Source organism: Lepidochelys olivacea, assembly GCF_965140295.1.
Source record: "Lepidochelys olivacea isolate rLepOli2 genome assembly, chromosome: 4".
NCBI lineage: Eukaryota > Metazoa > Chordata > Testudines > Cheloniidae > Lepidochelys > Lepidochelys olivacea.
The window spans coordinates 27,185,836-27,330,014 of record NC_140414.1 but is presented as its reverse complement, the minus strand read 5'-3'; the positions used below and the strand labels follow the sequence as shown (position 1 = coordinate 27,330,014).

Genomic DNA, 144,179 nt, shown 5'->3' with positions numbered 1-144,179 from the left:
TGTAAAAGCATAGTTCATAATACACTGTAGTCTCTCTATTGTAGTGAGCTGGTAGTTCATGGGTCCTGATTCAGCTAAACACTTTAGCAGGTAAAAATTTAAATTTAAGCACATGCTGAAATCCTACTAACCTAATCAAAGCTAAATGTGATAAAGTGCTTTCCTGGAGCCTTCGGGTCAGAGTTGGTAGGGAAGGGGTTATTGACCATGTACTTCTGTGGAGAGAAGCTGTAGGGCTCTTAATCTGGTACTCTTAATAAGAACTATATTAACATAAAACCCACCATAGTTTGTGCCCCAGATGTGATCTTCTCATGTCACCACTGTTTTTTTCTTCGATATTATAAAAAAAAATCCTTTTCTGACAAACAAATAACCCATAAATAAATACTTTAAACAAAATGATTACAGCTTTCTGTGAAGGCCCCAATTCAACAATTAATCCTGCAGTGAGGCAAATCTTTAAATTATGCTTCAAGTACTCCATCAGATTATAGAATGATGGGTGTATAATATATTCTAAATCTCTCATCAAGGATTAGATAGAAAGAGAAATACTCTGTTCCATTGCTTCAAAAAGAGATAATTCTTTTTTGTTTTTGGAAATGTGCAAACTCAATTTTATTTGGCAGACGCTTAAATGTTATGGTGTCGTAGGAAATCCTCACCTAAAGTTATAACAGACATCACATACTGTGAGTATGCTAGATAAAAACTGATTGTACCGTCAGCTCTAGGCAGCTTATAATGATTAAGTGACCTTAACACAGTTGTACCTGTATATCCTGCTCCAGTACAATATCACACCATGCTTGCACCAATTCCCACCCCTGAGTGCTTTCAATTGTAGAAGACAAGCAACACACAAAGGGTGGGATGTAGGAGATCTAGTAAACATATGCAATGCTAGGTGTTTATTTTATACACACTTGATATATACATTCTTGTAATAAATGTTATGAATTTTAAAGGAAGTTCAGAAACTTCTCCCCCAGGTAAGTAAATGTCAGTTACGTGGACAAGCAATTTCCTGCACACAGATACACAAGAAGAACTGAGGGTTATGCTAACTAATACCCAGCATCCCTCCTGGAGTACTAGAGGAGTATGTGCTACAGCAGTTATTCCATCACCCTTGAAAAGGTGCAACATATGTTTCCCCTGTGTACTGCCTGTTTCTCGAGCTGTGGTTCCTCATACCCCTATGGGAGGCGAGCACAGCTGGCAGGACTGGCCAGGAGTAGGGCCTTTGTTGCCAGCAAGGAATGGCCCCAGCACCTGCACAGGGGCACATGAGGCAGAGGAGGAAGGCTCTTTGCAATTCTCTACACATCTGCAAAGAACCAGCCATTTTTGCCCTACACTGGCAGAGGGATTGTGTCTTTACTTGTTTTACCAGCACACTTAATGAATGAGCTCAAAACAAGAAATGATCAGAATGTTAAGCCACCATTCATTGCTTTTACAAGAGGAAGGTAGATTGACTCCGAGCAAAGGAGTTATTACTCTTTTAAAAGACAATTATTTTATGTGAGAAACAACAAAAATTACATCACTTATTCAAAATACTGCTCCTACTTCCTTCGCAAACTAATGAGACTTCCATGCATTGTTGTTCAGTATCATTCATACATAAAAGCCTAAATTGCCAAAGTAATATCAGACATGGAAACTTAAAAAAAAACAACCCCACAATTAAAATGGTCCACTTAAATTGAGAAATGACTTTTAGTTTTATTTGTAATTTAATATTAAATGTGCTAATTCAGATCTGCCTTTGAACAGGAAAGCAGAACCAATCACAAACTCCTTGCTCAAATACAGATTTGCTCTTGATTTGAATGAACTCCAGCTTGTGGTTAAAATTTTTACTTGTATTGATTCTAGCCATTTCAAAGAGTATATAGGAATTACATTAAAAACTACACTAAAAACATAAAGATTGTGAAGTCAAGCACTCAGAAATTAGGAAATGCCAGATTTAAGGTTGCTTGTGTAACCTTAATTCAACATTCTTGTGTATTATGGTACAGTCTTTAATTACTGTACTTTAATTAAGTACTATTTTTCACACAGGAGCCTTACCTCAGTGAATGGTGATTTAACATTTATCTTCATTTATTTAATGCACACCATTTAAACCCTTTAGTGAATATGAAATTACATATTTTCTCATGGGTGTTTATTGTGCTCAGCCCACTGTATCTATGCATCACAAAAATGAACTTCGCAAAAAGAAAAGGAGTACTTGTGGCACCTTAGAGACTAACCAATTTATTTGAGCATGAGCTTTCGTGAGCTACAGCTCACTTCATCGGATGCATACCGTGGAAACTGCAGAAGACATTATATACACACAGAGACCATGAAACAGTACCTCCTCTCACCCCACTGCCTGCTGGTAATAGCTTATCTAAAGTGATCATCAAGTTGGGCCATTTCCAGCACAAATCCAGGTTTTCTCACCCTCCCTCCCCCCCCCCCCCACACACACAAACTCACTCTCCTGCTGGTAATAGCCCATCCAAAGTGACCACTCTCTTCACAATGTGTATGATAATCAAGGTGGGCCATTTCCTGCACAAATCCAGAGAGGATTTGTGCAGGAAATGGCCCACCTTGATTATCATACACATTGTGAAGAGAGTGGTCACTTTGGATGGGCTATTACCAGCAGGAGAGTGAGTTTGTGTGTGGGGGGGCAGAGGGTGAGAACCTGGATTTGTGCTGGAAATGGCCCAACTTGATGATCACTTTAGATAAGCTATTACCAGCAGGACAGTGGGGTGGGAGGAGGTACTGTTTCATGGTCTCTGTGTGTATATAATGTCTTCTGCAGTTTCCACGGTATGCATCCGATGAAGTGAGCTGTAGCTCACGAAAGCTCATGCTCAAATAAATTGGTTAGTCTCTAAGGTGCCACAAGTACTCCTTTTCTTTTTGCGAAGACAGACTAACACGGCTGTTACTCTGAAAAATGAACTTAACTACACAACATCCCTGTGAGATTAGGTGGTATTATCTACATTTTACAGGTGAGGAAACTGAGGCAAGGAAAGAGTAGGCCACAATTGTCAGAAGGGTCCACTAACTTTGGGTGCCGAAAGTGAAATACTTAGGGCTTGACTTTTTTTTTCCAGACCACTTAGCACTTTGTACATTCAAAGTAATGCTCCAGTTGATTTCAGTAGCAAATGAGAGAGTTCAGCACTTCTACAAATGTTGGCCTTCAGGTATCTCAGGTTGGACACCCAGGAAATAAGGAAGGCACAATTAGCGGCTGCTTGTGAAAAGGCTGGTTTAAGTGAGTTGCTCGGCATCACAAAAACTCATGGCAGAGGCAGGAATAGAATCCAATTCTCCACAGTGGCATTAAACCACCCTCTCTTCTCTTCCTGCAGTGCCCTACCCCATTCACTACACACCTTTCAACCAGTGCAACAAATCAGGCAGGGACAACAGTCTCTTTCATTAACAAATCTTGATTCCATCCTGAAGGATGGTCCTTCCTGTGCATTGAATAACAGAGGGGTCCAAGGAGAAAAGTAGTATGTGATCATGTCATAAGACTGCATTGTAATATATACACATAAGGGGGATGAGATATGGTTGTACAGGCAACCTTAATGGTGGCATTTCCTAATTTTTGAGTGCCTGATTTAGCAACCTTGTGTTCTTTTAGTTCTGCATATTGTTTTAGACCTTAACCATATAGAAACAGCTTTTAGTTTACCATTATATTCACATTGAGTGGATGGTTTCTCCAGTCCAGCATGGACTTTTGAAAGCAAAAGAGACACCATGTTGATCTGAAAGTGGCTATTTCAGCACAGTTCCTACTTGTGAAAACCCTCAGAACGTTTTCCTTTTTGTTTCAATGCAGAACAAAGACAAATTTTGGAACCTTGAAAACTGCCATGAACTATCAATTTCCAGTGACTTGTAACATACTTCCCTTTTTCTACTGAGTTTTTAAATGAACAACATACATTGTAGAAAAGTCAGAGCTGCCTTCTTAGTGGCTGATATCTGGGCTCAAGTCTTTGTGAAAGACACAGGGTAGCCTCCTAAACAGCCCTTCAGTGCTGAGGGTAAACCTCTAAACCATCCTGCAGTTCAGCATTCCAGTCTCAGGCCCTGAATTTCAGGTTGTAGTGAGAGTTTGGCTCCCAAACTCTCCTGTCTTTTTCAGATTATCTCCATTCCTTTAGTAAACAAAAGATTTAATAAATGATTACTAGATGTTATAAGCACGTTATGATCACCTCAATGGGAAGTGTTATGCGTGGTTGTAAGCAACCTGTTGACCTGTTGCACACTAACAATTTATTAAAACGTCTGTTAATAATTTATTAACCCTTTATGAACTCCTTGTAAATGAAACCTTTTAACATACTTCAGTCACTCTTTATTATCAACGTTTCACATATGATGACTGAGACCAAGGGTGCATGGAAAGTCTACTGCTCTTAATGAGAGCAGCACTGTGCCCGACTCGAGAGAGATGAAGATATTTGGTTGATGTATGCTGGATAAAGGAAGGATAAAGTTCAGTACATTATGACATAGGCATTTTTTTTTTGCAATGGCGTAACCAGGAACCATTTAATTATCTGCCAAAATGCTATCAATCTCTTTAAGACAGGTTTCAGAGTAGCAGCCGTGTTAGTCTGTATTCGCAAAAAGAAAAGGAGTACTTGTGGCACCTCAGCGACTAACCAATTTATTTGAGCATAAGCTTTCGTGAGCTACAGCTCACTGCATCTATACCAGTGTAAGTAATACAGGAGCTGCCTACAATGGTGCACCCAGGGTGGAGGTAAGAAATCTGAATCCCATCTGCTCCAGTGCTTACACAGTTGCTCTCCAGGAGTGCGCTTGCATGTTTATGTGGCGTTCCTCTCATGCCTGGAGAGGAGCAGTATGGGAGCAGCACTGCATTGTCCTCCTTCAGATCATGCTTCAAAACATTTGTTTGTGATGTCCACAAAAATTTGACTGTGGTCAGGCAGCTGCAGTTCTGAGGCCACTGTCTCTCATGCTGATCAGTACTGTTGTATTGTTTCCTTATGCTTTCCCACCTGGTGTCTCTTGTCTTGTCGTTTTTGATTGTAAGCTCTCTGGGGCAGGGTGTGACTTCTGTGTTCTACAGATGAAGCATAATGGGATCCTAGCCCATGAGTGGGGGGATGCTACACGCTAGCTCACCAATAACGTTTCTGTCAAACTTAAATTAGTCAGACAAGCTGTTATAAATTAAGACCTATTTGGTGGTCATCACAATAATAAATTCTTCTTACACTTTATTTTATGCCATACCCAAGCTTGAGAATGGACAATGGGATGTAATTCAATTCAAGTTTAATGGATCCATTTATTTTGTTTAGGAAGGTGAAGTAAAATTCATCCCTCTTCTGTTGCCCCTCTCAAATGCCTTTGTGAATATAGGTTTGTCCTTCTGAAGTGCTCACTGTGGCCACAATTGAGCAATCTGTCCCTCTCCTGCAAAGCATTTAAGCACATTCTTAATTTTTGTGCCTTTAAGTCCTTAAAGTTACACATGTGCTTAAGAGATTCCCTGGATAGGGACAGCCTTAAGCTTACACTTAAATGCTTTGCTGACCTGGAGCCCTAAGTAGGAGGTGCTGAATGGTGAGCTGTGTAGAGCGCAAAGATTGGAGGACAGAAGTCTGCCTTTGGGATCAGTGGGTAGTGAAAAAGGGAACGGAGGACATCAAGGCAGCTACTAAAATGTCCTTATAGAGATTTTTACTCTAATTTGCTGTTACGTTACTTTCAACCCTACCAAAGTTTTTTGGTCTCAGAACGAAGTGATGTAGATCCTCCTCTCAGCAATGCCAGTGTAAACAGTCTTCAGAAGAAAACTCTCTGGATTGACACCAGAGTGACTCTGAGAAGAACATTAGGGGGGTGGATTCCTGACATAAGAGATCTGCAATGCTGATTTTGTGGCCATTTGTGTTCTCTTTCCCCTCACCAAATAGGGGTAGTGAAACATAAGGTTTGGATTGTCTCTGTAAATGAGATGATCGATGCCCAGAAAGGTTACGCTGCACAGATCAGGCAGGTGGAATAAAACGAGGCATCCCTTCTGCCCCATTAGGGTTACATGTAATTTTCTCTCTTGTGTTAAGATCTGGAGGACTAGCCTCCCTTTACTACACACTCAGGCAGTTCCGATTACTATCAAAATGGGAATTACATAACCATTGAATCTGAATCTGTTATTCTGTTCCTCTATTTGGAACAGGAATAGGTGCGTGTGGGCAAAAGTGGTTAAAAGCCATCTTAGCTCTTCCCATAATCTGGGTCTGCTTGGCCCTTGGTATAAACTAGAGGCTAAGACCAATTTAAAAGCGGAGGTTATCCATGAAGTTCCGATTCAAAGTGCCCATTGTTAGTGTGTATTCAGATCCAGGCCCATCTCTATACACATGAGTAATAAATGCCTCACTTTAGATTTCCTGTATCTTTCATTGTGGAATTTTATATTTACATGTCACAGTGAAAAACCTGAGTAATTTCTCTTTACATCCTTGTTGATAACTAACTCTCCTTGCAAGGGTGCAGTAAAATGCTTCCTTGAGTCCTAAGTTGTTAATGCCTGCAATTCTCAGGAGCAAAAAAAGGCAACTAGTGTTTGTAAACCTGACCCATTCTGTGGAGGAGTTGGTGTGGGAAGTGCAGGCAGGGAAAGAGGAGTAGTTAGATAAAAGTAAGTGTAGTCATCCTCTCTGGCAGTTACGATAATGCAGTGGGTGTAATCGTGACTAACCTAATTAAGTAGGAAGGCAGCTGTTTTAAAGTAGACAATCTCTGGTGGAGTGCCGACATCCAGGTAATGTACACTATCTGCACTGGCTCAGAAAACCCAGATTTGCAGCAGGCAACCCAGATCTCTTAACACCTTTCTCTGAAGCATCTGCCACTGACCTCGGAGACAGGATGCTGGACCAGATGGCCCGTGGGTCTGATCCAGAATGGCAGTTCCTGTGTTCCAAGTATTTAACTAACTGCTGCCCGTTAACACAAGCATGCAGGTGTGGTATGACCTAAAGGAAGCTCTTGCTCTGTGTGTCTCTCCTCCCTTTTTGTTTCCTTCTATGATATTTATGGGCTATATAGTTGAAGAGGTGATCAAAGGAAATACGGCCTTGGCACTCGGCTTGCTAGAGGTGCTTAGGTTCGTCTAGCCTGAAACAGGAGGTGCCAGCACAGCAGTGAGTGGAACACCCTGTCACACCATCTCACAGGGAGAGGAACATATCTCTGCTTGTGATCCACAAATGAGAACCTTCTGCCTGGAGTCAGGTGGCTTACGCACAAAAGGCACTTCTTGCAGGACTGAGTGAAGGGCATGCCTCATGCTGCACAAAATGGATGCTGTTGGAGAGGGAGGCAGTGCCCCCACCAGTGCCTACCCTATAACTGTTGGTCCAGTGGACGGACACTTGCCTGGGATGTGGGTAATGCGCCTCTGTGAGAGGCGGTAGCTATCTTGATGGTAGAAGCTCTCCTGTCAACATAGCACTGTCTATACTGGGGGTTAGGTCAGTATAACTGCGGATTTTTCTCACCTTTGTGTGATGTATCTTTCAAAAGTCCTGGAAGATGGGAGAGATTCAGGATGACTGGAAAGGGGCAAATACAGTATCCATCTATAAAAAGGGAAATAAGGACAACCTGGGGAATTACAGACCAGTCAACTTAACTTCTGTACGTGGAAAGATAATGGAGCAAATAATTAAAGCAATCGATTTGCAAACATCGAGAAGATAAGGTGACAAGTAATAGTCAGCATGGATTTGTCAAGAACAAATCATGTCAAACCAACCTGATAGCTTTTTTTGACAGGGTAACCAGTCTTGTGGATGGGGGGGAAGTAGTCAACGTGGTGTAGCTTGACTTCAGTAAAGCTTTTGATACTGTCTCTCATGACCTTCTCATAAACAAACTAAGGAAGTCCAACCTAGATGGAGCTACTATAAGGTGGGTGCAAAACTGGTAGGAAAACTGTTCCCAGAGAGTAGTTATCAGTGGTTCACAGCCAGGCTGGAAGGGCATACCAAGTGGGGTCCTGCAGGGATCAGTTCTAGATCTGGTTCTGTTCAGTATCTTCATCAATGATTTAGATAATGGTATAGAGAGTACACTTGTAAAGGCTGCGGACAATACCAAGCTGGGAAGGGTTGCAAGTGCTTTGGAGGATAGGATTAAAATTCAAAATGATCTGCAGAAATGGTCTGAAGTAAATAGGATGAAATTCAATGAGGACAAATGCAAAGTACTCCACTTAGGAAGGAACGATCAGTTGCACACATACAAAATAGGAAATGACTGCCTAGGAAGGAGTACTGTAACACTATTGAAGAAAAAGTTCTGGGATGTATTAGCAGGAGTGTTGTAAGCAAGACACAAGAAGGATTCTTCTGCTCTATTCCATGCCGATTTGGCCTCAGCTGGAGTAATGTGTCCAGTTCTGGGCGTCACATTTCAGGAAAGATGCGGACAAATTGGAGAAAGTCCAGAGAAGAGCAACAAAAATGATTAAAGGTCTAGAAAACATGACATATGAGGGAAGTTTGGGAAAAAATGGGTTTGTTTAGTCTGGAAAAGAGAAGATTGAGAGGGGAACTAACTGTTTTCAAGTACATAAAAGGTTGTTACAAGGAGGAGGGAGAAAAATTGTTGTTCTTAACCTCTGAGGATAGGACAAGAAGCAATCAACTTAAACTGCAGCAAGGGAGGTTTAGGCTAGACATTAGGAAAAACTTCCTTACTGTCAGGGTAGTTAAGCACTGGAATAAATTGCCTAGGGAGGTTGTGGAATCTCAATTATTGGAGATTATTAAGAGCAGGTTAGACAAACACCTGTCAGGAATGGTCTAGATAATACTTAGTCCTGTCATGAATGCAGGAAACTGTACTAAATGACCTCTCGGGGTCCCTTCCAGTCCTATGAGTCTGTGTAGTTATACTGATGTAAGTTGATGGTGTAGACTTGGCCTAAGGCTTTGATACTGCCAAGGCAGCTTTTGGCGACAAAACCGCATGAGCGTGCACATGGCAAAGCCACTCTTTTGCGCCAAAACTTCTCAGTTGCAGTGCTGTAATAAAACCACCCCAATGTGAGTCTTAAGGTTTTTTGCGCCAAGGTTTTAGAGCCGTAGTGCCAGTGTAGACACCGTGCTTGATTTTTAGCACTCTTGTTGGCCTCCGGACGCTGCCCCACAATGCCCATCCTGACCACTCTGGTCAGCAGTTTCAAATCCGATGCCAGGTAAACAACTTTCTGCCCTCCCCCTTTTAAAGCCCTTGGAATTTTGAAATTCCCCTTCCTGTTTGCTCAGTGTGCAGAGCTCACATAGCATCTTCCCGGCTGAACATGGCGGCTCCACACAGCAATCTTCTGCTTGGACCACGGCAGAGCTACTGGATCTGATAAGTGTTTGGGGAGAGGAGGCCATCCAGTCCCAGCTGTGCTCCAGCTATAGGAATTTCAATACCTATGGCAAGATTGACGCAGCTTGCATGAAAAGGGATTTGACTGGGATATGCTGCAGTGCAGAGCATAGGAGAAGGAGCTGAAGCACACATACCACGTGGCAATGGAGGCAAATTATCACTCCGGTTCTGCGTCCAAGACCTGCTGTTTTTATCAAGTGTTGGACACTAGCCTAGGTGGCAGCCCCACCTCCACCACAAAGAGCACCGTAGATACTTTGGTGGGTCTGGAGCCCGTGGAAAGTGGACCTCACCCAGAAGAGAAAGTCATTGTTGAAGAGGTGGAGGCTGAAGAAGATGTGGAGCACACGGCAGAGTTGCCTGGTGGTGCGTCCAGTCAGGAGCTGCTCTCCACTCCAGAGGTGTCTCGCCAGTGTCTGCAGTTGCTCTCTGGCAAGCCAGAAGCAGGAGAGGAGACCCCTGGTAAGTGATTTTTGCTTTGTGAAGTTCTGAAGCAGGTTGAGGAAGGGAAATGTAGAAGGCTGGCTCTGTTTCTGTGTGCTGGGCATTTCCCCACACAGCTAGATGGAACAGGGAGTTGATGCGCTTGGAGATTTCATGGGAATCCTCCAGAGAGATTGCTAGCAAACTTTCCTGGAGATACTCCGTAATCCTCTGCCAGAGGTTCCTTAGCAGAGCTGCTTTGTTCCTTCCCCCACTGAAAGACTCTTTCCCATGCCATTCTGCAATTACTTGGGCAGGGACCAAAGCCACACATAGGCGAGCAATGTAGGGACCGGGGCAGAAGCAGCAAGTGTGTAGCAGATGTACCCTTACTTCCCTGCTTACCTTCAGGAGTGAGATCTCCCATAGTGACCACTGCCTGTTAAAAACAGTGGGAAAGTTTAGAGTGTTGCCCCCTGCATAAGTGCCCTGTGACCTTTCCAGATCGCTTTTCTGCAATACACAAGGCCCCTACCCTGGAGTTCACTCACCATTCTTGGTCTTCTGCCTCATGTGTGCTTGCCTAGGGTCACCGAGACAGTGATAGCTTTGTTACCAGCAGTGTATTAATCTTACTGTTTCAATGCTGTGTGGGTAGCTGACAATAGCGCTTCTGTTTGTTGTGAAGTATGCCGCTCCACACTTCACTTTGAGAACCAACCCTCCAACCGCAGCTGAGCATCTGTGCAAGATAAGAAAATGGCTGAGATGGACCAGGGTGGTGTATGTTCAGGATGGTAGTGCAGCAGTCAAAGGAAGAAAACACTGAACGCAAGAAGTGGAGGGAAAGTGACAAGCAGGAAAGACAAGAGAAGGATTCTTACAACAGGGATGCCACAGAGAGGTGGATTAAAGTTCTGGAGCATCAAACCAACATGCTCCAGACTCTCGTAACACTGCAGACTGAGTAGATGCGTGCCCGCCCTCCCCTTCACAACACTGTGAACTCTTTCCCATGCACTCCCCAAACTCCCCCTGTGCATTCCTTTCTACCCTCAGGCATTTTGCACTTTCCTCTACACTCCACCCTCACAGACAGCTTTTCAAATGAAAGCTGAACCTATACTCAGCAACAAAAATCAGCCTGCCCCCTGCCCTCTGTACCTTCTCCCCCCACCAACACTGTATGTGTCCATGTGGTGGAGTGGTTTATTTGGCAGTGAAAGCAAAGCTGTTTTAAAACTATAAGCACCCTTTGTTTCCAGACAAGGTATGATAGATACCTCATGGCACTTGAAAATCAACAGGCACTTTCATTAGTTCCTTACATTATTAAGGCTTAGGATTCAATCACAACTACTTCCTAGCCTACCAAATGTAATTAACCTTTGCAGTCCCAATCACAGCAACAAACATTACTGGTTTTCAGCTTGAAAGCATTGCCTCAAGGCATTCCTAATTCTTATTGCCCCACACTGCTCATAGCCCGGGTATCTGGCTCCTTAAAATCAGCAACCAGACATTGTGCCTCAGCAGTCCACTCCTGAGTAAACCATTCGCCCTTCCCTTCACTAATAGTATGCAACGTAGAACACACAGGTATAACCATGGGTATATTTTCCTCATTCATGTGTAACCTGCAATCGCCAGCATACCTTTAATCACCCAAACACACATTCAGTGGTCATTCTGCTTGGTCACAAGGTGGTCCAGTGCCAGAATTGGAATATGCATGCCATCTATCACCCCTCCGCAATTAGGGAAACCTGTGTCTGCAAAGCCATCCACAATTTCGTGCACCTTGCCAAGAGTCTGTCTTTCACAGCAGAATGCAACTAATGGTCGTGCACTCTTGCATTAATGCAGCCCCAGCGGTCGACTTCCCCACTCCAAACTGGTTCGTGACCAACCAGTAGCAGTCAGAAGTCACCAGCTTCCACACTGCAATCACCACACACTTTTCCACCAAGAGGGTAGATCTCATGCGGGTATCCCTACGTTGCAGGGCTGGGGTGAGCTCAACACACGTTATAGGAAAGTGGTTTCCCACATCTGAAAGTTCTGCAGCCACTACTTGTCATTCCAGACTTGTATAACGATGCAATCCTACCACTCTGGGCTGGTTTCCCAAGCCCAAAAGTGATGATCCACTCTGCTCTGCTCAGCTCCTCCATGAATGCCGAAAGCAATCTAATGTTACTGCTTTCCACGTCAGATCACGTCAGGCAACTGTGACTGCCATTATCTTTGTAACTTCAAAAATAACTCCACTGCCACTCGTGACGTGCTACTGAGAGCTTGGAGATTACTGTGGGATCCATTCCTGCCAATAGATGTAGTGAGGAAAGCAGAAAACAAGGGACGTTGAAAAATGCCGCAAACTGAAAACGGAAGCACATGGAATGCTGGGACGGAAAGCCATGCATCACAGGCCATTGAGCTGGGACCCGTTATGCACCGCAATCCCTCCGCCTTTCCACAAGACCTAATTGCAGAAGGGGGAGAGCTGCATTGTGGGATAGCTACCCAAACTGCACTGCTCTTATTGGCGATGCAAGTGTGAACATGGTATGCCACCAGCTGAAGACAATGTGGACACACAACAGCCATTTTCTTCAAGCACTTTTTTATCAGTAACGAAGCTCTTGGAGAAACTCTGCCAGTGTAGACATACCCTTACAGAGTATAAAGTTACAAATGTGCACACATCATTAGGGTTGGCACATTAGTCCCCAATCAAGCAAGCCATTTGTGAACTGCTTAACTGTAAGCACATGAATAGTTTCATTAACTTCACCAGACCCTGCTTAAAGTTAAGCATCTGTCTGAGTCCCTGATCCCTCTAATTGTCTGCCTGAACAGACACTTAATTCTGCATGGAGTCCCAGTGAAGACAGAGCTCCACATGCATGCAAGGGTGAGAATGGAATAGAAGCATATCTTGTCCAACTAAAACTATGCAAACTTTGAATTGTGAACACGAGTGTTTAAAACAATCATCACAGTGACTGTCGGGTGGGTCATAAGGAATCCAAAGGCTGAATTATGTTGCATAAAACCCTTGCCAAATTTCACACAATTAACAAGGTCATGAAAATCATGATCTGATTGTAGATAATTTGTAAATAGTGAAAGCCTCCCGTAGATTACTAATTGGTAATAGCTAGCTTGCCCATTTCTAGTCATTTTTTTTTTTCATCATCACTGCAGCCTAAGATGGCTTCCTTTCATGAAGCAGCTTTTCAGGTTTGCGAAGGTACTGTATCTCTGTAATGCATCACAGCAGCCGTAGGATAAAATTGAAAGCTTAAGGCACTCCTTGAATCTACAGTGGAAAGCTTTTAACTTTAGAAATGGTGTCAAAGTAAATGTGTTTTCAGTGTCTCTGTATGTACCGGAGACGTTTTTTTTAAAAAAAACTTCAGGAAACACAATTAATTCAATTCACTGTTTTATCTTGCAACATTTTTCCCTGGTAATTGTTCTTTTCCAGAGTGATTAAGGCAGATTTAGTTGATCACTAGCAACTCAACCCATAAATTATCCTACAGCACAAGACTGATTGAGGAGTTTTCATTATGGTTTAACTGATTGATTCTTACAATAGATGCTCATGCAAAGTAAACAGCACCATTAAATAAAGATTTGTTTAAAATGTGAGCAGAGGGCAATCTGTTTACTGTTATTCTTTCTCCAGTCAAGAGAAGCTGCAGGCGAGAACCTATTTATTGTTACATTAATAGTACTATGGGGACAACCTAAAACCAGCTGTTGTAGAAAATGTTGCTTAACATGACTAATCATTAGAGATGTGGGGCCAATTCCAGCACTAGTGTAATTCCATACATTTCATTGAAGCTCCATCCACTTACATGTCTGAATTTGGGTTGCTATATGTAATAGCTTTTTCCTACTACATCTATTTTCCTCTGTTCGGCCATTGTTTAAAAATGGCCTTTTTCTATTGATCCTGGACTTTTTAATTTTTATTTTCACTGTGTTAGTTGCTCTCTCTCATCCCTGCCCTTCTAACGCTAGATGCCTGCTTTTATTATCTTACTATATTGTACTGTTTAATGTCAGGATACCATGCAGTCTCTTGGTAAACACAGGAAGGAAAAGAGACCCAACTATTCTGAGTTGTAGCTGTAAACCTCTGCCCCTTCCTAACAGAATTTAAGGAACAAGTACATCTGAATACATGACAGCAAGGGTGGGATCCATGAAAGGGTTTAGGCATTGCAGCACTGAGTGTCACAGCACCTAGAAAATCCAGGAATATCACTGGTCCATGAAGTGGTTAGGCTCCCTGTTGTTTGACTAGGGAGAGATTAGCACCTACAAAAGCTAGCATGCTAGGTGCAGCGCTCCCTATGCCCACTACTGGGAGATGCAAACCGGCGAGTGGGAGTGCTGAGCCCTGCCCCCACGAATTTTAACCTTAAAAAGTAGACTCTGAGTAAGTTTAGGCACCTCAGCGTTCAGATGGAGTTTTGTGGATTGCAGTGGAGTTAAAACTGGGATTTTAGCACCTAAGTACTTTTGTGGATCCCACCCCATGTCCTTACTTACTGCCAAATTCTGCTCGCAAGCACACCACTGTAAGTCTGTAATAAATCCATTCACTTGCATGGAATTAATCCACGTTTACTCCAATATAATCAAGAGCAAAATTTGGCTCTAAATCAGTCTTTAGTCAAATGACCCCCTGAAGCCAATACAAATTATGCCTGAATGGGGAATTCAGTAACTGCTCAGTATGAATAAACTATACCTTCAGGGCTACATTTGCTGGGCCTGACTTCACATAAAACTGGAGGAGGGTAAAATGGGGTTAAACGAGTTTTGTTCTTTACAAATCCTTGGGCCAGCTGGGGACCAGGCTGGTTTCGAGTATAAATCAGAATACCCTCAGGACTGTTTGAACTTATGCCAGCTGCCCACAGATCCAAGAGCCTGTTGTGGCAGCAAGGGATCAGTTGAATGCAGCAGAATCATAGCTAGGGTTTTTTTGCAGATAGTAACTTAGAAATTAGTTGATAGGGCACTGTATCTAATTCCTATGTAAAAAAAGAGGATTTAATAAATATTAGACCCACTCAGCTCTATACTGATATGTTCTCACATCTTGTGTCAAGTCACTTAAGGGACACTGGTCAGGTTTAAAATTTTAATGTATATTCTTTGTTACTAATTCTTGATTACAACAATTGAAACAATTGTAGAAAAATCTAGATTACTTTCTATCACTTTTTTGCAGTTCATCGAGCTTGGAATAGATCATTTAACTTTGGAAACATCCTACTAGGGCAAGGCCCCGTGAGTTTATACTGCACCTGCCTGGGGCTCTAGGGGTGTTACCTCACTACAAATAATAGACTAGAAACTAACCTTAAACAAGTTTCAGAGTACCAGCCATGTTAGTCTGTATTTGCAAAAAGAAAAGGAGTACTAAGAGAGACTAAGGTGCCACAAGTACTCCTTTTCTTTTAACCTTAAACAGGAGTGAAACTGACACTTTCAAGTTTCAGAGTAACAGCCGTGTTAGTCTGTATTCGCAAAAAGAAAAGGAGTACTTGTGGCACCTTAGAGACTAACCAATTTATTTGAGCATTTGCTTTCGTGAGCTACAGCTCACTTCATCGGATGCATACTCTGAAGTGATCTGTAGCTCACGAAAGCTTATGCTCAAATAAATTGGTTAGTCTCTAACGTGACACTTTCAAGTCACTTTCACAGTATTGCCAATCCCAAATGCTCAAAAATCATGAATCAGGCTCACCAAAAATCAGGAGATTGGCTTTAAAATAATGAGATTATGTAAAAATAACAGATTTGGGGTTCTTTTTATTTGCTGTCTGCTTTTTGAGCCTTTCGGGTGGACTGGGGTCACATTTTGAAGCTTTCTCTACAGCCATGAGGACTAGAAACTTCATTTTTCTTTAAGAATGAAGGCTGAAATGGTCACATATCCACCTGACTCCAGGAGCTGGGGCTTTAAGGAAAACAATTATCATGAGACTCATGACAAAATCATGAGAGTTGGCAATACTGCTTTTACTTCTGTTTAAAGGCTAGTTACTTTCCAGAAGGCTCTTAAACATAACACTACAGTGATTGAGTTGCAGTTCTCACAGGAGAATATTTAAAACGAAACACCAAGAAAATTCTATATTTTAAAGCTGAGAAAAAATGTAGACTTCTGAGGTATATCAGGGCCACTGCAGGCAGGAAAGGGAAAAAAAACAAGCACAGGAGCTCTCGGCAGCTCTTCCTCTAGAAAGTAAGTTGGAGGGTCAAATCTTGTAGTTCTTAATCAAGTAAAACTTCTATTGCTATCAGTGCTTCCACTCATAGATTAAACATCACAGTGAACATGTGATAACGTGTGGTCAATAACTATACACTTCATACTTACATATCTGAGCCATCTTGTCCAGAGTTACATGTCTTATATGCATTGGCTCAGGGCCTGGATTTTCTGGCATATTCTGAACAGTGCTGAGCACACAGATGGTGCCCAGTGAATAATGCAAATCGTGACAATAATCGTTGACTTTGTATGGACTCTGTGGATGCAGTTTCTGTTCTTTGTTCTGGAATTGGCCTGGATACAGCTGAGACCCTAAGAATCTGAGGCATAAACACATCTGATACTCATACAACACTTTCTCATTCCTTCCTTTTCTCAAACTCAGAACAAAAAATGACTGAACAAAATGCTTTTCACTTCAAATGTAAAATTGCACAGCAGGTTTTCAGTTAAAATGTAAAATTGCACAGCAGGCATTGCTGTACAACCAAGCATGGGGCAGAACCTGCCACCTCTTGGGAGTTAAGTGATCGCCTCTCCTCTGACTCTCATTTTCTAGCCTTCCTAACCTCTGTGCTGCTTTTCATGCTGTCAGCCATGACATCCATCCTGGGACCATTTGCTGGAGTCTCAGAGATCTGGCCGCCTTGGTTTTGCTCCCATCTATCAGAGTCCTCTTTTTTTGCAGCTTTCAGAGTAACAGCCGTGTTAGTCTGTATTCGCAAAAAGAAAAGGAGTACTTGTGGCACCTTAGAGACTTACCAATTTATTTGAGCATAAGCTTTCGTGAGCTTACAGTATGCATCTGAAGAAGTGAGCTAAATAAATAAATAAATAAGTGAAGCGAGTGAAATAAATTGGTTAGTCTCTAAGGTGCCACAAGTACTCCTTTTCTTTTTTTGCAGCGTGCAGGCTGGTCTGCTGGATAAGGCGCTAGCCCAGAAAGACCTGGGTTCTACTCCCCCGCACCCCAATGGCCTTCCTGTCTGACCCCAGGCCAGTGCTTTAAGGCCAGAATTTCAAAGGTTTTAGGCATCCAAAGATGCAGCTAGATATCTAGTGGGGTTTACAGAGCACCAAACCTTCTAAGTGCATTTGAAAATCTCACTAGGTGCCTAAATACCTTTGAAAATCTGGCCTTTAGTCTGTGTGTGCCTCAGTGCCCCACCTGTACAATGGGGATAACAGCACGGCTCTACCTCACTGAGGGACTAGGAGGAGAAATAGGTTAGACATTGCAAGGTGCAGCCTCAGATACCATGGTGATGGGGCCACATAAGTACCACAGGTAGAGTGGGACCTTCTCTGTACACTGCTAGCCCTTCCCTGGGTTTGACCCCTTCTTTTCACCTATGCCCCCAATCTCCCCCTTTCCTGAATGTAACCTTGGCTCAGTGCTTTGCTGTGTTTTTTCTGAGTTCCCTGTGTTCTCTCTAAAACAACCCCTCCTCTCTCTCCCACCTCCACAGAGGGAGTCCTCTTTTACAGGCTAAGCTTCCATAGCCTTAATTTAATCACCAGACCTTTCTTATCTTAATCACCCTGCCTCTGTTTGTAAACAAAATACTGATTTCCTCTGCAGAGCTCACATTTCACACTGATGCTGGAGACAGGAAGCAGGGGGGGTTGGATAGGGGGTGGGGTTCCGGGGGGGGGCAGTTACAGACGGGGGTCCCGGGAGGGGGCTGTCAGGGGACAAGGAGTGAGGCGGGGGGCTCGATGGGTTGGGGGGCTTGTCAGGGGGCGGGGGTGTGGATAGGGTCTGGGCAGTCAGGGGACAGGGAGCGGGGGGGTGGGGGGTGGATAGGGAATGAGGTCCCGGGGGGGCGCTTAGGAGCAGAGGGTCATGGGAGGGGGCAGTCAGGGGACAAGAAGCGGGGGAGTGGGGGTTGGATGGGTCGGGGGTTCTGAGGGGAGCAGTCAGGGGGCAGGAAGTAGGAGGGGGTAGATAGGGGGTGGGGGCCAGGCTGTTTGCAGAGGCACAGCCTTCCGTACCAAGCCCTCCATACCATTTTGCAATCCCGATGTGGCCCTCGGGCCAAAAAGTTTGCCCACCCCTGATTTAACCAATTCTAGCTCTCATCTATATCACCAGTGGTGATTCTGGGAAACTGGAGTGTCTAAGGGAATTGCTTGTGTGACTTGTGATTAGCCAGTGGGGTAAAACCAAAGTCCTCTCTGTCTGGCTGGTTTGGTTTGCCTTAGAGGTGGAAAAACCCCAGCCTTGGGCTGTAACTGCCCTGCTTTAAGCAATGTGTCCTAAATTGGCACTCTCAGTTGGGTCCCACCAGAACCAGCATCGTTACAGCTGTGCTGTAGTTAAGAGCTCCACCTAGGAGCTTGCACACCTCCTGTATGAAACTTGGGGGAGAGGGGCTCCTGCCCCTCCCTGCCCCCCCAATAGCCCCCCCCCCCCGCAAAAAAGGCATTTCTTTGGTGTTCCTTCTGACAGTTACTACGACAGCTCTATAGCATATAGGCACCCCCGTTCTTTCCAGCTGTTTCATGTCATCAGAGTCACAAAGCATCTGGTGCAGCATATGAGGAACTAGCCGTTGATCCTAACCAAATACCTCACAAGGTCTTCCTCCCTGATATGCTTAGACTCTAATACAATTCCGGAGTCTTCAGACAACCAAAGGCTCAGTGCTAAAGTGTTTGAGAATGATTAACCCTAATGACTATGGCCCAAATTCTCTGCTGGAGTAGATTAGGGTAGCTTTACTCACTACAATAATTTGGCCTTATATGTACAGTTTTGGAAGAAGGTGGTTACACAGAAGACCGCCCAGGGTTTATACACATTATGATAAAATGAGGCAGATTGAGCTGCTTTGGGGAAGGTGATAATGGATGGCCTATTGTCTTGGTTATTAAGGGACGGGAGTTCAGAAAAGACAATGAAAATGCTTTAAAGTACTGACCAACAGTGGGAAAGGGGTAGACTTGCTTATTTGGATACAGACTGATTTGGCAGCAAGAGACATCTTTTTAGGCTTAGCCATGTGTCACGTTCTGGGGTACAATCCAGACCAACGACGAGTTGTCACTACCTGCCCTGTAACCGTGGGGCCTTAAATGCTCTGCTATTGTGGCTTACAGCCTGGACACCAACAGCCAGCAGAAACAGACACACTGAATCCCTGTATGTTAAGCAGCTCTAATGCAGCAAATTTGATTCCAGCCGTCTGCTTGTTACACCCCAGACACACTCTGGTATCCAGCAGCTTGGGTACATGTAGAAAGATGATACAAACAAACTGCCTTCCTGAATTTTCCTAAAACTGTGTGTTTTGCAATATCCAGCCCTTAACACTGGATTAGTCAGAGAAATAATACAGTTCCTTTGTTCCTCTGAAGAGACAGAATGTATAGCTTATCACTTTAACTGCAGTTAACCACTTCAATTCAAACACAGCAGAGGGCTGGTTTAGATTAAAAGTAAAACAAGTTTGTTAACAAAAGGATTTGCTATGAAGTAGAAGAAATAAAGTTAGAAAGGATTACAAACAAGCAGAAGTTAAAATATGCTTTCTAATGCTAAAACTTTAACAAGCTGTTATCTCTGTATCAGATAAGATTCTTGCTACACTTTCTTCTAGCACTATGGCTGACTGCCTCTCTGGTCAGGAGCTCTATCTACCCAAAGACAAAATGCTCAGTTTCTGTGTCTTCTTGGGCGAAAGATAACTCAGATTCTTTTCTCCTCTCTTTCATAGCCCAGTGAACCTTTGAAATAGATTCTTCTGCAGGCTACTGTCCAAAATGAAGTTCATTAAGCTGTGAGGAAAAAAGACATGAAGTCTGGTAGGGAAGGAAGTTCTATGGCAGTTTCTTCCACCACTGCTATTTGCTAAAATGCAAATTGATGGCCACTTGACATGTTATTGTTAATCAGCTCTGATGATACCTGGAGGCATTGACTAGTCCTTTGTGTTGGAGAAACCTGTCTACCCACTCTCCAGACTTGTCTGGTAAATACATTTTAATTCCATGTTTCCGTCATAGCCGCATGGTCCCTTGAGCATTTACCATACATACACCATGGAAGAATATGAATGATGAGTATGTTATTAGTTTTCCAGTGATACTTTACATGACACTTATCAGATACAGTTTATGACATTAATGAATTGGAATACAATGAACTGGTCAAGCCAGCTGAAACTGGCTACCAGATACCAGCAAGCCTCTTGCATTGCTGTGCTGTTTGGGTCACAGCTTGCTGTAGGTAATATTTCCATACTCCATAAAGCAAGTCTTGTGCATCCTATTAGTCTTATTGGAAATCTTGGGAGGTGAGCGGGCACAAGCCCACCCACATCTAAAGGCCCCTCCCCCAGCCTTGCGGGAGGGACCACTGGACCCAGGAACCAACTGAATTCGGGGGACAACTAATGAGTAACAGGGTCAAGAGTGAAGGTATGCATCCTATTGGTGCTTGTAGTGTCCTGCTGGATGCGATTATATCCCATTATGTCTTATTTTGTCTGTTTTTCAAAAGTTTATCAATAAAACTTGCTTGTATTTAGGATCTCCTGCACTGAGAAAGGGAGATTGCAGGGGTGAAGAATTGCTGTTAAGGTCATCTTTTGAGGGTCAAAAACTGAAGAGTGGTGTCTGGGGAGTGGGGACCCCTTGCAGAGGCAGTAACAGCATCTAGTCAGGGGCACCAGACGTTCCAACCTGTTCATCAGCTGTTCTTTCTCAGAAAATATAGGCAAGTGTCTGTTAGCTACTGTTCAGTGTCTGTTTGATTATTATACTGAAAGATATGGTCCCTGAAGAAAAAACATACCTTAAGTTACATGATTAGAATTGTTCTTGAAAATTAATACACTTGTCAGAGTGGCTGACTTAAGGGAAGTTGGAGCCAGTCTACCTGTGACAGGGTTTGTTAAGGAGGACAAGCCCACCTGTAAGTAACTAACTGCCCAGGTGGCTGGTAGGCAGCTAATGATTAACAAGCACCTGAACCTGATAAAGGCTACCAGAACTCAGCTGAAAAACAGTGCTTCCAGGGAAAGGAATTGGGTGGGATCTTTCAGGTACTTGTAAGGGTCTGAGGAGTTGTGTGGAGAAGAGCTGAAGTTGGCAGAAATCCTCTGGCTCTGTTGAAGGAAATTAAGATCAAGAATACCTTCTAGGTAAAGGGTCTGGATATGGGATTGATAGACTTAAATGGAGTCTGCTTCCCTACTGAGAAGCCTAGGTGAAAGCCTTTCTTGGGTTTCTTTTGAACTTTCTGTTAATAAATCAGCCCCTGGGAAGGGAGATACCGTTTGGTGAATTTACTGGTGAGCCAACTGAGAAAATTGTCATGATGCACCTACTGTGCCATACCTCTCCACAAGAGAGCACATGGGATGGCAAATACTTTTTACAACAAACGTGCATCTCTTTTTAGAATGTTAGAAATAATTCATTTGGTCAGATCCTCCATTGAGGCCTGTCCCAATAATGTGCTGTGTATGGACAGGCCCCTCTGTGAGCCTAAAGTCTCTGGGTTTCGGCATGGGAACAAGTCTAGGCTTACATAGAGTTAATTGTGTGATGCTGGTAAAAAAGAATTTCTATGGAACAAGTACAAAAAACAGCTTTTAAATCTCTGGTGTCTGAATACTTGAAATTCAAGCGAGAGTTAAAACAGGCATCAAAATCAGCTGCTAATCCCACCATATCTTGTTTAATAGGAATAACACAAGCAGACTCTTATTTGTCTTTCAATTCTCTATAATTGTCTGTCTGTTTCCCAGGACAGTTAACCTGGCTTTCTGTGCAGTTTCTGTAACCTGTCCATTCTCCATTGATCTGGAACCTAACAGGTTCTCGCTAGATTTTGATTAATTCTCTTTCACAGTAAGAGAAGCTGCTCTCACAGCTACAGAGGTGAAGGCGTAATCTAAAATATAACAAAACCCTTCATAGTCCTCATTTCTTCTATGTAAAAAGTAACCTTTTGTGTGGTTTATATGTATAAAAGTACCTTGGTGTAGTGTGTGTGTGTGTGTGTGGACATAAAGGTTTATATAATGCTGACAGCAGCCTGTCATTGCTGTAGTACAACAGAGTCATGTGACACAATTGAATAACATGTTAATATTTCTTGAAACCACTTTAAGGATTTCACTGGGCAAATAAATCCTGCGTGCTGGGACATTCATCTATTACAATGCTTATGCCCATTGGTGGAATCTTTTCAAAAGGGATTTAGGAACCTAAATACCATTCACTTTCATTTAGGCATATAAATATGCCAATAGGTGTCTAAATCCTATTGATCTCAAAGGTTTATTGAGAGTGGGCTTTTTTTTTTTTAAATTCAGTGTGTCACTGGTGACACTCTTCAAATTGTCCAGAAAGAACTGGGACATATAAGCAACACAACCCTATAAGATTATCTTTTCATTCCACTGGATATACTTTCTCTTGTATTCAGCAATGAAAAGGAAATAAAACTGCTTCTCTTAATTCTTTAGGCTTTTCTCTAGGCTTAAATTACATAAAAGAAGCTAGAATCTGATCACCCGGCATCCTGCTATCCCACTCTTGCAATAAAACAACACAAATCATTACGTGTTGACACATCCCCTCCAACATGTGACAAATAAATTACAGCTATGATCCTCTCTCCCCAGCAGCAGGAGGGAAGGCCTACTATCCCCCACAAGACACGCTCCCTTTCGAGTATAATTGTACAGCACTGGCAAGTGAGACGAAACACCTTTATGTAATGCAATTATTGTTAGGAGGAAGAAGGGAGGAAAAACCTTGTCTTGAGGACAAGGTTACCTAAGGGAAGAGATTTGTATTCTCAATCAGCCCCCTCTTAGAGGGAGCAATAAACCAGGTTTCTGAACAACTGGCACATTTGAAGTCAGTAGGAGGATGAACCAAATGAAAGTTTATCAGACTGTAGAGAGGCATTAGAAGTTCACTCATGATCTAGGAAGTGCCAGCCTTCTGCTAGCATAATTGTGTGGGGAAGAAACCCTGTTGTTGTTTCAGGGATGGAAGACATCTCTGTGCTGAGCATTTGGATCCTGTGCTGGACGGAAGGGGAAGTGTGACACTCCCTGAAGTCTAGCTCTCTGCCTCTTCTCCTCCTTCACCCAATTGTCTCCCTCCCCCTTGCTCCAGGCTAGGTGATGCAATAAAAATAAGAGAAAAGCTGGTGCTTGGGGGATCCTGCTGACTTTTGGCCTCCTGTGAGATCAAATTGCATTTTCAAATTAGAGAACAAGTCTGATTATTCCAACTTCACTGCAAAAATGTCTAGTGCATCAGGCCCTGGATTATTTTAGTGAGGAAGGAGAGTTGTCTTATTTTCTATTCATGCTGTATAATTAGGGGGGATGGCGGGGATACCATGATGGCCAAAAATTGAAAGACTCTGGTGGGACCAAGGTTCTAGATATAGGTTTTTGCAACATTCATGTTTTGTGGTGTAGATTTTTTTGCAGGGGGGTGGGGGAGAGTGAGTTCAGTAAGAACAAGTTTCAGAGTAACAGCCGTGTTAGTCTGTATTCGCAAAAAGAAAAGGAGTACTTGTGGCACCTTAGAGACTAACCAATTTATTTGAGCATGAGCTTTCGTGAGCAACAGCTCACTTCATCAGTGATGTGACAAATAAATTACAAATAAATTACTGATGAAGTGAGCTGTTGCTCACGAAAGCTCATGCTCAAATAAATTGGTTAGTCTCTAAGGTGCCACAAGTACTCCTTTTCTTTTTTCAGTAAGAACAAGTAAACTTCAACTTAAAAAAAGTTTACATGAGAACAGCCATACTGGGTCAGACCAAAGGTCATCTAATCCAGTACCCTATCCTCCATGAATTTATATAGTTTGTTTTTTGAACCCTGTTACAGTCTTGGCCTTCACAACATCCTCTGGCAAAGAGTTCCACAGGTTGACTGTGCATTGTGTGAAGAAATACTTCCTTTTGTTTTAAACCTGCCTATTTTCAAAAGTGAATTAGGCACTTGGAAGTTTAACTCCTGTAGAAAGTCAATGGGACTTAGGCTCCAAAGTGACTTAGGGACCATTTTCCAAAGGCATTTAAGTGCTTAAAAATACAGATAGGTGACTAGGGAGATTTTGAAAACTGCCTAACTCCCAACTCTAGGAACCTTTGTAAACCCTGTCAGTGGCCTAGCTGCAACTGTAGATGATAAAATGCCTTTGAAAGTTTGGTCCTTGGGCACTTTGGAAAATTTTACTGCTATTCTCTTTTCATAGTCAATTTGGGGGCTTAAAGATGAAGATCAGTAGGATCCACCTTTCCTTTTTATCCCTTGGGTATCTTGCAGGGTCTTAATGTGTGTGAATTTAAATAAACATGCGTCTCCCACCATGGATTTGTTATGTACCCAGCTTTAATGTTGTTAATGAATCAAAGGGGGCTGGAGAAGCTAATGATTGCCTGCACCATGCTAGGCCCCTGCCCTCCGCAGCAGTGAGGGCACGATGAAATATTATTCCCCCCACCCACCCTCAGTCTCTGGGGGTATGTCTACATGGCAGCAAGGAGCCTGCAGCTCCCGGGAGTAGGCAAACTGGGGCTAAAAATAGCTGTGTGGAGGAAACTCTCCACCGCCAATCCCATTAGCAGTCACAAGGCGTGCGGGTGCTGAAGCCAAAGCGCTGTCCCTCTCTTCTCGCCCCACTTCAGGCTAAGGAGGGGTTGGTGGGCGGGAGTGGATCTGGAGAAGATTTCCTGCCCCCAAGGATGGGAGGGTGGGGCCGGCTCTCTCCTCCCTCTGGCAAATCAGCCCGAGAGGGTGGGGAAGGAGGGAGAGGGGCTTGCTTTGCACGCTGAAAGTGGATGAACATCCCTCCCCCGCTCTCCTCCTCCCCTTCTCTTCCTCGCTCTCCGCCTGTGGAGCTGGGACCTGGGTGCGTTAGATGCCGGACTCCCTCTCCGCCTCTCCTCCGCCTGCTTTGTCGGGGATGTACTGAACAGGGGGGCCGCTGCCCCGGGGACTCTCCGCTGTGCACCCCTCGCCTCCCCTTGGTGCCGGTTTTAACGCATTTGCAGATTGAGGAGCCCGGCCGGCGGTGAGTGACCTGGCCCTGGCTGCGCTGCTTCCCCACCCGGGGATGGAGCGCGCGGGGCGGGAGCGCTCGGGTGCTCCGGGGTTTGTCTCCCGGGGTGAACGGGGCTGGGGGAGCCTTCCCGACGCGGGTTTTTTTTTTTTTGGGGGGGGGGGGAATGTAGTTTGGGCGAAGTGGAAAAAGCTTCTCATTGAAGCCTGGATGCGGGGCTGCTTGTGTTTTGGGTGGATCTGTACGTGCTTATCCCTGCAGAGTGTGATTTTCTCGGGTGGGGGGGGACCCATAGAGACCCAGTCTGCCAGAGAGACAGGATGGTGGGGCTGCATGTGCCGGTGTGATCCTGGCCCCCTGCCCTGTCTCTGTGTGACCCGGGCCGCATGTGCCGGTGTGATCCTGGCCCCCTGCCCTGTCTCTGTGTGACCCGGGCTGCATGTGCCGGTGTGATCCTGGCCCCCTGCCCTGTCTCTGTGTGACCCGGGCCGCATGTGCCGGTGTGATCCTGGCCCCCTGCCCTGTCTCTGTGTGACCCGGGCTGCATGTGCCGGTGTGATCCTGGCCCCCAGCCCTGTCTCTGTGTGACCCGGACTCTATGTGCCGGTGTGATCCTGCCCCCTGCCCTGTCTCTGTGTGACCCGGGCTGCATGTGCCGGTGTGATCCTGCCCCCCAGCCCGGTCTCTGTGTGACCCGGGCCGCATGTGCCGGTGTGATCCTGCCCCCCAGCCCGGTCTCTGTGTGACCCGGGCTGCATGTGCCGGTGTGATCCTGCCCCCAGCCCGGTCTCTGTGTGACCCGGGCTGCATGTGCCGGTGTGATCCTGGTCCCCAGCCCTGTCTCTGTGGGACCCGGGCTGCATGTGCCGGTGTGATCCTGCCCCCCAGCTCTGTCTCTGTGGGACCCGGGCTGCATGTGCCGGTGTGATCCTGCCCCCCTGCCCTGTCTCTGTGTGACCCGGGCTGCATGTGCCGGTGTGATCCTGCCCCCCAGCCCGGTCTCTGTGGGACCCGGGCTGCATGTGCCGGTGTGATCCTGCCCCCCAGCCCTGTCTCTGTGTGACCCGGGCCGCATGTGCCGGTGTGATCCTGGCCCCCTGCCCTGTCTCTGTGTGACCCGGGCCGCATGTGCCGGTGTGATCCTGCCCCCAGCCCTGTCTCTGTGTGACCCGGGCCGCATGTGCCGGTGTGATCCTGCCCCCCAGCCCTGTCTCTGTGTGACCCGGGCTGCATGTGCCGGTGTGATCCTGGCCCCCAGCCCTGTCTCTGTGTGACCCGGGCCGCATGTGCCGGTGTGATCCTGGCCCCCAGCCCTGTCTCTGTGTGACCCGGGCCGCATGTGCCGGTGTGATCCTGTCCCCCAGCCCTGTCTCTGTGTGACCCGGGCCGCATGTGCCGGTGTGATCCTGCCCCCCAGCCCGGTCTCTGTGTGACCCGGGCCGCATGTGCCGGTGTGATCCTGCCCCCTGCCCGGTCTCTGTGTGACCCGGGCTGCATGTGCCGGTGTGATCCTGCCCCCCAGCCCGGTCTCTGTGGGACCCGGGCAGCATGTGCCGGTGTGATCCTGGCCCCCTGCCCTGTCTCTGTGTGACCCGGGCTGCATGTGCCGGTGTGATCCTGCCCCCCAGCCCGGTCTCTGTGTGACCCGGGCTCTATGTGCCGGTGTGATCCTGCCCCCCAGCCCTGTCTCTGTGTGACCCGGGCCGCATGTGCCGGTGTGATCCTGGCCCCCAGCCCTGTCTCTGTGTGACCCGGGCTCTATGTGCCGGTGTGATCCTGCCCCCAGCCCTGTCTCTGTGTGACCCGGGCTGCATGTGCCGGTGTGATCCTGCCCCCTGCCCTGTCTCTGTGTGACCCGGGCTGCATGTGCCGGTGTGATCCTGGCCCCCAGCCCTGTCTCTGTGTGACCCGGGCTGCATGTGCCGGTGTGATCCTGCCCCCCAGCCCTGTCTCTGTGTGACCCGGGCCGCATGTGCCGGTGTGATCCTGTCCCCTGCCCTGTCTCTGTGTGACCCGGGCTGCATGTGCCGGTGTGATCCTGGCCCCCAGCCCTGTCTCTGTGTGACCCGGTCTGCATGTGCCGGTGTGATCCTGCCCCCCAGCCCTGTCTCTGTGTGACCCGGGCTCTATGTGCCGGTGTGATCCTGCCCCCAGCCCTGTCTCTGTGTGACCCGGGCCGCATGTGCCGGTGTGATCCTGGCCCCCTGCCCTGTCTCTGTGTGACCCGGGCTCTATGTGCCGGTGTGATCCTGGCCCCCAGCCCGGTCTCTGTGTGACCCGGGCTGCATGTGCCGGTGTGATCCTGCCCCCCAGCCCTGTCTCTGTGGGACCCGGGCTGCATGTGCCGGTGTGATCCTGCCCCCCAGCCCTGTCTCTGTGGGACCCGGGCTGCATGTGCCGGTGTGATCCTGCCCCCCAGCCCTGTCTCTGTGTGACCCGGGCTGCATGTGCCGGTGTGATCCTGCCCCCCTGCCCTGTCTCTGTGTGACCCGGGCCGCATGTGCCGGTGTGATCCTGGCCCCCTGCCCTGTCTCTGTGTGACCCGGGCTGCATGTGCCGGTGTGATCCTGCCCCCCAGCCCTGTCTCTGTGTGACCCGGGCCGCATGTGCCGGTGTGATCCTGGCCCCCTGCCCTGTCTCTGTGTGACCCGGGCTGCATGTGCCGGTGTGATCCTGCCCCCCAGCCCGGTCTCTGTGTGACCCGGGCTCTATGTGCCGGTGTGATCCTGCCCCCCAGCCCTGTCTCTGTGTGACCCGGGCCGCATGTGCCGGTGTGATCCTGGCCCCCAGCCCTGTCTCTGTGTGACCCGGGCTCTATGTGCCGGTGTGATCCTGGCCCCCAGCCCTGTCTCTGTGTGACCCGGGCTGCATGTGCCGGTGTGATCCTGCCCCCTGCCCTGTCTCTGTGTGACCCGGGCTGCATGTGCCGGTGTGATCCTGGCCCCCAGCCCTGTCTCTGTGTGACCCGGGCTGCATGTGCCGGTGTGATCCTGCCCCCCAGCCCTGTCTCTGTGTGACCCGGGCCGCATGTGCCGGTGTGATCCTGCCCCCAGCCCTGTCTCTGTGTGACCCGGGCCGCATGTGCCGGTGTGATCCTGCCCCCAGCCCTGTCTCTGTGTGACCCGGGCTGCATGTGCCGGTGTGATCCTGTCCCCTGCCCTGTCTCTGTGTGACCCGGGCTGCATGTGCCGGTGTGATCCTGGCCCCCAGCCCTGTCTCTGTGTGACCCGGGCTGCATGTGCCGGTGTGATCCTGCCCCCCAGCCCTGTCTCTGTGTGACCCGGGCTCTATGTGCCGGTGTGATCCTGCCCCCAGCCCTGTCTCTGTGTGACCCGGGCCGCATGTGCCGGTGTGATCCTGGCCCCCTGCCCTGTCTCCGTGTGACCCGGGCTCTATGTGCCGGTGTGATCCTGGCCCCCAGCCCGGTCTCTGTGTGACCCGGGCTGCATGTGCCGGTGTGATCCTGCCCCCCAGCCCTGTCTCTGTGGGACCCGGGCTGCATGTGCCGGTGTGATCCTGCCCCCCAGCCCTGTCTCTGTGGGACCCGGGCTGCATGTGCCGGTGTGATCCTGCCCCCCAGCCCTGTCTCTGTGTGACCCGGGCCGCATGTGCCGGTGTGATCCTGCCCCCCTGCCCTGTCTCTGTGTGACCCGGGCCGCATGTGCCGGTGTGATCCTGGCCCCCTGCCCTGTCTCTGTGTGACCCGGGCCGCATGTGCCGGTGTGATCCTGCCCCCAGCCCTGTCTCTGTGTGACCCGGGCCGCATGTGCCGGTGTGATCCTGCCCCCAGCCCTGTCTCTGTGTGACCCGGGCTGCATGTGCCGGTGTGATCCTGCCCCCAGCCCTGTCTCTGTGTGACCCGGGCTGCATGTGCCGGTGTGATCCTGTCCCCTGCCCTGTCTCTGTGTGACCCGGGCTGCATGTGCCGGTGTGATCCTGGCCCCCAGCCCTGTCTCTGTGTGACCCGGGCTGCATGTGCCGGTGTGATCCTGCCCCCCAGCCCTGTCTCTGTGTGACCCGGGCTCTATGTGCCGGTGTGATCCTGCCCCCAGCCCTGTCTCTGTGTGACCCGGGCCGCATGTGCCGGTGTGATCCTGGCCCCCTGCCCTGTCTCTGTGTGACCCGGGCTCTATGTGCCGGTGTGATCCTGGCCCCCAGCCCGGTCTCTGTGTGACCCGGGCTGCATGTGCCGGTGTGATCCTGCCCCCCAGCCCTGTCTCTGTGGGACCCGGGCTGCATGTGCCGGTGTGATCCTGCCCCCCAGCCCTGTCTCTGTGGGACCCGGGCTGCATGTGCCGGTGTGATCCTGCCCCCCTGCCCTGTCTCTGTGTGACCCGGGCCGCATGTGCCGGTGTGATCCTGGCCCCCTGCCCTGTCTCTGTGTGACCCGGGCTGCATGTGCCGGTGTGATCCTGCCCCCCTGCCCTGTCTCTGTGTGACCCGGGCCGCATGTGCCGGTGTGATCCTGCCCCCTGCCCTGTCTCTGTGTGACCCGGGCCGTATGTGCCGGTGTGATCCTGCCCCCAGCCCTGTCTCTGTGTGACCCGGGCTGCATGTGCCGGTGTGATCCTGCCCCCAGCCCTGTCTCTGTGTGACCCGGGCCGCATGTGCCGGTGTGATCCTGGCCCCCAGCCCTGTCTCTGTGGGACCCGGGCTGCATGTGCCGGTGTGATCCTGCCCCCTGCCCTGTCTCTCTGGGCGGCTGGGTCCGTATGTGCCTGTCCCCAGGAAGGGTACGTGTGTTGCAGGGTGGAGAGGCCGCTCCCTCGGCCTGGGGGGTAGTGCTGGGCGGGAGTCAGGTGCCCTCCTCCCCATTTGCTTGTGGGTTCGCTCGGGGGTGGCGCTGCCCCAAGGCGGGGCTTTGCAGTGGATTCCAGCAGGAGCCTCCCTCCTTTCCCACACCCAGCATGTGCTGCACAAACTTAGTTTTATCCTTCCGCTTAGTCCCTCCTCCGCCTCAGGAATCTTCACCAAGGAGGCAATTATGGTCCAATAGTGCAACTCTCGGGGGACGGGGGGGATAAGGGACTGAAGACATTGTCGTCTGAACTGTCATTGCACATGTGCACAGAGATGCCTCATCCCTCCTCTCTCTGCTCGGGGTAATTTCCGTTAGGACAGTGTCCAGGGAGCTGCATCCTTCTGGGGGAGGGCGGGTTTTGTAAAAGGGAATTGGAGATTTCCCCTGCGGATGAGGGTAGGTGTCAAGTCTGGTTAGATCTTGCCTCACCCTAGTAGCTCCCAGAGAGATTGTCTGACAGGCAGAGAGAGAGAGAGAGGTCTCATGCATTTAAACTGACATTCCTATTTTCAGCAATGTGAAAGCTGTTCTCTTTCTGTGGGAAGGATTTTGCAGTGTGTGTTAATGAGCCACAAACCTCGCTCGTATTTTTTATTTTCGCATTTAAATGATCACAAGTTGGTAGTGGTGGCTACAGATGTTTCTTTAGACACCCCGTCCTCCTACTCAGCAACGCAAGAAAAAGGGAGGTACAGGCATCAATAGACTCTTATTCTGTGTGTGGGTGGAGAAATAAAGGATCCAGAGTTAATTTGTTAAAGGGACATTGCTAGGGTTTTTGTTTGTTTGTTTGTTTTTGAGGACTTAAATGAAGGTCCTGGTCCCACACCTGGCGCTGAAACCACCTGCCAATGTTTGTGGCTTTACAATCACATTTTCCTTTAACAGATTATTATAAATGGCTTTTTCACCCCCTCTGCCACCCAAAAGACCCACACAAATAACAGGGGGAACGGACTATGGCAGGGGGGAAAGAGAAACTGACTATGGCTAAATGCTATCAGACGCACTAAGCAAGCACACAGGGAAAATAGATTTTTTTTCCTAACCTCTTTCAGTTCATAGATTCTAAGGCTAGAAGGGACCACTGTGAATATAGGGATATAATATAATTATAATAGGGGTTACTTGTACTAATAGTAGGTAAACGATTTTCAGAGAGAGGTGTGATTTTTGTTTTGTTTTGTTTGTTTAGTTTTTAAGTTGATGGTGTGTTTTTAACCACACTGGTGGCTCTGAGTGAGGAGATGTGGAGGAATATCATCTAACCAAAGAGCTAAATCCTGCAGTCCTTCGAACAAAACTCCCATTCACTTCAGTGGGAATTGTGTCTCAGTCAAGAATCAAGGGATCTAGAAAAAACCGGTCAAGTCAACCAGTGCACCTCCCTGTCAGAAATGGATTATTTTCTACAGTGAATTGAAACCTCTTCATTTATATGGCTTTTTTTTAAAAAGGCTACGCTTGTCCTACTTGGTTTGTGAGAGTACTGCATAAACCTGATCTGTGTCTGTAACACTGTTAAACTTGTTTGTGTCGTAGAAAGTGAGAAGCCATGAAGGCTGTTTGTAGAATTGCGCTTATTGTTGTATGCACTTGTTGAACCACTTTTATTCTGCATGAAATATTGAATGCTACTATGGCCAGATACAGATATATATGTCTGAAGATATATAATATGTGGATATAGATGATTGACAGACAGAATCTTTTTATAAATAACGTTCCAGTCAGAGTTTGATCAGTCTTCCTGTCTGAAAAATATTTTCTTATTCAAAATGTTTCTGATTTTTTCCCCTAGAGCTGTGTAAAGAAAATCTTTAGCCATGGATGTATTCATGAAAGGGCTTTCCAAGGCTAAAGAGGGAGTTGTGGCAGCAGCAGAAAAAACCAAACAGGGTGTGGCAGAAGCAGCAGGAAAGACGAAAGAGGGCGTTCTCTATGTAGGTAGGTGGGCAATAGAAAACCAATTGCTATTAACCTGTTTGCTTCTGTTTGCTGAACTGAATGATCAGTGAAAAGATGAGGATCCAGAGTTACCTTGCTATAAGTATAGAGTAACTCAATAATAAAGCTACAGCTATGGAAATGTGATCAGAGTTGAGTCCTAAGTCGGAAGTAAAACCTTTATAAAGATGGACAATGACCTAAAGTCCATTGGGGTGTCATTGCATTGTTGATAGCCACCCGTTATTTTAGCATGGTGCTAAAACCATAGATACCATACCGTAGGAGATCTGTGCCTTACATTACACTGTACTGTAGGAGACATGTGCCAAAAATAACTGTCCAAGAGCCCTAAAAGTTTAAGGGCACACAGGCTGGTACAGTAATTAACAATATACAAAGACAGAATGACAGGTGGCTTTATAACCAGAATGTTACCAAATATATGGATTTTAAGGACTTTTATTTTAAAGAAAAAGTCAGTTAATTTGGCAATTTATCCAACCCTATCCTTCCTCACTGTATAAAGCAAAGATGATTCAGTAGTTGGAAGGGAATATAATCAGTTGTTTTTCAAGATTTTAAATAAAGATTCCTGATATTCAGTATTCTGTGTACAAGCATCTCATTTCCTTACCTCCCTTGACTGAGTTTTCTCTAATGGTTACTTGTTACATTATAGGCCCATAGCACCTTCCTTCCATGGGTCATGAAAGAATGAGCACTGAAACCCTTTGACATAGAGGAATTATTATACCCATCTTATAAATGGAAAAACTGAGACAAGGAGAGGTTAAGTGACTTGCCCATGTCACACAGGGAGCCTGTGCAGAGCTAGGAATATAATTCACATTTCAAATTCCTGTCCAATGCTTTAACCACAGGATCATCTTCGTTGCTTAGCAGGTTCCAAGCTCTGGAGAACTGTGTCTTCCAAAGGCTGTGATGAAAAATTCATAGGAAAGAACCTGTAAAACACATGATGATTAAATGGTTGGTTAGTTAAAAGAAACAAAGGAAAAAATGGAGGCATAAGTTAAATTAGGTCATGGAAAAATGTGAATGAAATAATATATTCCTTTCAGTATATCCTTTCTGTTTTTTCAAGGTTTTATAGGTAAATACTGGTATGCTATGTGTACTTAGGGAGATGTGCACAGATTTCAGAGGATGGTTGAAAACTGGAATAATTTCCTTGCTATGAAGTATTGGGTTTGCCACACACTCCTATTTTTGTTTTCCTGAATCCCAATACCCTTCCAGGTTAGCATTAGTTTTTAACAAATTATATCTGCTCCAGATACATTAGACTACACATTTTAGCCCATCTTGAACATTCTTTTCCAGTTAAGCCATAGCAAATTCCATTTAACACAGAAAGCAGTGATTTTGCAAACTAAATTTGAAATGAATATATCTTTCAATGTATGTAGGCATTTTTGCACAATTATCAGAATATCTTTCAGTATTTCATTGTCTATTATTAGTTTTCAGTGGTGTATGTTTTATTTCCTTGTAGATCAGGATAGCTCTTCTGTGATTTCTTTTTATTAGGTATGCTCACAAAGTGTATGCTGAGTTAATCTCCATGCCTTTTCCATTTGCTGTGATACTATGAATGCTAAAACCCAGTCCTGCTTCCAGTGAAATCAATGGCAAAATTCCCATGGTCTTCAATATGCTTAGATTGTGAATTGTTTAGGGGTAGGGTCTGTATACTAATAATTAATAATAGTGCAGGAGTGATCCCACACTGAACTGATTTCTTTCATAAAGGAAACATAAACATATATGTAGTTTCACGATAACAGGAAAGGAGCTACTGGCAAAAGATCCACTCTCCTTCATCCCAGGATTGATGACAGCTAGTGTGTCTTGCCTCTGGAAGTTCTTCTTCCCCAGCTGGAATTGTAGTTAAAAATGTCAACTGATCTAGGTTGGCCTGATTCTCCTTCATGCCCTGATGTAAAAAAGGAAGCCAGCTACTCCTCTTTTTACCTCCCCAGCACAGGGCAGTGGTAACTTCTCTTTTCTCCTGCTCAGACAGATCAGAGGAGGAGGAGGAGAATGGCTAAATTCCTAAAGTACAGTGGAACTCATTTATAATGTAGTGAAATGCATGGAAGCAGTTGAGGATTTTTACTCCACATGGCTGTATGTAGAGTTGCAGCTATAACTGGGTGCATTACAAGTGGGTTCTGTCATGCTACGGGTTGACACCTTCCCAAAAAGAGCCTATTGAGACCAGAATTGAGAGCGTCTTGATAGTAATTTTTAAATTTCAGTTGTCAACTAGTCAATGACTCTTTGTCATAAGTTCTTGGGGACAGATTAATGAGAAGCTGAATTCTTCCTGTCCAAATTACTGCTACCTATTATTCAGAGCATAGTAAAAAAGATATCTAGTGCAAAAAAAGGTGGTAAGAGAATCCCATGGAAAAATATCCACTGTCTAGGAAGCAATGGAATCATTGTAATGGTTTAATCTTCTAGGGCACAAAGGAACATTTCTATCTGTGGGTAAGGGGGTTGTGGAAGACTTGAGAAAGTTTGGATTTTATTCTACTTATCTTCATCCTGAATGCTGTTCTCCTCTCCCATTGTTTCTTTCCTCCTTTCTTAACACCTGATCCAATGTCCGTTGCAGTCACTGGAAAGCCCCTCCTGGATGGATTTTGGATTAGGCCCTGAGTTAGCTTCTTTCTTACACTCTGTGTTCAGAGTCTTAGCTTGTGTGTGCCAGCATAGGTCCAGTGAAATCAATGGAGCTACATTGATTCACATCCGCTGAGCATCAGATCCTTCATAGTGAAGGTATAACTTACAAAGGAACCATGCTGATTAGTTGTTACTAAGAGAAGGGGACTGGGCATTCAGCAACTAAGCCTGGGTTCTGGTTTCTGTTCTGCCACTGACTTGCTGGGTGGCCTGTGCAAGTCACTCAGGCCAGATTGTTTAAACTTGAGTCCCACTGTCTTCATTAGAAATTATGGGTGCTTTGCACGTATGAGTTTATGAAGCTAAATAGGGATTACTTAACCATGTTTATCTTTATGCTAATTTCATTTAAGTGAGTAAGGACTAGATTCTGATTTCAGTGAGACTGTGTGAGGAGTGTGGTACTACTCAATGCAAGAAAGAGTATTTTAATCTGACTCCGAGTATAGCTTTGATGCTCTGAATCAGGGACTGCAGTCTTCTAATCTTGGCCTCAAACTCTCACTATCTCAGGGAAAAGGGATGAGGCTTGTCAGGAGATGGCATGTGGCAGAGTGAAGCTTTGTTACTCCAGTTTCTCTGCTGCTGTGTGATCTTGGTGTAGGACAAAGTGCCCCCCTCTGCAGCTTTAACTTACACTGGATAGCTCAGTATCAGGTAGCTGGGATACTCTCCCAGTCAGCTCCCCCTCTCCACTGCACTCAAGCTCTGGTGTTCATATTTGTGTAGATTTGATCTGACCCACAGCAGGTGCACGGCTACAAAACTGTACCTTCCCCATATTGTTTAGATCATAGAAATGCCTCTGCTGCAGCCTTCTCTCAAGGCATATGTTGTTTTTCTTTGGCAGCAGAAAGGCTAGTGAGATAGCAAAGATATTCCAATTCTGTCTGCTGGAAGAATGAGCAGCCTAATCCCTGCTAAAGTCCTTGTGGAAACAGTTCCCTATAGGAACACTGAGAAGCAGAGGCAATAATCTCTCCTCCTCCCAAGTGGGGTCATGCTTCCCTGTCCCCAACCAGCTGTTGCTTAAAGTGGTGCCTACACCACTGCAGAAAGGGCCTTAACCAGCCCTATGTCGCAATTCAGTGAAGTGCTGAAAATACTCGGCACCTCTAAAGAAGTGCTCAGAAATGAGCCCCTTGTAGGATTGGGTCTCGTTGCCAACACACAAAATAGCTACTTAAGTTTAATAGTGCTGACAAGTACTGTTGAAATGGGAAGGAAGAGTGGTATCTATTATTTCTTGACTTTTCACCCAATGGTCCAAATTCTGCCTGAAAACAGGAGTAATGTCCACCCCCCTCCTCCTGTGCAATCACATGAACCATGTATACATGAAAAGTAGTGTGCACATGTGCCACTATTCTGCCTGAATTGTGCAATCTGTGCAGAGAGGCCATTGCTGAATCAGAGTGTACGTGCAGCCCATGTTTCTTGCCTGCGAGTTCATGCTCTTTCCCCTTCCACAGCCCCTGTCATGCAGGGCACCTTTCTATGATGTTTTGGAGTGGCCAGAATAAAGACAGCCACTTCCCATCATATGCTCCCACTGCTGGCTGCAACTTTACTTCAGTGAGCCCCTGGGCCTCTCCAGCCAGAATTAGTCCCACAGAATTCAGCCACTGTCCTTACAGGACTGTATTCTGATGCTGAGCAAAGCCTAAGTAAAAGGGAAGCTGTGCTACAACACAGCACAAGTAAGGTATCACCATGAAGTGTGAAGCCAGGAAAACTGCATAGCTAGCTGGCTACTACCTTCTGCCAAGTATGAATTTGCTTATGCAAATCTGTGCTTTGGATGGATCCACTGGCCAAACTCTCATGTGGGCAACAGGCCCACTCTCCACAGACCTGATTCTTTATCTCAGTTATAGTAATGTAAATCGGGACTAACTACACTGAATTCAGTGGAATTATACCTGTGTAACGCTAGTGTAAGTGAGGTAAGAATCAAGATATATATTCCTTTCTGGAGATATCTGCTGTGGAGAATTCCTCTGTGAGGATTTTTTGCTGCTTTACCCCATTTCTCCCTACCCCAGCTGTACAGTTAAACATCATAACCATGCTCTTATGTCACTTGAAGGATTTAGCCCATAATAGCAAGGGAGTCAATCCAGCAAGGGGCTGAGTGCTCTGGCTCCAATCCAGCAAAGCACTTAAGCACGTGCTCAATTGTAAGCACATGAATTGTCCTACTGAAGCCAATGAAGTGCTTTGTAGGCCGTTTCTACAAGTCAATGGAATTGCTCGTGTGTTTAAAGTGAAACATGCTTTGCTGGATTGAGGCCAGAGCACATATGACGTGGGATTGAGCCCTGGTGATTTAAGAGGAATCCTTACACATTGAAAGGACTTCTTCTGCTTTGTTTTTAATCAGATAGCTCAGAAACCTTGCAATGATACCATTTGGAATGGAGAAGAACATCTTGTGTTTTTCCTTGCACAAATTGAACAATGAATATAAAGAGGAAAGGACACCATTTCTTTACCCTTTGTTCTGATCATTGGCTATTTACCTAATTTTCAGACAGAGACAATCTTCTCCAAAGTACCCAGGGCAAGTCTGGCATCTTCATTTTCCAGGCTAGAGCATGAAGTCATTTCACATGACACAAAGAAATCATTCATTCTCTCTCTCTCCTTATTCTTATTCTGCTCTTACTCTTTAGTAACAAGACATTTTCAATTATGTAAAAGTTCATAAATCTGATAGTACAGATAATAAACCCCAGGGTTTTAGTTTAACAAACTGGCACCAGTAAAGTACGAAACATAATGCTGATGGAGAGTATGTGCTGTTCTACAATATTTACATTTATATTAGTGTGGTACCCTAATGTGACAACTCTAAAGAATCACTGACTGTCTCTTTCTTCTAACGCTAAACAAAAAACTTTATTAGAATAAGGAAAACAATGTTAAACCTCATGCTACTTTCTCCCTGCTTCACCGTAGAGCTTCTGCCTAGAATTTTCCCTAGAGCCTCTTGTTTGGCTTCCTACTACAGATTTAAAGAAACAGTGCACATGCACACTGTTGAAAAGCCCTGTATGCAAAACAATGTGTGTATACTGAATATGATACATAAAAATTATCCAAATTAAAAAAATAATATAGCTAGAAGTCTCTAAATACTAACTCCTTGGAAAAATGTTTTCTAATATAATAATGTGCATAATAAAGAAACGAAATGCTTTTTAAAATTTAGATCTCAATACTGTCCCTTGAAGACCTAGCCCAATGGTATTATAAAGCTATTACTTTGCCTTCCATGGTATGTATCACATACCCATTCTCTGCACTGTAAATTGCTAAGCATGGTAGGCCAGAGATGAGCTCATCCCCTTCACATGTAGCTAAGTTATAGAATCAGAGAACTAGAAGTCCAGGATGGAAAAAGACATTAAGGGTGGGATTTTCAAAAGCACTCCCTGTAGGTTTATTTCTGCTCCCACTGATGTGAATGGGAGTTTTACCACTGACTCCAGTGGAAAGAGCCCATTTCCTTTCCAATGCAGGATTTTTCCCTAAAGAGCCAGGATGCATTTGCATATGCATCCCAAAATTTGTTTGGTATCTGTGGCTGCCACATCACACTGTACACTCATGTCCAGTATTATATCTGTTACCTCTAGGCATCTCTCAGCATAGCTGCTTTCCAGATTCCACTCTCATTAAACCATTTGTTTTAGATTACTTCCCACAGAAATATTAGCTTGCACTTTTCCAAAATGAATTTCATGACCATGTTTCTATTATCGCTGTGCCCTTTTATATCATTTTCCTGCCCTAACTTTTTGCAGTTCCCCCCAGATTACGACCAGAGTAAAGACTGCAGGATTGAGTTGTAAATCACATATGCTAACCTGGGTCCTGAAGCTACACAGCCTTACACACATGAGTAATTTTATGCATATGCGACATTAGTTGAACTGCTCACATGAGTGAGGTTATTCATGTTCAAAAGTTTTTGCAGGATTGGGTGCTTACTTCACAAGCTGTTTACTAGAACACCTAACATGGATGCTTCCCCCACTCCACAACTCAAAACGTGGCCACTTATCTTCACCCTTTATTGGTGGTTCTCCAGGTGATCTTCAGTCCTTAAGCCATTACTTATATCAAGCCCAATTTGAATTAATTTTAAACATCTTATGAGACACTATCACGATTTATTAAAATCAGCTGTGCTATATTTACTGCTTTCCCATCACCCACTCACTTGTACCAGTATTTGCTAACTGGTATTTCGAATGCTCATAACTTCATTGTAAAATGATTTTTGCTTTGTTTAGGTTCCAGGACCAGGGATGGAGTTGTTCATGGTGTCACAACAGGTAAGCACACAAGTACATTATTTTAACTGTCTTTTTATCTAAATCTATGACAAATCAGCCATCTAGCTGTTAAATGGGTTCTTCGTCTTTGCACAGCCTCCACCATAGAGATTGACAGCCCTGTTTGGGCAAGTCTCTTTCTCCTTGCGTGGGCAAGAAGGGCACCAGGTGTTGAATGTGGGAGAGGGTGAAAGGGAATGTATTTGGGGGATATGAGGTAGAGTAGGATGCTTGTGTATCTGTCAGGAGGACTGAGACCCATGCTGCCAGATGATTTGGGGGATGAGGGTGTTGTAAAGTGGGTGACAGTTGGCCTGGAGGTGGAGAGTGCTGATGCTACTTGGGGATTAGGAACTGGGACCAACACAACCAGTGACAGGGAGCAGAGTATGCAGAAGCTAGTGGTCAGGAGGTCACTCATACCAGGGATTGTGCAAAGCACATGGGAAGGAAAGGCTGTAGGAAAGTAGGGAGCATTTGAAGCACACAGTAGAGACCAGTGTCAGTAGTCAATAAGTGGTGGAGCGTTTTAGGCAATGCTGGAGCTGCTGTGATGTAAGCTTTCACCTTGTGCAGATATTCCAAGGCCCCCCCGAGGAGAATACATCTGGGGTCTGTATCACAGGTGGCACCTCTGCTTTTTTATCTGAGCCATGCCCTCTTTTTCTTGAACTGTTCTCAAACCTGAATGAGTCACAGGGTTTGAAACTCTTCCATGGCACTAGAGAGTATGGAACTGGCGGATGGTTCTCTTTGCACCATTTCAATATATGAAGGGACACAGTAGAATTGAACTCATAGGGCCTGATCCAAAGCCTATGAAAATCAATGGAAAGAGTCCCACAGACTTCATGGAGCTTTGGATTGGGTCCATAATGAAGAGTGGAAGTGATATTTTCCCAATTTTCTTCATCTATCTGTAGAGCTATACCTGTCTGAATTTGTACACAGCAGGTGATCTTGTGTTTGTCTAATCCATTTAATCTATCTGAAACCGGAGCTCTAGCAAGCAGTGTCTAAGCATTTACATTCTATTGCTCTGTTTTCAACTGCTCAGAACTTTCCAAAACTGTCACTTTTTGGCCTGAAATTTACCAAAATTGGCCTCTTCCTGAGGACGATTTTTTCCCCCTAGAAAGTTTGAGCAAAAACAATTCAGCCATTTTTGAGAATAAGGAGAGGGCAAAATAACATTTCTCCCATTGTTAAAATTATTGTGATTTTTTAAGTAGGCAGGAATAGGAGGCTAAAAGCTGGCAGGGAAATTGCCCTTTTGGGAGAAGTGCCTTTCAGAATTGTCAAGAAATTTGGTTTGAATTTGTCACAGTTATGAAGATTTTAAAATTGTCCTTGCAAAGTACAGTCTATTTCAACAACATTAGCACTTTACAATTTGAAAAATAGGCTTCATGGGGCATGCACATGACCTTATTAGCTGTACAGTTTAAAAGTCAGTGAATCTGTGCATTGAATTGATTTGGACAATAACAGGTGTGGTCAGGCAAAAATCAGTAAGCAATATGGTGCAATAATCAGTAAGATGCAAAGTCAGTGAAACTCTTTGATATCCACACAGAGCAGTTAGGACTTAAGCTTTTAAGCTGTTTGAAAAATCTGCATAGTACACTGAATTCCACGCAATTTATCTTCTTTGGAATGATCAACGCAGGGCATATTTACACTTCATCTGGGTACTGCCTCCCAACCCTTGCAGATAGACACACACTAGCTCTAAAAATAGCAGTGAGGATGATGTGGCATGGATGGTGTCATGAGCTATCCACCTGACAATGGACCAAGGGGAACAGAGGGCTAGCCTGTGCCACAAAATCAACTCTACTCTTCTTAGCATGCTATCTCGAGCAGATCTAGCGCATGTCTGTCTAAGCATGCTCGTAGGCACACTTCCGGCTGCAGCATAAACATTTACTTAAAGGCTTGCGAAAATACCTGAGCAAGAAGTTCAGCGATTCTGAAGACCACTATGAAAGTTAATAGCTCAGATAAGGAATTAGAAAAGAAAGCAGTCTGGGGTAAGACAAAGACTTTTTCTATTGTCTACTGCCCCACCGAGAAGCCCAGAGGAGATAAATAGCAGTTGATTGATTGCTCAGCTGTACAAACCCTACATTTTTTGAAGAAAAACTTCTTGGGAGGCTTATTTAGCCCTGTCTCACATCATATGCCAAATGAATGGTTGAGGAATAAGGAGGATGTTTTAGCAGCTAAGCAACTAGCTGTGACAGTGCTGCAAAATTTAGCCTTAGGACATACACTGAGGCATTCTAAGTTGTTACAAATCCCGGCTATAAGGTTTTCAGCCTGACATCAATCTAAGCTGGCCAGAGCTCAGTTAAGGGGTAGAAGGAGGAAGAAAAGGAGACTCCACTTGAACTAGCAGAGGATCTGTGGTGATTGGTGTGTCCGATGTGTGGTGTATCTAGACAACCAGCATGGACATCCAGATAATTAAGTGGTGGTGATAATGACCAACTGGACTTGAACTTGAAAAGTCCAAGGACACTTTGTGAACCTGTTGAATTTGCAGAAATATTCGAATATTTTTGTGCAGCAGCCTAGCAGGGATGAAAGCTGCCTATCATGAAGAAAGTAGAAATGATTTATTGTGAATCCTGTGAATACCAGTCTATGTCTGATATTCATGAGAAGGGGGATTCCAGCTGGATGCATTACGCGTATGAGAGGGTTGGGAGGGGGAGGGAAGACGTAAAATTTTGTTTGTAAGACAAAGAACATAAGGGCATCAGTTCCGCTAAATGCTGCTTCAGTGAAAAAAATTGACCACAAAAGGATCATTATGAATTTTAGGCAAACCAGAATAGAATAACATAACTGACTGATGATAGGTCTCATCCAGCTCAGGAAAAGGCTGACACCAAGCTGAATAGACAAGGCTTAGGTTTACTGATAGTAATTCCATAATATTTTTATTTAATTCTGTGCAGTTGAGCTCCAGTAATGGACTTGGATTGTTGAATGTAAATTAAAAATATGAAATGGGTCATACCTTTGTACAATTACAGTGAATAGAGCAAACTTGCTTCAAAAGCTGGAGAACGCAGGTTCTAAAGTGAAGCAGTATGGTTTCATATGGAGTAAGTGACTAGAGAACTTGCTCCCTCCAGTACAAACCGGGGAAACTGGGTTTAAGAAATGAATCTTTGGATCTGAACAATTGGTCTGGAAAGGAAAGATAGTGGGTGGATCCAGATTTGTATTTCATTATAGCTAATGATTGTGTCATATATGCTAATAAAGTGTCCTGTAGACCAGTCCATGGAAATTAATCCTGATAAATCATGCTATTTTCGTCTAAATGTGTGATTGAAATATGAAATGTAATGAGTTGTGTCATCTTGAATGGGATTGGAATGTTTCATATAACCTTGTGTTGGAACCAGAGGGGAAGAGATTGACGATTATTTAGCCAGTAATTCAGGCAGGCTGCCTTAAGTGGCTTCAGAGCTGTACTCTCAACATTAGCTTCACCATGGAGTAATTCTGACTTTCCGGTTCCAGCCAAATAACTGATACAGCGAATATCTTGATTAGCAACAGAAGGCTTGAGGCATTTCATATACATTGTCAGCAGCAACTAGTGGGCATAATCAAGTATCAGAGGGGTAGCCGTGTTAGTCTGGATCTGTAAAAGCGGCAAAGAGTCCTGTGGCACCTTATAGACTAACAGACATATTGGAGCAGAAGCTTTCGTGTATCCGACGAAAAGCTTCTGCTCCAATATGTCTGTTAGTCTATAAGGTGCCACAGGACCCTTTGCCGCTTTTACTGGGCATAAGATGGTTTAATTTTTATCAGGAATAGGGATGTATTATTGAGAAATGGCCTGGAGAGGACTGACGTTATAATCAGTCACTGCTGGTTGGCACTTGTTAGTCAGATTGCCTGCCTTGGAGATAGTCCCCCCACTCTTCGAGCCCTGAAGATCACCTTGAGGGGACTTTTCTCAGCCATGGACTGGCAGCAGCCATGTGATTGTCCATGGTTAATCTGGCTGCACCCAGATCTGCAATAACCCCGTGGGGCTTTTAGACACATAGAATAAAGCTATACAAAGTGGCCATGGATATTTGGCACTATGGACCCTTGCTGCCTCAGCATGCTGTTGCTGTATTACTGTGGGGGCTGATAAACTGCTGCATTCCCAAATTACTACATAGAGTTTTGTATGGGATATGGTTTGATCAACCTGATTAGATTAATTTGATGATTTGATATTAATCCACTTCATTCTAATTTGATTATGTTTATAAACAAATCAAATAAATGTGTGCTTTTGTTTTGTTATTTAGTATAGACAGTAAAATTATATCAAATGGAAGCTTGTGTGGTTTGGATGGCTCTTCCTTAGAGTTAGGGTTCCCGAGGAGTTCCAGAGTAAATAAGAGACAACTCTTTGATGCACCTAGTGGTGGTACATAGAACTGCCTTGTAATCCTCTTATAACTGGTACCTGAGCAGGTATCTTGGTTTCTGAGGGAAAATTGACTTCTCTATTGCCCATTTCTTTCAATAAGCAACATGGGCTCCAGAAACCGTGAGGGCTTGAGATAGACAATATGAGCCGATCAGCTTACAGGCTGACCAGTTCCCTGTAATCGTATCAATACTCCTCACAAGCAGGTAAGAGGAAACGCTCTCCCAGTCTCTCTCTGCTTTTAGCAGAGGAGGGGGCATGCACTTTGACATCTTCTCCACAACTGCAGTTTGTTGCACTTACATGAAGGGATCTGAGAGATCATTGCCTCAGCACCTCTAGCCCCAATCTTACGCCAAAGTATGGGCCTCTGTGACTCCGTGGGAGACACCTAACCTGCTTAGGTGCTTTTGAAAATCCCCCTTGGTACCTAGCAGCATCTTCAGGCACATTTGTAAATCCACACTAAGTGACTTTTAAAAATTGACCTTAAAGCTCACGGTCGTGCTTTTGAAATTTTTATACAAGAATATTAGCTAAAATCTATTCTTGGCAAACCCAGTATAATACTAACCTTGTATTTCTGGGCGAGAACACGCTTTGGGTGGCATGCTTTACTCACGTTCTGCAGAAATCATCTCTGCTTATTGGTTCGAGATGGAAGCACTTCAAATGAATATTTTGTCTCTGGAGAAAGCAGCTTTTCCCAGGAAAGCTATTCAGCAGCCTCTCATGATTGTTGAGATCTGTATCCCAGCCCAGACTAATGATTTGGCAATGGTGTCTGAGGTAGTAAGACAGAAACTGGCAGATGGGGTGTTCTCAAGCCTTCACTTGTGTGCACAGAGGCAGACGCACATCGGGTTCAATGCTCAGCGTTGTTATTTTCTTTTGCAATGTGTTTTATTCTTTTCCCTCTAAGCCAGCAGGATGCAGTTACACTTTGCATTTCTGTTGGTTTGTCTTCCTGTTTCTTTACATACACTGGGTGCTATTAAATATGGACCTAATGCAACAATTTCTCCTGTAGACTGTAACAACAAGCTGTTCATATTGTCCCACAGTAAACAGTAAATCTCTTTAATGGCACCTATTGTGTCTCTTCTGTCAGGTTAACCTACAGTACTGGGAGGTGAACTCTATAGCTACTCTTCGGGTTCCCATCTTTTGAATTTTTATTACGATTATATTACTAAAACCAGTGACAGCAGTCAGATTCCTTGTCCCTTTTCCTTGTTTGCATGCATGTACTAAAACTTTCCTGAGGAGAAATACATCCCTTTTCAGGAAAAGAAAACATACGCCCAGGGAGAAGGCTTTCTCTATACACTGTAGTGTATTAGCAACTGTAGTCAATAGACAATCACCCTTGCTATATGTCAACTGTTGTCACCTTAATGTAATCTAAGAAATGTGGTTTTAATAATGGCATTGTGTACGAGCCATTGTATATCACAACTGCATTAATACATCTGTGGGGCCCCAAACTTCAGTATATTTTTCCTTGTTTTGTCAGTGATACAGAGTTAATAGGGCAAATCTTTAAATAGTATAAATCTGCATGATTTGATTGAAGTCAATACAGCTATGCTAATAGTTCTGTTAAAACAATGGAGCTAATGTTAGTCAACAGCAGCTGAGAATTTCGCCTCTTGTCTTCATCAGTGCTCCTGTTTTTGACTAGAGGTGGTCGAAGTTTTTAATTTTTTTTCTCAAAAAGTGCTTGTTTTTATAAAAAATGTTAGTGAAAAACATTAGACTTCTGGATAAAAATCAACACAACAATCTGTTTATTGAGGTTTTTTTTAGTTGTTTTTGGGTTGTGGTCCTCACCCACTTTTTTCACCTTTCCTGCTTCTCCCCGTCCCGCATTTTGCCACTGGAAGGAGGAAAAAGCTGGAGGAGGAGGGGGACAAATAACAAAAGCCTTTACAATTTGTTCAGTTTTTAATTTCTTTATTCAAAAATGGAAAACGTCAACATTTTTATGATTCTTTTAAAATGCAACATTTTTCAGACATATTTTCCAAACATACTCACCATTTTTAACCAGCTCTGCTTTTGACAATTCTTTAACCCACTCTAAATAAACTGGAGAGAAAACAGCTAATCAGTTCAGGGCAGAGAAAGTTCACTCAGAACTGTCAAAAGTTCTCTGGGCATCCACAGGTCCCTGCTTTGGTTGGAGTCTCTGGCAGGCTCTTCTCTGCAGTTTTTTTCCCCAAGGCAACACGTACAACATTGTGGTCTTGATTCATGGCTGCGGCTTCTAGCTGCTACTGCAATACAAATAATAACCATAAGAAAACAGTTACAGTCTGAAGTTCAACTTCCCACTTCTATTTTACTTCCATTGGCAGTGGGTATGACAAAGAGTTAAGTCATTTGCATAGACTTCCTGCAAGCTGTCCTTTATTACCTAACTTGTTAATAACATTTTCTAATGGGGACACTTGTTTGTGTGTTTTCCCCCCAGCTATTTTCTGTTGATGTTGTAATCGCTTATAGTAATCTGTAGAATGAGCCATTTGATATAGGAAGCTGAAATTATTTCCATAAGAAATGGAAGGAATCTAATTGCTGGAAAGAAATGAAAATTGCCAGAAGAAGAGCAATGTGTTTGTGCACCACTTACAGGGTACAGCTTGATCTGATTTCTGTTATTTTACTAGTAAAATTGTGGGTGTGGATACATCTTGTGGGCCAGAGTTTCAGAAGAGTTTATCGACCATTTGGACACCAAAATAAATGATCAGATAGATTTTTTTCAAGAGAAGCACCACATTAGATGTTGATCACTTTTGACAGTCTGACCCTTGGTGTTGGTGACTAATTGGGAGTTGTGCTCTTTTGAAAATCTGGACCTGTATCTTTAAAGCTCGGAGTGATATGGTCCTAATCCTGCTTTCTAGATTGATTTCACAACAGTGCAAGCTGCTGGTGGGGGAGAGCCTTTGGGAGTGAATGACCAGAAAGATCATTGTAAGATTCCACAAGGCAGAATGGAGAACTATTGATGTGTATGGAGGGTAAATGTATTGTCGTCTCCCTAGAGCCATAGATCTGGCCACTAGCTCAGTTTGCTCTGATAGCTTTGGTTTGTATTTATTTTTTGTGTGACATGGGCTTAAAACCCCACACTGGAGTAAACCTTTTTCTGAGAACGAGGTCTTCAGAATGTTACTCACAGGCTGAGAAACAATGGCTCCTGTTTGTTAGGAAAATGTTTTTTAAAAATCCTGAGAAATTAATAACTGGAATTTGACTAGTTCACTGAATTGTTTCTGATTAGCAGTAGCATGCAGTCAGTGTGTTCTGTGAACTAATCAAAATGTGGTTTTTGCGTTGCATTGAATGTAAATGTTATGAAATGTAGATGGGCATAATAAAGGGCCTTCTGCTAAAAAACTCTGTCCCACACAGTATAACCTGATAACTAAATGAATGAATGGATGTGGTCAGTAAAGCCTTACCAAGCAACAACAGTTGAGCCACAAATAGATCCTTAATTCTAGTTGTGCTACCACTATTTGTATGATCAAATGATGATGTTTCATTGCTTATGATTCACTTGGGACGTACAGAAATTGTAATGGTCTCACTGTCTGTCCATTGATGCTGCGCTGTTGACTTCTGTATTAATAAGCCACTTTATCCTCTCATTCCATGACTAACCTTCATCTCCCAGTACTGTAATGTATTGTTAATCTCTTGCTTTTCTACAGTGGCTGAGAAAACCAAAGAACAAGTGTCTAACGTCGGGGGAGCTGTGGTGACGGGAGTGACGGCAGTAGCGCAGAAGACAGTGGAAGGAGCAGGCACGATTGCTGCAGCCACTGGCTTAGTCAAGAAGGATCAGCTGGCCAAACAGGTTTGTTTTAGTTACCAGATTTTTTTTTTTTTTTTGAAGGTGAGGAAGTGACCAAATCAATGGGGCCTCTGTGAGTCCACTGATGTAAAGGACCTGGGTGATGTTGGTAGCTGGCTGCAAGCGTATATGTCTGTCTTTTGATCTTGTGGAGGGTATTTATGTGGTGAGGTTTACGTTGCTACATGAGTGAGAAATGAAAAAGCAAAGGGCTTGAGGAAGTTGGGAGCTTCAACAGTACCCCAGCTTGTTAACCCCAACAGTTAAGCTTGTAGCTCCTTTCTGGTTCCTTTGAAAATCTCAGCCTACAAAACAGAAACATGTACATTAAGGATGGTCCTGAATGCCTTCTAATGGGTCAAACTAGAATGCTGGAACTGTATGGGATGGCTGCCATTTTGGGGATTGAACAAGTGACCTCCAGAGCTAAAAGCATAAGCTGCTACAACTTGAGTTGAAGGGCCAACTCATATCCTCTGTGGATTGGGCACAGAAGGAGCGGTGTAACATATCCTCACCAGTTAATTACATTGGCATGCTCAAACATTAAGAAAGTTTTGATCCAAATCTAAACTTTGCAGCAGACTGCTACCTCCGTACCTATAATAAGATGAACTCAAAGCTTCCTCTGAACTTCTCCGACCTCTGCAGGTCAGATTCCTTTCTAGCGTGTTGTATAAAAATAATTGCCATTATTTTTGTTTCAGCCCAGAGGCTGCCATTATCAGTTGTTCTATACCATCAGTTCCTACATTTTGGTATTTGATACACTGTCATGATATTTCTATACTTACGTCAGAGAAAAAGTATGGTCTCAGATATAAAAGTGTGGTAACTGTTGGTAAATGATGACTTCTTAATGACAATCATGGTGTTTGTTGATCTCTTGGGACAAAAACAACCAAAAGACAGAAGTAAAACAACTCGTGTTATGTATTATGCACAAATATTTTTAAAGTGAGAGGAAAATAGGAGAATGAAAAGAAAAAAACATTTGCAAAAGAATGGATTTTAAATGTAGGGTATTATGCTGCACTTAGACTGAATAAATTGCTCTGTGTAATTTTTTCCCATTTAATAGCAAGATAAGCTGTTAAAATTGAATTCTCTCCAGTAACTCTTCTATATCCTTACTAGACAGAAATGCACTTTAAAGAGTCTCTTTATTGTTTTAGAAAAAGAAGAATTACCCTGTTAGTGGGCAGTTGTTGCATAGGAGGAGTAGGTTAGTCTCAAAACATCACATTAGTGGTTTTGTTATTTTTTTCAAGCAATTTTCATGTTTTAATCCTTTTAAATTCAAATGTAAAGAAAATGCTGCCTTAATGTGTCCCAGGTGCTTTCTACAAGCTGTTTTGTAGCATTTAGAAAATTAAATATGTAATGAACTGTCAGGAGATGAGATGAGTGAAAAGTTATAGAGCCCACACCCTTATTTTCTGCTAAGTTTTGTTGTATCTCTGCAGTGGCTTTACAGAGAGAATTGCATTCTTTGCTGTTGAGTAGCTCTTGGAACTTGAAAGCATTCTATGCAGTGTCATAGGCATCAATTTTACTACTGTATATGATTACCATTTCACTCTTAGCAACTCCTAATGTTTGTGATTCCTGACTTTTAAAATTATAACCTTAACATTACATTAATCTACATTTATATTTCCTTGTATTTTTTTAAGAAAAGCACTACTCTGTACTGATTTTACTGTTTAATCCCACTTTGCATAGTGAAAAATGTATATAGCTATGAAACTCATGAGCAATAACAGAATAAAATCCCATCCATAGAACCAAAGAACATCTGTAGTGTATATTTGTATTATTCCACAATCCTATAAATAGCATAATACAGTCTAAGCATAGTTGAGATTTTGTACTTTTGGATGTGAGAACCAATTTTTCTATTTCTTACACTGTCATTAGTTATTCATTCCTATTTATTTAGGCTGAGGTTGTCAAAGCCCTCTGGGCTTCTTTGGCCAACCACCTCATTAGCATTCAAAACTCTTAGCCCTGGTCTACACTAGGACTTTAGGTTGAATTTAGCACGTTAAATCGATGTAAACCTACACCAGTCCACACGATGAAGCCCTTTATTTTGACTTAAAGGGCTCTTAAAATCGATTTCCGGACTCCACCCCTGACAAGTGGATTAGCGCTTAAATCGGCCTTGCCGGGTTGAATTTGGGGTACTGTGGACACAATTCGATGGTATTGGCCTCTGGGAGCTATCCCAGAGTGCTCCATTGTGACCGCTCTGGACAGCACTCTCAATTCAGATGCACTGGCCAGGTAGACAGGAAAAGAACTGCGAACTTTTGAATCTCATTTCCTGTTTGGCCAGTGTGGCAAGCTGCAGGTGACCATGCAGAGCTCATCAGCACAGGTGACCATGATGGAGTCCCAGAATCGCAAAAGAGCTCCAGCATGGACTGAATGGGAGGTACAGGATCTGATCGCTGTATGGGGAGAGGAATCCGTGCTATCAGAACTCCGTTCCAGTTTTCGAAATGCCAAAACCTTTGTCAAAATCTCCCAGGGCATGAAGGACAGAGGCCATAACAGGGATCCGAAGCAGTGCCGCGTGAAACTTAAGGAGCTGAGGCAAGCCTACCAGAAAACCAGAGAGGCAAACGGCCGCTCCGGGTCAGAGCCCCAAACATGCCACTTCTATGATGAGCTGCATGCCATTTTAGGGGGTTCAGCCACCACTACCCCAGCCGTGTTGTTTGACTCCTTCAATGGAGATGGAGGCAACACAGAAGCAGGTTTTGGGGACGAAGAAGATGAGGAGGAGGAGGTTGTAGATAGCTCACAGCAAGCAAGCGGAGAAACCGGTTTTCCCGACAGCCAGGAACTGTTTCTCACCCTGGACCTGGAGCCAGTACCCCCCGAACCGACCCAAGGCTGCCTCCTGGACCCGGCAGGCAGAGAAGGGACCTCTGGTGAGTGTACCTTTTAAAATACTATACATGGTTTAAAAGCAAGCATGTGAAAGGATTAATTTGCCGTGGCATTCGCAGCTCTCCTGGATGTACTCCCAAAACCTTTGCAAAAGGCTTCTGGGGAGGGCAGCCTTATTGCGTCCTTCATGGCAGGACACTTTACCACTCCAGGCCAGTAACACGTACTCGGGAATCATTGTACAACAAAGCATTGCAGTGTATGTTTGCTGGCGTTCAAACAACATCCGTTCTTTATCTCTCTGTGTTATCCTCAGGAGAGTGAGATATCATTCATGGTCACCTGGTTGAAATAGGGTGCTTTTCTTCAGGGGACACTCAGAGGAGCCCGTTCCTGCTGGGCTGGTTGCCTGTGGCTAAACAGAAATGTTCCCCGCTATTAGCCACGGGGAGAGGGGAGTGTTGAGGGGGTAGCCACATGGTGGGGGGAGGCAAAATGCGACCTTGTAACGAAAGCACATGTGCTATGTATGTAATGTTAACAGCAAGGTTTACCCTGAAAGACTGTAGCCATTGTTTTATAAAATGTGTCTTTTTAAATACCGCTGTCCCTTTTTTTTTCCCAACCAGCTGCATGTGTTTCAATGATCACAGGATCTTCTCCTTCCCAGAGGCAAGTGAACATTAGAAGAAGAAAAAACGCACTCGTGATGAAATGTTCTCTGAGCTCATGCTGTCCTCCCACACTGACAGAGCACAGACGAATGTGTGGAGGCAAATAATGTCAGAGTGCAGGAAAGCGCAAAATGACCGGGAGGAGAGGTGGCGGGCTGAAGAGAGTAAGTGGCGGGCTGAAGACAGAGTTGAAGCTCAAATGTGGCGGCAGCGTGATGAGAGGAGGCAGGATTCAATGCTGAGGCTGCTGGCGGACCAAACCAGTATGCTCCAGTGTATGGTTGAGCTGCAGCAAAGGCAGCTGGAGCACAGACTGCCACTACAGCCCCTGTGTAACCAACCACCCTCCTCCCCAAGTTCCATAGCCTCCACACCCAGACGCCCAAGAACGCGGTGGGGGGGCCACCGGCCAACCAGCCACTCCATCACAGAGGATTGCCCAAAAAAAAAGAAAGCTGTCATTCAATAAATTTTAAAGTTGTAAACTTTTAAAGTGCTGTGCTTAAAGTGCTGTGTGGCATTTTCCTTCCCTCCTTCACCACCCCTCCTGGGCTACCTTGGTAGTTGTCCCCCTATTTGTGTGACGAATGAATAAAGAATGCATGAACGTGAAGCAACAATGACTTTATTGCCTCTGCAAGCGGTGATCGAAGGGAGGAAGGGAGGGTGGTTAGCTTACAGGAAAGTAGAGTGAACCAAGGGGCGGGGGGTTTCATCAAGGAGAAACAAACAGAACTTTCATACCGTAGCCTGGCCAGTCATGAAACTGGTTTTCAAAGCTTCTCTGATGCGTACCGCACCCTCCTGTGCTCTTCTAACCGCCCTGGTGTCTGGCTGCGCGTAACCAGCAGCCAGGCGATTTGCCTCAACCTCCCACCCCGCCATAAACGTCTCCCCCTTACTCTCACAGATATTGTGGAGCACACAGCAAGCAGTAATAACAGTGGGAATATTGGTTTCGCTGAGGTCTAAGTGAGTCAGTAAACTGCGCCAGCGCGCCTTTAAACATCCAAATGCACATTCTACCACCATTCTGCACTTGCTCAACCTGTAGTTGAACAGCTCCTGACTACTGTCAAGGCTGCCTGTGTACGGCTTCATGAGCCATGACATTAAGGGGTAGGCTGGGTCCCCAAGGATAACTATAGGTATTTCAACATCCCCAACGGTTATTTTCTGGTCTGGGAATAAAGTCCCTTCCTGCAGCTTTTGAAACAGACCAGAGTTCCTGAAGATGTGAGCGTCATGTACCTTTCCCAGGCATCCCACGTTGATGTTGGTGAAACGTCCCTTGTGATCCACCAGAGCTTGCAGCACTATTGAAAAGTACCCCTTGCGGTTTATGTACTCGGTGGCTTGGTGCTCCGGTGCCAAGATAGGGATATGGGTTCCGTCTATGGCCCCACCACAGATAGGGAATCCCATTGCAGCAAAGCCATCCACTATGACCTGCACATTTCCCAGGGTCACTACCCTTGATATCAGCAGATCTTTGATTGCGTGGGCTACTTGCATCACAGCAACCCCCACAGTAGATTTGCCCACTCCAAATTGATTCCCAACTGACCGGTAGCTGTCTGGCGTTGCAAGCTTCCACAGGGCTATCGCCACTCGCTTCTCAACTGTGAGGGCTGCTCTCATCTTGGTATTCATGTACTTCAGGGCAGGGGAAAGCAAGTCACAAAGTTCCATGAAAGTGCCCTTACACATGCAAAAGTTTCACAGCCACTGGGAATCGTCCCAGACCTGCAACACTATGCAGTCCCACCAGTCTGTGCTTGTTTCCTGAGCCCAGAATTGGCGTTCCACAGCATGAACCTGCCCCATTAGCACCATGATGCATGCATTGGCAGGGCCCATGCTTTCAGAGAAATCTATGTCCATGTCCGGATCACTCACGTGACCGCGTTGACGTCGCCTCCTTGCCTGGTATCGCTCTGCCAGGTTCTGGTGCTGCATATACTGCTGGATAATGCGTGTGGTGTTTAATGTGCTCCTAAATGCCAAAGTGAGCTGAGCGGCCTCCATGCTTGCCTTGGTATGGCGTCCGCACAGAAAAAAGGCGTGGAACGATTGTCTGCCGTTGCTCTGACGGAGGGAGGGGCGACTGACGACACGGCTTACAGGGTTGGCTTCAGGGAGCTAAAATCAACAAAGGGGGTGGCTTTACTCAAGGAGTATTTCAGGCAGGACTTCACAGAGGGTTCCAATAAGAAATGGTGCACCTAAGTTATCGTTCTTATTGGAACAAGGAGGTTAGTCTGGCCTCTGATTGATACATGGCTAGATTTACCTCACTGCACCTTCCCTGTGAATGACTGCAGTGTGACCTAGAGGAATGAGTCCCCTAGACGGGGGAGAGGGGGAAGCAAATGAGTACAAAACAAATCTGGTCTATTTCTTGTTTTGATACACTCCATCTATCTTTTACATCTTTGGCTGGCAGCAGACAGTGCAGAAGGACTGCATGCCATTCACATCTCAGGGCTGCTCGGCAGAAGATGGTACAATACAACTGCTAGCCATCCTCATATCTTGCCTGCCTGGCAGAAGATGGTACAGTACCACTGCTAGCAATCCATATTGCCGGCCTGCCCGGCAGAAGATGGTAAAGTAGGACTGCTAGCAATCCGTATCACCTGCCTGCTCACCATAAGACAGTTCAATAGGACTGACTGCAGGATTAAAGAGAATGACTTGATCAAGTCACTCCAAATTTAGTCCCTGCGCCTGTGTCTGCCCAGGCGCTCCCGGCCGACGCGGCCAGGAGCACCTCGGACATGATGATGACGGCTACCAGTCTTATTGCACCGTCTGCTGCCATAAGGCAATGGGTTGCTGCTACTGTGTAGCAATGCAGTACCGCATCTGCCAGCACCCAGGAGACATATGGTGACAGTGAGCTGAGCAGGCTCCATGCTTGCCGTGGTATGGCGTCTGCACAGGTAACTCAGGAAAAAAGACGCGAAACCATTGTCTGCCCTTGCTTTCACGGAGGGAGGGAGGGAACGGGGGCCTGACGATATGTACCCAGAACCACCCACAGCAATGTTTTAGCCCCATCAGGCATTGGGATCTCAACCCAGAATTCCAATGGGCAGTGGAGACTGTGGGAACTGTGGGATAGCTACCCACAGTGCAACACTCCGGAAGTTGACTCTAGCCTCGGTACTGTGGAAGTGCTCCGCCGAGTTAATTCACTTAATGCACTTAGAGCATTTTCTGTGGGGGGACACACACTCGAATATATAAAACCGATTTCTAAAAAAACGACTTCTATAAATTTGACCTAATTTCGTAGTGTAGACATACCCTTAGGTAGCTTTGAGAATTTCTGCCTTATTGTTACAGAGTTACAACCGTTTAAATTCTTTTTATAGCAAGGTGGGGTGGGGGCTTCTCTTCTGTATAATACAAAAATGAGTGAATGGATTTTGCTCAAATTTGCCAGTTAAGTTCACATTTGGGCTGAGGCCAAGAATGGAACATTTCGGCTAAAACTGAGTATTTTTCAAATAGCACGTGTCTGAGCATATGAAATTGGAGTGTACAATGGACATTTGGATGTAACTTTAAGTAGCGTGTGTGTGTGTATATATATATATAAAATGTTCTGTGTCAGTTAAATAGTTCATAACCTGTGTTTGGTGCCCGGTCCATAGCGAGTAAGAACCTTCTACTCTTACTAGTAAACTAACTCCTTTAGCTCAATTGTTAGAAGTCTGTGCCTTTGTGTCCCAAGCTTCCCCCCTCATGGATGACTAATAATCGGGGATGTTACAAAACAAATGATCTAATATCCCTGTGTGCAAGGTTTGAGCTTGCATACTGTTCTCACGACATTTCTCATTTTGTAAAGCTAGAAATTAAACCATATTAATTGGAATTGGACAGAAAGAGGGTAATGAGCTGGGGTTTCCTTTGCACACAAATCCAGGATGTTTGCTAGTGTGGTGTCACCTTCTGAGTTTGCTTCCAACTTTTTGATAAATTGTGTCTCCCAGTTCATGTTGCCTAAGCGATTAGGCCCGGATTCTGCAGATGACCGCATGTGAGCAAACTGATATAGGTTTGGAGGGACCCCATGTGGGCACGGCACTCTGCCCACGCACTTTCAATTGCAGGATCAGGGCATCTGAGATGGTTGCGATCAGCTCTCTATAAATACTTGGCTGCAGGACTGTCAAAACCGCTAGACACTAATATCCGTTTCATGTGACTGCTTTTTGAGGTTAGGAAGGGGTTTTCATTTGATGATCTTGAAGTATAAAGCAGGATAGAAATGAAATATCTCTGCATTACCAGGTCCCTCTTACCTGAACTGTTTGGACTTGATTCCCTCAAGATTTACACTAGCACTTGTGAAGGATTATATCACGGATTAACCGTTTCACTAGCTAAGTGATCGCTGGCATTATTCTCAAGAGCAAATAGCAGCTTAGTTGTGCCTTTCAAATTCCTTGTTAGGGAGAGGAATCACAGGTGTAGCAGAATGTATTGTTCATAGGTAGCTGCAAAACTACTTGTGGTATAGAAACTCTGATCAGCTGCTTGGAGAAATGCTTTCTGTGTGGGCTACATCCATCTGAAGGTGCCTAATATTAATCTTTAATACTTCCTCTAAGAAGTTAAATATTGGCTGTGTATCATTCTACATGGCCTGGAAACATGAGAAATACTGTTAGTGATCTAACTGGAGACCGGACTGGAAGGCTTCTGTTACCATGAACTGTCAGCCCAAATTCTAACAACACTATAGATGCAGGCAGACCTTGACTGAGAAGTGGTTTAGTGACAAATTAAACTGGTTTACAGGGCTGATTTGTTCATTGGCAGTTTCAGTGCTGCCTATGGGTTTTATGATTTTGGAGGAATTTACTTGTGAATAGCAAAGGAAGAAGTGTCACACTTAATATAAAGTTCATAAATAATTTTAAAGGGTTAGAAAATTTTTGGAAAATGTTTTAATAAATGGTTAATCAATTCCTATAAATAGTTATACAGCCAAAAGAGTCAGTAGTTGCTTATAATCATTGCCTATTACCATCCACGTGTATATCATCTATAACACATATTACTTGTGTAAAATGAGAATGAGAAATCGAGATGCTGAGTTACTAGGTTCTATGTTTGGCTTCAACTTTTGTTTGGTTCCCCCATCTGTCTACTGTATGAGTCATGTTTGGTAATAACGCTTAATCTCGTAATGATCAAGGAGAAAAATGGAGAAAATAAGATAATTATATTTACAGTAAGAGAATATGCTTTCCCCGTGTATAGAGAGCTAGCCACTAAATCCCTTGGGTGTCTGTTTGCTTCAGTCACACCACGTGTAGCTTCCATTAGCATCAAGGAGAGTTAAAGAAGGAGTACCATGGAAAGGACACACTAAAGTTGTGGTTTTTAACTCACCTGGATTTAGCTTTTGTTACAGCTCATAAACAAATCTCGGGGTGCATTTTAATTCTAGTAAAGATAGTGATGATTCTTTATGTTGTGATCGCATCCAAAGGCCCTATTCAAGATCAAGACTCGTGCTAGGCGCAGTGTAAACATATGTTTAGACCTGGTCCCTGCCTTGAAGAGCTTATTGTGTTATGAAATAGACTTGCACGCCTTCTCCTTAAGGTCTTTAGTTTTATATATCTGATCTCTTGTAAATCCTACAGTGGAACAAAAAAGGCTTTCCAGTTTCCACAGGGACTCTAAAGTGGCAGGCTGAATTGTGCTTGTGAGTATATAAATACAGTATGTGAGGCTGGGTGATATAGTTCATCAGTGTAATTACCGTGCTTTCACTGCGGAAAAAACCTGTTATGTGAGGATTTTGTTGACTATGATGTTAAATAATTCTTTTCTACAGGAAACCTCATTCAACTAAAAACCCTTATTAGTGTATTTTGCACATGAAAATGAATACAAAAGCATAAAAACAGTAGGAATTTTGCAAGTTCCCTTTCCTTTTTCCCTCTTGATATAATATGGCCATCATTCTCAGGGCCGGCTCTTGGTTTTTTGCCGCCCCAAGCTCAGGTGGGGCTGGGGCTCGCAGGCGGCGCGGGAAGTGGAGGGAGTGATGTCACCTTCTCACGGCGCCTGCAGGGGCTTTCCCTTCTCTCCCGCCTGGCCGCACAGAGAAGCCCCGAAATAAGGGGTGGCACAAGGCAGTGCAGCAGCCAGTGTGCAGAGGAGGTGGTGCAGCCCCTGCTTCCCGGCAGGACTCACCCTCTCCTCCCCAGGTAGCAGCTGGGCCCTGGCAACTCAGCATCCCGGGGCTGGGGCTTCCCCTTCCCCTCGCCCCGTCTAAGTGGCACACCTCCGAGAGCGCAACTGCCCCGAGAAAAAAGGATGGCCGGAAGGCCGCCCCTGGAAATGTGCAGCCTCAAGCATGTGCTTGCTTCGCTGGTGCCTGGAGCCGGTCCTGGTCATTCGCTAGATTCTTCAGAAGAGTTTAATCATTGTTCCGCAATGGCTGTTCAGTGAAAGAGGGCCAGTTAGGCCAGCTGAAGAACACAACATAAAAGCGACTGTAATTCAGCTGCCTCTTTTTGCTACTTCTCACGGTCAACCAGCTTTTCCCATACACCTGCTGACTTTTACCAGTCCCTACCTCTCTTCTTGGGGTTACCTTGATCAAATGACTCTCCACACGGATCTTTGATCCCCTGGTGTGTAGAGGAGCTCTGGGAGGCATTGTGCCCAATAAGAAGTTGTGGCTCAAGTACCTCAAGAGACTCTTATGTGTGGAATGTTCCTTTTAAGGTTGGTGAGACCAGAACAACTCTAATTCGAATTCAGCCAACCGGCGCCAGAGTGAGGTCCATGCACTTACTATTTGTACACTTGGGCTGAATTCTAATTTGAATGGGCATTAGGCATCAGCATCGCTTAAATGGCTCAGGCTTAATTTTTCATTGATTAAATGTTTCTTTTTCTTTTTCTTTCTTCTTTCTGTTAAACACACACTTTAAAAAACTGGGTGATGCATCATCTTTAAAGATTTCATCACCCCGTAATGTGGACTAGGGCTTTGGGGTATTCCTTCAAATGCACTAACTAGCACTCCTGTAGCTGGAAGAAACGATAACTAAGGGTACACAGGATGATTTTAATCTCATTTAAAATGGATAGAAAATGCCAAAACCCGATCAGCAAAGTCTTCCACACATTCACTTCTGCTGACAATGTCAAGTAGTTTAGGCTCAAAATTTGACCTACAGTAAAGTTATTATCTTGGGGAAACTGCCTCAAAATTTGAAATGTCTAATTTTTAAAAAACAAAACAAAATCCCTGTGTATATATTAGCACTACAGTAGAACCCCAGAGTTACAAACACAGGGTTATGAACTCACTAGTCAACCACACACCTCGTTTGGAACCGGAAGTACACAATCAGGCAGTGGCAGAGACAGCCCCCACCCCAAAAGCAAGTACAGTCAGTGTTAAATGTAAACTACTAAAAACAAAGGGAAAGCACCATTTTTCTTCTGCATAGTAAACTTTCAAAGCTGTATTAAGTTAATGTTCAGTTGTAAACTTTTGAAAGAACCACAATAACATTTTGTTCAGTGTAACAAACATTTCCGAGTTACGAACAACCTCCATTCCCGAGGTTTTCATAACTCTGAGGTTCTACTGTAGTTCTCCTCAACACTACATGGAATAGAAATTACTCATTTATGCCCTGTTCAGAAGCCCATTGAGATCAGTGGAGTGATGCCCATTGATTTCAGTGGTAATTCGATGTCTCCTAAATATAAGTAGAAAATATGAGGTGGGAATTTCTCCAGTGCTCAGAATTGGCCTAACTCTGCTTGTAATGAAGCGAGTGATGAAACACCCACTGAGTAAAATGGGAGCAGTTAGGTCTAGTCTACACTACATAGTTAAGTCTATACAAGGCTGCTTACATTGACCTAACTATGATCATAGAATATCAGGGTTGGAAGGGACCTCAGGAGGTCATCTAGTCCAACCCACTGCTCAAAGCAGGACCAATCCCCAATTTTTGCCCCAGATCCCTAAATGGCTCCCTCAAGGATTGAACTCACAACCCTGGGTTTAGCAGGCCAATGCTCAAACCACTGAGCTATCCCTCCCTCCCCAGAAGAGTCTACACTTAAATTTCACTCCATCTGATGTAACTGCTCCGCTGTGCCAACTTAGTAACTCCACCTCCACGAGTGGTATAGAGTCAAGGTCGATGTAGTTAGGTCGACACAATGTCAGGGTACACTCTGCATTGCTTATATCGACTGTCACTGGCTTTCAGGGGCTGTCCCACCATGCCCCCCACTGACAGTATGGTCAATAAAAGTGCTCCTGGTGAGGACACGCACAACTGACACAAGGAGCCAGGCGTAGAAGAGTTAAGCCCAAGTATCATCACTTGGCTTAGGAGTTCTTGTCATGGACCAGGAACGAACCCATTGTGGTAAGCACTGACCAAACACAGAACAAAAGACATTATTTGCCTGTTGACAGGTTTCGGAGTAACAGCCGTGTTAGTCTGTATTCGCAAAAAGAAAAGGAGTACTTGTAGCACCTTAGAGACTAACCAATTTATTTGAGCATGAGCTCACGAAAGCTCATGCTCAAATAAATTGGTTAGTCTCTAAGGTGCCACAAGTACTCCTTTTCTATTTGCCTGTTGTTACTTACAATCTAAGTAACAACAGATGGATACAAACAGTTGCGGGAGTGCAAGGGAACAATATTGGTCAGCTTGGTAGGATTTTCAAGATTTTTGTAGGAGTCATGGCAAAGAGAGTTTGAAGGAGAACAGTGAAGTGGCTTTACGGAGCAGCATGGGAGAAAGCAGAATGGCACTTGTTTAACAAGTGAGCAATGAAGGCTAGCATTGTGGGCTAGTAAAAGGCAGGAATCAACCTTTCAGTACTGAATGAGGAATAATAGGCATGGGGGGAATAGACTGTCAAGGGCCTTTAAAAGCAAAACCAAGCAGCTTATGTTGGATGCAATAGAGAAGGGGGAGCCAGTCGAGAGATGACAAGAGAGGTGTGATGTGGTCAGAAAACCAGGTGCTGAGGTGATCTTTGCAGTTATACTCTGAACGGATATGGGTGGGGCAAGATGGCATTTGTCAAGGCCAGAGAGAAGGATGTAGCGGTAATCGAGATGTGAGATGATGAGAGTCTGGACACAAGTTTTAGCTGTTCGGATGAATAAGAAAGACCATATCCTGAAAGGTTATGCAGAAAAAATCAGCAAGATTCACTTATAGCTGAGATGTGAGGGCCTAGAGAGAGGTCCAAGTTGAAGATGATGCCCAGGTTACTGTCCTGAGTGACAGGTAGGATGGTGGTGTGGTCCATAGTCTTCAAGAAAGGAGGAAGCCAGGAGCATGTCAGAATTCTGTTCAATTACCAAACCCCACACCTGGTATCTTGTTGGTAGTTAGAATTGTTTTAAAAGACAAAATGTAATTTACTGTCTCCTGGTAAAAGAGATAGCAGGAGAAACCTCCCGACTTTGAATCCCATGAGAAGGAAAACATGAGAAATACCATTCAAATTTCTTTTGAGAAGTGACTTGATAGATTGGTTAAAATGCAAATGAAGTTCTTTGGTTTTAGATGGCTGTCCCCACCCTACATACTATATTGCCGGCAACGATGTTTTACTGAGGTACCTGTAAAAGCGTCTCCACCCAGGGAGGCAGGACAGCATCTGGATAGGGCAAATGCTAGGTCTTCTCTGCTTGGGTTTCAGCCGGTGTTGCTCAGGAAGTGGTAGGAGGGTTTTGTGGCACAATCTGTCCATATGATGATGGACAGTGGGAAAGGATTGGTCCCTTCATGGAGGAGATTGTCAGTGCTTTCCTTAAGGAGGGCAGTGACCATGAGTTGGTTGAGTTCAGGATCCTGACACAGGGAAGAAAGGTAAGCAGCATGATACGGACCCTGGACTTCAGGAAAGCAGACTTTGACTCCCTCAGGGAATGGATGGGTAGGATCCCCTGGGGGACTAACATGAAGGGGAAAGGAGTCCAGGAGAGCTGGCTGTATTTCAAGGAATCCCTGTTGAGGTTACAGGGACAAACCATCCCGATGAGTCGAAAGAATAGTAAATATGGCAGGCGACCAGCTTGGCTTAACGGTGAAATCCTAGCAGATCTTAAACATAAAAAAGAAGCTTACAAGAAGTGGAAGGTTGGACATATGACCAGGGAAGAGTATAAAAATATTGCTCGGGCATGTAGGAATGAAATCAGGAGGGCCAAATCACACCTGGAGCTGCAGCTAGCAAGAGATGTCAAGAGTAACAAGAAGGGTTTCTTCAGGTATGTTGGCAACAAGAAGAAAGCCAAGGAAAGTGTGGGCCCCTTACTGAATGAGGGAGGCAACCTAGTGACAGAGGATGTGGAAAAAGCTAATGTACTCAATGCTTTTTTTGCCTCTGTCTTCACTAACAAGGTCAGCTCCCAGACTGCTGCGCTGGGCATCACAACATGGGGAGTAGATGGCCTGCCCTCTGTGGAGAAAGAGGTGGTTAGGGACTATTTAGAAAAGCTGGACGTGCACAAGTCCATGGGGCTGGACGAGTTGCATCCGAGAGTGCTAAAGGAATTGGCGGCTGTGATTGCAGAGCCATTGGCCATTATCTTTGAAAACTCGTGGCGTACGGGGGAAGTCCCAGATGACTGGAAAAAGGCTAATGTAGTGCCAATCTTTAAAAAAGGGAAGAAGGAGGATCCTGGGAACTACAGGCCAGTCAGCCTCACCTCAGTCCCTGGAAAAATCATGGAGCAGATCCTCAGAGAATCAATCCTGAAGCACTTACATGAGAGGAAAGTGATCAGGAACAGTCAGCATGGATTCACCAAGGGAAGGTCATGCCTGACTAATCTAATTGCCTTCTATGATGAGATTACTGGTTCTGTGGATGAAGGGAAAGCAGTGGATGTATTGTTTCTTGACTTTAGCAAAGCTTTTGACATGGTCTCCCACAGTATTCTTGTCAGCAAGTTAAAGAAGTATGGGCTGGATGAATGCACTATAAGGTGGTAGAAAGTTGACTAGATTGTGGGGCTCAATGGGTAGTGATCAATGGCTCCATGTCTAGTTCCATGTCTAGCAGCCGGTGTCAAGTGGAGTGCCCCAGGGGTCGGTCCCGGGGGCCGGTTTTGTTCAATATCTTCATAAATGATCTGGAGGATGGTGTGGATTGCACTCTCAGCAAATTTGCGGATGATACTAAACTAGGAGGAGTGGTAGATAAGCTGGAGGGCAGGGATAGGATACAGAGGGACCTATACAAATTGGAGGATTGGGCCAAAAGAAATCTGATGAGGTTCAATAAGGATAAGTGCAGGGTCCTGCACTTAGGACGGAAGAACCCAATGCACAGCTACAAACTAGGGACCGAATGGCTAGGCAGCAGTTCTAGGAAAAGGACCTAGGGGTGACAGTGGACGAGAAGCTGAATATGAGTCAGCAGTGTGCCCTTGTTGCCAAGAAGGCCAATGGCATTTTGGGATGTATAAGTAGGGGCATAGCGAGCAGATCGAGGGATGTGATCGTTCCCCTCTATTCGACATTGGTGAGGCCTCATCTAGAGTACTGTGTCCAGTTTTGGGCCCCACACTACAAGAAGGATGTGGATAAATTGGAGAGAGTCCAGCGAAGGGCAACAAAAATGATTAGGGGTCTGGAACACATGACTTATGAGGAGAGCCTGAGGGAACTGGGATTGTTTAGTCTGCAGAAGAGAAGAATGAGGGGGGATTTGATAGCTGCTTTCAACTACCTGAGAGGTGGTTCCAGAGAGGATGGTTCTAGACTATTCTCAGTGGTAGAAGAGGACAGGACAAGGAGTAATGGTCTCAAGTTGCAGTGGGGGAGGTTTAGGTTGGATATTAGGAAAAACTTTTTCACTAGGAGGGTGGTGAAACACTGGAATGCATTACCTAAGGAGGTGGTGGAATCTCCTTCCTTAGAAGTTTTTAAGGTCAGGCTTGACAAAGCCCTGGCTGGGATGATTTAATTGGGGATTGGTCCTGCTTTGAGCAGGGGGTTGGACTAGATGACCTCCTGAGGTCCCTTCCAACCCTGATATTCTATGATTCTATGAATAGTTTTAAAGCTCATGATTAGCCTCTGTCCAGAAAGCCATGATTTGATGTGGACATTCTCTTCGATTATTGACCCCAATGTAATCTTCCATAGCAGTTTATAATTATTATTAAGGTTTGGCAAGATAACTCTCGCAGTAACCATATGCCTTGGAATTCACTTGGACTTTGTTAATTTTGGAATGGACCTGAGTCTGGCACGGCGATGACACAGATTACACTGGTTCATCTCCTGCTGATTGAAGATACTGGAAAACATGCTGAAGTTTTTAGATCTATTTACGGCTTTGGATACCACCGGCCATAAACTATAAAAGTCGGTGGAGTGGCTTTTGAGTGGCTTCATTCTATTTTCTCTATTCTAGGAGTCCCAGCTGCATTGTTTTAGGTGCTGCACAAACATGCAACAAAAAGTCAGCCCTTCCTTAAAGAGCTTACAATTTAAGTAAAGAACAGAAAGGAAGGTTGGTCCAAGGAGGTAGCCTGGGACTTGAGAGTCCTGGGTTGAAGTCCTGGCTCAGCCACATTATTTCAGTGTGGCCTTGGGCAAGTCACTTAGTCTCTCTGTGCTTTGGTTCCCCATCTGTAAAATGGGGATATAAGCACTGCCCTATCTCAAAGGGATGTTGTAAGGATAAACACATTGAAGATTGTGAGGTGCTCAGATGCCCTGGTAACAGGAGGCCATATAAACACCTCAGATTGAATAGGTGGCTGTCGCTATTTTTCTTCTGGTCTAATTCTCTCACTTTCTAGCTTCTTACGTCATCCCCTTCCCCAGGTACTCTCCTGCCTCTCTGGAGTTTGACTATCATTTGATCCATTGATTTATTTTAATTTTTTAGTTTCCATACTCTTTATTTAGCGTCCTGTGCTTTTTCTCACTCACCCATTCTTTCCTCTGGCTTCCTCTCCTCACTCCTGTACATTTAATCTTTAATACCCTTTCCAGTTAACTTAATTTTCCCCCAGCACATTAGAGGCTGATACATTTGTCTCCTCTAATTCTAGTCATACTTAGGGTGTGTTATATAAATCTTTTCAGTTAATGTGGCACCAGTTCTTTTTCAGTGTCCCACTCTTTCCTGTGTATCTGTCTGTGACCGTGTGTGGGCATGTATTTTTCATGATCTAAATACAGTCGCAAAACCTATATTAAATATGCAGGGGGATGCTGCTTGCTAAGAGGGTGAATGTGTTCAAGTTCATTCAGGGATGATTCATATTCATGCCAGCTATTCCTATCCCTTCCCACTGTTGCACAAATGGATTCTTGAACAACTGCCTCCCATGGGAAATAATTGTTTATAACCTACAGGGGTTGTGCAAACTTACTTGTATTATTGTCTGTCCTGAGTGCTGGGGGTAGGTTTACAAGCCTCATCAGTTACAATAGCACCGTCCTTAGTTTCTCCTGCCTCTTACGTATTGTGTCAGAGCCTCTTTGCCCATCTTGCTGACCTCATATGACCAAAAATGCGTATTAAAGTAAGTGCCCTTAAGATCTGACATTTAACCCTGATTCACACGCCACTTACTAGGACAGCAGTTTACATGGGACGCAGGTTGGTAATGACTGAAAGTTGTTACCCTCTGAAGATATGTGAAGTTAGTTGCTGCTTATTGTCCAGATCCTAGTAGATAGGTCTCCACATAATAAAAATGAGTATCCTAGCTGGTACTTTTTGTTGAAAGTGATGAAAATTTTGCTGGGCACTGAGGTACCATTTCAGAGAAGCGGTGAAACATGCTTGATTCCATCCATCCCCATTCAGCAAAGCACTTCAATGGGATGTGGTCTGCTGAATAGATATGCAATGGAGAATCGGGGTCCATTGGCACCCCCCGGCTTGAAGTGATTCCCATCATATCGAGGGTTTACAGTTTGGTTCAATGGCTCTCAGCACCCCCACAATACAAATTGTTCCAGCTCCCCTGTGATGATGGCAATATAACGTTCGAGACCGTCTAAGCAGAGACCTTGGATTGAATGGACAAAGAGAGAGTATTGAGAATACATTATTTTTTCACTTCTACAGATGGCTTCTCTAGTTCATGACTGAACCAAGAGGAAGTAGTTGTTGTGTGGATGAATAGAATTATTCATGCTTTCAGATATATCAGTCAAACATCATTCCTGAGAATTAAATTCACTACAAATTTAAACAGGGGAAAATAAGAATTTTAACAGTTGATTCATTAGGATAGATTTGACAATGAAGTTTATTTAGGGATTTGTATAACCACTCTTCAAACATAGTTAATGTTATAAAACACGCCTGTTTCAATCGGAGATCTCATGAGAGCTCGAAATAAATCTTTGTATTCATAAATAAAAAGCACACGTTTCTCATGATTACAACTAAGTGTTATAAAAAGCCAGCGGCATCCAGGTGAAGAGCAAAGCAATTCTGGTGCCCTGTCATCTGTATAAAAGGCTACCACTGAACTATCTGTGCAAACTGCCTGCAGTGCTTGCAGCTGTATTCTATCTGGGCCTTTAATTGACACCTAAACAAAAGAGAGTAAACTGGTTTGTGACAGGGTACCTAGTAGGTTGGGGTTTCCCTCCCTCCAATATTTCTTACAAAATGTGAATGTCAAAAGCTCCCAGAATATGTCCAGGGAGTCACAATTCATTATTGAGGAAAACTAAGTGGACTACATCACAAACACATCAAATTTTACCATCTGAGAACAGACATCTGAAACCTTTTTATGTTTTTGGCTCTCTAATCTAAAATGTTACCTTTTGAGCAGTTGGATGCAATTATCAAAATGGGTCATTAGTTCACTGAAAATGGATATCTGTAAGAAACTCCAAATGAAACCCAGCCAGCAATGCTGTTTTCTTTAGGCCTTGATCGTGAAAGTGACGGAGCACTCCGACTCTGATCCAAATGCGTAAGGATGTGCTTAACTTAAAGAGAACTGCTCAAGTGCTTGGCTGGATCAGGGCTGGAATAGTCAGGATTAAGCCCAAAATGAGCTGATATAGCAGACTCAGTTAATGCAGAACCCCTTCTACAGCATTAGATATTTTAATAGCAGTGTGCTAAAATGGTGGATTAACCCCAGCCCTAAGAAGCAGCCCAAAGTTGGGCTGCCACCAGAAGCAGATCAGGGATTGACTCAGTGTGAATTTGGTGTCTAATCCTCCCCTTCCTTTGCTTCAGGAGGGAAGCAATCTTCATTAGCTCAAGGGCTCCTCTACAGCAGCACAGCTGTGTTGGCCACTGTGCTGATAGGGTAGAGTAGGGCAGGGCAGAGACCAAGGTTCCACCCATTCCTTGCTCACTCCTTCCACACCTGTCTATGATGGGGACAACAGGACCTGCAGAAGATGCTTTCTTCTCTGAGCTGTGATCTGTAATAGAGGTAGCCCGTGCCGGTGAGTAAGGGGACACTATATGCCCACTAATTCCCCAGGTGTATGAGATGGGTGACAATCTTGCCCAGTGTGATTATATAGTTATAAAATGAGGTAGAAATCATTCCCCATGGCAAAGTAAGTATAATTTGTGAAAAAATAAATCCTTCCTTATGAGTAGATTAGATGAGTATTTTAGCAGTGCAAGGATTGTCCGCCCTTGGAGGGAAGGGGGAAATAGTCAAAGGGAGAATCATCAACAATCCAAGTGGTAATTTGCCGTTGCTAAAGGAATCTGTGCTTTTACAACTTAAAGTGGAAATACACCCAGGGAAAAAATGGTAGAGCTAGGTTAAGACATGGCCATTAGGGAGAAGTCTAAAAAATGAGAGGTTTTCTTAATTTCATGTGTACCTTGGAGCAGAGGACTGGAACCCATGTAAAGTATAAGTGGGTGTAGCAAGAGTGGATGCTGCTAGCATTCTGATCACTCCTATAATGAAGTATTTATCATGAAACTGCTGAAACACTATAAATTGTTAACAATTCAGGCTGCAGTTCAGCTAGGCACTTAAGCATTTCCCTTAAATTGTAGTACATTCACTGACTGCATTCCAAACTTCTTAGGTACAGAAATAACATAGCATGGTTTTACAGATAGCAAATTAATTTGCTGTCGCTGTAGTTCATCTATACCGTGTAGATACTAGAGAGTGTGTGTACGTAAGGTTTATGCATAAATACCAATTTAGTGTCCTAATTCAACATACATTAAGATAATTTAAAATGATACTGATTATACAGTAGGATTTAATCCTGTAATTCATTACAGGATTTAATGCATGTGTAAATCATTTAAGCATTACATTCTTTTGTTATATACTTGTTTAACCCAAGTCTGATTGAAATTGTGATTTCTAGAATTGATGCAGAATAAATCTCTCTCTTTTTAAAACAGCATTACCCTCCTAGTAGTGTCAGGTTTAGTGGGGTTTGGTCACTTCTGATTTCCCTGTTGACAGTATTTCATTTTACAAGATCCTCGAGACATAATTAGAAAAGCTCAGATGGACATACAATGTATACATGTGTTTTGTAAAGTAGGGTCAGAGATTAACAAGCATGGAGACTGAATTAATTTCCATCCCTTGAGAGAGTTACTCTAACAGGTCAAGGGGGAAGTCACTAGAGAGGGGATGTAAATATGAGTGGCTTCCACTCTGCTCCTTATACTGAGGAAAGAGGATTTTTTCCCCACATGTTAAAAAGTGTATCTTAAGTGAGTTTAGTGCATGTGAAAGGGGCTGGATTGACAACTCTGGAGACCAGAGTGCTCTATATTTAGGTACAGCATGGCCAGTGTCTGTCTAGTAACCCCACATCACCCCATCAGTAAGCCTCTCAAACCTGATTGGGAAGACCAATTTACAGTGTGAGAAGGTAGTTTAGATTCTGTGCACATAATGCTTTTTGGTCTTTCTGTTAAATCTGACAACCAACTGCCAATTGTTATGCTGGTGTCTGTGACAGGGACATCAGACCAATGGGAACTGGGGGAAGACTGCTAAAAGGAGTTTAGTTTCTAGTCCTGGCCATTTGTTTCATCTTGCTAGCCAGTCACATCAAAGCTGATGTCTTCAAATGGTGATTACACAGCATTTATGCAACTTCACTATATTGCAAATAAGTCACATGGGTTCATTTGTGAATAAAAATGTAACAATTGATCGTTCAAGGTGCCTTCTGAAGTTAGTATATTAACTGGTTTATTACAAGCACATAAAGGGGCTTTTTTGATGGCAGGGGGAATGAGAGGAAATGTATTGAAACAGATCAAGTAATGACTCTGTATCTAAACTGGTACAGTGAGGTATTGCTCTTCCTATTGATTTACGTAGCATTTACTCACTAGTCTATTTTTTTAGACTGGTATGGGCTGAGCATTGGCAAGAAAGGAGACATTTTTAGCAATGTTTCTTTCCCCCTCCTACACAGCATACATCAATGAGACGAGGTTTTTAAATTTCTGGAGTTCCCTTGGCAGATTTTTCTCAGGGCTTCATTTCAGATGCATGCTTTATATTAAGGTCAGGTGGAACTTATAAATTTCTGCTGCCACATAGGCTCAGAAATATGAGGCAAAAAATGTTTCTAGAGCAGTAATGGGAATAAAATGGAAAGAGAGTGAAAATGAAAATAGATCTGTTTTTGTTGGTTAGGCATCCATCTTGAATGGTAAACTCCTTGATGATACCTCAGATTAGAAAACATAAATAGGTTTGCAGATATACCATTTGCTGTGTTCTTTGAACCTAGGTTAACTATGGTTCCCAAGACTGATGAGTGATCCATGCACAGGCAAGGTAACTGGAGGAACCAAAGACTTCAGTGGGCTTTTCAAGAAGGGTCAGGTTTGTGTCCAGTGTTTGGCGATTTGCAGGTTAGCATCTAGAATGTGAACAAGGGCAGTAGGGGATCTACATATGGAGAGTGAGCAAGGATAACTGCAGGTAAAGTTGTTTGTGCTATGTTAATGCTGAATTCCTTGGCTAGCTTTTCTCTTAACAGTTTTTTGGGGGAGGGGCTTCAGTTTTTGTTTTTTATAATGTTGATGAATTATATTAAACTTGCATGGTCTGTCCAGCTGTGCTCAGGATTGCTGTCGAGACCTGGCTTGGCAGAGAATGGCTTATCACCTCTGCCACCCATATTTTTTGTAGTCTGGTCAGTGGGATGAAGTGCTGCCAAAATCTCCATTCACAATTGGGGCAGGGAAAGGGAATTTTTGGAAAATACAAATGTGTGATGCTGCTGTAGAAAGCTTTGATTACAGGGCTCCTATCCTTTTTCTCTGTCCTTAGTCCTGGCCTCTCCCCTGGTCCCCATTTCCATATCCATTCCATGGAATGGTGGAGGGAGGGCTGTGGGTAGATACTGGAAGGCTAGCAGCTCCCCCAATATGTGTGTTTCATCCTGATGTCTCTGGTCCTATCAGGGAACAGCCATTAATGCCATAGTGAGGAATTTCACATGGGATTTTTACTTCAGTGGGAGTAGAATTTGATTACTTTTGAAAACCCCACTCCTAATGGTTTAGAAATGGACATCAGCATTTTATACGCACTATTTTTAGGAAGTTGTATCCAGCACAGAAAGGCTTTGAGTGGCTGTTTTAGGGACTCAGATTCAAATGAGACTTGGGTTTGTCTGAAGGGGCTTGTCTTGGACAGACCTGGAGCTGTGTGTAAACAATTATGTCAGCACAAGGAGTTGTGAGTTTACACAAGACTGGCATGTCCCTACCTATCCTGATTTGTACTGCCAACTCATAGGAAAGTGTCTTATTTGGTATCTACTGATTCGGAAAAAATAGTTGGGAATGGTTATATCCCTGGAGAGCAAGGGTGCATGAGTAAACATCATTTGAATGGAGTAACATGGGTGTTGAAGGGACAAGCCATTTTAGGTGTCGAGGAAGGTTGGGAACTACTTGTTGCAAATATGTTTATTTAAATATTCAACATTTAGGTTATTTTCAAACTATAATATTTTCTCTAACTAGCGCTTGATCCTGAGTTAACAGTCTGCCCTGATCACGCATGAGAGCCACAGTCTTCTTCCCAGGGTCTGGGAAGGGAGTAAACGCCACCGAGTCTCTATTCGGTGCAGCACACATTGTTCACGTAGTAGTACAGATATGCCACCCCGTTGGGCCTGTGCTCCCTGCAGCGGCTGCTCCCCACACTGTGCAGCTACTCATGACTGGGCTAGCCAGCGTGAGGTAATAAAGGGACCTAAAACACCCACAAGGCCCTAAGACATTTTGCTTGGCCAGGCAAGCAGAACATAATCTGCCTCTTAATATGAGAAGAGTAAGTGTTGGCCACCAGTCACAGGGGATCATGCTGGATTCCAAGTGAAGTACTACCAGTAAGCTAAAGTACAGTGTGAAGAAGACCTCTCTGGCCCAAACGCCATCCCCAAGGAAACCCCAATTTGATACAAAACCAAATGACACTCTGAAGTATCTTTTCGATTTGCATCTCTTTATTTTGTTCCTCTCCTTTTTTTACAAACATAATTTTGAAAGAATTTGACATTTTCCGAGAGAGACGCTTTTTAAGTGCATTCTTTTTAATTGCAGTTCTTCTCTGTTTCATTCACAAAGAGTGATGCTGCATGCAGCTTAAGTTGAACAAGCAGAATTTTATTAAACCCTGTGCACTGCTCTGTCCATTTGGCCGAGTTGCTTCTAGCCTAACTCTCCAGCATCCCGTTTCCATTGGTGTCCCATCAATAACTGTCATAGAGTTTGAGGCCAGAAGGGTTCACCAGATCATCTGGTCTGACCTCCTGTACATCACAGGCCACCGTCACCACCCAGCACCCACACACTAAATCTGACAACCAAAATTAGATTCAAGTCAGACAGCCCACAGGAGACTAAATTATTATGTGCCACAGGCAGTGAATAGGAGGGACTGAGGTGCACTAATGGCTGGAGCCCCGCAGTGGCAGGGAAATGATTAAGTGAGATATACCAGATAATTCTGCAAGTGACCCCCACACACTTGTTGTGGAGGAAGGCACACAGAAACAAATCCAAGGTCACTCCCAATCTGACCTGGGGGGAAAATCATAGATGCTGACTCTGTGTGTGCTTGGGGGCTGGAGCACCCATGGGGAAAAAATGGTGGACGCTGAGCACCCATCAGCAACCCCCCTATCAGAACCTCCCTCTCCCCCCAATATGTCCTGCCAGCCGGCAGGCCCCGCCGATCAATGCTTCCCCATCCTTCCCTGCGCCCCCCAGCCACAATCAGCTGTTTCGCAGTGTGCAGGAGGCTCTTGGGGGGAGGAGCGAGGACAGGGTACGCTTGGGGGAAGAGGTGGAGTCAGGGCGGGGCCTGGGGCAGAGCCAGGGGTCTAGCACCCTCCCCCTGGCACATTGGAAAGTCAGCGTCTGTGGGAAAAGTTCCTTCCTAATCCCACATATAGCAACCATTTAGACCCTGAGCATGTGAACAAGAGCCAGCTAGCCAAGCACCTGGGAGAGACAACACACAGTGCCACCTCAGAGCCTGGGCTCTCCCCATCCGGTGTCCCGTCTCCAGCCATAGCCACTCCTGATGCTTCACAGGAAAGAGATAAAAAAACCAAACTGGTCCAGAATACATTAATACATGGTGGGGAGCAGGGAGGAATCGCTTCCTGACCCCAGCCAATGGCCAGCTGAACTCTGAAGCATGAGCTTTTAGGAACATAAGACAAACCATAAATGAGACCTAGGTCCCTTGAGCCCCCTACTATCACCCTGTCCTACAGTCGCTGTCATACAGCAACTCTGTCATACAATCACACTCAAACTTGACCAGCTCTCTCTCAACTAATTAAGTTGCTTTCCCCCCACAACTCCTGTTGAGAGGCTGTTCCAGAACCTCACCCCTCTTATGGTTAGAAACCGTCTAATTTCACAGTGAATTTGTTCATGGCCAGTTTATAACCATTTGTTTTTGTGCCAACATTGTTCTTTAGCTTAAATAGCTCTTCAGTCTTCCTGATATTTACCCCGCTAATGTATTTACAGAGTGCAATCATATCCCCTCTCCGCCTTCTTTTTGTGAGACTAAACTAGCCAGGCTCTTCCAGTTTCTCCTCCTAAGACAGGATCTTCATTTCTCTGATCATCCGACCAGCTCTTCTCAGCACCTGTTTCAGTTGAAATTAATCTTTCTTGCACGAGTGACCAGAATTGTGCACAGCTATGCATCCAAGTTGGTATTGCCCATTACTGCTTTCCTGAACCTGATATGCTCTTGGACTCAAGGAGAGAGTCATTTGTGCCATCCCCCTCTTATACAAGTCGACTGAATCTTTCTGAGATCATCCTCTGCTCTTGCACAAACTGTTAAAGTGGTTCAACTTGCCACATTCCTTGCGTTCCAGCCTGCTCATGCTGCCTCCCATGGTAAATGCATCTCAGTAAATGGGCACTATCGAAAAACCTGTGCTACTCCACTTTCATTCTACTTTGGGGAGCACTAGTCTGCAGGACTCCTAGGACTGAGGTGAGGTTTGAGGCAGTGGTGAGCTTCAGAGTGCTGCAGACCTCTGTGCCTTGTTCCCCAAGAAGGTAATGTGACTGTTGTCATCCTCCTGCATGGCCAGGTCAGTGCACAGCTCAGACTCCTCCTTCCAGGGGTCCATTGCTGGGATAGGCTTATGTCTGCAAAATCCAGGGGATTTCAGACTATGCTCCATAGCTCACAATGCCAGCTGGTGCACTTCAGAGAACTCCTGGCTCTGATGTTAATTCACAAAAAGTGATGGTGAATTTAAGCTAAGTCGAACAAGCAGAACTGTATTAAACCCTGCAGACATCTCTGACAGGAGCTGCGTTGCTTCCAGCCTAACTCCCTGTTGTTCCCTGTTTCCACTGATGTCCTGTCAACAATAGTTCGTTTAGAGGGCACATGGGCCCTCTAACTCTGGTTGCACTGATCAGGATACACTCTGAACAATAGCATTGCGGGGTTCTATGTTCATTGTCTCACAGATTCCGTATGAGATTTGACCAGTTTACAAATAAAATGATTGATTGTTAATAACTGTCAGTGCTGCAAACTGAATCTGAGCTGGATTCTTCCCTTCTCATGAATCAGAACTATTAACTGCAAGCCAAATTGGACCCTTGATTACATTGAAACTTCAGATGATACTTTCAGTTTCATATGTGCAAATCCATTGAAGACTAATGGGCTTTGCAAAGGTGTGATTGCATTGTCTGAAGATGATGTAGCTGCATAGGAGTAATTTAAGGCATAGTTTGGCCTGTAGCGTCTTTTATTAATAGTGATCTGTGGGAAGAAAAGATCTCAGGGCTGGCAGTTTTCAGTTCAGGGCTGGCCTCAGTTTTCAGGGCTGGCAGTTATCAAAACCCATTGTTTTACCTGTAAACTGAGCATATTTGATCCGACAGCCATTGAGAGACAATAAACACAGAGCATCACAACAGCATTTTTACAGTCTCCCTTTCAACAGAACTAAGTTTTCCATAATTTACAACTTGTGTTCTGTTGTGAACTGTTTCCTGCCTAGATGAGTCATTTTTGACACTGATTCGAAATTCAGCCATGATTTTAGCGTTTCTCTATATAACACATCAGCAGTTGCTGAATTACAGTTTCTCATCTGCTATCTCTTCCTTCTTGCTGTGAAGCCGTCAAATATAATTCAAAGCAGGATGGTTACGATTGATTTAATTACATAGTTTAGGGAGCGTTTTGGGGGGGAAGGGAGAAATTGGTGATGTTTTGATCTTTGGACACTTTGAAATGCAGCATAAAACCTCCTATGAGCTCTATTTGTTGTTTGTGTGCGATCACTGGATGTTGTGCTTCCTTTTGTTAAAAGCAAGAGGGGAACCCTGCCAGAATGTCATTCTTTGTGTGCCACAGCTTTTGAAGACAGACTTAAGAAACTGAGACAATCAGCCGCAGAAAGACATTTTATATCTGCATGGGAGTTCTTTCTGTCACGGTCAGACACTGCATGGGAGCTTTTCAGATGGTCTTTTCTCTCACTTTCGGGATCAATAACTGTCAAAGTTTGACTCAGACTCACAATTTATCAGACCACTCTGTTTTATTAGCAAAGCTGCTCTGCTAATACATTTAGAAGTGAGCCCCCCGAGTGGGGCTTGTGTCTCTTAATTTATACAGTTTTTGGAGAACAAGTTACAGAGAAGTTACAGACAAAAGAAGAAAAAAGATTTTAGTCACCACCCTTCAAGATCCCTGAGACCAGTCACGTATCTTCAATTACCTGCCACCCTTAACAATCTCCTTTAACAGCTTCCAGTTAACTAATTGCCCTTCACACCTTCCATTCTGATGCCTGCTTCTTAGACATGCTGGCTCTATCTTAATTGCTTCTCCATTCAAAAGCTAACTGTCCCTACGTGTGCTCCCTCAGATACTTTGTAACATGTTTTGGCATGCCCTCTCATATACAATGTATCCAGCATGTCCCCTTATACAACGCTATACTTATACAATGTTATACTTCCACATAACTAACAGTTGAAATTTGGAACTTATGTTAGCAAGAACCAAAGCTAAATGAGTCTAGAAACCAGAATGCTTGGGAACACAGTGTTTAGTAAAAACATGCCTACCCAATTATATGCAACTAGCAATCAGCTTTATCCAGTAGCATCAGATATGGTTAACTGTTTATTATGTTCATAATATTAGGTGCCAGAATCTCCCACTATTTGCATTTAATAGTACATTACTCCATAAGCAGTCTCACTGAGTTCAAAGGGATTACCCATGGAGTAAGGTGCTACTCAAAGTAATGAAGAATTTGGCCCTAAATATCTTTTGGAGGGGAGACTGGTAGAGGAAGAAGAATATGGTGGTATATTATAGACTGATGCAGTGAAAGCATCATATTTGGTAATCACAAACGAGAATGTAATTCTAATAGTCCGCCCCAGCTGTATTTCTTCTGTCAAAATCTTTAAATAGATTGTTTAGACCAGCTGGCTACCGTGACTGAATTGTCTTGGGATTAGATATCTTTCCCTGAAGAACCCACAACTAGGAGGTCATTTTTGAAAATCGGCCCTAAATCTCCTATATACCTATAGATAGAAATGAGGATAGACTCAATAATATCTGGTTAATGTGTTATGAAAAGTGATAATTAGTGACTTGTGAATTATCTTCATATCCATCATACTGAAGATAGGGGTGAGCTGAACTGCTGCTAGAACTGTTGTGCTATAGCTGTGTGACTTTAAGAGTTGCTGTATTTTACCCCAGAGAGAGCTGCGATTCACTAGTTCCCAAAATGATTTCTATACAGACAATCAACTAATAAAGTTGTGCAACAAGAAAGAAAGAAAAAAAACCACCGCAATTAAGCCTTTGAGAATAAATAGGATAAAGGTAAGTTTTACCACTGATCACTGTTGAATAATGGTTAGAAATAAGTATCTTGAAACTGGAAACAACTGGCAAATGTGTTTTGTCCCTCATTACGGCGTGATAGTGTGGCATAAACATGTACAAACATTTTGTATGCTGTTGTGTCCTGGGATCCTGATTGCCTTTTTGTCGCTTTTCATATATTGTAGGACACGATATAAGGTATTCATCATATGGGCAGCGTACCACTCTTTGCTGCTATCTAGCACCACAGACTAACTACTCTTGTCAACCATGCCAATGCTAACAGCCAGCTTTTAAAAAATATATAGGTACCTTCAGCCTGGTCAACACTGGAAAATTAAGTCAGTTTAACTATGTCGCTCCAGGGTGTGCAAAATCTACCCCCCGGGTGGCGTACTTAGGTTGACCTAACTCCCAGTGTAGATAACGTTAGGTCAACAGAAGCTACCGCCTCTCAGGGAGGTGACTTACCTACACCAGTGCGAGAACCCCTCCAACGGGCATAGGTAGTGTCTACACTGATGCAGCCGCTCTAGCATTTGTGCCGCTCTAGCATTTCAAGTATAGACAAGCCTTAAGTATGCAAATTGGAGGCTAGTGAGACTTCTGAAAAGTGCCGTGGCAAGTTAGGTTCCTGTCTCCCATTAATTTGAAGGGTACTTGGGAAAATTCCACGAAGTGCCTCTCTGTGACTCCAGGTGCCTAAATACCTTTGAAAATTTGGCCCTAAGAGCTTGTCTACATTAGGGATTTTTGTTACACTGGTTCAAACTCCCGTTTTCAGACTGGAATAAGTCGCACCAGCGTAGCACATATAATAATGCATGCCTTCAGCGTATAGCTGTATCAGTGTAGCTTCATGGATGAAAAAATCCCATCAGAGATTCCGAGAGAGCACCCTGTGAGAATATGGCCCACCTTAATGCATGTCAGAGCTTCCCCAGATGCTTCTCACTGTTGATATGTGGCAATTGTGTTGAATACATCAAGGAACCTATCAGATGACTTGTCCTGTGATGGGTAGGTTCAGTGGCATGTTGTTCTAGTGTCATGGTATAGCTCGTGGTGGCCTTTGTTTCTGGAGAGATTAAATGAGCTCTAACAGGCATATGAAAGCAGCTTTCCAATTAACATGTCAATGACTTACAGTATCCGGGTTAGATTTTTTTTGGTAGGGTCATGAGCTTCAGCCTGAAAATCCAAATACCCCAAAAGATTGAAAGCTATAACAAGATGATGTACATATATCCCAATAAAAAAAAACTGGAATAATCCAGTGTAAAAAAACAAGTTATATCAGCTGATTTATACTACCATAGATTATCTCAGCTGAGTGGGAGGGGAAAAGTTAACACTTAATTTTCCATTACTCCTTACATCTTAGTCTTGTAAACAGCAAATGCTTTATTATAGTCAAGAATTGTACTTGCCAGACAGATGTTAAAATTAATGATCTTATTGTAGGTGAAACTCAACAGCTGCTTCCTGTGGTGTTGGGATGCATTGCGTGGCTGCACAAGGGCTAACTATTCTGAGCATGCATGAATACTGCTCTTCCTGCCAGGCACTCTTGTTTCTTTGCTCTGTCCTGCATCTCTTGGTGATGGTGAAGCTCCTGAGGAAGCGATGGCATGTTTGTGTCAGGGAGCATAGCACAAGTCAGTGAAGGTTATAGGGTGCTACTAGTTGGCTGTCACTGGCATTTCAGTTCAGTAACCTGTGACAGATGTGAGACCTTGGAAGTGTAGAAACTTCAAAAGACTACTACACTGAGATTTGCCAGACACTATGGGCCCAAGGAATATTCATAAACTTTCATATATATACGTGTTATATCTGCCTTTGGGAGGAAGGAATTGATTTGAGCTCCATGGTAGGGGAGGATGTCTGAGCTTTTCCAGGAGCTCAAATCAGATGAGTGGGTAATTACTGCAGATACTGGCTTCAAGAGGCTCAGGAGATAAAGAACCTTTTGGTATAAAGAGTCAGCCTGAACTGACTCAGGAACCTTATTGGATCTGCAAATTAATAGGAAACTAACTCAGAGGGCAAAACATGGCTAGAAGTGTTTGAAGGACTGAAAATCTGCCAGGGTCTCCATGGGGAAGATGGGAGGCACCTGGTATGTATGGCATGCATGTAGACTCTTTCTTGTTTTATTCTTTGTTCTCTCTCTAATGCTTTTGATCCTAAAATACACATACTGTGCTTTGCAAAAGCAGGTTGGTCACTGGTAAACACAGTCATTGTTCCTGAGAGAGCGTGAACCACAGGTGTTAGATTATGGTCAGACCTGTGGGGATAGTCACAGTGGATTTACAGACCTAAATCCCCAGTCTGGATGGACAGGAATGTGGGTCCTCATCCATACAGAGGTAACATCTGGAGGCCTGAGACCTAAGAGATGCCCTTAAGCAGACCCAGGAGGTGGCAGGGGGGCAGTTAACTCTGGAACTGGGACAGAACCCATTTTAGGTGACAGGTGCTGTGAATTTAATGTTCTCAGCTTTCTCTAAAGTAGATGTTTTTCTTCTAATTTGCCAATTGCAGCAGCACATGCCAAAATATTTTAATGAGAGCTAAGGAATGGAAAGCGTGTTGTAGATCAGGCCTGGAAATGCTGAGCAGAGAATCCCACTTACCTGTCTTTGATGAGGGCTGTTTCTACTTAGGGCTATCACTCTTCCCTTTAAGAATACTTAAATATAAAACAGATTAAGATAATTTTGTTTTTCAAGATTGGGAGGAAAATGAGCATCTGAGATCATTTGGTGCCTGGCCAGAAACCTAATTTGGCATTCCATTCCACTTCCTGATTGGCAGTGCTGGTGTAATTGTGACACTAGGGGTTGAGAAATATGAAGTAGAGAATAGGATGTTCTTATCAGTGAAGAACTGTTAGTTTCTTTGGCTCTGAATACATGAAACAACATTCAGGTTAGTACTGCATAGCAGTGCTTCACAGTTTCCACAGCCTAAGTTCCAGTAGTCTGATTCCTCAGATATTCTGTAGTCTTGACATGTGCATCCTTGAAACATTGTTTTTTGTGTAATATCCACTTACATTGTATGTCATATGGTCCGTAAAGGTGTTCAAGGTCTTGCACATCATTAATATGACTGAACGGTATCTTCCTTGCTGGAAGACCAGCTTGTTTCCTACCTGAAGGCTTTTGATCTTCTTACTAAATAATAATAAAAATGGTAACTTACTGCATCTGTGTTGCTTTTGGTTCTCCTCCTTCTCTTTCTTTTTCTCCACTGCATCACTTCATGTATCTTTCAGCATCTGATTCCCTCATCTTTTATAATGTGGTAGATCCTCATTGCACTTAAAGAACACGCACTACACAGGGTCGGGGAGGAGGGAAGGAGCCAGGAGATGATCAAAGGGGACAGAGTGAGATTTGGGCCCCACGCCAATTTTTTAAAAATACATTCTCCTTCCCCCACCCCTTTTAAAACTCACCTTTCGCTCCTTAGGCAATGCTCTCCCCTTCTTTCCTCATTCCCTTTCAGTCTGTACTTTCTCTTCATCACCGTCTCTTTCTGTAATGGGTGTGTTTTCTCCCAGGCCAGTGCCTCCTCCTGTTGGAACCTGCAGTGAGGTAGGACTTGTTTGCTTATGACATAAATCCATTATTTTGGAAATAATTCTGAAGTCAGAGTCCTATATTACAACATCAGCATCAGAGCACAAAGCAGAGATGATGGGGTGTGAGGAAGGGGGCCCTGGCTTAAAGATAAATTGGGTCTGACTTTCACAATTGCTGGGCATCCAAATCTCCAGATGAAGTCAATGGGGGCTGTAGGTGCTCAGCATTTTTGAAAATCAGACAAGACTATCATTGGTAATTATCAAATATGGGGCCAAATTCTAAGGAGGGATTGCTGTCAAAGGAGGGGAGCTGCAGGATTTCATCCCTGGCAACAGCATCTGTATTTCCCTTCAGTGGTCCAGCAAGGGCAGACATGCTCAGGTTTCCAGATCCCCTGCTGTTGCTTCTCTTGGGTGGAATCTGCCTCCTACACCCCCCTCCCCCCATTCTGACTGGCATAATTTTCCAGGTTGGACAGTTCCAGGCCTTCACTGTGCAATTCCCAGCACAGACAGGTTGCCCTAAAACACTGACTTTTTCTTCAGAGACAGATAATAGTGTAATTACTACAGATATAACTCAGCACCCAGCTCTTTCTAAGCAAGCACATTTTATTTTTAAGGTAAAAGCATTACAGAGAAAACAATAAAAGAACCCACACACATGCTAATAAGCTTATCAGAGTGCATCCCAACTCTCTCATGGGCTCTGGCACATGCAGTGTTTTAAAACCCCACTCTAACGGCCTCTTTGTGGTTGCAAGTTAATCAGAGCTTCACCTCAGAACAAGCACCCAGTCTTATGAAGCCCCAGTAGGACAAGTCCTTCCAATACTCCCTTAAAGATGGGGGCCATCTGTGGACCAGAGGTCCTGTCCATTTGCTGGAGCAGGAAGAAAGCCCTAAGGCAGGTTAAATCCCAAGTTTTTATCCAGTTTGAAATTGTGTGTGTGTATGTATTTCTCTCTGGGGGGGACGGGGATGGGGGGACTTCAGAGGGTTGATAATGGAGGAAATACATTAGCATTGCCCCTTCCTATTAAAGAATGTATGTACAATGCCACAGCAACACATACACAGTTGCATTTTAATACAATGTACCCCAAATGTCAACCCTAATTCAGTAAAATTTACCTTAATTTAATAACACTTCGCTTAATTCCGTAAGGTTTGTTCAGTATATTACAGGATATTGTCAGTCTGTCACACGCTCCATCTACCTTTCAGTCACTTTTAAGTTTTCAGTGAGAAATATATAAAGGTTTTCTTCAGTGTCATAAACCTTCCAAATTTCACAAGGAGAATATCTTCTGCCATGCCTTCCACTGCATACTAATTCTGTTTGAGGCCTCAGGATTTGAGTAATGGCTTAATACCTGGACTCTACTTGATTAAAACATTTCACACATGAGCTTATTTCCAGCAAGATGAAATACATTAGCAGCATTGTTCTGCGTGTACTGTCTCTTGACAATATGTTCTCCCTGCCTCATTTGTTATAGTCCTAGGATGCAGGTAGGCATTTTAAAGATAGCCAACACATTACAAAAAAAAAGTTCATCCAACCTGACTTTGGCTCCGCTGAGCTCTGCAGAGCATGTTCAGATTTGGCCAGTCTGATACCCTATGGATAGACCTTTGATATGAACATGACTCTCGCTTTTTTTAAAGCTAGGGCTCGACCCTAGAAGGGCTGAACATCCTCTGTGAGGGGCTGAGCACCTTCAAACTCCATTTCAAGACAATGCTCTCAGTCTTGCTCCCAACTGGAGTTTTACCAGTGACATCAGTGGGAGCAGGGCCAGGCCCCATGGGAGATGAAGTGCTTGGCATCTTGCGTGACTGGCTAAAGAGAGTGACTAACCCCCTACCTGCCAGATTATGGTGACATTGACAGGGCACTGTAGGGGAGCTTGTAGCTGCCAGTGCTGTTCCTTTTTGGTGGATAAAAAGAAGACACTGGCTCTTGAGTGCTGTCAAACTTTTCATGAGCAGAAAGGGCCCCTCCCCAAATATTTTGAAATAAAAAAGAAAATGGTAAAAGATGCCTGGACCTGCTACATTACAAATGGTTCGTCTCACTCCGGATCTCCCATTGTTCAGTGATGTCAGGGTGGGGTAGCTTACACATGTCCCCATGATCAGGGCTGTGTCTGAAGACACACTCTAGCCCACAGAGAGTAGTCTCGGGAAGACAGAAAAAATACAAAGTTATTCAGACATTGAGAATAAAATCAAAGGATATACCAACAAATTGCAGAAATCTAGCCTGAGTGTATTTCATTTAAGTGTAAGACTAAAACAATTACCGGTAAATTGACTTTCATCGTCACAGCTCTACTGTCGACTCTGAAAAACACGCACACTACTTCAGAGAGTAAGAGCCAAATGTCACTTTTCACCAGGTGTTTCCAGTCCATCTGCGCTGCAGGGCATAAAGCTTGGGTTTCAAGTCACCGTTGGACAGACCTGGGAATACAATCTACAGATTTTGTAGACAATGCTGATTTCAAATGTGGGAGCCTCCCATATTTGGATGTCTGGATACACGTGAGGTGTACAGATTGGTCACTTACACACCTCAGTGTTGGTCTGAACATCCAAAGATAGGGTTTGGATGGTTTCAGACACCCAGGTTTCCAAATTGGAGTTCCCAATTATTTTAAGAACCTTCAGATTTTAATTTTAATGAGGCTGCCAAAGAATTTTCAGTCTGGTGCACTAGAGTGCTGGAGAGCCCAGGAACTGCACTGCAGAATGCATGGGGCTTTGATCTCGTGCAGCAAAAAGAAACAGTCAGTAGGTAGACGTTGCTATTTCTGGGAAGTGAGAGCGGGCAACTAGTGGCAGGTCCATGTGGAGGGAAAAACTAGCAACCACCCAGGCCATTCAGAACTGTACAAGACAACACTATTAATAATGTGCTTCAGAATACTGGGGATTCCATTATGCCATCTGACTATTCACATAGGGTCAAATTCTATTACCTTTACTTATGCTGAATAGTACTCACGATGATTCTGTCACTTTCACTCTCTGCGAGTGGCCCTGTTAATTTAGCATTATTTTAGATATTGAGATGTAAAAAGGAACCTCCAAGATACTGACCTCAGTGCATAATTTCTGATTTTCACCAGTGTATAGATCAGGAAAAGGCTCTCTGTCCCTTTCTATAATAAAGCTGTGGAGAACTTGCAGGATTTTAATTCAAAAGTTCCGTCTGTGTTAAGCCAAAAATGACTGATCTTCTTCAGTTTTAACTCAGGTGAATAATATTTAGGCTGTCATTATCTATCGCATGCATTTCAAAGATAAAGTTCATTAGATACCAGAAGAAGGGAAATCTTTTGTACCTTTCTTTTTGAAAGGAATACTATTTAAGTTGTTTTTCATTTCTTTATAAGGTCATGTACTACTTTAACAACCCTTTCAAAAATATATGTGCAATTGATTTACATAGTCTGGAAAAGGAGTCTAATTAGTACGGCTTCTTTAAAATGTAAAGTTAGCCTCGAGTTACAACATTAGCTGAAAATTACTCATCATGACTTTCAATTATTTTATGACTGCTAAACTATTGCTCTCATAAACTGATAGACTTTAAAGTCAGAAGAGACCATCAGAACCATCTAGTCAGACCTGCACATAGCAGGCCACAGAACCTCACCCATCCACTCCTGTAATAGACCCCTGATCTCTGGCTGAGTTACTGAAGTCCTTAAATCAGGATTTAAAGACTTCAAGATACAGAGAATCCACCATGTTAATATTTCCACATTTTTTTGAGAACCTTTCTTCTACATTTTGGGCCGTGTCTGTCTCCTGTTGAAGTCTTTCCTCTGACTTCAACATCAGCTTTGCTGGACTTTAGAGAACTAGATTTTCAGTTGGTATAAATTGGCATTGCTTCATTAATTTCCCATTACTATCCCAAAACATCTATAAAGGCATACATAAATAGACCATCAGTAGTCTCAGTTTGGCCAAATAGATCTCAGTATACCTATTGTTGGTGGTTTTTGGCCAGGGTGGTGTGGAGCATACTTGTGATCATATTTGGGGTTGCAGTGGGATGACAGGCCAGAGAAAACTTTGCTTCCATTTCCACCTCTCCCTGGAAGGACTGGGGCACAGATTAGGCATGAAGAGCAGGGAATCCTTGCTTCTCTCACTCAAAGGATCCAGAGAGGTGAATGCCAGTGCAAACACAGAAGGAGGAGAAAGAAATTACAATGGAAACACACAAATATTTTAGGCCACAGACTGCTAGGAAATAACTGCCTTTGACCTGCAACAAGGGAATGCCCCTTTTACAGGAACTCAGTGTTATTCAATGGAATTTGCCTTGCAGGGCAGACAACCCGCAGCTGAACTTGTGGCTCTTTAAAATCCCAGCCCAGGCAGCTGCTTATTCTCTCAGTTGTTGCTGCCTTAGGTGAGCACAGCCCATGCTGTGGGCTGATATAGGCCACAGCCCTACCTCTTCCTTATGAGGAAAAAAGTTACATACAATATTAGTTGAAAAAATAGTATTATTGAAATAATGTAACATATTATTAATATTAGATTATTTGTCCAGTTCTAGAGTGTATCCTCTGACTGCACACAAACATATCTATACTCACACTGGAGATCTAGGCATCAATTCATTTTACAGAGGAAATGCATCCAATGTTTGCTTTTTTCTCTATCCCATAACTGTAGGCTGTTTATAACAACTTGCTTTGTATGAAGAAGGACTTTGAACTCTTCTACTCTCGCCCTTTTTTCTGGTGTCTGTGAGCTTAGATCCGATCTTTTCATTCCTTTACTGTGTACCGTTGATGTTCAGCAACAGCGGTAGTTGCTATGACAACCAAAAACTCCACCCAGTTCAGAAAATGATATTTTGAGGGGGTATTTCTCTGCTTACAAATGTACATCTGACACAAGAAACGAGGCAAGCGTGATCAAAATAACCAAATCTAAGTCTCTTTCAATCACTTTTATTCTTTGCATTTTCCAAAGCTTTATATGATTCACTGCTTTGCATTGTTCAAAGGGGATCTTTCGCAACAGAGCAAACCTGGAAGAAACCTTTGTATATAATAATAAATTAACATGGACAATAATTATTTCTATTCCCATTGCCATTATTGGACCAGACCCTGAATAGGAATCCCAGAAGTTGGAAAAGGGGGAAAGGATCATTCTGTCCTTCTCCATTTTAGGCAATGTCTGCCCTGCAGCTGGGGATATAATTTCCAGCTCGGGTCGACATACCCGTGCTAGCTGCAAGAGAGCTAGCATGCTACAAAGAGTTGCAAAGCCTTGGCTACACGGGTGGTGATACAAACTCGCTATTTTGAGTACAATTCCACTTGACGCCTTGGGAATGTACCTGGGTGGCTAGCCTGTTCCACTGCTCATGTAGGTGCAGCCACCCTCCTATTTTAGCATACTAGCTTGATCAGAGCTAGCGTGGGTACATCTACCCACACTGGACATAATGCCTCCTAGCTGCGGTGCAGCCACACCCGCAGCAAGGACTTTCCCCGACGGTACATTTTCTAGTGTATTGCTCCGCCTCATTTTTAAAGACTCGGGCAAAAGGGAGAGAAATTTAGCTGCCTTTTGGTGGCTGCGCAATCCCTCTGAATGGCTTGGTTTTCTAAGAATTTGATTACTGTTGAAAATTATTTGGGGAATGATTTATATCATGGCAGCTTGTTCACCCTGACAATTGCTTGCAGTTCTCATTATCTGTAATTTGCTATTTGTGCTGTGTGATTGGTCACTTAAGTCACATAGGAATAGTCCAGCTCCTTGATGGGAGGACATCCAAACCCATGTGTGAAACGGCTGTGCAAATACTCTGGCAAATAAATGATTGCATGGTTATTTGCATCACACTTTCATATGAATAGTAATAGAAAGTAAATAAAAGGAGTTCTGAATGCAATTGCAGTGAATACATAATTTTATTTGCATCAATGTTCTTTAATATTTTCTGCAGTATTTTTTCAGCCCTTACCATAGGTGTTTTTCAGCATCCCTGCTCTACAGGTATCTCTCCTTTACTCCAAGACTGTGAGATTGGACTTAGCACAAGCTGGCATTTTCCCAAGATAAACCTCCTTTAATTATTTTATGTCCTTGTTTTTAATCCCTACAAATAAAGGCCCCACATAATCTAAGGCAACGTGGAAGTAAATTCTGCTGTCATTTCCTGGATTCTGTGGCAATCTGGTGCAACAGACTGGAAATTCTGCAAAAGCTTCATTTAATATGCAGGTTTCAAATAATTAAATATTGAAATGTGCAATACACTTAGGAGTATAGCTGCTGTGTTATGTGTTTAATAGTTAATTTTATGCTATCCCATATTATCAGTGAACTGAAGAAGTTTGTATAAATGACAAGTTACTGTATTGTGGAAAGAAAAGGAGTACTTGTGGCACCTTAGAGACTAACCAATTTATCTGAGCATAAGCTTTCGTGAGCTACAGCTCACTTCATCAGATGCATACTATTGTGGAAGTTGAACCTGGAGATTTTTGGCAGCTGGGATGGAAGAAGCTGGGGCTTTTGGCACCTGCAGAGGAGCGGGAGGAAGTTTGGGATTTTGGGATAAGGGCATTAGAGATTCCTTGTGAAACAGATAACTATGCTGACATTTAAATGGTCATTTTTGGATTTCAGACTTAACCCAGAGAAGAGAATGGGAGAGTTTACATCTCTCAGAGCTGTCATTTCAGGCAATCGTCAAACTTAGGCTGAGATTACTACATCAGCTGCACTTGGTTCACATTTTCAAAGGTTTCCCCCCTCCCCCCACCGTAATGATGTTACCAAAAAAATTAGATTCTGGAGCACACCGCTTGCAGCAAAGGGTGGATTTGGGAACAAATTCTGCAACTGTGGAATTGCAGAAGGGCTCTGGCTATAGGTCTCTGTTTCTGTATTCTCACTTGTATTCACAGTTTCTCCCAATTTATTACCATCAGCGAATTTTATTAGCATGCTGCTTACTCCTTTTACAGATCATTAATGAAGACTTTAAATAAACCCAGTCCCTGCAGTGAGCCACTAGGCACCTCCCCTTAGCTTGAAACACTGTCATTTATTATTACCCTTTCTTTGCAGTCTTTTAGCAAATTTTTAATCCACATGACCTTGTTTTTATGTAAGCCAATTTGAATTATCTTTTCAGTTAAAATTTTGTGAGGCACAGCACTGATGCTTCATTAGCATCCAAATACATTAACTACTGCCCTTAATCCACTAATTCTGTCCAAAAAAAGGAGTCTGATCAAAAAAAGATTTGTTCTTATAAACCCATGTGGCTTATTGCTGAGTTTTCTCAGTCTTCTTACCTTTACCCCCAGCTTTAAGCCTTTTGAGGGGGCATGTGGACTTCCAGTATGAGCTATTCCCTTCTTGTAGCTCAGTGAAGGGAAGGTTTCCAGTCTTCATGGGGCTTTCTTCTTTCTCACGAGGCCCTGTTTGAAGAAGGGGAATAAGATTTCAATTCAACATTGTAAAAGCACCAACTAGCATGTGATTAAATGAATATCAGTGGGTGTTAGTTATAAAGGACAACTGTAATGTATGGGACATTGGAACAGATCCCTGGTTGGCTAGCACTAAAGGAAAGCATTTTTAAAGCTAAAAGGGCATTAGTTCTGAACCTTTTCAGAAAGGGGATTACTTAGATTACTGCTTATCCTATTGTGTTTCAGTTTGTACTGAGTGAACACATGGTAACCCTTTGATATTGGCTATAACTTTTTATGTGCAGCAACAACTTAAATAAAAGATTTTGGGAAAACATAGTTAAAGTATTGAATGTAAAGCAGTAATTAAAGGCAATGGCCGTGATTTTCAAAAGTGACCTGTGATTTGGGGGCACAATATGAAATACATTAAAAGGGCTTACTTTTCACTAAGAGCTGAGCACTCATCCAACAGCACTCTGCAAATCAGGCCCCTTTAAAGTGTCTCAAATGGACACCCACAAATTGATGAATCCAGAATCACTAGCTACTCATGAAAATCTTGTTCAACATGTCTGAGAGAAAAAATTCCTAGAGCTAGCATAAAAACTCCCAACTTCCACAGAATCACATGCCATAGAGAAACAATGTTGTTCACTCCCACCTCTATACAAGTAGATAGGGAATAAAAAGCTCGAAATAAAGCTCTCATAAATGGCTCCTTTGTTAGCACAGAGTGTGTAGGAGCCTCTCTAATACAGGGGATTCTCTACCGCTTGAATAGTATTGTACAGTACAATGAAAGATTCATGCAAAACACAGTGTCTGAATCTCTCTAAATACTACATTATGCAGTTTGTTGTTGGAAACTGTGCCCCTTGGTATTTCATTTGTAGGACATATTGTTCCATGAACCACGTTAGCCTTTAAATTGTTGCTCTTCCTAGGGGAGGAAATTAAATAATAGCGCAGCTTTCATTCCCGTGAGCATTTGCTAGAAATAAACAAGTGGCTGCCAGTCTCAGAACAGAACCATGCTCAAGTATTTTCGACAGAGACCAGGAAAGAGGAGACTTCAAAACAGGGTTTTCTAAAATGCCTACCTGTACAAAAACAGAAGGGGGAACTTTGACTTGGGAAGCACTCCAGCACATACTGCACTCTATGTTGGTGTATTAATTTTTGTCACTTTGTTAAGAGGTTACTGAATTTTACATCTTCTAATTAACTACTGTTCCACTACAAACATCTTGATGGCTATATATACACATCTGTTAAAGTGACGAAGTATCTAGCTTTATCAGACTTGTTGCTTAGTCATATCTTGTAACTGTTTGGTATCTATAAGGGGTGCTGACTTTTGAGTAACGTTCACAAGAATCCAGAGGCAAATTCAGAAATGGAACTGTCTCTCTTTAGGAGAGATTAATTCACCTACAGTATGCAGCTGAGATGGAGTTATCTGTAAGCATCCTAAAGAAATATACCCCCAGCAGAATATTGATTGGCAATACGTTAAACTAGTAAAATATGGGATAGAGACATTTCATCAACAGAATACTATCGTTATCTGAACAAACCTTGGAGTCAACCCTACTGAAGTATTGTCTCAGAGCTGAGCACTTTGATGGTAGTACCTTAACATGGGGTGGGGGATGTCACACTCATATATATTGGGGGTGGGGGTAGTAGAACAGACAGAGAACCATCCAGGTTAAAAATCCAAATGGCACAGAATCCAAGAAATACTCCTGCGATTCTCTTTAAAAACAACAAACAGGAAGGGGTAAGATAACAGCAGCCTTTCACAAGGATTGCAAAAATAACTACAGCTACTGTATTTTAAAAAGCAGTGAGTGACTAAAGATAAGTAATTGTTGGGCTGTGTGCTTTAAGGACTGCGTTCCTGTGTTTGAAAGGTCTATGTGGGTGCTGAGTGAACAGCAGAGATGGTTACCCACTCTTGATAATTAGATGGGGTGGCGGGGGGAGATAGCCATAAAGACCTGTGACTAAGGAAACGATGCAAAGAGCAAACAGGCAGAGAAAAAGCAAACTGGGGAGTTCAGAAGGAGATGTGAGATGCAGAAGTGCCTGGATGTATAAGAGTTCCATCAGAGGTGAAGAGATTCTTAGAGGTAAAAACGTCAGTGGAATACAGAATGGTCATCAAAGGATCCAGTGAAGTTCTATGTGTGGGTGATAGGAAAATTGGTTTTCTCCCTGCCAAAAATGTAGACTTTTGGCAAAAAAAATCAAAACCAGAAATTTTTCAGCCCCAAACTTTGAGTCAGAAATGCTGCTATGGTGCTTTATCAGAGGTGTAGTTTGGAGCCCAAATTCACCTCTATGTGCCAGAATCCTTTTGCGGACCCATTGTGGTGCATCATGTGAGATACAGTTCAGCTGGGGAGCCTGGCCCATAGAAGAGAATGGGACCTGAGGTGACCAAACTACAGCTCCCATGAGTTACTGCAGTTGCTGTTCTGAGCAGAAACTTTTTGATGTTCAGGTGTGTGTGGCTTTGCAATGAAAAGTCAAAATTTTATATGGAAAGCAGATGCTTTTCATGCAAAAAAAATCAGTCAAAAACCTAATTTTCTGATGAAAAATGGATTAGGTGGAAAATATCTGTCCTAGAGGTGTTCTGTTTCTCTTCCTGAACAAAGAGCATGGTTGCTGTGTGTGTGTGTGTGTGTGTGTGAAGCACAATCTGGCTTCCTTCAAGGAAGAGAAGATGGAGGAGTTGAAAGAATGATTGAAGTCACATTGAGAAACCATGGAAGCCAAACGGCCTCTTGAACCAAGGAGCCATCAGAGACACTGCAAGCTGAGTCCATGCAAGGGATAGTTATGGAGGTGACAGAATGAAGTTAGAAAAATTTACCAACTAGGGAGCGTAACAAAAAGAGAAGAAGGGAGACGGCAATGAAGCATTGCAACCTTGTCACCAATAACGGATATTCTTCCTTTTAGGAATAACTAAACTGAGAACTAGACAAAAATGAACAGTAGCCTGATTAATGACCAAGAATCAAGTAATAAAAAGGAGCTTCCACAAAGACATAGCCAGCAGCATTCCTGATTGGTGACTCCATAGTGAAGAACCAGGACAAACAGGACTCAGTAGGGGAGGGATAGCTCAGTGGTTTGAGCATTGGCCTGCTAAACCCAGGGTTGTGAATTCAATCCTTGAAGGGGCCATTTAGGGATCTGGGGCAAAAATTGGGGATTGGCCCTGCTTTGAGCAGGGGGTTGGACTAGATGACCTCCTGAGGTCCCTTCCAACCCTGATATTCTATGATTGTACGCTTCCACCCTGGGTGCCAAAAGTGATGATGTGACAAGAAGGGTGTAGAGTAGCAGCTGTGTTAGTCTGTATCCACAAAAAGAAAAGGAGTACTTGTGGCACCTTAGAGACTCACAGATTTATTTGAGCCTAAGCTTTCATGAAAGCTTAGGCTCAAATAAATCTGTGAGTCTCTAAGGTGCCACAAGTACTCCTTTTCTTTTTGAAGAAGGGTGTAGTATATCTTAAATGAGTGCTGAGGAATTTCCACTAATTGTTACCATTGTGAGACTGAGAACAGGGTGATTCAGTTAAATCAAAGATGAGTTCAGGAAGCTGGGAAGGCTGGCTCGATGTATATGAATTTTCCTAGATCCTTCCAATACCAAGAATGTGTGAAAATAGGGGATGACCGATACTAGTGGCAAGCTGATGTTATAGGGAAGAGGGTCTTGTATTCATGGATCATAGGAATGCCTTCTATAATGAGATGAGACTCTCAGAACAGATTCCTCTTAAGCAGAAGTATAGGACATGTTTTAAACTAGTCTGGAAATTGGATGAGGGGTTGTGTTCACCTACTCCAAATAACATGACATATAGTAAAGTTACAGGTTGAGATTTCCTGAAACAGAAAGTAAAGAATATGGAAGGAGTCTGTGAAAGAGGGAAGAAGAACTTGAAGTGATATTCGGCACAGGAAAACATAATGAACTGGGGTTTTAATGAGAGTTGGTGAGACTCTCACAAATGAAATGGCAATTAAACAAGTACACTCTATTCAGAGAGACAAACAGCAAAGAAGAGGTGGGAGGGTGGTGCGATCTGTCAAAGGTTTCTAATATGTTCTACCAGCAATATAAAATTTTGGTTGCGGAAGAAGTGTGGAAATGAAATTCTTCGATAAGAGTATAATGAATGAAGGGAGTACAGGAAATACATTTCAGGGAGCATCTAACACAGATTGCTAGGACTAGAGAAGAGTGAAAATAAAGCTTTCCAGAACCACCTGTTGGGATTCCCAAAGCCACACTATACTCATGGCACTTCTTAGCCGTCTAGATATCTGAGTAACAAATATAGCCAAATGTGTCACTGGCCATTTCCTAAATTACACAGAATATAAGAACGTAAAAATGGCCATATTGGGTCAGAACAATGGTCCATCTAGCTAGTATCCTGTCTTTTGACAGTAGCCAGTGCCAGATCCTTCAAAGGGAATATCAGAACAGGGCACTTATCAACTGGTCCATCCCCTGTCATCAAGTCCCAGCTTCTGGCAGTCAGAGGTTTAGGGACACCCAGAGCATGGGGTTGCATCCCTGCCCATCTTGGCTAATAGCCTTTGAAGGACCTATGTACATGAATGTATCTAATTCTTGTTTGAATCCAGTTATACTTTTGGCCTTCACAAAATCCCCTGGCAACGAGTTTCACAGGTTGACTGAACAACCCAATCTTTTTAATATCTCCTCATGTGGAAGCTGTTCCATACCGTTAATCATTTTTGTCACCCTTCTCTGTACCTTTTCCAATTCGAATATGTCTCTTGAGATGGGGCAACCAGAACTGCATTCAGTATTCCAGGTGGACGTGTACCACAGTATATAGTGACATTATGATATTTTCTGTCTTCTTATCTAGCCCTTTCCTAATGGTTCCTAGCATTCTGTGAAATGTTTTGACTGCTGCTGCACATTGAGTGGATATTTTCAGAGAACTATCCACAATGACTCCAAGATCTCTTTCTTGAGTGGTAACAACTAATTTAAACCCAATCATTTTGTATGTATAGCTGGGATTATGTTTTCCAATGTGCATTACTTTGCATTTATCAACACCGAATTTCATCTGCCATTTTGTTGCCTGGTCACCCAGTTTTGTGAGATTCTTCTGTAACCCTTTGCAGTCACCTTTGGATTTAATTATTCTGAGTAATTTTGCATCATCTTCAAATTTTGTCACTTCATTGTTTACCCCTTTTCCCAGATCATTTATGAATATGCTGAACAGCATTGGACCCAGTATGGATCCTTGGGAGACTCTACTATTAACCCCGCTCCATTGTGAAAACTGACCATTTATTCCTACCCTTTTGTTTCTATCTTTTAACCAGTTACTGATCCATGAGAGGACCTTCCCTCTTACCCCGTGACTGGTTACTTTGCTTAAGAGCCTTCGGTGAAGGACTTTGTCAAAGACTTTCTGAAAGTCCAAGTACACTATATCAACTGGATCACCTTTGTCCACATGCTTGTTGACACCCTCAGAGAATTCTAGTAGACTGGTGAGGCATGATTTCTCTTTACGTAAGACTTGCGCACTCTTCCCCAACATATGGTCTTCATTTATGTGTCTGATAATTTTGTTCTTTACGATAGTTTCAATCAATTTGCCAGGTACTGAGGTGAGGCTTATTTGCCTGTAAATTGCCAGGATCACCTCTGAAGCCTTTTTTAAAAAACAGATGTTTCAATTAGCTACCCTCCAGTCATCTGGTACAGAGGCTGATTTAAGTGGTAGGTTACGTGCCAAGGTTAGTAGTAATTCTGCAATTTTACATTTGAGTTCCTTCAAAACTCTTTGGTGAATACCATCTGGTCCTGGTGACTTATTACTGTTGATCAATTTGCAGACAATCAAATGGACCCAATCATGGACAAGGACCCCTGTTGTGCTAGGCACTGTACAAACACAGAACAAAAAGACTGTCCCTGTCTAACACGGCAGCTGCAGCCACAGCCAGAGAGAGTCACTCCTCCAATAGTAGAAAGTATGGCCTTAGGGTTAAGGCAGTTGACTGACTTGGCAGAACTGGGGTCAATTCCTGGCTCTACCACAAGCTTCTTGTGTGGCCCTGAGCAAGTCATTTAATCTCTATGTGGCCTGGTTCACAATTTGTAGAATGAGGAGTATCGATATACTAACTTTCTGTCTTGTACATATATAGATTTTAAGGTCTTTGATGCAGAGGCTGTGTCTCACTGTATGTATGTGCAGTGCATAATGGGATTCCATTTTCAGTTGGGGCGTCTCTGTGTAACCATAATACACAGAGTAAGTAATAAAAATGACATAAAATGCTGGAACATCAGTGGGCTTATTTCCAATACACAGGGCTTAATTCGGATCTCACTTACATCAGTGTGCACCAGGAGTAATTAAAATCTGTGGAGTTTTAACAAATGCAGGATAAGGATTAAACTGTCTGTGTCATAAATATAAAGGGAAGGGTAAACACCTTTAAAATCCCTCCTGGCCAGAGGAAAAATCCTTTCACCTGTAAAGGGTTAAGAAGCTAGGATAACCTCGCTGGCACCTGACCAAAATGACCAATGAGGAGACAAGATACTTTCAAAAGCTGGGAGGAGGGAGAAAAATAAAGGGTCTGTGTCTGTCTGTGTGATGCTTTTGCCGGGGACAGAACAGGAATGGAGTCTTAGAATTTAGTAAGTAATCTAGCTAGGTATGCGTTAGATTATGATTTCTTTAAATGGCTGAGAAAATAAGCTGTGCTGAATAGAATGGATATTCCTGTCTGTGTGTCTTTTTGTAACTTAAGGTTTTGCCTGGAGGGATTCTCTGTTTTGAATCTAATTACCCTGTAAGGTATTTACCATCCTGATTTTACAGAGGTGATTCTTTTCATTGTTACTTCTATTAAAATTCTTCTTTTCAAGAATGCTTTTTTTCATTGTTCTTAAGATCCAAGAGTTTGGGTCTGTGGTCACCTATGCAAATTGGTGAGGATTTTTATCAAACCTTCCCCAGGAAGTGGGGTGCAAGGGTTGGGAGGCTTTTGGGGGGAAAGACGTTTCCAAACGGGCTCTTTCCTAATAAAATAAATCCGGATAAACATTTGGTGGTGGCAGTGGAAGTCCAAGGGCAAAGGGTAAAATAGTTTGTACCTTGGGGAAATTTTAACCTAAGCTGGTAAAAGTAAGCTTAGGAGGTATTCATGCAGGTCCCCACATCTGTACCCTAGAGTTCAGAGTGGGGAAGGAACCTTGACAGCCTGTGATTTGTGCATGGTGGTCTCTTTCTCTTAAGGTGATTCACTCAAGACAGTGCACCAATATGTTGCTTCACACATTATTTGTATATCTGTGAAGCACACCATGAGCATTGTTGGCACTTAACAGCAACATTAGAAAATAACTGAAAGTAGAGTGCAGGAACTACACACATGAGTGATGGCAGTATGTTTAGAATACTGGGAATGTGTCTAACTATATTTTAGTTTTCAGTTTCCCTTCCCTTTTGTTTGTTTATAAATAGCCAGAGTTCTCTTGTTTTCCCATTCAGTTTGCACAAATATTTCCCAGCAGAAAGTAAAGAGGAACTGTGCAATCAAACGCAATGACACACCTGCTATTAGCAAGACATTTCCTTTCATTACAGTGTAGAAGTTGGATTAGTAACGATACCTTTTGTCAGTTTATTCCTTTCACGTTCATTGTAAGCAGCAGGATTCCTAAAGATGTGTTCTCTTGATACCTATACATTTTCTTTTAACATCTGTTATGTTTGTTTTTAATGCCGCCATTTCCAGTATCAGATTCTTAGAGCAAAAGAGAGCACTGATGCCAGCTTAGCTTTGCCTCATGCCACAGGAATTGCTTTACATGGATAAATACAGCCACTGCTGAGTGGGATATTTAAAATATCTAGCAGCATTTTCTTTTCTGGAAAGGCCAAAATCCAGTCCACAGTACTATATTCAAAACTCCTGTGCAATGCTGCAGAAACACAAGTGCCAGGGAAAACTACCAAAAACAGTGAAGGAAAATGGGGTTTTAATATTTGGCAATTATAAGGCCTTTTGTGTGTTGATCTGATAAATTTTATAAAGTCTTGTTATGCCTGGTATACAGATGGGGAAACATCAGAGCAGGGGACTTAGTCATAGATAGACTCATAGATACTAAGGTCAGAAGGGACCATTATGACCATCTAGTCTGACCTCCTGCACAATGCAGGCCACAGAATATCATCCACCCACTCCTGCAATAAACCTGTCACCTATGTCTGAGCTATTGAAGTCCTCAAATTGTGGTTTAAAGACTTCAAGGTGCAGAGAATCCTCCAGCAAGTGACCCGTGCCCCATGCTACAGAGGAAGGTGAAAACCCCCCAGGGCCTCTTCCAATCTGCCCTGGAGGAAAATTCCTTCCTGACCCCAAATATGGCAATCAGCTGAACCCTGAGCATATGGGCAAGATTCACCAGCCAGATACCCAGGAAAAAAGAAAAGGAGGACTTGTGGCACCTTAGAGACTAACCAATTTATTTGAGCATAAGCTTTCGTGAGCTACAGCTCACTTCATCGGATGAGCTGTAGCTCACGAAAGCTTATGCTCAAATAAATTGGTTAGTCTCTAAGGTGCCACAAGTCCCCCTTTTCTTTTTGCGAATACAGACTAACACGGCTGTTACTCTGATACCCAGGAAAGAATTCTCTGTAGTAACTCAGATCCCACCCCATCTAACATCCCATCACAGGCCATTGGGCCTATTTATCATGAATAGTCAAAGATCAATTAATTGCCAAAATCATGTTATCCCATCATACCGTCTCCTCCATAAACTTATCGAGTTTCATCTTAAAGCCAGATAGGTCTTTTCCCCCACTGCTTCCCTTGGAAGGCTATTCCAGAACTTCACTCCTCTGATGGTTAGAAACCTTCGTCTAATTTCAAGTCTAAACTTCCCGATGACCAGTTTCTATCCATTTGTTGTTGTGTCCACTTTGGTACTGAGCTTAAATAATTCCTCTGCTCTCTATAAATATATCAGATGGATAAATACCAGAGAGGGAATCATATCTCCCCTCAACCTTCTTTTGGTTAGGCTAAACAAGCCAAGCTCCTCGAGTCTCCTTTCATAAGACAGGTTTTCCATTACTCTGATCATCCTAGTAGCCCTTCTCTGTACCTGTTCCAGTTTGAATTCATCCTTCTTAAACATGGGAGACCAGAACTGCACACAGTATTCCAGGTGAGGTCTCACCAGTGCCTTGTATAACGGTACTAAAACCTCCTTATCTCTACTGGAAATACCTCGCCTGATGCATCCCAAGACCGCATTAGCTTTTTTCACGGCCATATCACATTGGCAGCTCATAGTCATCCTGTGGTCAACCAATACTCCGAGGTCCTTCTCCTCCTCCATTACTTCTAATTGATGTGTCCCCAGCTTATAACTAAAATTCTTGTTATTAATCCCTAAATACATAACCTTACACTTCTCACTATTAAATTTCATCCTATTACTATTACGCCAGTTTACAAGGTCATCCAGATCCTCCTGTGATATCCCGGTCCTTCTCTAAATTGGCAATACCTCCCAGCTTCGTATCGTCCACAAACTTTATTAGCACACTCCCACTTTTTGTGCCGAGGTCAGTAATAAAAATATTAAATAAGATTGGTCCCAAAAACGATCCTAGAGGAACTCCACTGGTAACCTCCCTCCAGCCTGACCGTTCACCATTTAGTGTGACCCGCTGTAGTCTCCCCTTTAACCAATTCCTTATTCACCTTTCAATTTTTATATTGATCCCCATCCTTTCCAATTTAACTAATAATTTCCCATGTGGCACGGTATCAAACGCCTTACTGAAATCTAGGTAAATTAGATCCACTGCATTTCCTTTGTCTAAAAAATCTGTTACTTTCTCCAAGAAGGAGATAGGGTTGGTTTGGCATGATCTTCCTTTTTTAAAACTATGTTGTATTTTGTCCCATTTACCATTGATTTCAATGTCCTTAACTACTTTCTCCTTCAAAATTTTTTCCAAGACCTTGCATACTACAGATGTCAAACTAACAGGCCTGTAGTTACCCGGATCACTTTTTTTTTCCTTTCTTAAAAATAGGAACTATGTTAGCAATTCTCGAGTCATACAGTACAACCCCTGAGTTACAGATTCATTAAAAATTCTTGCTAATGGCCTTGCAATTTCATGTGCCAATTCCTTTAATATTCTTGAATGAAGATTATCTGGGCCCCCCGATTTAGTCCCATTAAGCTGTTTGAGTTTCCTTTCTACCTCAGATGTGGTAATATCTACCTCCATATCCTCATTCCCATTTGTCATGCTACCGTTATCCCTAAGATCCTCTTTAGCTTCATTAAAGACTGAGGCAAAGTATTTTTTAGATATTGGACCATGCCTAGATTATCCTTGCCCTCCACTCCATCCTCAGTGTTTAGCGGTCCCACTTCTTTCTTTGTTTTCTTCTTCTTTATATGGCTATAGAACCTTTTACTATTGGTTTTAATTCCCTTTGCAAGGTCCAACTCTACTTGACTTTTAGCCATTCTCACTTTATCCTGACATGTTCTGACCTCAATAAGGTAGCTTTCCTTGCTGATCCCTCCCATCTTCCACTCCCTGTATGCTTTCTGCTTTTTTTTCATCACCTCTCTGAGATGTTTGCTCATCCAGCTTGGTCTACAACTCCCGCCTGTGAATTTTTTCCCCTTTTTTGGGATGCAGGCTTCTGATAGCTTCTGCAGCTTTGACTTGAAGTAATCCCAGGCCTCAGAGGAAGTCAATATCAGAGACAGGACTGTATCCTAGAAGTCACTCATTCTTTGTCGTTGGCCTGTTTGTTCTCTTTCCATGACCCTGGTTACTTCTACAGGTCTCTTATTCTTTGCAAATCTCTCATCAAGCTCTCTCAGCTAGTAGAGGCACTTCCTCTGTTGCTGGGCTTCTCGCTGAGCATGAAATTCACACGAGTACAGAGAGATAACTCAAGGCCTGTGCACCAATTAAGGAGTGAATGGTGCACCCCTTCTGTTTTCCCTGAAACTCCTGGCTCCTATAACCTCTGCTCACACTTTTGATACTGCAGAACTTTCCAATATCACAGCTACCTGCCAACACTTTTCACGTAACGCTTTTCACCCGGTACTTACTGGCATGCTAGTTGTGAATTTTGGTAGTGCCAGCTTTTTGTGTGTTGCAAATAAGATGTGATGAGACTGTCCACGCCATGAAAAATGAAAAGCCCACTGAAGTCAATGGGAGTCCTTATATCAGGCCCATAGGCCCCAATCCTATATTTTGGATATCACAATTAGCCTTACATGTTTTTGCACTCATGCAGTGTGAGTCTTTACAACTCTAATCAATAGAGACTTATTTTATTCATAGTAAAAAGAACAGGAGTACTTGTGGCACCTTAGAGACTAACAAATGTATTGGAGCATAAGCTTTCGTGGGCTACAGCCCACTTCATTGGATGCATAGAATGGAACATATAGTAAGAAGGAAGGAAGATAGATAGATAGATAGATAGATAGATAGATACACACACATACAGAGAACATGAAAAGGTGGAAGTAGCCATACCAACTGTAAGAGGCTAATTAATTAAGATGAGCTATTATCAGCAGGAGAAAAAAACTTTTGTAGTGATTATCAAGATGACCCATTTAGACAGTTGACAAGAAGGTGTGAGGATACTTAACATGGGGAAATAGATTCAATATGTGTAATGACCCAGCCACTCCCAGTCTCTATTCAAATCCAAGTTAATGGTATCTAGTTTGCATATTAATTCAAGCTCAGCAGTTTCTCATTGGAGTCTGTTTTTGAAGCTTTTCTGTTGCAAAATTGCCACCTTTAAGTCTGTTACTGAGTGACCAGACAGGTTGAAGTGTTCTTCTCCTACCAGTTTTTGAATGTTATGATTCCTGATGTCAGATTCGTGTCCATTTATTCTTTTGCATAGAGACTGTCTGATTTGGCCAATGTACATGGCAAAGGGGCAATGCTGGCACGTGATGGCATATATCACATTGGTAGATGTGCAGGTGAATGAGCCCCTGATGGCATGGCTAATGTGATTAGGTCCTATGATGGTGTCACTTGAATAAATATGTGGACAGAGTTGGCATCGGGCTTTGTTGCAAGGATAGGTTACTGGGTTAGTGTTTTTGTTGTGTGGTTGCTGGAGAGTATTTGCTTCAGGTTAGGGGGCTGTCTGTAAGAGAGGACTGGTCTGTCTCCCAAGATCTGTGAGAGTGAGCGATCATTTTTCAGGATAGGTTGTAGATCTTTGATGATGCGCTGGAGAGGTTTTCGTTGGGGGCTGAAGGTGACGGCTAGTGGTGTTCTGTTATTTTCTTTGTTGGGCCTGTCCTGTAATAGGTGACTTCTGGGTACTCTTCTGGCTCTGTCAATCTGTTTCTTCACTTCAGCAGGTGAGTATTGTAGTTGTAAGAATGCTTGATAGAGATCTTGTTTGTCTCTGTCTGAGGGATTGGAGCTAATGCAGTTGTATCTTAGAGCTTGGCTGCAGACAATGGATCGTGTGGTGTGTCCTGGATGGAAGCGGAGGCATGTAGGTAAGGATAGCGGTCAGTAGGTTTCCGGCATAGGGTGGTGTTTATGTGATATTGCAGATTGTGGGCTCACAGTTAATTTGAAGTGCTTTCTTAACATGTTTTGGAAAGTGTTTGTGACTTACCATGCTGGATACCAGATTTGTTGCTCAGGCTGTTGGGTCTCATTTAGAGTGAGTCAGTGCAATGGACCATCACATGTCTCAGATGTCTCTTTATTTTCCAAGTAGAGTTTGTACTTTGATATCTTACTGCTGCAGAGGCCTGAGATAAAGATAACAGCTCTCTCATGATCTGTCATCTTTCCTTGGGTTCTTAAAAATAGTCATTAAGCAACTGGGCATGATTTAAAAGACTGGCCAAGATTTTCAAAAGTCACTGGTGATTCTGGAGAGTTGAGTTTTTGGATGCCCAGCTTGACACTCCTTAAAGGGGGCCTGATTTTCAGAAAATGCCAAGCAGCCACCTTCCGAAAAACTGGCTCCCTTAAAGCTGTGTCAGATTAGACAGCCCAAAAAATTAGGCACCCCAAATCACAAGTTTCACTTTGAAAATCCTGGCACCTAGTATTTCTTACTCACAGATAAATTCAATTGCCTAGAACTTAGAACCTGAGTTTTATGTTGTAGATAAAGTATAAAGGCTTGATCAAATTCCTAGTGCTCAGGCAATGCAAATCTGCCATGCTGTAGACTTAACTCCATCACAAAACATAATTTTATGTATGTGATTGAGGTGTCAGAGAGAGGGAGAAGAATTATAGGTTAAAAATCTACAGTGCCAAGTTTGTGTGGGGTGAGGGGGCGTGTATTTTTTTCATGTATTAAATAAGAAAAAGATTTTTAGGGTCCATATTTCTTTCACCAATATAATTTAACCAACAAATTCAGAAGCTGGTGAGCTAATTTTTATTTGACATTTCAAATAAATGTTTTAATGTATTTTTAATACTGCAATTACTTCCAGTTCTCTGTTTCCTGCTGTGGATAAATGTGTTTCCCTATACCAGACACCTTGGGAAATCTCAATGCACAGAAATTGTTTATGAAAATGGCAAAATAAAATAAAATAATTCAAGTTGCTGCATTAAAAAAAAAAAGTCAGGCTTGCAGCCACATTACAGCAATGCACAGAATTCATAAAATAGGGATAATGTTCAGCTGTACTGTTTCTCAGGGAGCTCTAATACACAATGACTTCGAGTTCCCCTAGAACACAAGGGGAGTACGTGTGCTACATCATCCCTTAGGCTGGTGAGGAGGCCTTATATAAGTGTATTTCCTCCAGGAAAATGCTCAGGCCATAGCAGTTTGTCTCAGTCTAGACTCCAGCATGCCTTTTTATTAGATAGTGTTAAACCTATGTTATAAATGTATTATATTTTTCATGATATCTATGTTTTCATGGTATATAATACTGTTTAATGTCTGACTCAGCTACAATACAAGCTGCTCAGTGCACATCTGTTACTATACTTTTCCCAGACCAGAAATAAACATTTCTTTTGGATGATTCCTGCACTGATTTCCCTCCCAGCTCCTCCATTTCTGATCATTTTATTTTTTTAAGCTCTAGAACTCTGGACAAATGAGAATTTTTCATCCTTACAGGTCCAGTTTCAGAAAAGCATCCCTGCAAAGGGAGGGCACTTAAGCACACACTCGAATACTTTGCTTAAGAAGGATGGATTTAAGCACATGCCTCAGTGCTTTCTTGAATTGCAGCCCTACGAAAGGAGCTTGCAGATCTAGTGCAGACATACTTCACCTTTCAGTCTAAGGAGTGAAGATTGCATTTCAGAGTCATTTTTGAATCAGGAATATCTGACCCTTTGGTTAAAACATTGCTAACTGCAAGGTGCTACACCAATGTGGTCCTTTTCCCGGAATCACCTTGGTGTCTCTTGGAACCCTAAAAAGAAGCACCAAATTTGTACAATGTGATAGGAAAGCTAATAAAACAAAAGGCAGAGTCTTATAAGTGTTACCCTCATATAAGACTGTAGGATACTGATGTTTTTTAAATAAGTGGCTGCAAGATAGTACAGCATGATAAAAAAACAATAGCCTTTTCACTCAGCTTGTTGCTGCTTCTTCAGTCTTCCTCATTTTACTGTATTTATGGCTTTCATTTTATGTTGGTCGCAGTTATCTTCCTTTTGGGAGGTTACAAAAAACCGATAACTTACCAGCCATATAAATCTGATGACCTTTAACAATCACTATTTAAAGGCCAGATTCAATACAATTCAATTCTGTATTTGATGGCATGGGAGCGAATCTGGGTGGTTTTGGTTTGTGGGTGGTGGGGGTGTGCAAACTGTTTTTCTTTTCCCAGCATCTGATGGGGTGTCCCTGGGCTTGCAGGGAGCTAAACTTTCACCATGTGTACTGACATCCATGCTCTGAAAGAGAAGGTATGTAATGGGGTGCACACACCCCATTCCCGGGCCGACAGGGAAACAATTAACACACTTTCCCTTGAAAGGCCCATAGCTGTTTGTATCGATTGCAAAGGCCCTCAAGAGGGGTGGAGACAACTGAGAGAAAGGGGTGGGCTCTGTGTAGGAGGTCAGTTGCTAGAAGCACAAAAGGATCCCTTCAGTAAGGCTCTCCAAAGAGTTGCGCCTGGGGAAAGGGCTGAGGAGCTATTTGTACAGAATAAATTGTACAGAATTTTTTGTTGGCTTTTCATTGCCCTATGAATAAGGGGCAACTTTTATTCGTTTAGCCAGATGGCCAAATCTCACTATGGGCAGATGGGAAACTGAACTATGTTTGTCTGGATGATGGGATGGGGTAAGCTCGACTGCCTACACAGTTCATATGGGATTTGCTTCCCTTAAGATTCAGGTTTGGGATTTGAACAAAATTCAGCTAGTTCTTTGGCTTCTGGCTGAAATCACCATATTTTATAATGTGTAGAAAAGTTCAAATTTCCCACCCTTCAAAGCACTGCACAGTACTCTCTGAGCCTGTACTTTATAGACTTTCGTTTTAAGGACAGATGGGACCATTAGATATCTTGTCTGACCTGCTGCATAATGCAAGCTGTCGATTTTCATCTAACTACTACTGTACTGAGCCCAATAATTTGTATTTTCAAAGGCATCGAGTCTCTCTTTGAAGACATCAAGAGGTGGATAATCACCATTTCCCTTGGTAGATTGTTCCAATGCTTAATCACCCTTACTGTTTAAAAAAAAAATGCCTTATGGATCTGTCTCTAATTTCTGTCCATTGGTTCTTGTTAAACCTTTCTTTGCTAGATTAAAGAGCTGTTTAGTACCCAGTATTTTCTCCCCAGGAAAGTACTTATATCCTATAATCAAGTCACATCTTTATCTTGTTTTTTATAAGCTGAACAGTTTGAGTATTTCACTGTATGGCATCTTAGCCTGCCTTTAACTCACTTTTGTGTGTCTTCTCTGCACCCACTCCAATTTTTCAATTCGCTCTTTAAAATGTGGACACCAGAATTCCACTATCGGCCTCGTCAATAGCGTCTACAGAGGTAAAATCACCTCCCGACTCTTACTCACTGCTCCCCTGATTATACATCCAAGGATCACATTATCCCTTTTGATAACAGCGTTGCATGGACAGCTCATGTTCTGTTGCTTCGCCACAATGATCTAAGTCCATTTTGGAGTGGCTGCTTTCCAGGATACAGTCCCCCATTCTGAATGGGCCCAGCTTACCAAGCAACTCAGATCATTCTGTATAACTGTCCTCATCGTTATTTACCATTCTGACAATCTTTGTGTCCTTTAGAGATTTTATTGGCAGTGATATTATATTTTCTTACAGATCATTTTCTTCCAAAATATTGAACAGCATCAGGCTGAGAACTGATCTCTGTGGGGACTTACTAGAAACATTCCCATTCAATGATGATTCTGCATTGACAACTACTATTTGAGATCTGGTACTACCCCTTCCCCCTCTCAATTTTGTGTGGAATGAGGCCGATGCAAAACTCATTTTCACAAGAAGCAACTTAAGTGCCTAAGCCACCTCACTCCAGGAGAGGGTTCCCAGCTGTGGATTGCAAGCAGAGATAGGTGCCTACCAGTTGCCTGGATTTAGGTGCCAAGCTCTATGAGGGGGCAGAGTTTAGAACACACCCACCCCCTTGACATCTCTCATTGGCTAGCTTAGGCAGCTCCTTGCCTAGCATGCTGGCTTTTGTGGAACTGATTCATAAGCACCTATCTCTCCCCAATTCATTGTCATTCAGAAGCCTAGGCACCAAACTCAGGCTTTGTGGATTCCAGTGTTATTCCATTGATTTTCTAGGCACTTAAAAATTAGCTGTTGTAATGCTTAGCATCACAGTGGATCTGGACCCAAGTGCCTTCTCCAGATGCATAGCTTCTTAGGGTCTCAGGAGACAAGCTGCTTCCTGTAGGCCTCCTAAAATATGCGAGAAACTACGCATTCCAGTGATGACAACCCAAATAGTTCCAGAAGATTGGCACCAGCATGCATACATTCTTTCTTTTAAGCCAGAAGCCCTGAAGTGTGCAGTGCTTGCTATTAATTTTTTTACCCCCACCCCCTTTCTTTTAACTAATTCCATTTTTAAAAGACTACAGTAAGGATCCCCAGGTAAGAGAAGCATTCAAAAGTCCAGAAGGGCCACATGGTTTCACATGCAACTTTAACTCCATCAGTGTGGCCAGCTCTTGTGATTTTTAAATTGCAAGCCTCATTAAGTTTGGTGTTTTTCTTAGAACCCCAGTTCCTGTAATCATGTGATTAATGAAAACTGAAATTGTCATGTAAAAAAAAGAAGTTCAACCCACAGGATTACAGAGAAAAGCTTGAAAATAAGGACCCTAAAGGCTCATAAACCAGAAATTAAAAAAATGTTTTTTAAGCTACCCTTGTTGTTTGGGGGATTATGCTTTCATTGGCAGTACTGATTCTTGTGGAGACAGATACACACCAAGGGCCAGATTTTCCAAAAGCACTCCTCTCCTGTTTAGGCACCAACCTCAGAGGGCCAGATCTTTGAAAACAGCTCAGCATGCTGGGGGGCTGAACCTCTTTTGAAAACCTGGCCCTTGTTGTGGAGGCCAAACACTGTAAAAATGTGGTCCCAAGCCCCAGTTTTTATGTTTGGTGTAGAGTGTTTGAATCGGGCCCATTGTGTTTGGCAGCCATACAGGGAAGGTGAAATGCAAAGCCCTGCAGCTCATACACATTATTTCTTGCTAGTCCAAGTATGGCCCACATCAGCATCTCTTTAACAGGAGTGAAAGTTTTGTCTGAACTGCCGAACTTGCAGCATTTGGTACCACTCAGCAGGTTCACACTTCTTTTTTTTTTTTTTTAAACAAATGAAAAAATTATTAGAAGCAGAGGTTATGTCATGGTCACATGATAGCAATTACTGTCACAGCACAGTACAGGGCAGCATCCATCATGACTCACCTGGGCCTGGCAGGCACTGAGTTGCATTAAGGGTGGCACACGTCTGCACTGCCCTGATGGAAGTGCAGAAGACGTGTCTCAAATATGCAGCATGCATCCTGCATCTACTAGGAACACAGGGCGAGTTCACCCAGCGCTGCTCACATTAGGTGGATGTAACAAGTGCTTTCCACCAAAACCAACCAGCAAGTTGTTGACCTGGGCCCTGCTTCCTCTCCACCTTGCAATTTTAGGTGTAATAGCTCTGTTAGCTCGGAACAGTCCTTGCACTTGTGGGAGTCTGTGCGCTCCTTGCATCCTCCTCTAGCTGTACAACAACAAGGATTCCAGCCACAATCTGACCCTCAGCCTGGGAGCAAGTCCCTTGTCACCAAGTTATAACATCTTTATCACTCCAAAATGAAGATTTTCATATCTTTGACAAAATTTCAGTCAGTGGTGCCATATGAAATCAATTGATTCCCTCTGCAATAAATTGTTGCCAGTATCTTAAGAAGTGCAAAAGCAGTCTGTATGCCTAACGTCTGACTCATAGGAAACCTGCATCACCAACAGTGTCTATTACAGTCAAAAATCAGTACTTCCCTTCAAATTAGAAGATATTTTGGTGCCGTGTATGTGTTAGGGAGGAAGTACTCATAGGCCTATGTAGCTGGAGCAAAATATAATTCTGTAAGAAGAGCAGAAATGAGGGAATCATCAGGAAAAACAGGGAAGCACTTCAATAATTGCATTGAAAAAACAACTGTCAAAAAAACATCACAGCTCCCCATGCTCTGTATTATCTGGGAGACCATGTATGTTGTAGCACCCAGGTCTATTCCAGAAAGATTGTTTTATTTGTGAAGGACCTGATTCTCCACTTCTTTATGCCAGTTTTATACCATAAAAATTCATTATCTTTGTACGTGGAGGATCTTACTTTTCAAACATGTTAGGGAGTGGGCAATTTAATGCTGAATTCAGTTGCTGATCTCAGTGTTCCTCTCTCTAATACTTCCACCCCCTGACGTCACTCATGCATGATTTCTCATATTCTTTTGAAGTGATCTCTTAATCTCATGTGTTTTGTTTATCCATGGAATTATTACCTTTCCCCCAATCTTGCTTTAATTTCATCAACCCATTGCTTTGGATTTTGTGCTGCCAGTATAATCTCAGGTTTCAGAGTAGTAGCCGTGTTAGTCTGTATCTGCAAAAAGAAAAGGAGTCCTTGTGACACCTTAGAGACTAACAAATTTATTTGAGCATAAACTTTCATGAGCTACAGCTTCTGCTCAGATAAATTTGTGCATCTCTAAGGTGCCACAAGGACTCCTTTTCTTTTTGAGTATAATCTCAGTTCTTAGATCAGAGAGAGAGAAGCACTTTCCTACAAACCAAATCAGTCACTTTTCTCTTCCACTCTTCACCACTTCCATTTTTTGTTTCTCATTTCAACTCTCCTCCCTCTTTCCAGGAAACAAAAAACACAGTCGGGTGAGGCGGTGGAGGTCAGAAACCTCTGCTGAATGAAGTTTTGTGGGCACAAGAAAAACACTTCAGTGCTTTGGGCCAGATGCTGTTTTCACCAGCTGAGCATCTGGTCTGATCATGTATAAACTCTGTAGCCATTCCATAGAGAGAGGTTTTGCAATAGGGCTACACCTTGCGAAAGTACTATTTAAATGTTAATATACACATTGTTTTTAATGTTTTATAAGCTTTGTGCCAATGAAATGCAGTTATACTGGAACAATAAAGACATTAAAAATAAGCAATGGCTAATATTCCTTACATGCCAAAAAGCTGGCATCCAAATAACTTGTGTATTAGCTATGATGCTCGGAAGGGAGAAAATAGATATTTCCCCAATTCTTCACAGAGCAAATCCTGGCCAGCGATTAACTACGACAGTCTGGCAATTAATATATTGGAGAGGTTAAAGGAGTGAGTTTAGTTCCTCTCCTAGGATCTGTCTCACCAGTACAGTACTTTATTGCTTTATGCAGTTGTTCCCCTAGATAATACTAGGGTAGTACAGTGGTTAATCAAAGTCATTGTATTTAGGAAATATTTAATAGTTGTTTTCATGGCTTCCTGTCTATACCATATTTTTCATTTGCTTTGTTTGTTTTTGTCACTTTTCCTGAGTTTTTTTATATCCTTTCCTTTATTACTTTGACTTTGTCTTTTACTAACTAGCCAATGGATGACTAAACATGTGGGCCAGATTCCGTTCTCACTTCTACATCAGCATACCTCCATTGACTTCAGTGGAGCTACTCCTATTTCCACTGATGCAAGTGAAATCCTGGAGAATCAGGGCCTAGAAGATCTGCTCTTACCTAATATGATGACATGGGGAACTTCATATGCCTAATCAGAACAGTCTCAGCACTACGGGTATCGTGTACGTAGTAAAAATGGAACTGCTTGGGAAACAAATGTGTCCAACAATTGAATGGTTGGCCAATCTTTCCCCAAAGCCACATCACTATCTTAGGTTTCAGAGTAACAGCCGTGTTAGTCTGTATTCACAAAAAGAAAAGGAGTACTTGTGGCACCTTAGAGACTAACCAATTTATTTGAGCATGAGCTTGTGAGCTGTAGCTCACGAAAGCTCATGCTCAAATAAATTGGTTAGTCTCTAAGGTGCCACAAGTACTCCTTTTCTTATCACTATCTTACTTTCAAGTTAGTTAATGTAACACCTGTGTGTTTAATTAGAATTCTATAACAATGTACAATTTACTTTTCAAAAGAAATTCGCTGTGTTAATAACTTAGGCGTTAGGGACATAATGGTTTCGGGAAAATTAAAACCTTAGTTAATATGCAACACTTGCTGGACCCTGATGTAGATGGAGCTAAACAGATTTACACCAGCTGAGGAACTGGCCCTGTATGCCAATAAAACAAATATCTTTAAGAAGAAAAGTGACTTATGCCAAAAAGATGTTAATCTCTGATGTTTCAATTCCGTAGCTGTCTAATTCCTGCAAGCTGGCATGTGCCAGAGCTCCTATCTCTAATATCTTATCTCAAACAATAAATTGCCAAAAACACTAAAAGGGAAAGTTAATCCATAGTCCCAGTGGTAGATATGCTTGGGTCTCAGTCATGACTGACAGTGGTTCTGAATTTTTGGCAGAAAATGACTTCACAGACCAACCGGTGTAAACTGGTGTCACTTCATAGACGTCAGTGAGGCTTTGTCAAAATATACCAGCTGAGGATCGAGCTCTCATGTCTGTGTGTGTGTGTGTGTGTGTGTGAGAGAGAGAGAGAGTGAGAGAAACCTATTATAATCTGGAGTATGAGGCCAAACCAAGTTATGGTTCTCATTAATTTAAGGAAGTAATTTCTCTGCTTGGAAACAATCAAGTGCAGAAATAAATGGGAAAGGGTTAATCAGCATGGGAATTAAACTGCAAGGCCTGAGCTCCAGCATTTAAAGACAGAACCCTGTTGTGAGGATAGGTTATGTTAAATGAAAATGAGTCCTCTTAATAATTTCAGTAATGTGATTAATACTTTGCTTGCATGGACCATTATCAGGTTCCCGCATCTGGCGAAGGTCTCTCTGAGCCACAGCCATGGTGGAACAGAATGGAGAGGAGCTTTTCTAAAACAGTGGAGGAGCCGGCCAAATGCGGCCCATATACTGGGAAGGCCATGCTTAGGAGAGGCTGTTTGTTACTAAACCGGTAGCATGTACCCAAAGCTGCTCTGTCAGTCGTGGCCACACTCCTGTGCCAGCCCAACACATTTCTTCAGGGAGCCAGAGTGGTGCTGTCAATTGCTGGTTGGCCTCCTCCCTATTTCTGCCAGAGCATTTGCAATTAAATTATGGCAGCCTTCTGTACCCACGTGCTAGATGGAAGAGGACCCCTGTTCTTTAATTTAAACCTTGGAGTCTTATCTCAAATACAGTTGCAAGCCACTTTTTCTTTTTAAAGGAATTAGCATTATTTTAAGGGTGCTCTACATGTTCGCACAACTCCTCCTATTCATAAGAGAGAGAAGGAAATCCTTCTATTGCAGTAAATTTATTCCCAACTGTTGTAAGATGGTTGGAGGGTGGGGAGGCCAGCCAGCCAGATAGATGGACAGACAGACAGAATCCACTTTGTGTGGGAGAAAAGTGGAATGGGTGACTTCAAACATCTAAACAGAACTTTCCCAGTGCCTTTCTCAAACTGATGAGTCATATAGTGCCTTGTTTTAGAATGTGCTGAGAGATTAAGTTCACACTTTTGCTATTTTCCTGAAGAATAAAGTCATTTTTAAAACACTGCATTCATTATTTACTCTTTTCCACAGGAAACTTCAGTGAGGCTAAAATGCAGGAAGATGTTTGTTTGTTTCATGTTATGGGGGATAACTGACTGACATACACTACAAAGATGGCTACATAAGGATTTATTCATGCATAAGTGAGTGTTTTTTAAAGTAAAATTTTGAAGTAAAACGGCCTTTTCTGAGCCTCCAAGCGCTGTCCACTATTTGGCTCAAAAAAAGATTAAGATAGAAAGACATTTCCCCATATTAGTATAAGCCTGATATTATGAGGTTTTTCATTCCACTCTAAGCCCTGCAATGGTGGCCATTAAATCCATGTTCGTTTTTGCAGGACTAAATTATTATGGTCCTGAGAGGTGTCGAGTACCTGTAGCTCTTGTTAGAGTCTACAAGAATGGCCCACGCTCGCTATGCTTTGAGATCAGGGCTCCAAACCCTTAATAATGTCACTTCTGTGAGTTGATGCCAGGAAAGATTCAAATCTCTGCTAAGCACCTGAGAACTCCCTCCGCTATTTTGATAGAGAGGCTGTATGTGAATCATCTTATAAGAAAAGGCCCTGTTCTCAGAATGTATAGAGGGCCTGATCTGGGGCCCCATGAAGTCAATAGGGGTCTTTCCACTGCCTTTGTTGGACTTTGGATGAGACCCGTAGAGCTCAATCCTGCTACGTGCTGAGCGTTCTGGCCCCAACACAGCAAACCACGTAAGCATGTGCTTAATTTTCAGCTCAAGCCCAGTGACATTCAACTCAATGCACTTAGCATATAGTTAAAGTTAAGCAGTTACTCAAGTGCTTTGCTGGAGAGGGAGGGGGCAGGGTGTTCAGCATTCCCTACAGAATCGAGGCCATTCATTAAAAAGTGGATATTGTGGTGATGAATGAGAGTTGAGTAGCTCTCCAGCCATTACTTGCAAGATGTTGGGCAGGAATAATGGGGCAGGGCTTCCTTGTATTATGTTAGCACTCACGGTGATACACAAGTTTGTTGTGAGGCATAGTCACTGCCTCACGAGATCTTCACAAGCTACAAGATAACCCCTAACTCTTTTGCATTTAAATTTAGTTCTATTTTTTTCCAGAAAAGGTGATGAATAATGTCAGTTCTCAACCCTAATGTCATTTTAGTTGGGGAAATCTATAAGTTATTTATGTTAATACTCAAGTTCATTCATCAGAACTAGTGTCCGGGATTTAAAAATGGTTAAGCAATCAGAAAAAGGACTTTCTTTTAAATATTTAAGCTAACTGTTTAATGATCAAAGTCTTTTATGATTTTAAAGCAGCAAGATACAATGGGTTTACAATCTCTAACATTTGCAGTATAAGATGTAATGTCACAGACTAAAGTCCTCCCACTTTTTAAATGAGCTGAGGGTCATTGTCGTGACACAGATTAATTTATGACAAGTTAACTACCATTACTGTCTACGAAGGACTTATTCCAGATGACCAATGAAGGTATCTCCCTGACAGTACAAAGCTCAGGAATATTACTGTTTTCCCTCCTTCTTTTCCACAGAGCTAATCATTGACATCACATAGAAAAATCACGTTAATTCCATAGGTGTCCTATTTATGGAGAAATATACAGCTAGAATGTAGAAAAAATCATTCTCTTCTCACATTTTAATTAAAAAAATGAAACCAGGTTGTCTCTGATTTGCATAAGTTCTTGCATCTGCATAGGTCTTGTTATGAACTAGGGAATATACTTTGAATGTCATCTCTTTATGTATGATTTTTAATTTATTCTTGTAATTTTCAGTGTTGCTATTTCATAGAAAGGACAATAGATCAGCCCTTTTGTTGGTAATTTAACATGTATAAATGCACATAGATAATGCTGAGCCTGTGTATTTCAGTGGAAAGGGGGTTTGCTTTGTATTTCAATGGGCATATATTTAGCTCATATTAAGTGAAGGTTTTGCTTTTATTTACTTTTACCAATTGGTGACTATAAAGTAATCATTGGCAATTTCCTAAAGCAGCAAGCAAGCAAGCAAACAAAACAATCGAAAGAGAACATTTCATCTCTATAATGCTATAGTGCTTGATTCACCCCTCTGTTACTTGAGTATTATGCCGATGGAAATACATTGAATTAAATGGGACTGATTCCTTGCTTCAAGTGAAGTGTGCACTTAAGTGCTTTGATGGACCAGAGCTTAAATGAGCTAAAATGGGTTGCTTGGTAGACATTTTTGGTCTGTGAGCAATCATGGTAAATGTAACACAAAAAAGTATTACATTATAGTGGGACCCATTGTAGTAGTCCATGAAGAAAACAGGTGTAGACGTGTTACTTCACAACTGAACTGAAAAGAAGATGAGCTGTTTTAAAGCCAGATTATTTACAGGAGATTAAGCACGTTTTAGGAGTGGATTTCTCTCTGTGTGTGCACACTCTGTGTGATGCGCACTCACCACATTTATTCTTGGCTTCAGGTTCCAGGTAACCTTGTCTTCCTGCCTTGATCTATGCCTAGGCAGACCCAAATCTTCGGACCTGCGTATGTACATAACTTAACCAGCTGAGCCTTTAACCCATCATTTTGCTTGTGCGTTTACTCCTCTTGGGCAACCAGTTGTGGCAAACGTGCAAGTAAATTGTGCGTGTTCCTTTCTGAATGCACGATTTTGAAGATTTGGATCTTGTGCTCTTATCTGAAGGATCGGCAGTTAGCACGAATGCAGAGGATGATCGTTAAAGTTGCAAGAAATGAAAGCAAGCAGAGTTTTATGTATTATTTCAAAGTAGATGTACTCATGTCAATTGCAACAGGAAATCTTTTGGATTCTAATGGTGGGTAACCTGATCCTGGTACTCTTGTCCCCCAGCCCCAGCCCTGAATATCAGTGTAAACATGTAAACTACAAAAGGGCTCTGCAGCAGCAACAGTGAAAGCTTCAAAACTGAAGCTACTATATTGCTCTAGACAGCTTGTCAGTACTGATCAGGTCAACTGTAAATGTGACTTGTAGGAAAAAGACGTGTGGTTATTAGCCTCAATTTTCTAGTACTGTGTGTATGAACTACATACTCTCTTCCACTCTACTTTTCAACTGCATATTATAAACTCTCTAGATAGAACCCTGTGATAATTTCTTGTATTGTGTGGTAATGGTAATGGGGAAAGTTACTCTTGCTCAGTTTCAGTTCAACTGCTGTAGATTAGCTTTAATTGAGGTTCATGCCATGAAATCGGACAAAAAAAAATCTTTTGTCTCTCAGATGTGGTAGGCGATAAGCACACCTCCTAGGCCAGTACTTTCCCTTTAATCAGAAAATATCTGGCCTTACCCATATATCTGTCCTGCGTTTTAAATGATTGAATGGGTATGAATGCTTAGTCTAATTTATATTTTCTGAGCAAGGGTGCAAGGAGTCTTCCCTTTTGAGCTACTTGATCAAGACTAGGCCCAATCACAATCTGGCACCCAGGAGAGTACAAGGATTGTACTCGAGCAGGGGGTTGGACTAGATGACCTTCTGGGGTCCCTTCCAACCCTGATATTCTATGATTCTATGATTCTATGACTGCATCCTCCTAGTGCATATGGGGGGTGCATATCTTATACCATCCTTGTCAACATGATACCTGCAGGTAGGATACATGCAGAGCTATGGCCCCTTCCTTTCCTCCACATAGAGAAACACAGAGGAGAGCACACATACAGCATTATCCTAAGGAGACGGCATGCGTAAAACCCTTTATGCTCCTGGGAGCTGTGGAAGGAGGGGTGGGATGTCCTGAGGCAGCACCATTCTTCTTGCACTGTTCTCCCTGCAGCATCATGACTGCACTGCCTGAAAGGCTGTTTTGTGTGCAAGGTGTAGAATCTGGCCCTCATGGTCCCATTTGGGTATACTGTTGTGGTTAATAACAGACGGGAGAAGGATTGTTCTAGCTAATCTAATTATGAGCCATCATTTGTTCCTCTTAGACTTTGTAGAGGCAGACCTAAATGCTAATCTTAAATGGGCTTAAAACAGAAGGCTCTTGCTGGTGAAGGTCAAGCTGTAACAATTCCCTTGGAAGACCTTTCAGTGACTAAATTGATCTTCTCACTGTGTTGATTATGCTGTTATCCCAGCTTCGGTACCTCTGGGTCTTGCTCTCCTTTTACTCTGACAGTTTGATATGGAAAGTCTTTGTTGATCTCTTTGACTCTGACCGCATCAGGCACCTACAAGTGGAGGGGCAGGAAGAACTTTTTATAATTAGCTGTCACAATTAGAATAAAGGGGAGCCTGGCGGGAGTAATTAACTATTGATGGGCTGCCTGTATTTTAACAAAGAGCTCTCACAAATATTTCCCTGACCCTGTGATCAATCTTATATTAGATTATAGGTTATAGCTGGTTGGGAATTGTCCATTGAAAAAAATTTTTAATGGAAAATGCAGCTTCTGCAAAATCAAAATATTCTTTGAGAAAATTTCAATTTTGTAGAAATTTTCCATTTTGGGTTGGGTTGACCCAAATTATAACACTTTAGTTTGTTAAAATGTTTTGTTTCATTCTGGGTCAATTCAATATTAATCTCTGTCTGCTTGAGTTGCTGAGGGAACCCATGATAGTTGTCGTTTGGCTGTCTTGTGCCCCCTTTTCTATGGAACAGAACCCTGATTCGAGTACATATCCCATGATGCACTATAGTCTCCCCTCTGGCTGAATTGATACAGTGCATCATAGGAGTCACATTACCACAGTACATCGTGGGAGATATAGTCCACCTGGGGAGCACAATCCGTAAAGCAGAATGGAGGCATGAGGGCACCCGGACTACACCTTCCATGAGGCACCACTGCATTTTGGGGGAACCCAGATTAACGCTGAACCAAGATAAAATTAAACATTTTGATTTAAGGAATGTTGGCACAAAATTATCTGAATTGGAATTTTTAGGAACCTTCTGTGAAAAGTTTGGCTATTATAACTCTTCATCTTGATTTGGGACAAAAATGAATCTGGAAATACTGGAATTTTCCATGTGATGGCTCATTATGTACCTGGGGCCATGTGTGCTCAAAAGAGCAGAGATGAGGGAATCTAATCACTTATTCTGACATTTAAACCTAGATACTTGTTCATAACCAAGGAATGAGGGAGCAGCACTTGCAAACAAACCTATAATACTGTAAACTTCTTGAGAATACTTTTACTTTATTTCTGAAAACTCAATTGACTAAAATGGGTTTATGATGAAAACCATTTTTCTATCCCTAAGTACTGCAGAGTAGTTGATACTTTCAATACTGTTACTGCCTGACTTATCACAGTGTTTGCCTTGTTTAATTTGAAGTAGGGCATGGGCACTGGGTTATCCTCAGACGAAAGACTCGTTTATATTTTTAAAATACCTGCCATTTGGCCTATTCCAAAGTGGAGGGGGGGAACAACAGAAAAGGTGTAAAAAGCCTCTCATACAAAGACCACACTTGCATAAATCCAGAATCAGTTCATTGAGCTCAGCAGAATTATGCATCACTTTCTGCTATTGTAACTGAGATCAGAATCTAGCCTGGGAAAGACTATTCAATTATCAAAGCTACACCCTTCCAGTGCAGGGTGCAGGAGATAGGAGATACTAATCAGACACTCTATTCAATCTGAACCAAAAGAACAAACAAACAAAACATGTAAATAACAATAACATCTGTTTGTTGTGATTTATCTTTTGTCCCTTGTTTTATATTTAGATTGTAAACCCTTTAAGGGCAGGGCAGTCTTTTTTTTCTTATGTATAAGTACAGTGCCTAGTACAATTGGACCCCCTTTCTGACAGGGGACTACAGGCACTTTTACAATAAAATAATCTTCCAAAAAAAGGTCAGCATAAATGTCTCAGATATTTTTCATGAATGGCTCATAAGCATTAAATATGTCAGGTATAAAAATGACTTTGACATTGCCCTTTGCTCCCTCACTAATAAATACACCCTGGCTAATAAAGACTTCAGCATCAGAATACAACTATTACCTTGTAAATAGAAGCCAGTACTGTAATCACACATATTCAGATTGTGAATATGTGCTATTACAGTACTTTTTCATCATTCTTAATGGGAAGGAACATGCGTCAGGATTGGAAGAGTTAGTAAATTGTAACTTTGGGGGAGCTGCTGTAGTTACTGATATTACAAATTTAACTCATTTATTTTGTAAGCTGCTTTTGTTAATGAGTAGAGTTGAGGTAACTTATTTCTGACTGAAATAACTTGCATTCAGTGCAGTTGCATTCCACTGAGACGTCTGAATACATTTATTAAGCTGACCCAGCTACCCACGTGGTGCTGTCATAAACGTGACAGGACAAGCAGATTGCTCCTTCTATTTTCCATTGGTAGCCGAGTATAAATAAAATCACTTTCTTTTCACCAAGAAAACACGAGAACGATGATGATTGATGATGATAATAATAATTATAACAACATAATATTAAAAGCTACGGTAAAAGCAAAATTTTCTTTCTAGTAAAGACTGGAAAATCTTTCAACAGAAAGTAAACATTAAGCACTTTCATTTGCTTCTTCATGGTGATAGGAGGTGAGTGAGAACTTCATTCCTATAGTTATTAGATTTTTAACAAGGCCTTTAGATTAACTTTACCAGGTTGACCAATACTTTGTGAAAATGGTGGTCACTGGGAACTTCCAGTTTGCCAGATTTCTCCCCCCACAATGTTATGTAGGGGGTATCAGACATTTTGCCCATCCCAAGAAAACAAGGTGGACTTCATAGTGATAATGCTATTGGGGACTTTGGGAAACCTTTACCGGGATTTTCTCAGCTGTAATCAAATACAATTGTAACTATTACTGGATGTAGAATGTAGTTGGAATCAGTGATATGTAAATACACTGTATTACACTGTTACAGGGTGAAATTATGACTCCCTGCCCACTCACCTGCATGATTGTCGAAGTGATAAAATTAAATGGAACAGCCACCATTCTGCTGTGTGAGGGGGCCAGAAAGCAGAGAACCCTAAAAAGGAATATTATGCAGCTTCCTTTGCACTGCAGAACCATGCACAGTAGCAACCCCATACACAGAGGTGTGTAACTGGGCATGTAGGTAGGCTGGTTGGAGCAAGACCTGTGAGTCTTTTAACTGAGCAGATCCACTAGCCACAGATTCCCCCAAGGCAGGAGGAAGGGGTGGCAATATCCCATCATGGCCACTGTTGTCGGATGCCACCGGTGTGGTGTTCTGCTCTTGTTCGATGATGATAACAATCGGCTGCGTGCGTGTTCCCTCTGCATGCTGCCCCAGCTCTGCGCAGATTGCTAACACAGCAGACCCCAAGAGAACCCCCAATGACCACAGACTCTAGTAAGGTACGAAGGCAAGTCAGCCAGGTTTATTGTCAAAGAGAAACACCATCTCTAACTCCCCGATTCATATAACTTATATACGGTTTGTTGCTAGTCTCTATGTGCTCCCTGACAGTGGACTCAGCTCAGTCAGTGGTGGGACTTTCCACTGGCCCCTAAGCCGGACAAAGACACCACCCCAGGGATGCATTCTTATACACAGGAACAAACAAGTTACATAACACTCCTGACGTACTGAGGTGCAACCCCTCTATATAACAATGCACCACCCTTCTACACAGCTTGGTGCCACCTCTCACCTTGTACATGATGGTTCAAACAAAACAACTCTACCCATCATACTAGCCTTTTGCCCCTGTCCTTGTTATCTGTGTGGACGGTATAAGAATGTTCTTGTACCATTTGTGTATGGCTCTGGTATCTAATACACTTCAGATATACATTTGTGCAACAGCATATCTTTATGCAACATCAGCCCTTTCCTTGCCAGCTTCTGTGAGCAGGGCCTGCCTCTGGCTCACAGCTTAACTTTGCTTTATGTCAGCAAAGTCTTGACCATTACTTTAGCTCAGGCCTTAGGTCTCATACCAGGCCTCTGTCAGGGCCTCATCTTACTACAGCCACTACTACAACCTGGAAGCTTTAGCAGTAGCTATGGACAGTCTGTGTGGGTACTTTACATTCTGCCTCATGCCTAGGTTAGGACTCTGGGCCTCCCCCTCATGTTTTAGACCACAGAGACTTGAAGGAGGCAATGCCCGTTTCACCCAAGTTGTTAACATTGTAGCCTTGTAGAAATGCCAAGGTTAGCTCACATTTCTGGTTACTTAGAGCTGGTGCTACAGGGCAAGACTGAGTCCTCGTGCTCTGCCTTTAACAGCATGCTTATCACAGCTTTACTTTTCTGTAAAATACCCTAATTTTAAAAAATGGTTTCTGTGCAAAAGAGCAAGCTTTTGTATTAAAAATAGATTGTCCTCAAGAATCCACGTATGTGAGCTTTTTAAGGCTTGTGATGCAAAGGTTTCCCTAAGGATTCAACTTTCTGTGTGTTTTCAAAACAGAAGAATGTTGATTTTTATTGGAAAATGTTCTGTGAGGAAGTTGCTGATAAGAGAACTGAAATATCAGAAGCGATTCCCTTTGATAAATGAATGGGGATATTAAAGTATTAGCTTCATCATGCAGATAGTAGGGAAATGATTTTACGCTCCAAGTAAAGCTGGTGCATTTATTTATATTATTATACTAAAATAAATAATGATCCTGGACATGCCTCTAATTATTGTAATGTTTTCAGGGCCATTGTTTTCTCTTCTAAAATCTTAATTGCAGAGGGAAGAGATGGCTTGGGCAGCGAGGCTGTCATTAAAAGATAGGTGTGGTAACATGTAGAGCAGTGTTTCAGTGTAACCAATTAGAAATGTGACCTTGGGGAGCACCATTAGCGTTTTAACTAAATGCCAGTTCTGTTCAACTTGACCTCAGAATGGATACGTGTGGCATTTTGAGATGATGGTTACAAACGGACAACACTGATAACCCTTTCCCAGGCAGCCAGCTCTTTCATTTGTGTGGTATCGTGGGTATGTTTTTGCTTCTGTAAAAGTAAATTAAAGAGAGTGTGAGGTTTAAAGTAGAGTAACTTGGAGTCTTTAAATCATGATTTGAGGACTTCAGTAACCCAGCCAGAGGTTGTGTGTCAATTAGAGAATTGGGTGGGAGAGGTTCTGTGGCCTGCGATGTGTGGATTAGATGGTCTCGTCTGGCCTTAAAGTCTGAGTCATGAGGCATTAATGTTGTTCTGAATGCCACTTTGTGCTCGGTTTCACCAGCTCTGTTGGTTTCCCGGGCTGGGAGCTATAAAGGAATTTTCCTTCCTCTGAAAGAATTTCCCACTGGGCTAGCGGGAAATTTGGTCTCTTTTTAAACATTCTGTCCATCATAATCCAGATGGGCATTTCAGGTCTGTGATAAAGATACTTAGCAGACAAGCAGCTCATGAGCTGTGAAACCCTCCTTAAAACTCTGTTGACAAACCATTCACTTCATCTTTATTAATGGTGTTGGCAATTTAAGTTGCCTTCCGATGAAGTGAGCTGTAGCTCACGAAAGCTCATGCTCAAATAAATTGGTTAGTCTCTAAGGTGCCACAAGTCCTCCTTTCCTTCTGTTGTCCTGTTACAGATAACTTTAGCCTGCACGCCGCCTTTCTTGTGCAGCCTCAAGAACAATTACAGCCACAATTTTACTTGGCAGATGGATTACGAGCTTTACTACCCTTTAATGATAGGGAAGGCAGAAATGAATTTTCTGACTCTGAATAAAAGAGTGCGGTAGTTGGGAAATATAGGCCCGAAATACTAAAGTGCTGGATGAGGCGTTAAATAACACCTTTTAAATTATTCATTGCAAGAACACCCTTTGAGCTGCTTCAATCAAATTCAACCTAGGCCACTTGCTGGGGAGCAGTCAGTGGCAGCTCTGCCTTCAGGGTAGCTGTGGGCTGGGGCATTGCCCTGCTCAGAAAAGCAACAATAATTAAAAGACCTTGAAAAAGGTTTAAAAGTTAGAGTCTAAATTTTCAAAGTGATGTGTGATTTTGGGGGCCTCCGTCTTTGGGTGCCCTGACTGACACCTGAAAGGGGCCCAATTTTTCAGAACAATGCTTTGAAAATCAGGTGTCAGTTGGGAACCCAAAATCATTAGTCACTTTTGAAAATGCCAGGCTAAATAAAGATACCAATAATATGGTTCGTAAAATGTCCAGTAACAGTTTCTAGGATTGTGGTGCAGTGGCTCTAATACACCAGGTTGTACACATCAGTTGGAGTCCCTATACAGTGCTGTTGCGGAGGGCAACACAGACGAAGCATTAGAAACTCTCTCTTCAGTTTAGGCAGGCACAGCTAGAGACCTGCATGGAACATTGAGAAGTGCCCAGGATTAACCTACATCTGTTGTGCCGCAAACAGCTGGTAGGAGCAGGGGGGTTGATCACAAAAGTCCTGAAGGGGGCATACACTTTCAGACCGAATATTTTATATCTGGGGTGGGCAATTTGTCCCTGGCACGATTTTTCTAACTGGCATATTTGATGGAGATGGCTGCTTAGTAACTGGAAGGAGAGGACAGCGAACTGTGCAGGGAGACCCCCCTGCCACACTCACAGTCTGGGGAAGCTGGGATGAGGGTGGTGCCTTCTGTCAGCTGTGCCATTTGGCCTTGGGGGAGAAACTAGCCAGAAACTCCAGCTGGTAGGATCAGAAGCAACCAACGCAGGGAACTTCGGACGTTCAGAGAACTGTCAACAGTTTTGACTGGTCTTTTTCTGTCCTGTGCTGCCCTCATAGTCTCTTCACCTCAGCTTCCCATAATGTTTGCTCCTCTTACCCTCTTCTCCCCTGTCCTGCCCACCCCCTTTCCCTTCAGTGTTCTTTCTCCCTTCACTTTTCTTTCCGTTTAGCTTATCCCCTCTTAGCTAAACCCCTCACCAAATATATATATCATGGAACTGATGTGCATTTGCTGCCACGACAGAGTTCACTCTCTGTGTTTTCTCTCTTTCTCCATCCTGTGTCTGTCTTGTCTATTTAGACTTTGTCTACACAGGAACTTCATTAGCAAAACCTTTGTCGTTCAGGGCTATGAAAAAAAAACCACACACACACACACACACACACACACACACACACACACCCCGCCCCCCCGAATGACAAAAGTTTTACCAATGAAAAGCGCTCTCCTACCAACAAAGCTGCTGCTGCTCGTGGTGGGGTGGAAGATTTTTGTCAGCAGGAGAGCTTAGACAAAGCCTTCGAGCATAAGGCCTTTGAAACAGGGACTGTCTGCTAATCTGTTTGTACATTGCCCCATTCTTGGTTGGTCCTTAGACACTAGGGTAGTAAACAGGATTAATAATAATGAAAATAACTTACACACAGAGGGTATGAAAGTGGGGGCCTTGGTCATGCTGTTCTTGCAATACAGGGCTCCACGCTGAGCACAGGAGATCTGATGCCTTGAGCTTGTAGGCAGTGATGTGAGAATATGGTGCAAAGAGGAAGAGAAATTAAAGTTGAGAGAACAAAGAAGACCCACAGAGATTCATTTTAAGGATACATGCTGCTAAAGTTTGTATGACAATGAAATGCGTTAAGAATTCTATTGTAAAACGTGTGTCATTTGGAAGTGTTGTGTAGAGTTTTAGATACGTGACTCTCTTAAATCACAAAAGCGTGTGCTGCTAAACCCCATGCAGCACCGCAGCACTTTGATACTGTGTTCCTTTATTTCAAATAATTATAGGAAGAAAATTAATTATGAATTGAATAATAGATTATTTGAAATTAGTAAAAAGAAAAGGAGTACTTGTGGCACCTTAGAGACTAAATTGGTTAGTCTCTAAGGTGCCACAAGTACTCCTTTTCTTTTTGCGAATACAGACTAACACGGCTGTTACTCTGAAACCTTTGAAATTAGTGTGTTGGATTCTTAAGTGCACCAGAATGTTGCATTTCTCATGTTACACTTTAAAGAATTCCCAGGTAACATGCCCCCATTGGGTTCACTCCTGCTGTTTGGGTTACTGTGCCGAGTTAGACTCATCTTTGCTGACAATGAAGTTTAAAGTCCTATGCCTAGTTTCAGTTCCCTTTATGCATCTGTTCCAAGCAGCTGTGACAAACATGGGTATGGGGAGAAGGGGAAATCTCAGAGCCCAGATCTCGGAGTATTCGTGCCACCCTCCTTGTACCCAATGCTAATTTAGAGTTAAGATCTCTATCAAAAGACATTGAGAGAGAGAGAGAGATGAATCATGACGATAGGATACCGGGATATAGTGCCACTCATTTAATACATTAGTTCCAGAGGCAGCATTTCAGGGCCCGTTAGTCTCTAATCTGTATGAACCTGGGAAGATGTGTGTTTTGGTTTTAAATATAATTGGTTTTCCAGATTTTATCTGCAGCATGTATTGGCGTTAGCATGGCTGTCATATAAATCCTAGGCTATCAGTAATTGTCCCTTTAGATTGGTCCATGGGGTTTTATTTTTACATTAAACTCCATGCTGCAAGTCTAGAAATTGACTGAAAATACTTTTAAGTCAATTTCCTCTAAAGTCTATGTGAACTGATTTGATATCTATTTCAGGTTTATCAACAAGTGTAAATCAGCATAGCTGCATTGATTTAACAAGAACTATTTTACACCAGCTAAGATCTGGCTCTTCATATCAACCTCATTGTTATGTATTTTCAAATTAGGACCAATTTCTACAGTCCTTGCTCAGGCAAAACTCCAAATGAAAACCGATAAGAGTTATGCTTGAGCAAGAACTATGGGATTTGGCCCATATGGAATATGCATTCCTGGGAATATTCACTCTCTTTTAATTTATTGTAGATACTAAATAATAATATTTTCAATTATAGGGTTAGAATCCAACGCCTTTGAGACTGAGTTGCATCCATAAAAGGAGAGATTAATAAGACTGGGACTTTTCAGCTTGGAGAAGAGATGATTAAAGGGGGATATGACAGAGGTCAAGAAAATAAATAAGGAAATGTTATTTACCCCTTCTCATAATACAAGAACTAGGGGTCACCAAATTAATAGGCAGTAGATTTAAAACAAGCAAAAGGAAGTATTTCTTCAGACAACACAAAGTCAACCTGTGGAACTCTCTGCCAGAGGATGTTGTGAAGGCCAAGACTAACAGGGTTCAAAAATGAACTAGATACATTCATGGAGGATAGGTCCATCAATGGGTATTAGCCAGGATGGGCACGGATGGTGTCCCTAACCTCTGTTTGCCAGAAGTTGGGAATGGACCATAGGGGATGGATCACTTGATGATTACCTGTTCTGTTCATTCCCTCTGAAGCACCTGGCATTGGTCGCTGTCAGAAGACAGGATACTGGGCTAGATAGACGTTTGGTCTGACCCAGTATGGACATTCTTATGTTCTACTAATTCTAATGGAACTACTCATGGAGTAAGATTCTATTTAATATGCGTAAGAATATTAGAATCTGGTCCATAGTATCCTTAATTTTGTTCCATGTTCTAAAATTGAAAAAAAACCACAGTGCTGTGTATTTTGATATATGTCTTCCTTCTGACCAGATTGTTTCTATGTTTGCATGTACTGTGAACATGTTAGAACTGTTGTTAAGTGATGCTCATGTAAATAGGACTGGTTCATCAGTCTATACTATAATAGACTCATAGACATTAAGGTCAGAAGGGACCATTATGATCATCTAGTCTGACCTCCTGCACAGTGCAGGCCACAGAATCTCACCCACCCCACTCCTGCAATAAACCTCTCACCTATGTCTGAGCAATTGACGTCCTCAAATTGTGGTTTAAAGACTTCAAGGTGCAGAGAATCCTCCAGCAACTGACCCGTGCCCCACACTGCAGAGGAAGGCAAAAAAACCCCAGGGCCTCTTCCAATCTGCCCTGGAGGAAAATTCCTTCCTGACCCCAAATATGGCGATCATCTTATTGGAATAGCCATTTGCCTTATTTTTATCCGAAAGCCTCCCCTACTCTCGTGGCCCACTCCTGCAAATGTCGAAGCACATGAATAGTTTTACTCCCACAAATAGCTACACGGAAGTCAATGGGACTACTCGATTGACTAAAGTTATTCATAGGCAAAAGTGTTTCCAGGATTGGGCCCTTCCAGTGTAATCCTCAAAACAGCCTAATTTACTTGCTAATTTTGAGGTAGGTAAGTCCCCATGGTACTGGAAAGTTTCTCAGGGTGACTCCAGAAGCTGACACTGATGTCATTCCCATGAGGTGAGGGGTTTCTGGACACATTCCTGCGGGTGGAGGAGTATTGGGGAAGGCAGGGGTGAAGTCGCAACCCTCCAGCAATACAGGGGAATTCAGCAGTTCTTGTGGTATCTGCCATCACAGGTGCTGACTTTTGTCTTGGCTGGTGTGTGCATCTCTCCACCCGCTCCCACTGATGCTAGGGGCTTTGGGGGGAAGATGCCAAGTGGGGCTAGGGCATGGGCGGGGCCTCAGGGAAGAAGCAGAGCGTGGGCAGAGCCTCGTGGAGAAGAGGTTGAGCGGGGTTGGGGCCTTGGGGCAGAGCGCAGGTGGACTGGGGGCACGGCCCGGGCTCCAGGGTCTACAAAGAAGTAATCCAGAGCTGCAGGTGCTGAGTACCCCCTATATTTTTTTCGATGGGTGCTTGAGCCCCAAAGCACCCACAGAGTCAGTGCCTATGCGTGCCATGGTCATATGTTTGGAGAGTCAATGCCACCTTTAACTTGGCATCATGACTCTTTAATCTTTAATAAGATGTGCTGCCATTGGGTCCTGGACTGCTCTGTACTTACGACCAAACCTGGATAGAGGGCACAGAATTTGTAGACATGAATTACAAGGACAACATTAATTCCCATGGGGATTGTCTAAGGTCACTCCATGGGGCTGCCTGGAGATGATGCCACCTAGAGCTCCACCACCAACTGTCCAGGTCCCCTAGCCAAAATATCCCCACAAGCTGAACAGTATTCATAAAGGGACAGCTGGATGCTAACATGGAAGGGTGATGCTGCACTGGCTCCTCTTCCCCAGTCTCTGACAGTCTGGGATCCACTGTTTTGGGATTTCCACAGTTTTTGTTCTCCTGTTGTCAAGCAGCAGAGGGGATGATATGGCCCTTTGCCTTCACTAACCAACTACTCTCTCCTTAATGGAAAAAATAATACTGATATAGACATATTTTTCAAGGTGAATCGTAAAGAAACCCATGACCGCCTGTTGCTTTTCTCTCCTGTTTTAAACATTAGAATGAAGAAGGAATCTCGCAGGAAGGAATGATGGATAATACAGATATGCCAGTGGACCCAGATAATGAGGCTTATGAAATGCCTCCTGAGGTAACTCTTCCTTTGCTGTGCTCTCTGAATGTATGTGGCTAATGGACATCTGAGCATTTAGCACAGGGACTTTATGCCAAAGTGATCCAGGTGCAGAAATGTGATGATCATGATGATGATGACACTTACATGAATGCACAGAGGGTTGCTTCCCCTCTATGGGTGCCCAGTGGTTGAGAGGTTGCAAAGATGAGGCAGATCCATGACTCTAACCCCCTTCACCCCAGGCTGTGGAGCTGGCCAGCCATTCAGGGGTATATGAAGCTGCAGTATAGTAGCAGACATGCAGCCTCTGTGACTAGGATCTCAAGAAGTCTGAATGCATCCCTAAGGCAGCACACCCACCTGGGGCTCCACACCACCCATTGATTTGAGCCCAAATGGCACAATCAAGCCCCAGGAGAGGAGATTTGCATCAGATTCACGCTTGGCTGTAGGACTCTGTGCATAAGTGCTCTGTTATGTAATTAATAAGTAATAGTGAATCAGTACTCTTTCTCAAAAAGAAAAGGAGTACTCGTGGCACCTTAGAGACTAACCAATTTATTTGAGCATAAGCTTTTGTGAGCTACAGCTCACTTCATCGGATGCATCATGAAAGCTCATGCTCAAATAAATTGGTTAGTCTCTAAGGTGCCACAAGTCCTCCTTTTCTTTTTGTGGATACAGACTAACACGGCTGCTACTCTGAAACCAGTACCCTTTCTGTGTCATAAAGCCTGTCATGAGAATGAATGCCAACCCATTGTTTTGTGTAGCCAGCTGTCTTCAGCAGGAAACTGTCATGCATGGAAAATAAGAAATAAATCTTTAGGGCCAAATGTTGTCCTTGGAAACATGCAAACAGCGCCTAATGAAATTAACCGGAATTGCTCATTCATTGGAAGGTAAAGGGTGGCTTTTAGTATTGTGGCAGCGGGGTACCTGAAAGAAAGAGGGAAGCCCACGCAGTCTAACCAAACCCTTTTATTGCTGCCAGAACCCCTTCCTTCCCCCACAATAGTACCTCCCTAACCCAGTGCATATGTAGCACCACCTCTTGCATTTCTGATTTCCCTCACTCAGCTTCTCTCAAAACACAAAAAGAAAAGGAGGACTTGTGGCACCATAGAGACTAGCCAATTTATTTGAGCATAAGCTTTCATGAGCTACAGCTCATTGCATCACGAAAGCTTATGCTCAAATAAATTGGCTAGTCTCTAAGGTGCCACAAGTCCTCCTTTTCTTTTTGCGAATACAGATTAACACGGCTGCTACTCTGAAACCTCTCAAAACACAGTGTTACATTATTAAATATTTTCCTTGCAGTAATGCTATTTGAGAGAACAATTATACTTACACATGCATGTGCGTGCACGTACACACACACACACATTCTAGAATAATCCACAATAAATTCCCTTTTTCTTGTATTTGATAAGAGATGGGAGGAAATGATACCTTTGTCAATGTATGAGTTCAAGAAAAAAAAACCACATGTCTGTTCAGTGTCTTCTTTCAACAGTTTCCTAGTTTTGTGAATAACATTTTATAATATGCAGCAAATCACTGTTGCTCACTTTTGCTCAAGAAAGTGCAATCAAGAAAGTAAAATCTTTGTTCTCATAGTTTCCTTCCACTAATGCTGAATTACTTTGGTCCTACTATATACAATATTACTGCCATGCATGGGGTACCACCATGAGTAATCAGACTGGTTGTTTCACAGAATTTCCATGCATGGGCTTGATCATGAAAGGCCTGGAGCATCTAGGGTCTGATCCAGCAAAGTACTTAGACATATAATTAACTTTAAGCACTTGAGTAATTGGAATCAATGGGGCTACTCGTATGCTTATAATTAAGCATATGCTTAAGTGATTTATTGAGTCACTGTGAGTATCTGCAACTCCCACTGCATTGCAGAGTGCAATAGGAATTTCAGGTACCCAGGACCTCGAAAGGTCATAGAATATGAGGGTTGGAAGGGACCTCAAAGCAGGACCAATCCCCAACTAAATCATCCCAGCCAGGGCTTTGTCAAGCCTGACCTTAAAAACTTCTAAGGAAGGAGATTCCACCACCTCCCTAGGTAATGAATTCCAGTGTTTCACCACCCTCCTAGTGAAAAAGTTTTTCCTAATATCCAACCTAAACCTCCCCCACTGCAACTTGAGACAATTACTCCTCGTTCTGTCATCTGCTACCACTGAGAACAGTCTAGATCGATCCTCTTTGGAACCCCCTTTCAGGTAGTTGAAAGCAGCTATCAAATCCCCCCTCATTCTTTTCTTCTGCAGACTAAACAATCCCAGTTCCCTTAGCCTCTCCTCATAAGTCATGTGTTCCAGTCCCCTCATCATTTTTGTTGCCCTCCACTGGACTCTTTCCAATTTTTCCACATTCTTCTTGTAGTGTGGGGCCCAAAACTGGACACAGTACTCCAGATGAGGACTCACCAATGTCAAATAGAGGGGAACGATCACGTCCCTCGATCTGCTGGCAATGCCCCTACTTATACATCCCAAAATGCCATTGGCCTTCTTGGCAACAAGAGCAAACTGTTGATTCATATCCAGCTTCTTGTCCACTGTCACCCCTAGGTCTTTTTCTGAAGAACTGCTGCCGAGCCATTCGGTCCCTAGTCTGTAGCGGTGCATGGGATTCTTCCGTCCTAAGTGCAGGACTCTGCACTTGTCCTTGTTGAACCTCATCAGATTTCTTTTGGCCCAATTCTCTAATTTGTCGAGGGCCCACTGTATCCTATCCCTACCCTCCAGCATATCTACCTCTCCTCCCAGTTTAGTGTCATCTGCAAACTTGCTGAGGGTGCAATCCACACCATTCTCCAGATCATTTATGAAGATATTGAACAAAACCGGCCCGAGGACTGACCCTTGGGGCACTCCACTTGATACCGGCTGCCAACTAGACATGGAGCCATTGATCACTACCCATTGATCCTGACAATCTAGCCAGCTTTCTATCTACCTTATAGTCCATTCATCCAGCCCATACTTCTTTAACTTGCTGGCAAGAATACTGTGGGAGACTGTGTGAAAAGCTTTGCTAAAGTCAAGGAACAACACGTCCACTGCTTTCCCCTCATCCACAGAGCCAGTTATCTCATCATAGAAGGCAATTGGATTAGTCAGGCATGACTTGCCCTTGGTGAATCCATGCTGACTGTTCCTGATCACTTTCCTCTCCTCCAAGTGCTTCAGAATTGATTCTGGCAGGCCTGTAGTTCCCAGGATCCTCCTCCTTCCTTTTTTTAAAGATGGGCACTACATTAGCCTTTTTCCAGTCGTCCGGGACTTCCCCCGATCGCCATGAGTTTTCAAAGATAATGGCCAATGGCTCTGCAATCACATCCGCCAACTCCTTTAGCACTCTCGGATGCAGCGCATCCAGCCCCATAGACTTGTGCTCGTCCAGCTTTTCTAAATAGTCCCGAACCACTTCTTTCTCCACAGAGGGCTGGTCACCTCCTCCCCATGCTGTGCTGCCCAGTGCAGTAGTCTGGGAGCTGACCTTGTTCGTGACGACAGAGGCAAAAAAAGCATTGAGTACATTAGCTTTTTCCACATCCTCTGTCACTAGGTTGCCTCCCTCATTCAGTAAGAGGCTCACACTTTCCTTGACTTTCTTCTTGTTGCTAACACTTCTTGTTACTCTTAACATCTCTTGCTAGCTGCAACTCCAGATGTGATTTGGCCTTCCTGATTTCACTCCTGCATGCCCGAGCAATATTTTTATACTCATCCCTGGTCATTTGTCCAATCTTCCACTTCTTGTAAGCTTCTTTTTTGTGTTTAAGATCAGCAAGGATTTCACTGTTAAGCCAAGCTGGTTGCCTGCCATATTTACTATTTTTTCTACACATCAGGATGGTTTGTCCCTGTAACCTCAAAAAGGATTCTTTAAATTACAGCCAACTCTCTTGGACTCCTTTCTCCCTCATAGTAACAGCCGTGTTAGTCTATATTCGCAAAAAGAAAAGGAGTACTTCTGTGCCACAAGTACTCCTTTTCTTTTTCCCCCTCATGTTATTCTCCCAGGGGATCCTGCCCATCAGTTCCCTGAGGGAGTCAAAGTCTGCTTTTCTGAAGTCCAGGGTCTGTATTCTGCTGCTCTCCTTTCTTCCCTGTGTCAGGATCCTGAACATCCTGTGTCATGCCCAATTACTGTAACTGGATATATCTTGGTAAAGGAATAATAATTTTAAGTCCACAAATGTAGTAATTGCCACTAAGAGCCTGATCCAATTCCCACTGAAGTCAGTGGAAAGTCTCCCATTTAGCTCAGTACAAATTGGATCAGGTCCCAAATGAATATGAAAGATATGGCTGAAAATAGTTAATTCACTATTGATTGTGAAAATATTTTAAGCGTACAGTCTATTTAGCTGCCATGACATTTCAGGCGTATAGCTTTTCACAGTAAACTTTTTTAAAGCAGTTTTCTGTCCTAGGTACTGATCCTTCCAATACAAACTCATGTACGTAATTTGTAAGCATATGAATTATCCCATTGATTTCAGTGAGACTACTCCATTAATTTAAAGTAAAGTGCACACCTAAATGCTTTCCTAGATCAAGGATTAAGATTGATGATATGTTGCCACTGAAATGAGCGTCAGTGAAGCTTTTCCTTCAATAAATTACAGGAATACATAAGGATGGCTTATGCGCATGTTATACACAGAAATGTGATTTTTCTCTTTGCCCATTAGTTCTCTTGGGAATTCTCTGGATATCAAAAGCTGTAAGTAATCTTAGCCATTGATACGTAAGGTGAATGGCAAATTAATCTCACGGGAAGTCTAATTAATCTGTAAATACCTTTCTCTTGTAAATTAAGTATTTGGAAAACATGTTAAAGTAATGCCAACCAAATAAAGATAAATAGCCAGATTGTGTTCTAAATAAAATCAGTGGCCTTTTCTCCATGGACTCCAATGGGAATAGAATTGGGCCTAAAATGAGATTTTTCCCTTAATGTTTCCAATTTTGATTTTTGCTCTCCTCAATAGGAAGAGTATCAAGATTATGAACCTGAAGCATGAAAATGTCTTCCCTCTTTCTATCTTCTGAAATCTACTAACAAAGATGTCCTGTCCTGTACAAGTGCTGAGTTCCAATGTGCCCAGTTGTAAATTTTTTTTTTATTATTATTTTTATTACAGTTTTTAACAGTGTATTCTGAAGTCTTCTATCAGCAATGATTCGAGTGTCTGGGTCTGCACCCAGCTTTCATTTCAGTGATTCCCTCCCACTGAAATGAAACAACAGGGTGGCAGGGGCATTGTCGTGCTGTGGATATTGTGGCTTCAAGTTTTAAAAGTATAAAAAAAACATTAAAAAACCACCTAAGTGTCTATTACTTATTTCTAAAGCTGTACATGTTTTCTTGCTAGATTGTCAGTAGCTTGGTATTGTTTCTGATACAAGGATTTTTTTTGTTTCATATTATTGCTCTGTCTCGGGGTTAACTTATTGTGAGAATTGCTTATACATATTATATATATATAAAGTAATTGAGCATGAACTATGCACCTATAAATATTAACAACATTTTTATTGTTTTGTGATGTGTTTTATTAATGTATGTCTGTAAATAACGGTGTTCAACTGCAGCAAATAAAATGTAATTCACTAAAAAATGAACTTTCATATTGGTGGTGATTTACAGCACACTCTTTCCTTTCTAAGAGTATATGTTAAATAATTCAGGATAAGTATCTCATTGTGAAGGAGTTGCAGCGAAAAAAAAATTACACTCGGAGCAGTATAAAAGATGGGAGGATGAATTATACACCAGCTGAAGATATGGCCCTCTATGTTTGTGGGTGTGGTTTATTCAATAAAAGTTTACAAAATAGATGTTTTGACAGTGACAATAAATTCAGTCATAAAGAATCAAGAAACAAAAGAGGTCGTCAACAATGAAATGCAGCAGTTTATCAGGAAATTGTAAGAACCTATGAAGAATCATCATCTCGAGGTAGTTAAAATACCAAGATATGGAGAAACCAGCTGAGTGATGGATTGGTTGCACTGTATTTGTGTCAGGTAAAATTTGACTATAATTTGTTTTCCCAAAAATAGACCCATTGTGTGGTTACTGTTTTACAGCACTGAATTTTAGTTCTTAATTAAAGCTAAGTATCTCTCTATTCACTGTGCTGACTGGATACATTTCTCTGGAGTGTGATATGTAGATATAAAGAGACATTTCAATTCTTTCCCTTGTTATTCAGGCTACTCTTTTATCCTTGGATTCAAGTTTCACCTCTAACCTGCACGACAGTACTTTTTTAATCTACATTTTTATGATGCATATTGTCACAAGTAGGATTTTTACCTTTCCTCAGACCCTCTCTTTTCAATAAAACCTTGCTCGTATATAATGCTTTTCATGTGTAGATCTTAATGCAGGTAAATATCATTATCCCCATTTTGCAGATGAGGAGACTGGCACAGAAAGGTGATGTGACTTGCCCAAGGTCACAGAGTAGGTCAGTAGCAGAGTTAAAAATAGAACCCAAGTCTCCTGAGTCCTGATCCAGTGTCCTATCTGCCAGGCAACACTAATCATTTCTCTGGCATTGGCATGCCCAGAATTGAACGTAAAATTCCTGGGATGGTCTCACTAGAATTGTGTGCAGGGAGACTTGATGTGAGGTCTCTGCAGTCAAAAAAAAAACCAACAAAACCCCAACAAAAAAAAAAAAAACAACACGGGCATTTTGGTTTCATTTTGCATTGCAACCTTACATTTAATTTCCTCTCTGCTATCACTCCTAGATCTCTTTTACCAGTGCTGCATTGCTAAATAAATGTTTGAAATGAGAGAGAGCTGGAATAGAGGACTTTTTTTAAAATGGCATTAAAATTTTTTCTCAATCATTTTTCATCTACAGTAATATTCTTTACTGAAACCTCAGAATTTAAAAGTCAGAAAAAGTAATAATTTAGCTCCTGGTCTGCAGCTCACAAATGTCAATTTGTGGGATGGGGTTTACTCAACTGTCTTCACTGGGCTTTGGCTCAGGACCTAAATCATACTCAAAATGTTTAATAAAATCTCTTATTTATCCACTGGATCAGGGATTCCCAGACATATTCATAGTATGAACTGCAACACAATAGAGTATCTTAGACTAGACACCTACATTCCCATTGAAAGTCCTTTTTCCTTCCCCTTAGCCATTGCATAACATCGGCAGGGCAACTACAGCAATTGCGTCAATGGAAAATTGATATCAGAAGAATGTTTAATGTAAATTTTATAATTATGAATGTCGATTTAAGCTCCTTTAATTGTGGTTTGGCAGATGGAAGCGAATGAGAAGATCCAGCACCATGGAGCCATGCTGACAAACACATACTCCATGGCCCACCAATGGGCAACAGTTTGAGAACGGTTGCACTTGGGCTGAGATTGACAAAGCTACCTTGGGGAATCAGATGCCTAATTCCGTAGAAAGCTTTGAAAATGTCATACATTTCTGAGTGTCTTCTCTTTCCTGCACCTCAGATATGGGGTAGTCTTAGTTTTTCTGAGTCAGGAAATCAAAGTGAATTATTGAGGGAAGATATGCCCAGCTGTTGGGAGCCATAGGACAGGATCGTGAAAAATACGAACTATATAAATTCATCCCTGAGATGGGCCAGACCACGGTGCCTCTCAGACTTAATTCTTTTCTTTCTAGGGTAACGTCAGCAAATCATTCATGGTATAACAACATTTTTAATGTACTACAGGGGATATCTTTGGTTCATGTACCTCTTGAAAACATGCTCTCAGATGGCCTGAAAGGCCCATAAGTTCTCACTGTTGCGATGGCAACACAGTGTGATCCAGTCATATAGCACTGTGCTGCATTTTAATTAGCTTCCTCTCGGGCTGCCTTACCGTCTTTTTCAGGTACGCTAAATGCCAATTTGTCTTATTTCCTGCAGTGCAATGAAAACAAATGTGTGGGCTGCAAATGTCAGAACTGAGTTAGACCTTGGTAAAGCGAGATCTAAACAAATATTACTGTAACATCATCTTAAAAACAGTCTGCCCTGTATATTTTTAAAAAAGGCAGTACAATTGTGATACTGTTTGCTTAAGCGATGTCTGCTGGCGAACAGTGTACAGTTTAAAGTGAGTAGAAAGTAAAAGCTCTTTTCCTTGACTTAGGAGTCTGATTTCCAGGTTATCAAGGGAACTGAAAGCAATACTCTATCCTCCGATTAAATAATCAATAACTAATCTCTCCATATTCCATTTTTCTAGGGAAAACAGTGTGATGCTTTTTCCCTATTTTGACCGCCTTAATTGCTGTTTTAATGACTCCAAAATAGACTCATTAATTGCTTTTATATCTGTAAATCATGGCGTCATTAAGATTTGCTCTACATGCTTTTGATGCAATGGTTTTGAGAAAACTGTATTTGCCAAAGGGAAAAATGCAAGAAATGACCATCGCAAAATAACCAACTGAGACTTCAGCCAGAACATTCCCTCTAGACATTAATATGAGGTTAGAGTAAATTGTACGCTATCTGGAAAAATAACTTGCATAGGATTAACACTCCTCAGGATGTACTTGTGTCAAGGTTCCTCCCCCACTCTGAACTCTAGGGTACAGATGTGGGGACCTGCATGAAAAACCTCCTAAGCTTATCTTTACCAGCTTAGGTCAAAACTTCCCCAAGGTACAAAATATTCCACCCGTTGTCCTTGGACTGGCCGCTACCACCACCAAACTAATAATGGTTACTGGGGAAGAGCTGTTTGGACACGTCCTTCCCCCCAAAATACTTCCCAAAACCTTGCACCCCACTTCCTGGACAAGGTTTGGTAAAAAGCCTCACCAATTTGCCTAGGTGACTACAGACCCAGACCCTTGGATCTTCAGAACAATGAACAATCCTCCCAACACTTGCACCCCCCCCTTTCCTGGGAAATGTTGGATAAAAAGCCTCACCAATTTGCATAGGTGACCACAGACCCAAACCCTTGGATCTGAGAACAATGAAAAAGCATTCAGTTTTCTTACCAGAAGACTTTTAATAAAAATAGAAGTAAATAGAAATAAAGAAATCCCCCCTGTAAAATCAGGATGGTAGATATCTTACAGGGTAATTAGATTCAAAAACATAGAGAACCCCTCTAGGCAAAACCTTAAGTTACAAAAAAGATACACAGACAGAAATAGTTATTCTATTCAGCACAATCCTTTTCTCAGCCATTTAAAGAAATCATAATCTAACATATACCTAGCTAGATTACTTACTAAAAGTTCTAAGACTCCATTCCTGGTCTATCTCCGGCAGAAACCAGCATATAGACAGACACACAGACCCTTTGTTTCTCTCCCTCCTCCCAGCTTTTGAAAGTATCTTGTCTCCTCATTGGTCATTTTGGTCAGGTGCCAGCGAGGTTACCTTTAGCTTCTTAACCCTTTACAGGTGAGAGGAGCTTTTCCCTGGCCAGGAGGGATTTCAAAGGGGTTTACCCTTCCCTTTATATTTATGACAACTTGTTTTCCTCACTGGGACATGCATGTGCTTTCCTGGGGTTCTTTGCTCCTTGACTCACCTCCACATTGCATTTTCCTATCTTTCACTCTTTCGCTCTGGCAAACCTGATAGCAAACCCAGAAGTTTCCTGACAAGCAGGGAAACACTTTGGGTTATGTTCATCCCTGGCTTAACCACAGCGATGAATGGAGCCCAATGACTTGGATATCAAAGTGTAATTCTCAAATACAGAGCATCAAGAATGGAGGCTACTGCCGCCAAAGGCTTTGCTAAGTGCTACTTGCTGAGTTGCTGGAGCCCATCTTGAAGTGCAGTTGTGGACAGTATCTTGGTCTTGCCGACAGGTATCCATAAAATATTTATGCATCACACAATGTTATCTGGGTACTCTGGGACCTGATCCAAAGCCCAGTTACAGTCAAAACTCCCGTGGACTTCAACGGCCTTTGAAATGGGCCTCATCTGAGTGACTTCTATAGCACCCATAACATGATACCTAAGCTCTTCTCAGGCAAAGCAAATCAACATGGTGAGGTCCCAGTGGATTTCAAAAGAGTTTTCCTGGTCTTCTCTCCATTCTGGTAAGGCAGGAACTGTTGGGGGGGATTTTTTTTGTTTTGTTTTTTAGATACCATTTGTCTAGGTCGTATCTTCATCAATCGTGGAATGTTTTGGCAGGGCTGAGACTGAAGCCTATGACTTTAGAGAATTTTAAGTCAAAATGTGTGGTATGAGTCATCGTTCCAGCCTCTTTTATATTGACCAGTTGGCCCACTGCTGAGGGAATATGCCAGGGACCTGATTCAAAGTCAATGGGAGGTTTTCCATTGAATTCAGTGGGCTTTGGATCAGACCCAAATTCTTCCCCCTTTAGAATGCAGAGGGAAAGTGCGGATGGTAGAAGTTCAGTACATCAGGCTCCTTAAAGGGAGCCAGCCCTGATGGTGGGGCCAGCTCTTCAGCTGATGCACATTGGCACAACATCATGGACTTCAGTTGACCTGCACCCATTTACACCAGCTAAGGCTCAGTGTGAGCTACGTTTAGCATGACAAAACCTCTTCCATCCGCATGGAACCTGCTGCTGCTAGAACGTGGGAGGATCAATCCTTTCAGCACTGTAAATGTCATTCCCAGATGTACCATAACTCAGATGTAGAGCTGGAAAGCACAGCAAGGAACTTTTTGCCCTATACTGCTTTATGTGCCTGAAGAGAACAGCTTCATCCCCAAAGAAGGCAGCCCTAAGTGGCTGCTTAAGAAAATGGATATCATTGGGTGAATTTTCAATAATCCACTCCTTTTCTTTTTCTTCCACTCTAAAATATAATGTGAGATGAAGGGTCATCTTTTGGTTAAAGCACTGAACTGGGACTCAGGAAATCTGGGTTTGATTGCCGGCTCTGACAGACTGCTGGGTGACCTTGGGCAAGTCCTCTGGCCCTCAGTTTCCATCTATAATATGGAGTTAATACTTCCTTTGTGTATCTTGTCTAATTAGAGTCTAAGTTCTCCAGGGCAAGGACAATCTCACTCTGTGTCAGTTTGTCAAATGTCTAGCTCGATAGAGCTCTGATCTCAAATGGAGCTCTCTATGCTACTGTAATACAAATAAAAAATAAATATATGCCCAAGATGTGAGTCACATGTGAAAAGATTGAATGCTGCTCTCATTTATACTGCTGTGAATCAGGCCTAAGTACATTAATTTCAACAGTCACTCCTGAATTACCAGTGCAATCGAGAAGATTTAGCCTTTAATAGCTCCATGTTTGTTTCTTCGCAGTGTTTGTCCTATTCTTAATCTGTATTTGATGGTTCACTTTTTTTAAAATTTAGTTACTTCAATATAAAGAAGGGGTGCAACCATCACACACTCAGAATGAGCATTTTTAAACTGCTTAAAATCAGCCATAAGCCTTTTGGCAACAAGCCTGACGTTCGTTGTATAATTCAAAAAAGGGCTTCTTTGATCTAAAAAAAATCTAGCAGATGGAGAAGCAGCAGGCAGAGCCACAGAAGAGATTGCCAGAAGGTAATTAACGAGATAGGTATCAGCAGACCCAGTTTCCTATCGTGTTAAGGGAGGTTCTTTAGAAACGGATTCTTCAGTGGAAACACAAAGGTGGACTTTGTCCTTTCCATGAACGTTAAAACCTATCTATATGCCAGACTCTAGAAACAGCCAGTATCTGTGCAGTATATTTCTCTGGAAAGGGAGTGAGAATGATGCCTGGTTTGTTTGGTCTGTCTTATCCATAGGAGATTTATTTGAAAAAGAGCATGGCATCTACTCATTTCCATTACTTGCATAAGATCTTTGCTAAAGGATATGTTGTCGATTGGCAGTACTGACCTCATTAATAATGTTGGAATATTCTGACACTTCTGCCCTCAATTTCTCTTCCATTCTTTTCCCTCTCCTCACTGCCCAGTTTCCTTTTCACTGGAATGCATTGGTCCAGGTGAAGTGCTCTAAAATATTGTGAGGAGGCTGTAGCAGGGTCTGGAGAGCCCATGAGGGAACAGGCAAGGAGACAGCTATCTCTCTGAGCAGAGCAAAGCAAAGACCACAGCTCATGCCCTCCTCCAAAACCACGGAGGATCCCATGGCTGCACAAATGCTATACGTGGGGTGGTAGGATCTAAGAACTACACAGCACAATTGCATCGCAGAAGCTGTATTTTACAGGGATTTGAGTGGGGTCAATATGGGTATTAGGAAGGCAAAGGAGGAGGTTAGAGTGTCCAAGATTGGAGATAAGAGCCTGGGCAAGATCTCTGTCAGGGCAGGGAAAAAAGGATAGGTGCCCCCCTCCTTACACTGCACTAACTCCCTGTGTCCATTACCTGGGGGAGGCACATGGCTCTGTACCACTTAGCAATTCCCCTAGACACATGTAATCCCCAAGCAGCCACTTAAACTCAATGTAGGGATGTTTGCTCAACCAGAGCACTGCAAAGTAGCCTTTGTATACCAGAGTATTTGCTCTATTATTTTCCGTTTCTTTCTCTATTTTCCCTCTCCCCACCAGCTCTCTGCACAACATGAACAGACCGCAAAAGTATATTTGAGAGAATATGACAGGTTACATATACACACTCTATATCAGTAGCACTGAAGAGGACTGTATAATGCAAATATGAATACAATGCTGTATTGTCCAACTTGTTTTATTCATACACAATGAAATGATAAACCACCTAAAATATTTAAAAACCAAAATGGATGGTCAGCAAATGTTAGCATTTGGTAAGATTTAATCTACCATCCAGTGAAGCCACCCTTAAGTCATCCTGATGATCAGTGTTAGACAAATACTTGCAAGTAGCAACCCTAACTCAAAAGACAAAACCTTTATGTTGAACTGCTGGGGGTAAATTTTGTTTGTTTATGGTGCAAGTGTAAAGAACAGTCGTTTATAAATGCTATGTAATGAGGTCAAAATAAAATCTTATCTCACTTCCCTAACTAAGTGGCAATTTTAACTGGCAGGGGAGATGTGGCAATTTCTTCGAGGCACTTTTGCATCTTGAAGACCCGCTACTCAGTTTGCACTGGGGCTATGTAACAAAACCGAAATAAACAAAAGCTCAACTTTTCATTTATCACCTAAAAACACCCTGATCAAGTATTGCACAAAAAGCATCACATTTCATCTGAATAACTGGATGTTCTTAGTGTGAATGAAATGAAGATAAATTCAACAACCTTTAATTTTCTTTTTCATTCTCAGTCTTATGAAAACCCAGCAAAATCTCAGGCTGTTATGTGTGTGAGATAGGTGGTGATCTTGCAGTGCAGAAAATGGAAAGAGTTCCTTTTCCAATATATTAATGCATTTCTTGGACAGATGGGTTTCTTCACTGCAGACACCTGGTTTCCTCCCCCACCCCACTCCCATTATATTTGAGTTCTTTAGTGTCTACATGTTTATAATTTTGGTTTATTGTTGGGTGCACCAGCTGGAGAGTTGCAGGAACTTTTTGAAAACATGGTTGTGCAGAGTTCATGAAGTCTGGAAGTATTACTTCTCTGATTTTCAGAAATGTTCTATATGTTAGTAAGTATGTGTCCAGTAACACACACAGTTTTAAATATCTTCATGAGGACAAACCCTCTGGAAAAGTTGTCTGTCTTCCTAATTGTCCTTCTTTTATCTTTTCCCATGAGATTGTTGCATGCTTTTCAGAGCACTCTATTTTTACAGGTAGGTCAGGTCCTAAACATTTCTGTAGTGACATACTTGTGTGTGTGTTTACAGATACGTTCAACCCAGTGGACATCAACTACCATTATGTATGATGTTTGCAGTAATTATAGTAATTGTGGTATTTCTTAGAATGTGGAATTGTCACAAATATTTAACGCAATAAATGTTTAGGTTTAGGGAGTGTTTTGCCAATATAACTGCACCGACAGTCGGTGCATGGCTATGATGGTCAGGGATCACCTCTCTTCCCATCCCTGACTGACAGTGATGACAGCAAAAGTTTGCAGTGTAGATATGGCTTTGTGCACAGAGTAGCCTTTGACTTTCATGAGGCTTTGACTTTTTGAGCATGACTTTCAATGGGACTTAAGGTACCAAATCTCTAGGTGTATGTTTACCCTTCAGGTTGAGGTGTGATTGCAGCACAGCTAAAATAGAAACATAGACACAGCAGCACGGCCTGTATAAGCACAGCAAGGATCCCAGGTATGGTCATGCATGGCTAGTTCATCCTGAAGCCCATGCCATGGCATCTGCACTGCTATCTTTCGTGTGGGAATGTTGGGCTAGCACAGTTAGCGTTTAGGGTATGTCTACACTGCAATCAGGTGATTGCAGTACATGTAGACACACTCAACCTAGATTTAGTATAGCTAGCTTGGGTATGGATCGCAGTGCACCTGTGGCAGCTTGGGCGTGGGCTGTAGAAGTCTGCCTAGAATCTTGGGTAATTACCTGGGCAGCTAGCCCATGCTGAAGTATGTGCTGCTGTGACTTCACTGCTATATTAGTATCTGGGCTAGCTAGAATAAGCTACCTCAGCTATGTCTCCACGTGCTGCAATTACAGCCCCTGATTGCAGTGCAACTATAGCCTGAGTCCCTTTTGCAAAATATTCACACGCTTTTTCATATTATAGCTGCTCCTGAAGTTCCTATTTGTGACAGCCATGAAAGGATTAACTTGCGAAAGACAGCTCTTTGAAGTCGTTTGATACAGCATTGTACCCTAATCAACCAGCCAGTGCAAGTTAGTGCTGATGAAACCAGAGTGAGGCTGATTGCTCCTTTATGGGAGATGGGTAAAGCTGAAGAAGGGAACTTGGGGTTGGCTGAACAGAGAGGAGGAAGGGTGAGGGGGTTGTGATGTGTGGAAAGCAGGGAGAAAGTGTACCTCACTTTTGGCAACTTGCTTTGTTTGTGGTCTGTCGTTAGCTGGTTGTCTTATCTTTTAGATTGTAAGTGCTAGGCAGGAACTATCTTCAATTCTGTGACTATGTAATACCTAGCACTATGGGGCATTTAGGCATGGCTGGAATATAAAGGATAAATAATGAGAATGATACATGGTGGTTCTCAGGTGGAGTTTCACCAGGTAGGTGTATTGTCACTAGATACCCTGCTGGAGGATGTTGTGGATGGAGTTTTGTAGGGGACCAGAACTCTCTCTCCAGCTCCTGCAGTGTGGTTAAGCAATTCTTAAACTGTTATTTGTCTCATGTGCCTCCAGGCTCCTAATTACTGTGTCTGTAAACAAAAAGCAGGTGTTGCAACCCTACATAAGATGTAAATTTACTTAATTGCAGAAACGTTTATCATCACTGAAGGCAAGTTACCTGAAATGCCTCCCATTCATTGCTGCATTTCCAGAGGCAGCTTTCCTCTACTGACTAGCAGAGGCTCATCCTCCAGAAAACATGCTGACATACCACAAGGTTGTTCCCGGCCCTGATCAGGTGTGCAAAGATGGGAAGAGGGCACAATGAACTCTCTCTCAGACACACTCCTATGCATGGGCTGGAACAATGACAGCCCTGAACCGAAGTCTGTGTGAGGCCTGCACAGACTCCTTTGGCCAATAAAATGAGGTGGACAGAGGAGAATACATGCTGCATTGTTACAAAGGGTTGCAGAGCTGCCGTGGATTCTAGAGCCCTGGGAGGCATTGTGTTTCCTTGAGTGCCTGCAGTAGTGGTATACCCAGGACTGGCCTGGATAGGTTGACTCCTTAGTGGGCTTTAGGTCAAGGGACTGGTGGCAGCTATAGGACATTTTAAAACAATTGGTAAGTTCAGCTTCTGCTCCAACATAGCTTCGTTAGATGACAAACAGCCTCGTACAACCTTGTTTGCTGAATCTGGAGCTGGACAATTCCAGAATCTACCATTTACTCAGTGTCACTATGGACAAGTCATCTCACCTCTGACTGTTTTCCCCCTGTGAAACGGGGATGGTAACACTCGTTAAGTGCTCTGACATCAACAAATAAAAGTATCATTTTTGTTGGTATTGAAGCAGGACCTAAGTGGGTGTTTAGGCCGATCTGCCTATTCGCATTCCTAGACTCTTTGCACTTGGGAGGAAGGGAGCAATAAAGAACTGGGTACAGATGTTTTGCTGTTTCCATGGTTTGCCTTTTTTTAAAGATCCGTTCACACTTTTCATACTTTTTTTAAAACTAAAGTTGAATGGCTATACTCCTTAAGGAAAGCACAAAAAATATGTGGAATGAAAGAAGAGGACTAAGTAAAGTCAACTGAGCTTGCAACTGCCAAATTTAAAGAGCAAGACAACACGCTGAGCTATGTTATGTAGGTGTTTTGTTGATGGAGTTCTATCTATATCCTCTCATGGAAGGCTGACTTTAAAAAAATCATAACCTCAAGGTTTCTGAGATCCCCATTTGTCATTCTACTTGAGGCAAATAGAACAGAGGACAAGGCCCCAGTTATGCTGGGTGGAGACAGACTAATAATTTGAGCTGTGCAAATAGAGCAAAAATATTTTCCTGGAATTTTTTTTTTTATAAAATACAAACGTTAATTTGTGCAATACAAAATCATTTGGCTCTTTTCATGCCCTTTTAATTCACTTTTGAGTTTACTGGGGCAGGAATGTTAATCCAAGCACTGAATTTAAGTGCAGATTCCAGAACATTTGCTGAAGGTAAATGTTTGGGTTTTTTTAATTACAAGTGATCGCCAAGGAAGCATGGTTCTAAGAGTTATGTTCATGCAATTAAGGAAATGAAACATGTCATCCATTGTGCAGCCATTCAAATCAGCTCATTTGTATACTGAATACTCACAATGAATACTTGCAAACCAACGACAGGGCAAGAATTATTTGGTGAATAGCTTTGAAAAGTGAATGCACATGAGAAAAATCAGACTGTTCATGGCCACATCAACACACAAAAAGTGAAATTCAGTGAATAAGTTGTTCATTAAATGAATCTCTCAATTCTTTAATGTAATTTCACACAAGAGGGCTGACTGGCTATTCTATTGTCAAGCATTACTGTTTTCGAACTATGTTTACAACTGTTTGGTGCACAGATGTAATTTTGATCTGTTGTAATGAAGAGGCTTGGCTGGTTCACTTTGTTACAGTGGGTCCAATGTACAACTTGATTGACTGACTGACTATCAAAGGAACCAATGACTCCTGTTCTCAGAGATGCACATGTCTTTTAACAATCCTCCCAGGGATCCAGGCACATAGAATCATAGAATCATAGAAGGTTAGGGTTGGAAGGGACCTCAGGAGGTCATCTAGTCCAACCCCCTGCTTGAAAGCAGGACCATAACTGCACTAAAACTAGTACTGCAACTCATATTAACTTTTACTACTGCTAGCTAAGAGAGAGTGGTGGTTACACAACCTTTTTGCAAATGGAAAAAACAATAAGTGAAGTTGGGCATAGGGGCTGGGCCTTTTAAGGTCTGTCTACACTGCAATTAGACACCTATGGCTGGTCTGTGTCAGCTGGCTTGGGCTCGCAGGGCTCAGGTTACAGGTCTGTTTAACTGCAGGGTAGATGCTCAGGCTCAGGCTGACGCCTGACTCTGGGACTCCACAAAGCTCTGGAGGGTCCCAGAGCCCAGGAACTACCCTGAGCCCCAACATCTACAAACAGCCCTGCAGCGTGAGCCCCATAAGTCCAAGTCAACTGACACAGACCAATTGTGATATTGAATTGCAGTGTAGACATCCTGGCACCAGAGACTGTCAGGGTATGTTTGGATGTTAGAGAATACTGTGGGTATCCCCCCACTCCCTTGAATTATTCCATGGCTCACATTCATGGTGACAGCCTTCCAAATTGGTTCTAGAATGACAATACAACAAGGGCTCCCATTACTGGCAAGTAGTCTCACTCTTCGAGCTCCTGGTTCAGTAACCATACCATTTTTCTCTTCAGGCTTATCGCCTCATCTTACCTCAGCCTTTTAGATCTTGCTGACAAAATCAATAGAGCTTGTGGTAAGATTAAAGGGGAGAAAAGCACCTTGTTAGAATGTCAGCCAGGGGGTTTAACTGCAATTATCAGATCTCCCCTTTTCTGTGACATCAATAATAAGAATTCTGATTCTGACATTCATTATAAACAGCAAGGGACTAGAGGACTGATTGCCACTACACGTCTGTCATTCCATGAGAATTTTTTTTAGCACGGAAACAGGTTCTCCTGTTAAAATGGTTTTGTACCAATCTAACTTCATTTAATTCATTGCCGTTATTCTCGCTTCATACTGGTGTGACTGAGATGAGAATCAGGTACACCATTCATTTCTTTGAACTTTTATCTAAAAGAACAAGCACTTATTTGTTTTGTTAGTGAGGGTTGTCACACAAGCAAAAAGCAAATTTGAATGGTGAGTGAACATGATTTTGGTACTTACAAGGACTGTAATGTAAGAAGTCGCCATAAAGAATATAGCAAAGCATGCCATGTACAAAAATATATCACTGCTTACACTTAAAGCCTGATCCTTCATTATGTGCACCCCTGAAATGCCACTGAAGTCATTTAGAAGATTTGAGTGCACAGAAAATTGTGTCTTTTTGAAATGCAGTGACCTAAAATTGGTTTCTATTCTTAATGCTTAAGTTTAAATTGCTATTATGCTGTGAAGATGTTTGTTATTGGTATTATGTTAGTAGATAAAACTCCAGGCAACTGCAGTGGATACCTCATTAACTTGAATGACTGAGAAGAAACAAAACAATATAGGTACAGAGCAGAAAGACCTGTAACATTAGGGCTTTTTCCATCTATGACTCCAGTTACTTCTCCAAACCTAATCATTTTGCTTCAGTTATTATTTATTGTATTATGGTAGCAGCCGAAGTCCTCATTTAGGACCGTGGCCCCATTGTATTAGCTGCTGTAAATATCCAGGTGACAGCCAGACACTGCCCCCAAAAGTGTGCAGTCTTATAAACTAGACTTTCTCCTTGTTTACAGTGGTAAGGGAGATAAGGATCAAGCCCATGTCCCTTCTATGTCTTAAGGCATCTACAAGATTGTGGGTACCATGCTACTCCACCAGCAGTGACTAGTCCTATGCTACAATGGTCACTCTTACAAATTTGCCTGCTGCCTTTGATAACTAAGTGAAAACACGCTATATTCCCTTCAATGACTTTAGGTAAGGATAGGTAATAATGCAAACAGAGCCTGATCCTAAAGTTATTGAAGTCGATGGAAGACTCCCAACAGTTTCAATGAGCTTTGGACCAGGCCTTGTGATAGGATGTTCACCCCACACCCAGAGAAGAAGCAGTTAATAGAGTGCTGCTGGGCCTGCCACATCCTCTCCCAAAAAGGAACAATGGAGATGCATCCTCCAAGCAGCCTAGGGTGGCTGCACAGGAGGCAGCCAACTGGAAGGAGGCTGCACACCGCAGCCAATCAGGGCCCAGAGGGCTCACATAAAAGGAGCTGCAGGTCAGAGACAGTAAGTTGCTCTGGGGAGTCCATGGAGTGACCACTGTGTCCCTCGCAGGCTGAAAGAAAGCTAGCACATGGAGAGGTCAGTTGCTGCCAGGGAATAAGCAACTGAGTGCCCTGAGGCAAGGGTAAAGAAGGTGCTGGGCCCATGGGGAAGTGACTCTGGGGATTGCAGCAGCGGTGAGAGGAACTAGAGGTGCAGCAGCAGGCTGCTATCCACAGGGTCTCTGGGCTGGGACCTGGAGTAGTGGGTGAGCCCCAGTTTCCCCACACACACACACTTGCCACTGGGGAAGTGGCATGTTTATTGGACTGAGACACTAACCCCTGGAAGGGTGGGGGAACATGGATGGTGACACAGCCGGAGGGTTGAGTCACAAAGAGGACTCTGCGGTTCCTAAGGTGGCAGGCAGATGCAGAGATGGCGTGATAGTGTGCAAGCTGTGGACAGGGAGTGTTGGCCTTGAGCTAATCCCCAGAGTGACTAGGAGGAGGCATCAGTCTGACAGTGAGCGATGGTCCCTGTGACAGGCCTATACTGAGGTATCTATTGAGCAAAGATAACACTATATTAAAAGTGACCACTTTCCTACTGGTTTTGAATGAACAATGTACTGT

At 43.0% G+C, this 144,179-nt stretch overlaps 2 protein-coding genes across 2 annotated transcripts; both read left to right on the top strand.

The window, feature by feature from the left end:
- Positions 1-25,007: 25,007 nt before the first annotated feature.
- On the top strand, positions 25,008-129,627 carry SNCA (synuclein alpha). Its single transcript, XM_084627400.1, has 6 exons — positions 25,008-25,282; positions 31,873-32,018; positions 39,038-39,079; positions 47,261-47,406; positions 124,004-124,093; positions 129,108-129,627. The coding sequence occupies exons 2-6, from the start codon at positions 31,898-31,900 to the stop codon at positions 129,138-129,140; spliced, it is 432 nt and encodes a 143-aa protein (XP_084483526.1). The 5' UTR covers positions 25,008-25,282; positions 31,873-31,897; the 3' UTR covers positions 129,141-129,627.
- Positions 49,554-51,557, top strand: LOC311519193 (uncharacterized protein). Its single transcript, XM_084625479.1, has 2 exons — positions 49,554-50,345; positions 50,934-51,557. Exons 1-2 carry the CDS (start codon positions 49,766-49,768, stop codon positions 51,083-51,085), a joined length of 732 nt encoding a protein of 243 aa, XP_084481605.1. The 5' UTR covers positions 49,554-49,765; the 3' UTR covers positions 51,086-51,557.
- Positions 129,628-144,179: the final 14,552 nt, after the last annotated feature.

What these genes read in the sequence shown, in the direction of transcription:
- SNCA (XM_084627400.1), top strand. Translation starts at nt 31,898, where the DNA reads ATGGATGTATTCATGAAAGGGCTTTCCAAGGCTAAAGAGGGAGTTGTG. An exon ending in AGAGGGCGTTCTCTATGTAG is followed by an intron (nt 32,019 to 39,037) that starts GTAGGTGGGCAA and finishes TGCTTTGTTTAG; the next exon opens with GTTCCAGGACCAGGGATGGA. An exon ending in TGTTCATGGTGTCACAACAG is followed by an intron (nt 39,080 to 47,260) that starts GTAAGCACACAA and finishes GCTTTTCTACAG; the next exon opens with TGGCTGAGAAAACCAAAGAA.
- LOC311519193 (XM_084625479.1), top strand. Translation starts at nt 49,766, where the DNA reads ATGCAGAGCTCATCAGCACAGGTGACCATGATGGAGTCCCAGAATCGC. An exon ending in AGGCAGAGAAGGGACCTCTG is followed by an intron (nt 50,346 to 50,933) that starts GTGAGTGTACCT and finishes TTTCCCAACCAG; the next exon opens with CTGCATGTGTTTCAATGATC.